General features: G+C 43.1%; 1 protein-coding gene across 1 annotated transcript; it reads left to right on the top strand.

Moving 5' to 3' along the window:
* The first annotated feature begins 12,494 nt into the window (after positions 1-12,494).
* On the top strand, positions 12,495-89,908 carry LOC109910061 (platelet-derived growth factor C). Its single transcript, XM_020509216.2, has 6 exons — positions 12,495-13,465; positions 40,830-41,025; positions 49,027-49,204; positions 87,309-87,510; positions 87,749-87,966; positions 88,405-89,908. Exons 1-6 carry the CDS (start codon positions 13,294-13,296, stop codon positions 88,516-88,518), a joined length of 1,080 nt encoding a protein of 359 aa, XP_020364805.1. The 5' UTR covers positions 12,495-13,293; the 3' UTR covers positions 88,519-89,908.
* The last annotated feature ends 32,145 nt before the right edge of the window (positions 89,909-122,053 follow it).

Below are 122,053 nucleotides of genomic sequence, written 5' to 3'. Positions count from 1 at the left end.
CTGTCTTGGTGTGTTTGGACCATGATAGTTTGTTGGTGATGTGGACACCAAGGAACTTGAAGCTCTCAACATGCTCCACTACAGCCCCATCAATGAAAATAGGGGCATGCTCAGTCTTCCTTTTCCTGTAGTCCACGATCATCTCATTTGTCCTGATGACATTGAAATAGAGGTTGTTATCTTGGCACCACATGGACAGGTCTCTGACAACCTCCCTATAGGCTGTCTCATTGTTGTCAGTGATCAGGCCTACCACTGTTGTGTTGTCGGTAAACTTAATGATGGTGTTGCAGTCGTGCTTGGCCATTCAATCATGTGTTAACAAGGAGAACAGGGGGGGACTGAACAGGCACCCCTGAGGGGCTTCCGTGTTGAGGATCAGAGTGGCAGACATGTTGTTACCTACCCTTACCACCTGGGGTGGCCCAACAGAAAGTCCAGGATCCAGTTGCAGAAGGAGGTGTTTAGTTCCAGGGTCCTTAGCTTAGTGATGAGCTCTGTGGGCACTATGGTGTTGAACGCTGAGCTGTAGTCAATGAATAGCATTCTCACATAGGTGTTCCTTTTGTCCAGGTGGGAAAGGGCAGTGTGGAGTGCAATATAGATTGCATCATCTGTGGATCTGTTTGGGCGGTATGCAAATTGGAGTGGGTCTAGGGTTTCTGAGATAATGGTGTTGATGTGAGCCATGATCAGCCTTTCAAAGCACTTCATGGCTAGGGATGTGAGTGCCACGGGTCTGTAGTCATTTAGACAGGTTGCCTTTGTGTTCTTGGGCACAGGGACTATGGTGGTCTGCTTGAAGCATGTTGATATTACAGACTCGATCAGGGACATGTTGAAAATGTCATGACTCAATCTTAGCCCTGTATTGACGCTTTGTCTGTTTGATGGTTCGTCGCAGGGCATAGCGGGATTTCTTGTAAGCTTCCGGGTTAGAGCAGAGTACCTTGAAAGCGGCAGCTCTACCCTTTAGCTCAGTGCGAATGTTGCCTGTAATCCATGGCTTCTGGTTGGGGTATGTACGTACAGTCCCTGTGGGGACGACGTCCTCAATGCACTTATTGATAAAGCCAGTGACTGATGTGATGTATTCCTCAATGTCATCGGAAGAATCCCGGAACATGTTCCAGTCTGTGATAGCAAAGCAGTCCTGTAATCTGCTTCATCTGCAAAAAAAATTGATAGACCGAGTCACTGGTGCTTCCTGCTTTAATTGTTGCTTGTAAGCAGGAATCAGGAGGATAGAGTTGTGGTCGGATTTACCAAATGGAGGGCGAGCTCTGTACGCATATCTGTGTGTGGAGTACAGGTGATCTAGATTTTTTTCTTCCTCTGGTTGCACATTTAACATGTTGATAGAGATTTGGTAGAACTGATATAAGTTTCCCTGCATTAAAGTCTTCGGCCACTAGGAGCGCCACCTCTGGGTGAGTGGTTTCCTGTTTGCTTATTTCCTTATACAGCTGGCTGAGTGCGGTCTTAGTGCCGGCATCTGTCTGTGGTGGTAAATAAACAGCCACGAAAAAAGTATAAGCTGAGAACTCTCTAGGCAAGTATTGTCGCCTGCAATTTATCATAATATATTCTACTTCAGGCGAGCAAAATCTAGAGAATTCCTTAGATTTCGTGCACCAGTATTTGATGTCCCGTTGGTAGGATATTCGTGATCGTACCTCGTCTAGTTTATTGTCCAATGATTGCACGTTGTCGAGTAATATTGATGGTAACGGCAGCTTTCCTAGTTGCTTCTGCGGGTCCAGACGAGGCATCCGGCTCTTCTTCCTCTGCGTCGCTTCCTTTTGCGAACAATTGGTGTGCTGCCCTGTGGGGTGTTTGGAGAATATCGTGTGAGTCCTGCTTGCTGCTGTTGTTGAAAAAATCTTTGTCCATTCCGAGGTGAGTGATCGCTGTCCTGATATCCAGAAGCTCTTTTCTGCCGTAAGATACGGTTGCAGTAACATTATGTACAAAATAATTTACAAATATCGTGAAAAAAAACCCACATAACAGAACAATTGGTTAGGAGACCGTAAAACGGCGGCCATCTCCCCCGGAACCATTTTCCAAATAATATACCCTCTACCCTTTAGCTCAGTGTGGATGTTGCCTGTAATCCATGGCTTCTGGTTGGGGTCAATGTTGGGATGACGTCATCGATGCACTTATTGATGAAGCCATTTACTGATGTGGTGTACTCCTCAATGCCATCGGAGGAATCCGAGAACATATTCCAGTATGTGCTAGCAAACAGTCCTGTAGTTTAGCATCTGCGTCATCTGACCACTTCCGTATTGAGTGAGTTACTGGTACTTCCTGCTTTCGTTGTTGCTTGTAAGCAGGAATCAGGAGGATAGAGTTATGGTCAGATTTGCCAAATGGAGGGTGAGGGAGAGCTTTGTACATGTCTCTGTGTGTGGAGTAAAGGTGGTCTAGAAGTTTTTTCTCTGCTTGCGCATGTAACATTCTGGTAGAAATTAGTTAAAACAGATGTAAGTTTCCTTGCATTAAACTCCCCAGCCACTAGGAGCGCCGCCTTTGGATGAGTATTTCTTTGTTTGCCTATTGCCTGTGGTCTTAGTGCCAGCATCGGTTTCTGGTGGTAGATAGACAGCTATGAAAAATATAGATGGTAAATGGTGTGGCCTACAGCTTACCATGAGATACTCTACCACCGGCGAGCAAAACCTTGAGACTTCCTTAATATTAGATTTTGTGCACCAGCTGTTATTTACAAATAGACACAGACCGCCATCCCTTGACTTACCAGAGGCAGCTATTCTATTTTGCTGATGCACGGAAAACCCAGCCAGCTGTATGTTATCCATGTCGTCGTTCAGCCACGACTCAGTGAAACATAAGATATTACAATATTTAATGTCCCGTTGGTAGGATAGTCTTGATCGGTGCCTGTCCTGTATATAATCCAATGAATTCACGTTGCCTAATAAGACTGATGGTAGAGGGGGATTACCCACTCGCCATCGGAATCTTACAAGGCACCCCGATCTACGTCCCCGATATCCCCGTCTCTTCTTCATGTGAATGACAGGGATTTAGCCTTGTCCGGTGTCTGAAGTAAATCCTTTGTGTCTGACTCGTTAAAGAAAAAGTATCCGTCCAGTACGAGTTGAGTAATCGCTGTCCTGATATCCAGAAGCACTTTTCGGTCATAAGAGACAGTGGCAGAAACATTATGTACAAAATAAGTTACAAATAACATGAAAAAACACATAATAGCACAATTGGTTAGGAGCCGGTAAAACGGCAGCCATCTCCTCCGGCGCCATTCAACATGTGTGTGTGTGTGTGTGTGTGTGCACATGCATGTGCGTGAAACGTGTGTGTATCTGTCTAGTTATTGGGAGTAATAATGGTGAGAAAAATGTGCATTGACAGGGACAAGCACTAACCATGTGCCAAATAGTGCTGATAAAGTGGATGAACAGTTGATTGGTGATTGAGGTGGCAGAAGCACCAGGAGAAGGGATTCACATTCCTACAGTATATGTTGAAGATGCAAAGATTGAAGATGTTCAGAGGGAAATGGATTAGTGGTGATGGCCTACCAGACACTATCTAGATCTCTACCGATCAAATATTTTTGGTAGTTTTCTCATTGACAAATTGGTCTTATTTAGAGAACGAGATATATGGTAATCAAAGGCTGATTGTTGATGGCTAAGGGAGAGGCCTGCTAGCTAGACTTATCAGTAAAGGCCATTGGTAATCAGGTTTTTCTAAGAACACAGACATGCATGGAATTGGTGTTTTCCTCCGTTGCTGGGTTCTCCCTTTCCATATTGATCACATGCTTTTTTCTCTCGTTATCTCTTCCTTGTCTCAAACAAGGTCTCACTCTCCCTCTCTCCATTACACACACACAGGCTGTGATTCAATTCGATCGAGGGTTATAGGCATTTAGTTTTTTAAATGCAATTTCCTATTGAGTCGACATACGTAGAGTTTTCCGTGCCGTACTTGCCCAGCCTATTGTCAGTGTTTACCTGTTGGATCAGAACACAGGGAAAACACATTACTAACAGTTATGAAATTGAATACCACTTTCCATATATTTGACTGGACACTGTAACAATATGACATACAAAACTCTTCTGTGCAATTGGAGATTGTCCATGAGTAATGGTCTCCAACACCAGACACATTGTCAGCCATTTATTTGTTAATATTTATTTTTTTTTTAATTCTACTGTGTTATTGACTTGTCTATTGTTTACTCCTTGTGTAACTCTGTGTTGCTGTCTGTTCACACTGCTATGCTTTATCTTGGCCAGGTCGCAGTTGTAAATGAGAACTTGTTCTCAACTAGCCTACCTGGTTAAATAGAGGTGAAATAAAAATAAAAAATAATTTTAAAAAAATTGCCAAGATTTGAGCGGCAGCTTCAGGGGCTACCACCAGGGGGCTCTAGCCTCAAAGCAAAACTCCACTGTAACAAAATTATACTGCTGAAGGACATTTGTGACTGTGACATACTGTAAGATTCAAGGAGAGTCACCGTTTTGTGTAGATCAACATCTGACTTTAAAGGTGCTCAATTATTTCTTTGTAGCTTCAAATGGTAACGGCTCAGCGGAGCACTCAAAAGCCTAGGCTGGTACAAAAAATAAGTAACGTACAAATGAAGTCAGCAAAACAGCCTAAACCTCTCCTCAAGGTACGATAATGATGTACTATGATTTGAATACTCTATAGCAATGTCCATTCATACAGTTTTCACTGTAATTCATCTCTAACAAAATAATATCTTACATTCACCGTGACGAATACATTTATTTGACAGTGTGTCCCAAAAAGGCAAATGGACCGTAATGGGATTTTGCTCTGCTTAGAGGCTGTGGATTTTCTCTTGTATACAATTACATCCAGCCTACTGCAGAGCCTTCTGGTGTGCATGTCTTTGTATGCTTGCAGTGACCCAAAGGTCCGTCTTGTTTCTAATTTCCACTGTTTATTGCATGTTTCGTATCAGTCTCTGTGTTTCAGGAGACCACCATGGAAGCAGCAATCACATGTGGACAGGGAGACAAAATACCAAGCTTTCACAGACAAAACCTCCAGGGGTGAAAGAGTATGTGCCTGTGTGTGAGAGAGAGGGAGAGAAAGAGGGTGTATGTGTGTGCGTGCTTAAGTGTATGTGTATGTGTTCAACTATTCTTGTGGAGACCAGAAATCCCGAAAGAATAGTAAACAAACACTAATTTGAGGGTAAGAGTACGAGGGTAGGGTAAGAGTACGATTAGGGGTTAGAGAAAATAGGAATTAGAATGGGACTAAATGGGACTTGTGTGTCCCCACAAGGTTGGCTTTACAAAGGGAAAGGGCGATACCTAGTCAGTTGTCCAACAGAATGTACTCAACTGAAATGTACCTTCCGCATTTAACCCAACCCCTCTGAATGAGAGAGGTGCCTTCATTGACATCCACGTCTTCGGCGCCCGGGGAACAGTGGGTTAACTGCCTAGCTCAGGGGCAGAGTGCGTGTGTGTGTGTGTGTGTGTGTGTGTGTGTGTGCACTAGAGAGAGAGAGAGAGAGAGAGAGAGAGAGAGAGAGAGAGAGAGATTCCACAATGTGAAGTGCTGACATCTGCTGCAGGCTTTTGCAGGGGTGGAATGTGATACTCTTCTTTACACAAAGGGACTTGGCCCTTACAGAAGGCACAAGAGGACCTCTATATGCCACACTCCATGGAGGCAACACACCAACCAGTGTATCACAGCCATGCAATCTCTTATCTGCCGTTAATTTTGATTAAAAACATTAAAACCTCCCATACTTTTCAGGTGGTGATATCTTTAGGCTTTCCCTCTCTCTGAGGCTGCAATGTCTCACCAATGTGAGACAGGGCTAAGTTGCTCTGCCATTGCATCATGTGTCATGGTGAATAGGTTCAATGTGTCTGCAACTCCCTTTGATTGCTTTGTCTGCTGGTATACTTACACAGGGACACACACACACATATGAGGATTCCACTGACAATGAGATGAGAGTAACCACATGAAACGCATATGATGAGGTACAGCATTGTGCTGGAGAGTGGAAATTGGGAACATAAGGGGGAAATGGTAACAGCGGTGTCTACAGCTTTGAAATGACACATTTGGAGTTCTTAAACATTTCCCCAAACAGGCATTAGGCATTATTCTAACTTCCCCATGATGAAAAGTTCTGGGCAATGATGGTGAGACTAAGGAATGAGTCCAGGGGGAGTGTTTATGGTACAGTATTCACATTGTTGAAATGGGAAAGTTATGTGTAGCCTACAGTGCCAATATCACAATTATATTAACCCTTAATGGCATGATATCACAAGGAATATGTTTAACAGCAATGGGTAGGAAAAAACAAAGAGGGAAAAAGAGGACTAGCTGATCGAAATGATATTTTGTACATTACATTGTGACCTATTGCATTAACATTGCTTGACTCAAATGTGCCATGCATTATCACTCTATTGATGCAAAATCTAGCTGATATCATTTATGATGTGATTATAATGAAGATTAATTATCCAATTTATAGTAGATACAGTAGTTCAATTCAGGCACAATGCATTACGCATCATGGACACACATGGTTTGTTACTGTAGGCTACTTTATCAGAAACATAAATGGCAAAACAGACAGTAAAAAAGGTTTTCAAGTGTCTGTCCTATATCTAAGAGATATAAGAAAACTCAGGAAAAAAATAAAACATATTTTAGATCCATGTTTGGTCACGTTATTCATGGCACATTTGAACCCAATGCCCTTTTTGCAATTTTTACAGACGGTACTTGGCAATGCTCCCTCTGAACTGGGCACAGCTCCGCCTGGGACTGCAGCACAGAAATATCAGGCGACAGAGAGAAGCACGATTGAACGTCCCTCAACTTCCTAGAGCAGTGGTCACCAACTGGTAGGTCGCGATCAACTGGTCAATCTCCAAGGCATTCCTAGTCGATTGCCAAACATTTATGTAAAAAAAAAACTATGAAATCTTGTGTTCCTATTTTTTTATTTGTCTAGGGCAGGTGCACCCGATTCAGCTGCCCTGCATGCCAGGTAGGCAAACTGCTGCCATTTTGAACTATTGCATGTGTCTGAAGTGCCCGGGGGCCCAGAGAGCAAATATAGTGCACTGTAGGCCTACCGCTGGCCAATCGGATGGCTCAGATAACCGTGTCTGCAGTTAGGTAGCAGGCATAAAAGAAAGCTACAGCTAAGCTGATACTTGAGATTTCAAAACATTTAAAACCATGACTAGAGAGAGACGGTCAAATAATACAGCAAAGAGATGCTGTTTTTATTAATTAATTCATGTTTAAGTTATTCAGCACTGTCAACACTTTGTGTTCAACACTTTTATAAGCCATAAAATGTGCGTTCTTCCTATTTCCACTCAGCGCTACAACAAGCACTGCAACAGTAATAAATTAGTTGGAAAGTGTATCTATAGGCTTGCGTTTTTTATCGAGGAATATTTTACTTTCTCTGTTCCTAGGAGTAACAACATGAATTTGAGCATGAGGCAGAAATAATGCAGTGCGACTTGAGTTTCGCTATCAGCTGGAAGACGCTGTCCCTTTTTAGTCAGTGACAGTGGAGAAAAGGGAGAGCAGGGGGATGTTGAATGGCGGGCCCTTAGTCTGCTGCTCTCTCCCTCCGCTGAGACTAATTTTTATTTTATTTAACCTTTATTTAACTGAGACTGATCATTAGATGTTGACACAATCAGCCCAGTAAAATAAAAATAAAAAGCTAATTATTTAAATATATGCTCACTCAGCTGTGCTTCACAAGTAATACAACAATAGACCTTTTACCGGTGTGATCATATTGCTGACCTCAAATTTTGAAATATAATTTCAAAAAGGGGCCCGAACAACAATGCATTGGTAAGGCAATTCAAGCAAAGCCAATATGCGGTGGTAATGTATTGGGCATATAGCTTACTGCGCAAACCTCATTGCTACAGTACTGTTTTTAATTGGTTAATGTTGCAAAGGCTTACGTTTTTTTTAAAAGTCATGAGCGGTAGATCTTGCATTTTGACAGTAAGGAGACTGAAAAGATTTGGCATGGGTCCCCAGATCCTCAAAAAGTTCTACAGATGCACCATCGAGAGCATCCTCACCGGATACATCACAGCCTGGTATGGCAACTCCTCGGCATCTGACCGCGCTACAGAGGGTAGTGCGTACGGCCCAGTACATCACCGGGGCCAAGCTCCCTGCCATCCAGGACCTATATCCTAGGCTTTGTCAGAGGAAAGCCCCCAAAAATGTCAGAGACTCCAGTCACAAGTCATCGACTGTTACCGCATGGCGTACTCTGCTACCACACGGCAAGCGGTACCGGAGTTCCAAGTCTAGGACCAAAAGGTTCCTTAACAGCTTCTACCCCCAAGCCATAAGACTGCTGAACAATTAATCAAATAGCCACCGGACTATTTGCATTGACACCACCCTCCCTCCATTTGTTTTGTACACTGCTGCTACTCACTGTTTATTATCTATGCATAGTCACTTCACCCCTACTTACATGTACAAATTACCTTGACTAACCTGTACCTTGACTCAGTACCGGTACCCCGATGTATATAGCCTTGTTATTGTCATTTTATTGTGTTACTTTTTATTATTTTTTTTACTTCAGTCTATTTGGTAAATATTCTCTTAACTCTTTCTTGAACTGCACTGTTGGGCTTGTGAGTACGCATGTCACCGCAAGGTCTACACTTGTTGTATTCGGCGCATGTGACAATCAGAGCTGCAGTAGGCCTATATGCAAATAGACCATTGCCATATATGGGTCTGTGCCATTTACGTTGAACTGGACTGTGTTTACAGCATTAGCTGCCATGCGTAGATACACTTGTTTTGAGATCAAAGCGAGAGCTTCGTGTAGCCACGTGTGCACATTTTGCTCATATCCTTTGCTAGTTAGTGAGTTAATAACCCAGTAGTAGATCATTTGTAGTCAGCAATAGAGGAGTGATTGCTTCCTACAAGTGTACAAAATATATCCGTTTCTAGACAAGCGAGTCAGGTAAAAAGCATTTTTTTTGTTGTTGTCTTAAAGTGGCCGTGTTTTATTTTGAGAAAGGCTTCAATAAGGGTAGCATGAATAGTCTGATTCTCTGTAATAATGGTATGGGAATAATAATGCAGTTTATTTTGTGAAGTGGTTTATTGCATCAAACAACACAACAACATGTTCAGTCACCTTGTCTGAAGGACAAGTGGATAAAAAGGTTAATGGCAAGCCCTACATGTTTAAAAAAAATCAAAAGTCTCATGGAATGTAGGCCAACATTGAACACCACACATTACTGTAGGCTGAATGATAAAAACAGCTATTTCCATGTTAAGATTTTATGGGATGCATTTTCTTTTATTTTTTTCTTCATTATGATCAAATAGCCACAGTAGACTACATGGCCACTGTTAAAACTGGGGTGCAGCCTCAGTGTTCACAGTAAACGCAAGCTGGAAGTTGCACAATGTTCAAGTTTGCGCTCAGCAGAGGCAATGTATAGGCAACATTGGTACTGGGTTACCTTCAGAAGACTCCCCTGAAGCTTGTGTACTTCGTAGAGTAGAACAACCGACACCTTCATGTTTGTGAGAATCTCCCCTTTTGATATCATGACATATGAGTGTGTAGCTCACATGGTTCTGGTTTTACAGATGGTTTTGTGTTGATTTTCTTGTCCGGATCCTCTCATGTGTAGAAAAAGGCCACTTTCACAAACCCCGGAATATCAGCAGAAAGATGGGATTGAGCTTCAGCCACTATAAGAAACGGTAGATCTCTAGCATAAATTCACCGGGGCATGGATTCATCAATAGACTCTAGAGCATGTTGGTCCTACGGTTATTTTGCATAGAACCTTCACACAACTTTCTGGAAATTGTGCAGGATAGTTGCTTGGTTTTGGAACATTCTCAGCACATTTAAGCAACTTAACATACTTTAACAGAACCTTTCCTTAAAGTTCAATTATGGTTACATTTAATTTCAATTTTGGTAATGTTCTAGGAATTTTCTCCAACTGGTTTGACATTTGGAATGTTCTCAAATAGTTCAGAGAACTGCCACGCCCTGGTCTTAGTATTTTGTGTTTTCTTTATTATTTTGGTCAGGCCAAGGTGTGACATGGGTTATTTATGTGGTGTGTTTTTGTCTTTTTGTAGGTCATGGGATTGTGGTATAGTAGAGTTGTCTAGGTAAGTCTATGGTTGCCTAGAGTGGTTCTCAATCAGAGGCAGGTGTTTATCGTTGTCTCTGATTGGGAACCATATTTAGGCAGCCATATTCTTTGAGTGTTTCGTGGGTGATTGTTCCTGTCTCTGTGTTTGTTTGCACCAGATAAGGCTGTTTAGGGTTTTCATGTTACGTTTATCGGTTTTGTATTGTTTGTTATCATCTTTATTAAAGATGTTTAATAATAACCACGCTGCATTTTGGTCCGATCCCTGCTACACCTCCTCTTCAGAGGAAGAGGAAGAAAACCTTAACAAGAACGTTAAGAAACAATGTTGTTCTGGGGGAATTTCAATACTTCAGCCTAATGTTTCTTACAGGTTTCCTCATGGTCCTATTTAAAGACATGTTCTCAAGTTGCTCAGAGAACATTAAGAAAACTTTCCATAGAAATCACAAAAAAACTTTAGTAATGTTCAGAGAATGTTCTAAAAATGTTATTTAAGCAATAAGCACGAGGGGGTGTAGTATATGGCCAATATACCACGGCTAAGGGCTGTTCTTAGGCAAGACACAACATGGAGTGCCTGGATACAGCCCTTAGTTGTATCCAGCTTCAGTTTGAAGTGATTGTGTTAGCTATATTGTTGGCTAGCTCCTCTAAACAACACAGTGTCCTGACAGGTGAGCATATCTTTTATGCCAGGTGAAATCACACTTCATTAGCTCATTGTTATGGATGTATCCAAATAAATGTCTCTAGAAAACAGCTTAAACAAATGCTAACTACTACTACTACTTTGCAGTTATTCTGGCTGCACTTTTTGACGTGACTACATTTGCCGTAGTTGGCTAGCTAGCAAGCAAGGGATAAGAACATTGCCAGCCAGTATAGCAATGGAACTTTTAGAACGAGCGATACAGAACAAAAAGACTGAACGAATGGGTCGCGTCTCTAGCAACCGAACCGATAGAACGAACGACCAGCCTGCTTGGGTAGCAACCCTAGATTAGGGTCTGGACTATATCTTGTGGAAGGATAACATTTATAATAACATTTATAATGAGAACATGTCAATCATTATTTGAATATTTTGGTAACCCTTTGTAAAAAAGTGATAATGCCCTCAAAGCCGGTGTTTGGAGGATATATTGGCGACTTCGTCTCGGGCCTAACAATACCCGTGCTAATATATCCTTCAAACACCGGCTTCTCTGACATTATCACTTAAACGTATACTGTACATTCCGTTCTCAGCATTAACAGAACTCTCTCTATCCTCTATCTTGTTAAGTGTGTTAAGGTGTGATGGCTGAGCCCAGTAATTGGCCACACCTGATCTTGTTTCCTTTGAAATGGGGTCTGTTTAATAGACAAAAATTAACAGCTTTGTATGCATTAAAAAAACATGGCACGCTAGCTCCATCCTGGTGGGGCACTGGAATAATTCCATGGATAGAGAACAGAAGGTTATAGGCACCACAATGCTGGAACCAGCTTCCCTGTGAAGCTAGGACAGCAGAATCCCTGCCCATCTTCCCGAAAACATCTGAAACCCTGCCTGTTCGAAGTATCTTAAATTATCCCACAGCACCCCCCTTTTGTGAACTTCCTGAGAACTATCACTCACACTTTACTTTTTTCCCCCTTACTAGGTCTGACTTGATAGCTACTTTATTACAGAAAATTGTACTTACTTTGACTGTGATTTGTGGTTGTCCCACCTAGCTAACTTAAAATAAATGCAGTAACTGTAAATTGCTCTGGATAAGAGTGTCTGCTAAATGACAAATACAGAACAGAAGATTATAGGTTAAAATCTCACTCATGCCGTGTCACAATAAAAAATAAATGTGTTTGCAGGATTATTGCCTGGGAATTAATTTCCATGTGCCCTGTCTGTGCATGGAGTTTGAAGGTTAACCCAAAATAAGCTAGCAGTGTTATTAAAAGTCTTATTGAAACATTCAGTGAAAGATGTAAGGAAGTTATTCCAAATTGACCAAAAAATTCCACCCTACAGAGTGTCAATAAAACCTCCCAGGAAAACTTTCAGGTAACGTTAACTATAGTAAAACATTCTGAGAACCTCCCTGCAACTTAAACATTTACTTCCCAGAACAGGTCGAAATGTTCACTTCCTTTCTCAGAATGTTTACAAAACATTATGTTTTACCCGTTTTATGGCTTTGTTCCCAGAACCAACTGGAAACTAAAAACGTATGTTCCCACAACTTCCAAGGAACCAAATGTGCTGGCTGGACATACACCAGGAGAGCTGGACATACACCAGGAGAGCTGGACATACACCAGGAGAGCTGCAGCAACTGAACAGTTAACTTGCCGGGTAGTTTTCTTCACTAGAAAGTTTTACTTTTTGTATAGCACCTGTTGTGTCGTCAGCTCAGTCTGCTTTTCCAAAAATCCAGAGCTTGTCGTCTCACTTTTAGCGACAGTTTAGCTCCAGTCTCCAGCATAGTTTAGTTCCAGTCAACAGCCACCGAGCCAAGACCTCACCAAACAACTGGAGTTATGTGTGCTCTGCAATATCATCCACTGTACAAACTGTATCGAATTGCACTGCACTCTTGTGGTATCTGCGGTTAATGTGAAATTTATTGTAATGCCTGCAAATCTGTGGATTGGACTTGCAGACGGCGGAGACTTTGGAAACTAATGAATGTCGCGCGCAGGCAACAGTATCGCACTTCTCATTGGACAAAAAGTTAAAGATTTAAGCATTTACGATTTATTTCACTCAATATATTATTAATTTGGTGGACTTTGATGGAACTTTAAAGTGGATATGTAATTTAGTTCAAGCGCAGCAATGACTTTTTAACTTCCAAGACCATTTTCCATATACCCCACAGGTGCGCACTTGTATCGGAACCAGTTTGTCGTGCGAGACGGCCGTTGGTTTCAAAGTTATCCTTTTGTGGTTATTACGGGATTTTTTTTTACGTTTCATTTTTTTTCAAAGGACTCTGTATTTGAATGAGATTATGTCGATTTTACTCTGCGTTTATCCGCTACAAATTTGTCCAAAACAGCGTTGTTGTCATCCAAACAACGTTTTTGCATGGTGATACTAAACGTCTCGTCAACAGTGTTTTGTAATCGCTGTCCGCCACTAATCCAAATGATCCTTCCATTATTAATCCTGTTTGTATCGCTTCTCCAACAACATGGCTCAGAAGCTGAATCAAGTCATGTCAGCAAATTCCAACAACCAAGTTTAAAGGAACAAAACGGTAAGTTGCGTGTTTTGAATGTGTGTTTAGCTGTCAGTTTTAACATGGGTTGAGTTGGAAATAAAGGACTTTAACAATAAACTTCCAGAACTCAAACCTACTCCTCTTACAAAGCACATCTTGCTTGAGTTTAAACAGCAATGAATGAATACGTTTTATTCCGTTCAAACAGCATTATCCAGGATAGGAAGTGGATATTATTACCTTTACCTTTCAAGTGTGCCGGTGTGTGTTTAAGGGGGAAACCCCTCTGAAATGTAATGTCCCCTGAGAGAGGTTTTCTCTATGATTGTAAAAGGCTCCATTCATTCAATGGTAGTCATTCCAGGTGATGTAATTTTCTTATCCTCTGAACCCCACTGGTTTAGACTGTCAAATTGTTTTTTATTTTATTGTTATTTCCCCTTTTAAAGTCAAATAAATATGGCGGTAAGACATACATACATTATTACATACATTAAGAGACTGTCCAATTAATCATCTCTGCAAATAATTAATTATTTCCAGCATGTGGAACTTGGAATCAAGCTATTGTTGTGATGAGGTGTGTCTGTGTGCCTGTGTGCATGGATGTGCACACCTGTGCATAAATTCATAACTAGCCTATGCTTTTGCATCCAGGTAATTTTGCAGTTAATTTAACATCATTTGATGAAGCATACACTAGGCGGCTTATAACAATGTACTCTTTCCATTCGTTTATTATATGTAAACTGTTTGCAGATTTTTGCTTTACACTAATACTGATTCACTATCTCAAACTTTGTTTATTCAATACTTACCAGCGTCATTACAATATAATTACAGTGTCATTAACAACCAAAATGGTTTCTAATGCACATCCCCCTCATGTTGTGGAAGGTCATATGTCACCCTATGTCTTACTTAAAACATTAAACATTCTTCTTAAGAGTAAGATCAATTTATTGGTCAATTGCACATAAGGTCCAATCGAAATGTGACTTTCGCTTTTAATCCAACCCCTCAGAAAGGCACATATACATACACATACATATACATGTTTTGGACTGGTGCAGGGGGCTGCCACACTGGGCACCCGGGGACCTGTTGTTGTGGGGGTTTAAGTGCCTTGCTCAAGGGCACATCGGCAGGCAATGGCATCTAGGATTTGATACCAGCAACCTTCTGATTGCTAGCTCACTCCCCACCCCATTTTTCCCGTTAGACCCAGGATTCGAACTGCCAGCCATCCGCTAGGCTACCCTTCACCTCAAACGCCTAATTTGCATATCTCACATTCCTGCATGCAGCTCCTCCATTGGCAAACAGTGGCTGCACATTGAATGAGAATAAAGTCCCTGACTAACGTTAACCTTTGTCTCTGACGTGTGACTGTTTCACCAGCGCTCCAGTGTGGTTGATTGCTGATGCTCGGCGACAATTTGATACTGAAAGTTAGCCCTATCTGGCATGTTTAGTGGTGGTTACTGGGAGAGTGACAGTCCTGGGAGAGTTGCAGTCACTCTACCATCAGTCTCAGCATGGTTGCTAGTGTGGCCCTCTACTATCAGTCTCAGCATGGTTGCTAGTGTGGTCCCTCTACTATCAGTCTCAGCATGGTTGCTAGTGCAGTACCTATACTATCAGTCTCAGCATGGTTGCTAGTGTGGTCCCTCTACTATCAGTCTCAGCATGGTTGCTAGTGCAGTCCCTATACTATCAGTCTCAGCATGGTTGCTAGTGTGGTCCCTCTACTATCAGTCTCAGCATGCTTGCTAGTGCAGTCCCTATACTATCAGTCTCAGCATGGTTGCTAGTGCAGTCCCTGTACTGCTTGCTAGTGCAGTCCCTATACTATCAGTCTCAGCATGGTTGCTAGTGCAGTCCCTGTACTACAGTAACTTTCTCCAAGGGAACTGTTGTTGTTGACCGTTGTTATGCAACCTGATACATAGGCTTTAATCTTTATTACAGAAGATGGAGTCCTAATCGCTAGGTGTGTCAGGCAGTAACGATCCGGCCATGTCATTGTCATTCTGTTCCACTTGGCTCACATCTCCAGTGAGGGAGGCTCAGCCATTAGTTAAACCACTTCACCTTGTATTGTAGCTTATTAAACTTTGGGTTTCAGGTTGGATTGTTTCTTGATTAATTAACATTTTGTTAATATGCTTAAATGTTTACAGTGTCTTTTCCACGATCTTGCGTTTGATAAGTGAGTGTTGGCATTGCATTTTCAGCCAAATGAAACTGCCTCAAAATCAAACTTCTGAAACTATTTTCCCAAAGATTCAAGAACCCAGCTGCACATTTTAGTACAAGATGCAGATTACCTAGTGATAATCTAGTGTAGCCTCTTTCAGCACCAGTCCAGGAAGCCGAGGAACATGCAAGACATGCCAATGATCACAGGGGCTGCTGTTCTGAAACAGACAGATTAGGGGATTACGGGGGGTTAATAGGACTCACAGGCCAATGGAAATGTGTAGCTTTTCACGTATGCATGGTTGCCTGGGGTAGATGTCGACCGATTATGATTTTTCAACGCCGATACTGATACCTGTTATTGGAGGACCAAAAAAAGCTGATACCGATTAATCGGCTGATTTTTACATATATATATTTGTAATAATGACAATTACAACAATACTGAATGAACAATGAACACTTTTATTTTAACATAATATAATACATCAATAAAATCAATTTAGTCTCAAATAAATAATGAAACATGTTCAATTTGGTTTAATTAATGCAAAAACAAAGTGTTGGAGAAGAAAGTAAAAGTGCAATAAGTGCCATGTAAAAAAGCTAACGTTTAAGTTCCTTGCTCAGAACATGAGAATATATGAAAGCTGGTGGTTCCTTTTAACACGAGTCTTCAATATTTCCAGGTAAGAAGTTATAGGTTGTAGTTATTATAGGACTATTTCTCTCTATACCATTCGTATTTCATATAGCTTTGAGTGTTGGATGTTCTAATAGGTACTTTAGTATTGCCAGCCTAATCTTGGGAGTTGATAGGCTTGAAGTCATAAACAGCGCAATGCTTGAAGCATTGCGAAGAGCAGCTGGCAAACGCAGGAAAGTGCTGTTTGAATGAATGCTTACGAGCCTGCTGCTGCCTACCACCGCTCAGTCAGACTGCTCTATCAAATCATAGTCTTAATTATAATATAATAACACACAGAAATACGAGCCTTAGGTCATTAATATGGTCAAATCTGGAAACCATCATTTCAAAAACAAAATGTTTATTATTTCAGTGAAATACGGAACCGTTACGTATTTTATCTAACGGGTGGCATCCATAAGTTTAAATATTGCTGTTACATTGCACAGCCTTCAATGTTATGTCATAATTATGTTCTGGCAAATTAGTTTGCAAAGAGCCATGCGGCCCAAACTGTTGCATATATCCTGACTCTGCGTGCAATGAACGCAAGAGAAGTGACACAATTTCCTGAGATAATATTGCCTGCTAACATTCATTTCTTTGACCTAAATATGCAGGTTTAAAAATATATACTTCTGTGTATTGATTTTAAGAAAGGCATTGATGTTTATGTTTAGCTACATTCGTGCAACGATTGTGCTTTTTTTTCCCGAAAATGCGCTTTTGTTAAATCATCCCCCATTTGGCGAAGTTGGCTGTCTTTCTTAGGAAGAAATGGTCTGCACTGTAATGTCCGTCGTTAAATGAAGACCAAGGTGCAGCGTGGTAGGTGTACATTTTCTTTAATTATAAATGGGTTCGTTCCCAGGCTCTGTCGTAACCGGCTGTGACCGGGAGGTCCGTGGGGCGACGCACAATTGGCCTAGCGTCGTCCGGGTTAGGGAGGGTTTGGCCGGTAGGGATATCCTTGTCTCATCGCGCACCAGCGACTCCTGTGGCGGGCCGGGCGCAGTGAGCACTAACCAAGGTTGCCAGGTGCACAGAGTTTCCTCCGACACATTGGTGCGGCTGGCTTCCGGGTTGAATGCACGCTGTGTTAAGAAGCAGTGCGGCTGGTTGGGTTGTGTATCGGAGGACGCATGACTTTCGACCTTTGTCTCTCCCGAGCCCGTACGGGAGTTGTAGCGATGAGACAAGATAGTAGCTACTAACAATTGGATACCACGAAATTGGGGAGAAAAAGGGGATAATTTAAAAAAAATATATATATTATAAATGTCCCACCAAAAACAATAAACATCTCAACGAACGAAAAGCTAGGAGTGCAACACATGCAACACAAAAAGACAAGATCCCACAACAGAAAGTGGGAAAAAGGGCTGCCTAAGTATGATCCCCAATCAGAGACAATGATAGACAGCTGCCTCTGATTGGGAACCATACTCGGCCAACAAAGAAATTTAAACATAGATTTCCCACCCTAGTCACACCCTGACCTACCAAATAGAGAATTTAAAGGATCTCTAAGGTCAGGGCGTGACATTCATACAGTTCGCAATGAGCCAGGTGGTCCAAACTGCTGCATATACCCTGACTCTGTTGCACAGAACGCAAGAGAACTTGAAATCGGCCCTAATTAATCGGTCATTCCGATTAATCGGTTGACCTCTAGTCTGGGGACACAGAAGTGCATTGTGCATTCAACAGGTCCCAATACAAACAAACAAACAGACGATAAGGAACCAACATGCATAATGGTCTGTAGTATGTTAGGTCACTTCAGACTATGAATAGGATTTGAGATGTAGCTATTCATGGAGGTGGAACTTTCGTGTCATGCATTGACGTCAATGGATAGTTGCATCAAACTTGAAGTTATTCTTGCAAATCTCAAGTCACTCTCTGGCCCTTATCTATCTGGAGATTTGACAAACTTAAAAAAAAACTTAATGTACTGTGTAGTTCCATACAGAGACAAGCATAATTTCCTCAAATCAAACCCAAAGCCTTGAGCGTGGTGTGGGATTTGTTGAAGTCAGCATATTGCATGTTTTGCTCTGTTTAGGAAGTAACACCTCTCCTTATCAGGCAATGATTACCCAATGTGTGCTGGACTCACTAGGGTGGTTTATATAGCTGTTAGCCCAGTCTGTTGACAGCTACCAGTTTGTCAGCTGGGATTCACGGTACCAGTCTGTTGTTGTGTTAAGTGGATCCCATAGTGTTTAAGTTTATATTTGATTTGAAATTACAGGATAGCTGTAAACTGGTGAAACAACACCAAAAGGATTTGGAATATCAAGTTATTCTTTAATATGGTACAAATGCTTCTCTAAATAAGTTTCTCAGGGTGAACTAATGTACTGTAGCAATGTACAGTTAGTTACTCGCACTAAGGTAGTCGGCCTACACCGACAAACAAAAAATGCCTAAAAGTAAAATGGGTAATGTTTTACCCACTTGTAAGGACATTGCAACACAAATAGACCAGAAAATATACTGACCACACAAGAGCCTTTCCTCACTGAGACCCCAAACACAGTCAGTCTGTCCACAAGCAGTCCATGTAGACTTGTTCCCCTCTCACCACCCCAGAGTCTCAAGTGAGGACTAACAGTAGATAACAGTGTCTATGTTTTTGCTGTCAGCACAACTTGAATGTCGGAGAACTGTATTTGGCAGGCGAGCATGCCACCGCCTGCCTGCTGTTTGTCATTTTGGGCAGCGAGTGTACATTCTCCCCAAGCAGGAGGGAGTTTCTCAAGGGAACTGGGTCACAGGTTTTTAAGCTCTGCATTGGCAGAGAAAAGCCTCTCCAGGCAGGCGGTGGCTTCTCTCTCACTTGCAGTATCAACATTACCCCCAGGTACTTTGTAAGGCCCGATTGTTTTCAGCAGAATCAATGTCCTTTTCAGGTCAGCATCCTGAGTGTCTTTTCTTCAAGGACACAAAAAAAAAATCTTGACATTCTCATTGATATGTCCCTGTGGGGAGGGTCACCCATCCAGCCACAGTTCTGTAACAGTGCATTCCTTTTCTTTTTGTATCACAATACATTCCCTTCTTGTCCTTTTAAAGAGTAAGTGGGGAATAGTCTTCCTATACTATGTGGATAGGGAACATCTGTGTCCTCAACTTAATCTACCAGTCAAGGCCTTACAGACCCAAACTATAGCCAGCATGCTGAGTGTCAATGCCAGTTATGGATTCATGCAAATTATGAATAGCATTGTCATGTTCGTAATACAGTTTTAGATCTTCAATTTGGCAATTTCATTGTAACCTTTTGCATGTATACACCTGTGACTTAATTACTCTCGACACACAAAGCCAACCAATCCTAGACCAGGAAAATGGATATGAAAACCTATTGCTCCATTGTAAGAGACTTTCCTTATTTCCTGCTAAATGAAATGCCTCATTGAAACTTAAATTCAAGAGAGATTCTTAGATAGCAGTATAATTTAATGAATGTTATCAGCTGCCTTTGAACAATTGCTACAGCACATCCAATATAGCAAGTGTTTCTTCATCTATTCCTTCTTTGAATTAGGCCTAGAGCTGAAAATCAATTCGGTTTGGAGCCGACCACTGAGTCCAAGCACCACGTTTCCCAGAGGAGACAAAAATATCAAGAGCACATAAATTTGGTCATATAAACACGCCACTGTAAATAGCCCAACGCTAACATTGACATTTTTGAGAGAGAAGAAAGTCTGCCCGGTGCGGTCTAGACATGAAGGGTGGAGTTAGTCTGCCTCAAGTCAGGATAACCTGTCAGCGCAAATACCTGTCATCTACTGCTGGGCAGCATCTTTTCCTCAAGCCTCTTGTTTATCAGCTGCACTTCTGCCAGTGGTTTATGTGGTCATTGCACACTTGAAATAATCAATTTGGCATTTTCAAAAACATTGACCTTACTCGGGTCATTGAGGTGAAATAGGCTACATGTAACTATTGTGTCATTACATGAAACATTGCATAGGCTGACATTTCCATGGAAAATGTCTTGAGGAGAAAGCATTTCTGAGATGACTACACGAGAGAATTAAGTATGGCGTGTAAATATTACTGTTGGCATAATCAGTGCATTACTGTTGGGTAATTAAAGCATTTTTCTTGCGGTTGCTTCCTCTCATTGTAGCTCATATTGATTAATTTAACTAATTTTAGTTTTCATACATTTTTATGATATAGCCAATTTTGACTTTGGAGCTGGCCGATCTAGCCGAAATCGTGCAGTTCTGCCTCCAGGGCAAGACCCATGACAATAAACGTCAACCTGCGATTAGTACATCGCTGGAACAGCCCTGCACTAACATAGACTTAAGCCGTCTGTGGGGGATATTAGCTGTTTTGAAAGCAAACTGAATTCCATTGGACTTACAATTTTGGCAGAGGGTAGATGTGATGAGTTGACCTTGGTTACCATCTCTGGAGGGTATGTCTACATAGTCTGGCAGATGTCATCGACCCCTGTCAGAGAACTATTTGAAAGTGTCCTGTTCCATCTCCTCTTCACTGCGTGGGGCTCAGCCGTCACCTTGCGATTGATTGACAAGGAGCATGACCCCGGACAAGTACTGAAAAGTTGTGCAGCTGTGGCTTCTAATATACAGATGGATTTTTATTTTATTAACCTTTATTTAACTAGGCAAGTCAGTTAAGAACAAATTCTTATTTACAATGACGGCCCTACTAAAGGAAAAAGGCCTCCTGTGGGTATGGGGGCTGGGATTTAAAAAAGATTAAATCAAAATATAGGACAAAACACACATCACGACAAGAGAGACAACACAACACTACATAAAGAGAGACCTAAGACGACAACATAGCATGGCAGCAACACATGACAACACAGCATGGTAGCCAACATTTGCTGTCGATTCTGTGCTTGCATGTTGCAGAGAAGGGAACAAAGTTGTATTGCTTTGGTAGGAGATCACAGCTGGTTAGTGAGGACTAGTCGGTGGTCGCTATGCTAAATGTTCACAGAACATGAATTACTCAGATGTGAGTAAACACGTTTTGTTTCAATCATTGACCAGAGAGCAAACCAGCCCACACACACCAAGAAATAACAATGCAGCCTCACTTTTTGCATGATTCAGGGTGGCAGGACTGAGATGAAAGACACTCACTGGTAGGAAATATGCTACTGACCCAGCAATTTGGTACCAATCCCTCTGTTCCACCCGCATGTTCTTCTCCAACGTAACAATCTGAAAGTGCCACTATGTTTGAAATACAGCAAACAAAGTCCTCTCCTCACAGTTATTGGATATGCTGTACATCTTTTGAGGCATTTATTATCTCAACTGAGCTAATTTCTCATGTAATTCTGAGAGATAGTGATGCATGATCTGCTACGCATGAATTATGATATCAGAGCAAGATCAACTTCTCGCTGCAGGTTGAGATGTGAAGTCGGAACATGGAAAATAAGTATTAGCCCTTTATTCCGTCCACTGTCTCTTATGGGGTCACGTATAGAGCTTATATACTGTTAAGAGTTTTACAGGAGCCCCTCATCAGTTGTTCTCACATGCCTGACCTCATATAGCTAGAGTGAGTGAGTGAGTGAGTGAGTGAGTGAGGGAGGGAGGGAGGGAGGGAGGGAGGGAGGGAGGGAGGGAGGGAGGGAGGGAGGGAGGGAGGGAGGGAGGGAGGGAGGGAGGGAGGGAGGGAGGGAGGGAGGGAGGGGGGGAGCTTAATGCAGTTCAAAATTATGATTAATCATGCATAGTTCCACGCCATTTTCAATGACTTAGCTGTGGGTCCATGCATGGTTCCTTTGACACACATTGAAGTCTAGAGGTAGGTACAATGAGTGCACATAATATGGTTCATATTTTGTTTCTGTCTTGCTTGCGCTCAGTTCCACTTATTTAAGCTATGCTATAATTGAAGTGGATCTATAGAAATCAAATCCTGACTGTTTCTGCCTTGGGTGTCATCTGAACTGAGTGAGAAAAATCGAGAAACCATTAACCTAAGACCAGAAATATGCCAGCCATAATACATTTATAGGAAAAGTAGAAAAGCACCTGTCCCAGTAATCACGGGTTCACCAGTGTCCTGAGTAGCTGGATTATATCGGCTTGCACATGGTGGGATTTGATATATGACAGTATGCCACCAGCATACGGAGTCCGTAACCCAATCACACATACTATTTGGAGAATGCATGGCTTTTTCCAAAGCACAAATAGGTTTTCAGTACACTACACATATGCTGCCCCTTGCAGTACCCACACTAGCTCCCCTGGGAGGGGTATCCATTTCCCAGAGCCCAAATGGAATGAAATGCACAGTGGGCTGTTAGTTAGCTCTTCGGTAAGACTCACTGTAATGATTTGAGCAACTGTGTTCTGGAGATACGTGTGGTGCACGGTGCAGATGGCCTGTCAATGTCTTCGGGAATCTCCTTTTTTTGATGAAGGCACATTGATTTAGCAGACTGATTGTAATGGAGCAAGGCTAGGTCTGTCTCATTGGCGGCCATGACTGTCTAACAATGCCGAATGACATTATCAGATATATATAAAAAAGCTTAATATTGTCTCAGGCTTTTCACTCCCAATCCGATTAACGCAAGGAGGGTGTAAATCATGATACATTTGGAAACATTAGCAACGGGCTATCATCCCTTTGGCAACAGTCCGTGCTAGTGCTAACACATGCATAGCTACTGATAATACAGTCAGGCTGGGAAAAGGACAAACCAAAAACAAGGTAAAGATTGAGCTACAGCAGCGCCTGAAGGGAGGCCCGAATTTATCAACCAATCTTTATCTGAATCAATTGCAGTCTGACGACAGGTCCTCCGGTTATCAGTAAAGGTGTGGGACCCTTTTTAATTTTTGCCCAACGGCAAGCCAAACATCTGCTCAGCTGTTTCTCTTAGATGACAGAATTAAAATAACCCAGGAGCCCTGCTGGCTATTGAGATGCCATTGACAAGCCCGATCTATCATGTGTCACCCCATTTGTCAAACTCCATCTTTCATTCTATTCGGCTTGACGGGACACAGTTTGTTCTACAATTTGTCTCCCTCCCACCTGTTGACAGGCCTTAGGTCATCGAGTTGGCTTGTATCTGGCACAGAATGGAGATCAGATGGTGTCAATGGATTTTTATAGGCCCAGTAATGAGTCAGATACTATGTACATAGTGATGGTAAATAATATACTGTGGTCCTGGGGTACCAACATAACAAGCATAACCCTAAAATACTGTGCCACAATAATTGGTAAGAAGTGGGCCAAGTAATAACATTTAATCTAATATCACTTGAAACCATGTCAGTACAGTGACGTGAGTGTGAAGGTACTAGACACATGCGTGTTACCTTAGCAAGAGAAAGGTATCTCGTGTAATGTCATGGTGTGGAGCTGTGAAAATAAACATACAAGGCTCTGCTTGTTTTCTCAATATCTCACAGAGATAAAGTGTGACAGGAGGAGCTAAATTCAAATGCCTCAAGATATACTCTTTGACATTTTCAAGGTGTGACATTGTTATGATGGATGTTGTTTTGCAATCATTTCCTAAAATGCATTTGTAATCTACTTCTGTGATTTCTTAATCTTACTAAACTAACTTCCTCAAGATGATGAATGACTAATCAAGAGGAAACTTTCATCTGGAGTGCACTCATAGAGTTCAAGCAGCTAGAGGAACTGTAGGGCAGTCAGGGTGTGTCAGAAATGTACTGTAGATACAACACGTCAACACCTCACACCTGTGAAAAAAATCTTACCTTCCAGTGTATAAAAAAGGCAAACAAAAGGAGAAAGGTGGTATTAGCACAAGCCTGACATCATTAAAGACCTGACATCATTATTAAAGACCTGACATCATTAAAGACCTGACTGCACTGTTGGTTAAGGGCCTGTAAGTAAGCATGTTGTATTCGGCGCATGTGACAAATAACGTTTGATTTGATTTGACATGGTTAAAGAACAAATGAGGAATAATAGTGGTTTTTAAAAAAGGAAAAAAGTACTTCAGTCAATCGAAGTAATTACATAATATCTGCACATTAAACTTCCTTTAAATTATAGTGCCCTATAGGTGTCTTAGTAGTCCTCTCCTTGGGGCTTCCTTTCCTTGTCTCTACTGCAATGATGGGGTGGCAGGTAGCCTGGTGGTTAGAGCGTTGGGCCAGTAACCGAAAGCTGACGAGGTAGAAATCTGTCGTTCTGCAGTTAACCCACTGTTCCCTGGTAGGCCGTCGTTGTAAATAAGAATTTGTTCTTAACTGACTTGCCTAGTTAAAGAGCAGGCATCCTCCATATTATTTCACCTCCAGAGTTTTTAGGTTTGAACAGCTGAAGTTGATGACAGGAAGAGAGGCAGCAACATCAGAACTTTGAGACATGCCCTTTGTCCCCTTCACCCTGAAGCAATTGCTACTGTACCTTTTTTTTTAAACCAGCCATCTGCATGTGTGGAGTCATTTAGAGGTCATAGTTGGGCTCCTCCCATCTCTAGACATAACTGCAGTTTCTTCTCATAAGAGTCACAATGCTTACCAAGATGGAAATTAGCATTTTTAAGACTGCATTTGAATTTAAGTGTGCTTTAGAGCACACCATTTCTCAGACATCCATCTAGAAGGAAATTAGATAGTCATTTTTTTCTGTAAGTGCATTCATATATGAATATTCATGAACTCTAAAGATAAAATCAAACATTTTAGTACATGCTTCTGCAATTATAATTCCGCTTTTGTATTATCTTTCTCTAACATTTGTCTTATGCAATAGGTTATTTTTGGAGGAAAACAGACACACATGATTTAGCACCTGTTTTTTTAGCAGCCACAGTTAAATGAAAAAGGCTGTGGGCCCTTTGACGAATTGGGACAGTCAGAAACGTAATGACCTGTGGAGGCTGTTAAAAGGGGAACTGAACACTGAGTGTTTAGCGCTCGTCTGCCTATGTCATTTGCAGCCTTCAGTTTAAGGAAACTGAAATGTACTAAATCAATCAATCAAATGTAGTTAGAAAGCCCTTTTTACATCAGCTGATGTCACAAAGTGCTATACAGAAACCCAGCCTAAAACCCCAAATGAGACATTTCACTTGGTTGCACAACATCACCTAAATTAGGGATCATCAACTAGATTTCTTTGTTGAGCGGATGGTCGGTGGGCCGGAATATAATTACAAATATTTTGTAGACATGCCAATTGATCACAAGAAGACCAAACAGATTATGTTTGACTAAAACATAATCATTTCAAACCTTGCTTACATTTGTATACGATCATGTGTCTCTCTATTATGTGTGGAAATACTTTAACAGATTTCTTAAATTAAAATCACTTGGAGCTGATTAAGTGTGTTACAGTCTTTAATGTCCAACAATAAAAATTCTAAATATATACAGTACCAGTCAAAAGTTTGGACACACCTACTCATTCAAGGGTTTTTCTTAATTTTTTTACAATTTTCTACATTGTAGAATAATAAGACATCAAAACTATGAAATAATATCATGTAGTAAAAAAGTGTTAAACAATTTGAGATGATTCAAAGTAACTTTGAATAATAGTAGCTTTGCACACTCTTGGCATTCTCTCAACCAGCTTCATTAGGTAGTGAACTGGAATGCATTTCAATTAACAGGTGTGCCTTGTTAAAAGTTCATTTGTGGAATGTATTTCCTTCTTAAAAAGTTTGAGCCAATCATTTGTGTTGTGACAAGGTAGGGGTGGTATACAGAATATAGCCTTATTTGGTAAAAGTCCATATAACGGCAAGAACAGATCAAATAAGCAAATAGACAACAGTCCAAATAAATGCTTCACAGAGTTCTAGTAACAGACACATCTCAACATCAACTGTTCAGAGGATACTGTGTGAAACAGGCACTTGTGGTTGAGTTGCTGCAAAGAAACCACTACTAAATGACACCAATAATAAGAAGAGACTTGCATGGGCCAAGAAACACAAGCAATGAACATTAGACTGGTGGAAATCTGTCCTTTGGTCCAAATTTGAGATTTTTGGTTCCAACCGTCTTTGTCTTTGTAAGACGTAGAGTAGGTGAACGGATGACCTGATGATGTGTGGTTCACACCGTGAAGCATGGAGGAGGAGGTGTGATGCTTCTATGCTGGTGACACTGTCAGTAATTTATTTAGAGTTCAAGGGACACTTAACCAGTGTGGCTACCAAAGCAATCTGCAGCAATACGCCATCGCATCTGGTTTGCACTTAGTGGAACTATCATTTGTTTTTCAACAGGACAATGACCCAACACACCTCCAGGCTGTGTAAGTGCTATTTGACCAAGGAGGAGAGTGATGGAGTGCTGCTTCAGATGACCTGGCCTCCACAGTCACCCGACCTCAATCCAATTGAGATGATTTGGGATGTGTTGGATCCTAGAGTGAAGGAAAAGCAGCCAACAAGTGTTCAGAATATGTGGAAACTCCTTCAAGACTGTTGGCAAAGCATTCCAGGTGAAGCTGTCTGAGAGAATGCCAAAATAGTAAAATAAAGAAGAAACCTGAAATGAGTCGGTGTGTCCAAACCTTTGACTGGTACTGTGTGTGTGTGGGTGTGTGTGTGTGTATATATATATATATATATTTTTTTAAATATTTTATTTATTTTATTTTACCTTTATTTAACCAGGTAGGCAAGTTGAGAACAAGTTCTCATTTACAATTGCGACCTGGCCAAGATAAAGCAAAGCAGTTCGACAGATACAACGACACAGAGTTACACATGGAGTAAAACAAACATACAGTCAATAATACAGTATAAATACAGTATATACAGTATAAACAAGTACAGTATAAACAAGTCTATATACAATGTGAGCAAATGAGGTGAGAAGGGAGGTAAAGGCAAAAAAGGCCATGGTGGCAAAGTAAATACAATAGAGCAAGTAAAACACTGGAATGGTAGTTTTGCAATGGAAGAATGTGCAAATAAAGTAGAAATAAAAATAATGGGGTGCAAAGGAGCTAAATTAATTAATTAATTAAAATTAAATACAGTTGGGAAAGAGGTAGTTGTTTGTGCTAAATTATAGGTGGGCTATGTACAGGTGCAGTAATCTGTGAGCTGCTCTGACAGTTGGTGCTTAAAGCTAGTGAGGGAGATAAGTGTTTCCACTTTCAGAGATTTTTGTAGTTCGTTCCAGTCATTGGCAGCAGAGAACTGGAAGGAGAGGCGGCCAAAGAAAGAATTGGTATATATATATATATACATATATATACACATACAGTTGAAGTTGGAGGTTTACATACACTTAGGTTGGAGTCATTAAAACTCGTTTTTCAACCTCTTCACAAATGTATTGTTAACAAACTATAGTTTTGGCAAGTCTGTTAGGACATCTACTTTGTGCATGACACAAGTAATTTTTCCAACAATTGCTTACAGACAGATTATTTCACTTATAACTCATTGCATCACAATTCCAGTTGGTCAGAAGTTTACATACACGTTAACTGTGACTTTAAACAGCTTGGAAAAATTCATAAAATGTCATTGCTTTAGAAGCTTCTGATAGGCTATTTGACACTATTTGAGTCACTTGGAGGTGTACCTGTGGATGTATTTCAAGCCATACCTTCAATTTCAGTGTCTCTTTGCTTGACACCATGGGAAAATTCAAAGAAATCAGCCAAGACCTCAGAAGAAAAATGGTGGACCTCCACAAGTTTGGTTCATCCTTGGGAGCAATTTCCAAATGCCTGAAGGTACCACGTTCATCTGTACAAACAATAATACTCAAGTATAAACACCATGGGACCACACAGCCGTCATAAAGCTCAGGAAGGAGACACGTTCTGTCTCCTAGAGATGAACATACTTCAGTGTGAAAAGTGCAAATCAATCCCAGAACAACAAGATGCTGGAGGAAACAGGTACAAAAGTATGTGTTTCCACAGTAAACCGAGTCCTATATCGACATAACCTGGAAGGCCGCTCAGCAAGGAAGAAGCCACTGCTCCAACGACTACGGTTTGCAACTGCACATGGGGACAAAGATCATACTTTTTGGAGCAATGTCCTCTAGTCTGATGAAACAAAAATATTACATTTTGGCCATAATGATCATTATTATGTTTGGAGGAAAAAATGGGAGGCTTGCAAGCCGAAGAACCCCATCACAACAGTGAAGCACGGGGGTGGCAGCATCATGTTGTGGGGGTGCTTTGCTGCAGGAGGGACTGGATGGACTGGCCTCCAGTCAGAAAGTTAAAGCTTGGTCGCAAATGGGTCTTCCAAATGGACAATGACCCCAAGCATACTTCCAAAGTTGTGGCAAAATGGCTTAAGGACAACAAAGTCAAGGTATTGGAGTGGCCATCACAAAGCCCTGACCTCAATCCTATAGAACATTTGTTGGCAGAACTGAAAAAGCGTGTGCGAGCAAGGAGGCCTACAAAGAGTTAGTTACACCAGCTCTGTCAGGAGGAATGGGCCAAAATTCACCCAACTTATTGTGGGAAGCTTGTGGAAGGCTACCCGAAACATTTGACCCAAGTTAAACAATTTAAAGTCAATGCTACAAATACTAATTGATTGTATGTAAACTTCTGACCGACTGGGAATGTGATGAAAGATAAATCTGAAATAAATCATTGTCTCTGCTATTATTCTGACATTTCACATTCTTAAAATAAAGTGATGATCCTAACTGACCTAAGACAGAGAATTTTCTCTAGGATTAAATGTCAGGAATGATGAAAAACTGAGTTTAAATGTATTTGGCTAAGGTGTTTGTAAACTTCTGACTTCAACTGTATATATATAGCTCAGAAAACTTTGGGGGCCAAATGAAAGGCCATATCAATGGGATTAATTGAAGGCCATATACGTTGATCTTTGAGGTGTAATGAAGGGTAATATACTCTACTGTAGGGACTAATGAAGGGTAATGTGCTTAGTGCTGTGCGATTAACCAACATTTTAGTTATTTGTAGGATTTAATAAAACTAATTGACCGATGTCTGTTAAATTATTTGAATTCCATTTAGTAATTTTTTTTCTGTGAGCTGAATGCGCAATGTCTCTAAAGAAAAATCTGATCAAGCACGAACTGTGCGATGTAGTAGGGAATTGTAGTTTCCAACCGGCCAATTTTCTACATTGCTTAGTGAATGAATCGTGGTAATGAACTACAATGACCATAATCAATTGTGACCAGTCGGTGTGTAGCAGACATGGATAGGGAGAGAATAATGATTGAGAGGGATAGAGAGCAGTTGCTTCGCGAGGTATCTCTACCTGAAAATACATGATTTAAGTGATTTGATGGTTGGTATTCAGCAGTCATAAAAGTATCTGTTATTTACTTTGAAAAACTACAAAAATTTTGATTTTCAGACCGCATAGCCAGCAGCTCTATAGAGGGAGATGTTGATTTGGGATTAAATAATAAAATAAAACTAATGTAATATACACAACTGAAATATTTTATTGAAGTAGAGTAATGGCAGTCACTACCATCATGAGACTTTTTCATTGTTTTATTCTGTGTTTTTACAGCATTCAACCCACATAATGCATAATGCATTTCATGAAAAAACGAATCATTGAAACTGAAATCAAAAACTGTGATATAAAAAATAAAAAAATTGAACCGGAACTGAACCGACCTCAAAAAGCACTAATCACTGTACTGTTGGTTCTAAAAAAGGGTAATGTACTGTACTGACTGACTAATGAAGGGCAATGTACTGTACTGACTGACTAATGAAGGGCAATGTACTGTACTGTAGGGATTAATGGAGGGTATTGTACTGTAGGGACTAATGAAGGGTAATGTACTGTAGAGAGTAATGAAGGGTAATGTACTGTAGAGATGTTAGAGGGTCTGACTGTCTCCGAGGGAGTAGTAGAGGGTCTGGTCATATATATATATATATATTTTTTTAAACATTTAAACATCAAAACCATTTAAAACCCACGCTGGAAGACACAGGGATGACGGTGTCATTAATAACAACTTTTTCTACGAGAAGTGTTGTCTGTTGACAAGAGACTTGTACTTGTTTAAATGTTTAAAAAAATATATATATATATGATTTGTATTGTATATACTAATGAAGGGTAATGTGCTGTACTGTAGAGACTAATGAAGGGTAATATGCTGTAGGGATTAATGAAGGATAATGTACTGTACTTTAGGGACTAATGAAGGGTAATGTACTGTAGGGAAAGGTGGATACCTAGTCAGTTGTACAACTGAATGCATTCACCTGAAATGTGTCTTCCACATTTAACCCAACCCCTGTGAATCAGAGAGGTGCGGGGGGCTGCCTTAATCGACATCCATGTCTTCGGCGCCTGGGGAACAGTGGGTTAACTGCCTTGCTCAGGGGCAGAATGACACATTTTTACCTTGTCAGCTCAGGGATTCGATCCAGCAACCTTTCGGTTACTGGCCCAACGCTAACCACTAGAGACTAATGAAGGGTCATGTTCTGTAGTTAAAACATCGGTCACCTGACCACACTATGATTTTATCAGGGGGTCATGATTACTGCTCTGAGCTGCTGAATATACAGAAACCAACTTACTTACTCACCTGCAGGAATTAAGTAAGTGCCCCTTGCAGACTTTTGCACTAAAATACATTACTTTCCATTTTGTAACCCTTAAATTGCTACTTAGGTCAACTACTCTAAATAACCAGGTACAAATACACTTGGCTTTACAAAACCAAGATATGCCAAGTTGAAAGTAATTGGACAATTGCACAAACACACATGTCCATATTTAGTAAGGCATAGAGTTTTGGCTCTCAGGCAATGGAAAGTAATCGGCTGACTACCTACTTTCATTACCTTGGGCTCTCTCAGGCCATTCGATCCCCACTGCTGCTTCCCTTCCCCAGACAGCTGGACTCTGGGTTATGGGAGCCTGGTGGGGCAGCCATTAATTAGAAGTAGAGGGTAACCCTCTAAAAGATATAGATCTCGGAGAAAAAAGCAGAGACATAACATTTTGTTTTTAATTGCCCAGATTAAAATGTTCTTCGGGGCTTGTCACCTTTTTCCTGTCTACGATTATTTACTCAATTTTCCACTGCTGAATATCACATTAGACCTTTTGAAAAGCTTTGCTTCACTTGCATATCTCCAAGCTTATTAAAGGGTTGCTCATAACTTCTTGCTTTTATTAAAGGGTTTCTCATTTTTTTTTAAATGATGTACCGCCCAACTTTTCAGTCTCCGGCTGCTGTAGGTGGCTGCAATCTGTTTTCAAGGGCATGACGTAGGCAAATGAAATCAGTGTGGTCTTTCGTGAGAAGTTACAAGTAGAACTTTTCATTTATAAACTAAGATTACAAGTAATAGACTGTGGGAGGAACATGTGTGAAGCTGAGGCTCTCTGTGGAGTGTGAATGTGGGTATTGTCCAAGCTGCAACCGGAGAAATAGCCAACCAATTAGTTACCAGCCCAGAGTTGGGCACTTTCTGTGTTAAAAGAATCTCAAAAGTTCGCCCCACCTCTCTTATACATTAACTTCACACTTTATCAAGACCTCCACTGTGGAACTATTTCAAGGTGGTCATTGCGAATTTAGTGTTCTGTTTTAGGGTCTAAAGAGCTGCTATGTGCAAAGTGGGACTATGATCGCCATTCTGTCTTCAGTCTCCAACTCTATCAAACAACCTGGATTTCTAATCAGCCTTAAGTAGCAGTATGTGGATCTTGAGTCAAGCTGTGTACCAATATGGCCTGCGCAGATAAAATTGTAATTTACTCCAAACATCCAGCTGTCCGTTTCAACAGATGTGACTACAAAGGGGCCCGGAGCAGCCTCCGTCATAAGACCTCACAGCTGTGGAGAGAACTTTAAAAAAGATTTGGCCTGTCTGTCAACGGGCTGGTGTTGAGCCAGACAGAGGTTTAGGCTTGTCTTCCAGTGTTTGTAAGACACGTCTCGAACCTCCCATTCTCCTCCTAACCTATTACGTCTACTGTGAAACAATAATTATCTTTGATATCTACTCATTTTGACGGCTAATGCAGAAATTAAGGCAAATCTGGCCCTCCAACAATGGCAGTGGTTGTTTTACTTTTCTGGATAATTAGACTGCCTTTGATTTAGCCAACAAGCTACAGATCTCAGCTTTGATAGTGTCCCACAAAATATATGTTTAATTGTGAGGGCTGCTTACAGTTCGCAGGCTGTCGCTTTCACTCCCAGCAGAAGTATTTTTGGAAAGACTATGAAAACGTTCAACTTTTCATTCGTATCTAACAGTTTAACGCTGTCAGAAAGATGAGCATAATTGTTATTCACTAGATGAGTCTTAAATACAAAAGAAGCCATTCTGTGGGATTGATAAGATAGCAGCTTGTGCTTCTCTGTGATGGTTGGCACACAGGTGATGTCATGTCTAAGTGCAGACCCAGGGGTCAAGGGTCAGATTCCAAGGGGTCAAGCTGTTGCCTGCACACAAATATAAATCCTGTAGTGAAAGTATTAGTGAGGCGGTTGGAGCGACACCTGATCTTCTTTTTGAAGAGGCCAGACATGAGTGTCTGCACTAATTAGAGGCTTGCTCAAATTGTTGAGGGACAGGGACCATTTGTAACCGGAGCAGAGCCCCTGTGTGGCATACAGATGCAGGATCTTAATTTGAGCCAGTATGCTACAATAGCAAAATAACCCTGCTGCAACAAAAGCTAATTATTATAATTACTGGATGATTTTTGTAGGGGTTATAATGGAAAATCTGTCATTTCAAAGTAGAAATTACAAACAGCAGAAGCCTTTTTAAACTTTAAATACACCACCAGTTTTACAAGTCTTTCTGCAACATGGTGATCAAATAAAGATCCTACGTCTGTACGATTCAGGCACTGGAATGGCAAGAGCCGAAGTGTCGAAAGAGTTCAATTTAGATTTGGTGTGTCTCATTTCCACACAAATGCACGTGCTCACACGCTCTCACACACACGCTGACAGGGTGTGTGTAGAAGAATACCTCATCACCTCGGCTAACGTTCAACAAATTGCGGTTAATGTTCAAATGACGTTTGTTTCTCTCAGGACCATGCCTTTAAACTGAGCGATTTGTTACAGAGATTTATAGATTATGCCCCTTTATTACTCCAAGTAATGCAAATCCTGCAGTGGCCCCCAGTTCTAAAGCCCTGTTTGAGCCTGCGTGTTTCATATGTCTTACCCAGGGGTATGTGTTTCTGAACCATAACAAAAAAAAATGCTTGCCTGTATTCATGTGAATTTAATGTGAATCAATCAATATTTCAGAGCTCTTAGGCTGCCATAGCAATACTGTGCTATGCAATACTGTCACAAGCATTAACATCTGCTAACCATGTGTATATGACCAATACAATTTGATTTGATTTGATTTGGTCTGGAATACCTGGAGGGTTTGCAGGCAATCCAATGGTTCAACCCAGATTCCCTCAAACTCATTCTGATTGTTCTATCCAAATGCCCCCCATCATAGATTTTGGATGCCAATTTGAGGAATCCCTAATACATAGCTACAGGCATCCCATTAAAATAAAAATGTATTGAAATTTCCTCAAACTGTGTACATCAAGTGCACGAACATGGTCCCTGTAAACTTGCCAAATATTCTATATATGTCCACTAGAAAGATGTGAAAAAATAAAGAGCCAGGTTTACAATCTGTCCATGTTACCAACAGCTCTACAGTGTACCCTCAAGGCAACAGTTGGACTGAAGTCAAAGATAGACTCATCAAGTTGTAAAAGTGATACTGCATGGCATTTTCACAAGCTTCACAGTTGGACTGCCCTGCATTAGAACTCTTCCCATGTGCTTGAAAGAGAGAGAGGGACAGAAAGAGATGGAAAGTGATCTGATAAGTTCAGAAGAGTTAAAGTGTCTCAAGAACTCTGGAAACAGAAACATGAATATGCCAGTAGCCATCTCCACCCAGTTACACATGCCTGCTGTCAGGTTGGGCGGTATCTGGTTGGGCCATCCGATAGCGTCCGCGGATGTTTTGCCATGCTTCAGCAGGACACGCTAACAAAGGGCCACTCCTGGTCCCATGCTGTGATGGACAGAGGACCCGAGGGGAATTACATATCCTCTGGGGTAGATGGGTGAGATTTCCTCCTCCCCTGGTAGGAAGTCAAAGGTTTTAGTCATTCTGTCAATCAAATGTCAGTGATTTTTACCATTGATTTTGTCTTCGACACTAGCCATAGTGGTTTATATGTTATAAGACATAGTCAGTATATGACTGACACAATTCACAGAAGGATGCCTTTTGTAGACTACAACCAACACAAATACACTCACCTACAAACTGCAAACACACATCTACAGTATAACACACACACAAGACAGTGCCATGACTCAGCCAGCTTGCAGTCCTCTGTCATCCCTTCCTCACCAGCCGTCACAGTAGCATCAGTGACCTCTCCAGGGATTTCAGGTGTCAAAGCCGTCACGCTTCATGTTTAGTCTCATACAGGAGCATATGCCCGGCAGATTGAATCGTTACAGAAGGCAGTGGTCTCATGCAGCCAAATTATTTTTTAATGGCATGAAAAAATCCCATGCCGTGTTTCAGCGACTTTTTGTCTGACCGACTTTAAACCCAAAGGCAATAAAAATCCCAAAGCAAGGCCTGGAATTTACTGCACCTGTACTAACCACCCCTAAGATGTAATAAGCAACAGATGTGCAAGCCATTGCTTTGGCCTGAAAGCAGGAAGAAAAAACAAGAATTCATTGTTGGGTATTGTTTCATCACCTGAGCAAAGCGGCTTGGACACTGTTGTTTAGGGACTCAGAGCGACTTTTGATTAGCGGGTAACACGGGTAAAATAAAAACTATTTTGATTCAGTGCCCTGATGGTTACCGTGTTGTTTTATAGGAAGGGAAATAACTGCCATGGCCACTTAGGCTTGACGTCGGAGACCGAAGCGAGACAGTCGAGGGCGCAGGTGGCACGGTGTTGAATTGTCCGATTTTTGCTGTTCCATGTGAAAATGATATTTTGTCCGCTTAACAGGCGTGACCCTCATGTCAATGCAATCCATAGCAATTAGATACAGTTTACCTCTAACCAGTGCCAACTGGAATGGAGAATTATTACTGTAACCTCTGAGAACCTTCCATTAAACTTGGAGTAGAATACTAACCGTTTTGTGGGAGTTGAGGTGTTTTGTGGTCTGACATGAATAGTGCTGGTCTATTAGGGGAACAAAAGTTATGTCTGACGTATATTACACCACATGTCTGTTAGATAAGCTCATTGCTACAGTGTTTCTGTAATGTGACACATTTATGATATAACAATGAAAACATGATCATTTTGTAATGTTACAGCAAAGCCAGAGGAAGTTTTGTTATTCCACTGTGATAGGACACATACAGCAAGCCCACAGGCTGCCTTTTCATATTGTGTGTGTGTTTGTGTGTTTGTGTGTTTGCATATGTATGTGCATGCTCCTGAGTGTGATTGAGCATTCATGCATGAGTGTTGTGGAAAATGACTGTGGGTAATTGTGGATGTGGGCGTCCCTCTATGTCTCTCAATGTGCGTGTTCATGTGAGCACTCACTCACTGTCATCTGTTTTGGGCATGGAAAGGTTAATGTTTAACAGCGGTAGCATAGATCAGAATGGTTTACCCAGTAACGTGTGAACAAAGCACAATGGTAGCACTGTATAGGCCTATTTATTCAAACTCATATCCTCCCTTAATCGTGGTTACACTTTCCTCGCAGGAGAAAAAATAAAAGTGGGTCAAGGAAAAGTCAGGTTTGAGGTAATTCTCTCCGGGGACAACCCTCAGATCATTATGTGACATTGGTTAACCTGGAGAGTGAGGTCATCTGGAAGTCTGGATTTCACCCAGAAAAAGACAGACCTAGAGGACCACAGTGTTTCCCCCAGCAGCGGTGGCAAAGTTAGCGTTGGGGGAAGGGGGTGTGGCACGGTTTTAGAGACCCTCCTCTTGGCCACAGAGACAATGTTGCCGTTTTAAAGCAAATTGTCTGCAATTTTACACTTTGGGACAGAGAGAACATTTTACAGTTTCAAAGAACATTTCCTACAATTATACACATTTTGCCATGACTTATGTTTTGTTCTTATGCTATCTGAGTGACTCAATCATTATAATAAAATCAATGGGGACCCAATGCCATGCCATTTTTTACATTTTAGATTCTTCCTTTGTCTAGTTCTTATTTTGGTGATTATTCTCAAAGATGATTTTATCAAAAATATATATTTTAGATATTTGAGTCGTTTTTAAGTTTACACTGAAAACATTTGACCATCTAGCTCTGGTGCCACATTGCTAAATGCATATAGGGAAAACACTGGACCATGTGGCTGAACAAGGGTCAGTTAATGGAAAAGTTGAAAGGGCGACGTATGAAAGTTTTATTCTGAGAAAGTATGAAAGTATTATTTCTGATAAAGTAATATAAATGGAGGTTGAATGTAGGTATGTAAAAGAAAGATGGTTTGTAATCTCATACTGTACTGTAATCAAAGAAAGGGTTTGTGCAAGTGGAATCTGGCAATAAACTACAGAGGATCAACAAAATTGGTCTAGTTCATATTTTAACACAAAGACCCATGACAGAAGAGATATGCATACATATATCCTCTTCCCCATGTATTATAGTAAAGACACACTGTAACTGTACCATCAGTGGGTTATCGCCAAATGCATCCCATGACATTTTCACATGCAAATATAACTTGATTTGTATGGTATATCAGACTGTGGTTTTTAAAAGTTCAACATGCAACATAATATCCTTTTTTGTTTTGTGGATAGAGTAGCATATCACTTTTTCTCCCCACGTGTCTAAAAACCTTTTCATCAAGGCCTAACCTCTATTTTCTATATCCATTTCCCCCCCTTTCTCAACGACAGTGAGGCCAGATTTTCCTTTGACATTTCTACCCTTAATTACAGTCTTATTAAACAGGCATTCCATTCAGCGTTTAACAGATTTTTTCCCAGAGGAATTATGTTTGGGAATGGTTCCCAAATGCACATGTCTATTTATAATTGTACCAAGTATGTTTTTCATGGGGTTGGTTGTTCGCTCAACCTACATTAAAACCATGTGTATCCTACTATGCTTACTGTGCCACATGTCCACATCTACTGTATATCTAAGGTTGTGTGTTAAAGGACACATATTTTCCCATTAATCATTATGTACTTTATGAGCCTCTGTGTTCCCCACACTGTAATATAATAGGAAGGTAATTAAAGACATGCCATTGTGATGGAAGGCCTAGGCTTAATAGCATTAAAGGGCCTATCCACTTGTTGCTTCTATAGCCGTTAGAGGCCCTGCCAGCCAATGAATAGCAAGCGAGCAGTCAATCAATTGGGCCCGGTGCTGCCGTTACTTGCACCGCCAGATGAAAAGAGCTATCAAACTTTTTATGGACATCAAAGACATCAAAGAAAAGTTGGCTGAAGCAACAAGTATGATCGGTTTATCTCTGACTGAGAACATAGTGTTTTGTCTTCTGGAAGAGGTGTATATGAGGTGTACAGCCATGAAATACTGCCTGAAGGGTAATAGACCATTTTGTGTGGGATGATGTTGCACAAAAAATGCAATTTTTCTATCTCCGGGGGAGTGCAAGAATCATCTTGCCGCAACAACTCGTTTTCCCAAACAAGTTGGCTTTTCTTTTTACTCACTGTGGTTGGTATTGGAAGCAAAGATTTTTCGAAGCAGTTTGATTGAGAAATGTTTTGACGTGCTACCGTGTTATTATTTGTGTCGCTCTCTCTCCTAGCTGGCCTGCCACCAAACCTAAATAAAAACATCAAAGTCTTTTGGACAGAGCATGATGTAAGTGTTATCTCACCAAGCGGTGTCATCACCATTATACATCTCATATTTGTGATCGACAGTGCAGTATTTTGTGCCAGAGGAACGGACTGTGGCTGTCATCTACACAGATATTGTTGTAAACCTGTATTAAAGTGGATCAAAGCTAGTTGGATCTTGGATCAGACTCTTCCACACAGTGTCTCTCTGTCGACCACTCCCTCGGTCAGCAATGTTGTCTTTGGACTTTCCGAACACGATTTTGGGGTTGACATTGAATCATTCTTTGAGATTGTCCAGAGCCAGCGCAGTCGGCACTCGTGGCAAACTTAGCATGGCCTGTGTTTTTGTTTCTATCAAAAGCAAATGAGCAGGACATGAATCACGCTTGCCAGACATGAGGCACTCTCCTCTCTTAAAAATATACGGCAAAATAAAGAGTAATTCAACTCAATGTGCCCTAAAGTGCAAATGCCTCCACATACAGTGCCACAAAATGGTTACACATCCATTTAATCCACTAAGAAACTTCCAATGGCACGTTCCTTCAGCAAGACTATTAACGCCCTGCTATTTCCCCTGTAAGAGGTATCTGTGGGGTCTCACTGACACCAGCAGAAACGGCTGTGTTACTGATGCAGAATGTATCATTCCTTGTCAAATCATACTAGGACAGCAAGATGTATGATTTGTGACTCTTGGATATGTTCACATCATGGTGCTGTCTGTCTCCCTCTGGCTTTACCTGACTTTTGATTAGAACATTTTAATTCTATCCTGCACAATTGAAATCCAATTGTTCATCAGGAAAAGCTCCCCTTCCTCTTATTTCCCAAGGCTGTCTGTTTATAAATATGTTTGTGACATCATAACACTGTTTCCTAGGAGATTGGTTCAGCTTGCTATTGTTGTCTTGATGGGGGCTCAGGTGGGGTATATTATGGACCGGTGGGGCAGCAGACAGAGAGACAGTTTATAGGCAGTGTATTCTCCTGGAGGTGACAGGCCCTGATGGAGAGGGGAACGTAGGGGTGCGGCGGGAGGGGTTTGATTTAAGACCCCTTGGCCGCAGGTCCCGGGGGCAACCGGCGTAGGGAGCTTGTTAAAAACTCACAGCGCCGCCTTCCATTTTAATGGCCCCCGTGTCCAACAAACTTCCTTCCAGGAGTTTATGGAGACGAGATGCGGCATCACAGCTGACAGCGGCAAGAGATTTGCGGGAAATTATAGTGTCTGTGTTAGAAAGGTGCTTTGAGGTTGTTGTTGTTGTTTTCTGCTCTGGTTGTGAAAATTCACTCAAATACTCTGCCCCTACAGGGAAGGACACAGGTGCTGCTTGTAACAACACTTCATCTTTTGTCAAACGGGAGAGTGTTCGGGCAAAATTTAACTTGACTAAATAAATAGTCTAATAGATATATGTTGATATTCTCTGTTTAGGCAGGGGCAGTGGACGAATGCTTTACTATACCGCAGGGCAAACTAGAACAAACATTGGCCCACTCAAATACAGTATGAAGGCCCTTATCATAAGTCACCCTGCTTCAGTGTTTGTAATCAATGTTGTAGCAGTTTTTCTACTAACAAAAGTAGATAAAAGAATACAATTTACTGTGATTTCCCTTGTCAGATTGAGACTATAGTGTGCATTACTGTACATTGCAAACAGGCCTTACATGTTCAATGTTTCTTCCCTTGTTACCTACTTGGGCCGCTACTGGCCCGAACCAACCAAACTTAATGTGTGTTGATTCCTTCAAGGATAATTTCATTATCCACAGCAATTCTCTAAAACAGTTGGCTGCGTTAGCAGAACATAAAACCGTGGTCTCCGCATTTCAATAAAGAGGTCTCATAACCATTCATTAAGTTATACTTTTATTACTCCCATGTATTACTTTTTAAATATTATCTGGCTCTGACGATCAATATTCCATAAAAAAGCTATTTAGCTGGTAGCCTCTATGTAATAAATGATTAATTATCTGTTCGGTGTTCGCATATTTAGCATGGCAGAACAGTCATTGCATTCTTCCTTTTTCCTCAGAGATATACATTTTTATTCATTTTCTCATGTCTTTTTTTCTCTGGTAATATTGTATTAGATTGGAGGTTTCTCTGTGGTAATGTATTATATTGGAGGTTTTTCTGTGGTAATGTACTATATTGGATATTTTCTGTGGTAATGTATTATATTGGAGGTTTTTCTGTGGTAATGTATTATATTGGAGGTTTTTCTGTGGTAATATTGTATTATATTGGAGGTTTTTCTGTGGTAATGTATTATATTGGAGATTTTCTGTGGTAATGTATTATATTGGAGGTTTTTCTGTGGTAATGTATTATATTGGAGGTGTTGACGCTTCCACCCCATTGCACTTACCATTTACACATGAATACAAGGTTTATTATTTTAAGTATGGTATTTTACTATTCCAATAAATGGCCATCCAAAAACAGTTATTGTATATGCATTTTTTATCTTAGCCTTCTGTATCAGTAGGTTTTCTACCATGTGTCCTTAAATGGCCAAAATCTTAAATAAAACCACAATTTACAACCCCAGCAGGGATGAAGTTGACCATTACTGTTCATCTTTACACACGTATCTTCTCTGAAACAGCTCTTCTACCAATGTAAATATAACATAAAAGTAACATTCTCATTTCCCAACTATTTTTCCAAGGTGTCCAAGATTTCCAGCATGAGAAGATGATCACAGTCGTAGGAGAGGGAATGATCCATAGTCCAGACTTCCCATTTACCTACCCCAGGAGTACCGTGCTGGTCTGGAGACTGATGGCCTCCAGTGACAACATGAGAATCCACTTGTCCTTCGACGAGAGGTTCGGCCTGGAAGACTCAGAGGATGGAATATGCAAGTAAGATCATAAGCATAAAGACATATAACATATGGTTATGACTAGAGGTCGACTGATTAATCTGAATGGCCGTTTAATTAGGGCCGATTTCAAGTTTTCATAACAAATGGAATATTATTGGACACCGATTTGGACAATTATTATAATATTTTTACACCTTTATTTAATCTTTATTTAACTAGGCAAGTCAGTTAGGAACACATTCTTATTTTCAATGACGGCCTAGGAACGGTGGGTTAACTGCCTTGTTCAGGGGCAGAACGACAGATTTTTACCTAGCTCGGGGATTCAATCTTGCAACCTTACAGTTAACTAGTCCAACGCTCTAACCACCTGATTACATTGCACTCCATGAGGAGCCTGCCTGTTACGCGAATGCAGTAAGCCAAGGTAAGTTGCTAGCTAGCATTAAACTTATCTTATAAAAAACAATCAATCAATCAATCATAATCACTAGTTAACTACACATGGTTGATGATATTACTAGTTTAGCGTGTCTAGCGTGTCCTGCGTTGCATATAATCGATGCGGGGCGTATTTGTGAAGAAGTACTGTCGTTGCTCCAATGTGTACCTAACCATAAACATCAATGCCTTTCTTAAAATCAATACACAGAAGTATATATTTTTAAACCTGCATATTTAGCTAAAAGAAATCCAGGTTAGCAGGCAATATTAACCAGGTGAAATTGTGTCACTTCTCTTGCGTTCATTGCACGCAGAGTCAGTGTATATGCAACAGTTTGGGCTGCCTAATTTGCCAGAATCTTACGTAATTATGACATAACATTGAAGGTCGTGCAATGTAATAATGCAACAATGCAATACTAAAGTGTCTATAAGAACATACAATAGTCAAAGGTTAATGAAATACAACAATGGTATAGAGAGAAATAATCCTATAATTCCTAAAATAACTACAACCTAAAACTTCTTACCTGGGAATATTGAAGACTTATGTTAAAAGGAACTACCAGCTTTCATATGTTTCATGTTCTGAGCAAGGAACTTAAACTTTAGCTTTCTTACATGGCACATATTGCACTTTTACTTTCTTCTCCAACACTTTGTTTTTGCATTATTTAAACCAAATTGAACATGTTTCATTATTTATTTGAGGCTAAATTGATTGTATTGATGTATTATATTAAGTTAAAATAAGTGTTCATTCAGTATTGTTGTAATTGTCATTAATACAAATCTATTTAAAAAATTGGCCGATTAATCGGTATCGGGTTTTTTGGGTCCTCCAATAATCGGTATCAGCGTTGAGAATTAATAATCGGTCGACCTCTACTTATGACATACAACTGTCAGATTTATAGTAAAATAAAAATGCAACATACTCAATTGCCAATATAGCCAAGTCAGCATGTTGTGTTTCACCTTGAGATATACCTGATGGGTGTACCGTGCCATTTAATAACTAAATTAAATACATGACATACCATGACAATACAGTGCAGTATACTGCAACTATGCAGTATGTAGGCCTACATGTCCATCTACAGTGGTAGTAGTTAATCTAGTTTTACTCTATGCTTTAGCCAGCTTTTCATCAGGACTTCCCGAGTTCAGTTAGCATGCAGTGATTTAGAATCAAAGAGGGCCCATTTGTGAAATTGCCTTTTGCCCAGTATGGCGGCTGATGAAAATGGAAAAGTACAGCCCAGAGTGAGTTGTTTTGCCGAGGCCATACGGCGTGGGTGAATATTTCGTGTGTGATTGGACAAATGATGGAGAGGTCTTTTCCCTCAGGAGCTAAAGTCTGTGAAGGGTCTTAGACCTCCCCTTATTTGATCTAATACCCCCTTTCAATTACTAGCTACCTTTGTCTCTGTTGCTGTTCATTAGGGACAGCGGTGCAGAGCCAGTCTGTGATCGATTTCCTTCATGCATTATATTCAGCATCCGGGTGTCAATACATCCAATCTGACTGCCTGGTTGGTATGGAGAGATCCTGTGGAAAGCAGAGGGGAAGAGAACAGAGAGTGGCTAGCTATTGTTGGAGAGACCCCTGATGGTAGTTATGATGTATGACATGACCGTGCTCCAGACAGCCAGATCCCCAGAGATAAGATCATACTCAGGCTGATCCTATAGCTGATTCTGGGGTCAGAAGAACCAAAAGGGGGCATTACACCTTATAGTAAAGGTTGTCTCATCGTGTCCAGAGGTTTCAGTGCTGGTAATTTGACCCCACGTTCAGCCATTTTGGGTGGGTGGATCTCTTTTGATGAATGGGATGACTCTGCTGTCTGAAGCCCAAGAGGAGGAGTCCCACGGTGGGGAAGAGTGAGGATTGACAGCCTTTGTGCTGGCCCTACCTCCATACAAGACTGGACTAGTTGCAGTCCTAGAGGATGGGAACAGACGATAACAACATCCTCTTGCAAGGTTGTACAAGTCATTGCCACCTCTCCGTTTTTACCTCCCTCTTCTTTCATTTTTCAACAGAGAACACATTTTATTTGATCAGGTCCCAAGACACACAGTTGGCAGAGATAGCAAACAGATGAATAGGTGCACACACAAGCAGAAGCAGAGACATCTTCACAAGTCTCTCTCTCCTTTACACACACACTCTCTCTTTTACGCACACTTTCTCTCTCTTTTACACTCTCTCTCTCTCTCTCTCTCTCGCTCTGTCTGTGTATCCCCCTCCCCTATTTGCTTCTCTCTTACACATACACACGCTAAAAATGAAAAGCCAAAAAATAAAACTGTTGCCGGACAAAATGACAACAAAAAAGGTTCATTTGCATAATTTTGTGAAATTAAATTGGCCTGTGTGTATTTTCCTTAGTCATCATGTATCTAATTTATCAAATACAACTATCACATGCTCCTACAGCTCCTCAGCTGGTTGCTGCTGCACTTTTTAATAGCCCATTCATTGCGCAAAATTTCTAAATGCATTCGAGTGTTAAAACAGTTTTGTTGCACGAGTAAAAAGAGCTACTATTTTTACTATTCATCAATTGGCAATTGAAGCATGCCTCCCATTCACCATTCAAGTGCAGACAACAGGCTATCAGCGCGTCACCCACCATTTTACAATGTGAGCTGGAGGCAGTATTCATTTGTCTTTAAACTGTGTATGCTTGAACAAGCATTATAACTCCTCCTGAAAAAATGCCCACCTTATTTGCTGTATGTTCATCTCTGTCACATATGGAAATGCTCCCATCGGTTTAGAATGGTGTTTTCCTACATTTTGGAAAATTATTTAAAATGACAGTTTATTGGCTGCTTCATTACAGGAGTTCCAAGTCCTGTTAAGAGTGTACCCAATACATATGGGTCTGGTCAATTTCTCAAATGGCCGGTAAATTTAAATCTTCCCGGTCACATTTTCCTAACTGACACACACACACACACACACACACACACACACACACACACACACACACACACACACACACACACACACACACACACACACCATTATCTTGTTAATTGTGCTCTACCCTATGCCTCACAGCACATTAACTAGTAAATAAATAAGAGAATACAAATCTGTGGTTCTCTAATTAGCAGCAGTAGCCGGGGATAAAACAAATTAAAGAGTGGGGGGGGGGGGGGGGACTCCAGAGAGACAGAAAGAGAGAGCCCCTGCAGTGAACAATCATCCTCAAGAAGAGAATACTCTTTAGTAGTTCAGATGCTCATCTACTATTCTGCTTGTCTGAGGGGGGATGAAAAACATTCTTCCCAAATCCAGTGGAGAAAAGTCATATTGCCAGCACAGAGACACTTGAGACACACGGCTACAGTGGCTTTAATCATTCTCCAGAACTTTTACTGTATTTCTATAAATAATGTGTTGGAGTGTGGCATTACACATGAAACTATGTAATAAGCAGGTTGCACTGCATTATAGATTAGCCATCTGCCACCGTGGGGGGCTGTCAGCCTGTTTCACAGTCCTCCAAACCGTATCAGGAAAGAAGGGCTGAATATTGACAGCTAATGATGCTTATTGCACTGTGTGTACTGTTACAGCATGTAGTCAAAAACCCACATCATAGGTTGTGTAGATCCAGATATACTGTATGTCTCAAACACAAATGAATGGAAAAGATACAGTGCTTTCAAAACATATTCATATCCCTTGACTTATTCCACATGTTGTTACAGCCAGAATTCAAAATGTATTACTTTATTTTCTTTCACCCATCTTAACACAATACCCATAATGACAAAGTGAAAACGTGATTATAGAAATGTTTGCACATTTATTGAAAATAAAATACATTTCCGTAAGTATTCACACCCTTTTGCTATGACACTCCAACTTGAGCTCAGGGGCATCCAATTTCCTTTGATCATCCTTGAGATGTCGCTACAACTTGATTGGAGTCCACCTGTGGCCAATTGAATTGTTTGGTCAAATGTCTATATAAGGTCCCACAGTTGACAGTCCATGTCAGAGCAGAAATTTGACCATGAAGTCTAAGGAACTGTTCATATATCTCTGAGTTAGAATTGTGATGAGGCATATATCTGGGTATGGAAAGGTTCCAAGAGAACAGTGGTTTCCATCATTGGGAAATTGAAAAAATATGGAAATACCCAGACTAGAGATGGCCGTCTGACCAAACTGAGCAACTGGGAAAGATGGACAGGTCAGGGAGGTGACCAAGAACCCAATGACCACTCTGACAGAACTACAGGGTTCCTTTGCTGAGATGGGAGAACCTACCAGAAGGACAACAGTCTCTACAGCGCTTCACTGTTCTGGGCTTTATGGGATTGTGGCCAGACAGAAGCCACTACTGAGAAAAAAGTGCATGACAGCATGCCTGGAGTTTGCAAAAAGGCACATGAGAGACTGGGATCATAAGAGAAAAGATTATATGACATCAAACATGTAACTCTTTGGCCTGAATGCAAAGCTCTATGTCTGGAGAAAACCAGGCACAGCTCATCACCTGTTTAACACCATCCCTACCGTGAAGCATGGTGGTGGCAGCATAATGCTATAGTGATGCTTTTCAGCTGCAGGGACTGGGAGACTGGTAAGGATAGAGGGAACAATGAATGGAGCCAAATACAGGAAAATCCTTGATGAGAACCTGCTTCAGAGTGCTATCAACCTTAGACTGGGGCGAAGATTTACATTCCAGCAGGACAATGACCCCAAGCATACAGTCAAAGCAATGCTCATATAGCTTCAGAACAAGAATGTGAAAGTACTTGAGTGGCCCAGCCAAATCCCAGACTTGAATCCCAATGACAATCTGTGGAAAGACTTGCAGTTTTTCAATCTCTGTTAAATTAGATAGGGAGGAGGGCAATGAACATCAATCTTCAAGGAAGAATGGAAGAAAATCCACAAATCCCGATGTGCAAAGCTGATACAGGCATACCCAAGACGACTCAATGATGTAATCGCCGACAAAAGTGCTTTTGCAAAGTATTGACTCAGGGGTGTGAATACTTACATGACCGTTCAAAAGTTTGGGGTCACTTAGAAATGTCCTTGTTTTTGAAAGAAAAGCACATTTTTTTGTCCATTTAAATAACATCAAATTGATCAGAAATACAGTGTAGAGATTGTTAATGCTGTAAATGACTATTGTAGCTGGAAACGGCAGATTTTTTATGGAATATCTACACAGCGTTGTACGAGATCTTCAGTTTCTTGGCAATTTCTCGCATGGAATAGCCTTTATTTCTCATAACAAGAATAGACTGACGAGTTTCAGAAGAAAGTTATTTGTTTCTGGCCATTTTGAGCCTGTAGTCGAACCCAAAAGTGCTGATGCTCCAGATACACAACTAGTCTAAAGAAGGCCAGTTTTATTGCTCCTTTAATCAGGAAACAGTTTTCAGCTGTGCTAACATAATTTAAAAAGAGTTTTCTAATGATCAATTAGCCTTTTAAAATGATAAACTTGGATTAGCTAACACAATGTACCATTGGAACACAGGAGTGATGATTACTGATCATGGATCCCAGTACACCTATATAGATATTCCATTAAACATCTGCCGTTTCCAGCTACAATAGTCATTTACAGCATTAACAATGTCGACACCGTATTTCTGATCAATGTGATGTTATTTTAATGGACAAAAAATGTGCTTGTCTCTCAAAAACAAGGACATTTCTAAGTGACCCCAAACTTTTGAACGTAGTGTTTGTAAATGAGATACTTCTGTATGAATTCAGGCTGTAACACAACAAAATGTGTAATAAGTCAAGGGGTATGAATACTTACTGAAGGCACTGTAGGCACTGAACAAAATTCATGTTTGAATGCGATTTACAGTATACTGATAACATTAGGCACGTTAACTATTGCATGTATATAAGAAAACGTTTGCACCTTCTCCCTCTGAACGCCATCGAGCTCCTCGCTTCCTCCTGCGTGACCTTTCCCAAATCAAAGGCAACCATGTCAGGAAATTTGTCAGTCAAGGTTTATTTAACATCACAGCAAATCCCTTTTTAGTTGTATGCGTGTCCCCTGTGTTGTTTTTATAGAAACCAGCTCAAACTGAAACTGTCAGGGAGACGGAAAATGTAAACAATGTCCTCGGTAACCTAATATGTCTATTGGCAGCGCTGAATGAAAGGTAAGTGTGCCTGTCAACAACGCTTGAGTGATTAGTACCAGACTTGACTGTGGACTGTGAAACAAGGGTTTATTGAATGTGGATCATTGGTTCCACAAAATAACAAGACCCACTACCTTGGAAAGACTCTTTGAAATGAGGATTAAAGGTTTTCTGGAACTCTGCTGTATTTAGAGAGTGATAAAACAAGGTAAGGTTGTCTGTCCCCTCTCTCCACTCTAGAATGCTAATTGACCACATTTCTGAAACCAATTAATCAATAGAGATACGATGTGAATTAGTTACTCAAGTAATTTCCTTTAAGACCAGTGACGAGTCAACCACGTCCGAAGCCGAAATAGAAATCTGAATATCAACGGTAAACAAAATCGAGTAACAAAACCTATTATGCCGGAATACGTTGTTACAAAACACAATCACAGATGCACATTTGTCCCGATTGTTTTCCTTCTACTCAATTCCTGAAAGTGACCATGTAATCTGAAATAAAGTACAGATTATTTGAATGGTCTGTAATATGACTAAAGATCTATCAGATTTAGTTTACAAGGCACGGACAAGGTAACTCTTATTTGAAGAGCCACGAGGCATCGTTGCCAGTGGAGTGCTATGCTACTTCTAATGAGCTCAGGTTTAATTCAAAAGTCAATCCAAAACTCAACAAAAGATGCATTTGCTTACAGTGTTTAGCGTTAGCCTAATAGACTTGCGCCAGGGTTTGTGTCTGGCCCATTATCGCTAACCAGAGGCGACGACTGCTAATACTTTCCCTCCTAACCCACTTGAGGTTGCTCGCTGAATGATTGCACAAGCAATACTCAGCTTATGTTTTCTACATTTAATATCGACTCTAAATTATAGAGCTGCCCATCGCTCCTGGCGGAGGCACTTTGAGCATTAGGCCCCACCGTTAGAAACCATTTAGTGATAGAATAGCCCTTTCTCCTCAGAGAGAGGGAACTGGATGGGTGGAATGATGGATGGATGGGCGGGAGGAGGGGAAGGGAAATATAAAACAGGAGGGGGCTGTGTAGGGCAGCTACAGCTCAGTGGGGTGTGTATTAGGGCTCCAGAGGGACAAAGCTAACCTCACAATAAGCAATCACAGGCAATTTATGAAATAGCATCATGCTACATGGGTAAGGTCCCAGATTGAGAGAAGCAACCATGAAAGCCCTCTAGATTTCCACACCAATTCAGTGCCTCAGAGGATATATAAATGTGCCAGCACCCAGTTTGGTGTGTAATGTTCAGTATATGCATTAAGTGCTCTCTTTCAATGCATGCCAACTTTATGTCCTGTCTCCAATGGCAATGTGAATTCAGGGGACCACACGTATTGAGCCAAAGCTCTCTCTCTCACCTCCCCTCTCTCTCTCGCTATCCCCCCCCCCCCCTCTCTGTGTTCTTTTTCCAGGTATGATTTTGTGGAGATCGATGAGCCTTCTGAGAACACCATCCTGGGCCGCTGGTGCGGGTCCCAGGTACCCGCCAGTCACACATCCAAAGGCAGTCAGATCCGGGTGCGATTTATCTCCGACGAGTACTTCCCCTCCGAGCCCGGATTCAGCATTCGCTACTCCCTGCTCCCAATGGTAAGCCACCTTTCCTCTGAGCACACAAACAACACAAAAACCCTCCCTTACGTAATGACTTATTATTTCATCTGTTGTTCTGTATGTGCAAACCTCTCTCAACGTGTTTGTTTTGACCAGTGTTTATACCTAAGTGCTGTTGTAATAGAAGTCGTGACTGTATTGACATTTGATTCACCTGTGATCCAATCAGACAAAGTTTTGATTAGAGGCAATGGTGCAGGAGTGTTAATAGAGTTGGTTGAGATAGGTTCTCAGGCACAGCATGGCCTGCTGACTCTGGTTGGATTCAATCCACGTCTAATTATTCTCCTCCGACTGATGAAGAATAGCGCTGGATGAAATACCAGCCGTTTTAGGGCTCCCGACCATATTTTTTCCACTGATTGTAACTTTTTGTTGTACATAATGTTTCCGACATTGTTTCCTATGACCGAATAGAGCTTCTGGACATCAGAGCAGTTATCACTAACCTCGATTTGGATGAGGACTTTTACTTCAATGAGTCGGAGGCAAAGGCCCAAGTCCCCGACACGTGGAGAAGGAGGAGGTGGCACTGTAGAGACCGGCGTGCAGGGTACCTGACAAGACTACGTCAGAGAGTGGATAAACCGCCTCTGCTTTCTGTTCTATTGATGAACCCGCAATCACTGGAGAACAAACTGGACGAGCTCCGCTCGAGACTATCCTATCAACGTGATCTATGTTTCTCAGAGTTATGGCTGAACAAGGACATGGAAAATATAAATCAAGCTGTTTTTTCTATACATCGGCAGGACAGAACGGCAGCGGCGGGGAAGCTCAGGGGAAGGGGTTTGTGTCTCTTGTTAACAACAGCTGGTGCGCGGTCTCTAATATTAAGGAAGTCTCAAGGTTCTGCTCAACTAAAGTAGAATAACTCTCGAAATGCTGTAGACCATACTATTTGCCAAGAGAGTTATCTATATTTTTCATAGCTGCCTATTTACCACCACAGATGCTGGCGCTAAGACCACACTCATCGCGCTGTATAAAATTAGCATCCAGAGGTGGTGCCCCTTGTGGCCGGTGATATTAATGCAGGAAAACTAAAATCCGTTTTACATAATTTTTACCAGCATGCCATCTGTACAGAGCTAAAGGCTAGAGCTGCAGCTTTCAAGTAGCGGGACACTAATCCGGATGCTACGCCTGCCAATGTAACCATCAAACAGGCAAAGCATCAATACAGGACCAAGATCAAATCCCACTACACCGGCTCTGATGCTCGTCGGATGTGGCAGGGCTTACAAACTATCACGGATTACAAAGGGAAACCCAGCAGCGAGCTGCCCAGTGAAGCAAGCCTAGAAGACGAGCTAAGTACTTTCTATGCTCGCTTTTAGAAAAACAACACTGAACCATGCATGAGTGCACCAGCTGTTCAGGACAACTGTGTGATCAATCTCGCCGTAGCCGATGTGAGCAAGACCTTTAAACAGGTTAACATTCACAAGGCTACAGGGCCAGACGGATTACCAGGATACTTACTCAGAGCATGCGCTGACCAGCTAGCAAGTTGTCTTCACTGATAATTTCAACCTCTCCCTGGCCCAGTCTGTAATACCTACATGTTTCAATCAGACTACCATAGTCCGTGTGCCCAAGAAGGCCAAGGTAGCCTGTCTAAATTATTATCACTCCGTAGCACTCAGATCTGTAGCCATGAAATGCTTTGAAAGGCTGGTCATGGCTCACATCAACACCATCATCCCAGACACCCTGGACCCACTCCAATTCGCATACCGCCGCAACAGATCCACAGATGACACAATCTCTATTGCACTCCCCACTGCCCTTTTCAATTACCACACGGCAAGTGGTACCGGAGCACCAAGTCTGGGACCAAAAGGCTCCTGAACAGCTTCTACCCCCAAACCACAAGACGACTGAACAGTTAATCAAATGGCTACAGGGACTATTTGCATTGAACCCCTTATTATATTATGTTTATTTTTTTACACTGAAATTCTTGCAATGGCTATGTGCACACTCACTAGACTCTACCCACACACTCACACATACTAGACTGACACACACACACACACACACACACACACACACACACACACACACACACACACACACACACACACACACACACACACACACACTGACACCACACACACACATATACACTTTCACACTCTTCAAATATGCTTCTGCTAATTTGTTTATTATTTCTCCTAATGGCCTAGTCACTTTTACACCTATGTACATGTACATTACCACAATTACCTCAACTACCTCGTGGCCCTGCACATTGACTCTGTACCGGTACTCCTTGTATATAGCCTCGTTACTGTTATTTTATTTTATTATTATGTACTTTTTTTAACCTGTGCTTTGTTGGGAAAGGGCTCGTAAGAACGCATTTCACAGTAAAGTCTACACCTTTTGTATTTGGTGCATGTGACAAATGAAATTTGATTTGATATAAAAAATGGATTTAGTGCTGGATCCAACTATTAGCTTTGGACTTGTCTGATATAACTGTTTTTTACATGGCTCTCTCATTCTTTCTCTCTTTCTCTCCATTTCTTCCATCCTTTCTCTCTCAATTCAGTCAGCCTCTATTGGCAGGATGTGTGTCAATAGTCCCATTTTAGATCATGAAAGATCACATTACTCTGTCTGTCTGTTAACATCCTACGTCTCACATCCTATTCGACTCTCCTCTCCCTCTCTCTAAACCCTCTCTCACGTTTTTCCTTTCCTGACCCATGTCTTCTCCCCAACCTCCCCCTCCCCTCTCGTCTCTCTCCTTCCTCATCCCAGACCACACACATAGAGGCCCCTTAATACCCACACAATTCACTTACGAAAAAACCCCAGAGATAAACTGAAGTGAAGACTGCCATGTTTTAACCTGTCATGTTGCAGTTGTGTGCGCCTCACTCTTAAGTAAACAGCTCTTCCCTTCATCAATCCGTAATGGCCTGCAGCGCAGAGAAAAGGAGGTCAGCAACGGTGCATCTTTTTGTCTGTTTTTCCTTTTTTCATTCGCTTCTGCAGTTTTCTTTTGGTTTATATTTACCACATTATTTCACTTGGTTTTATTGACTCTGCTCTCTTTTTGGTAGATGACACTTCCACGAATTTCCACGAATTTCCACGAATTTCTTTAAACAAATGCATTTCCTGTAACTTCTGACTCTTTTCGGGTTTCTGATACTTTTTTCAGAATCTCAAGTATACAGCTGCCTAACATGTTGTCCTTCTTCTATTAATGTGAGCCATGACTCTTTTCACCCAAAATTCTATCTAAAAGTTTGCCATATACTTTCATAACATAAAGATGGTCAAATGCGGAGCTGAGTCCTTATTCTACACCGTATAGTGTGTACAACCAGTTATATTCATTAGATGAAATCTGCAGGCCAATATGCTTAACTGAAGGGACTCAGCCACACATGCATACACATAAACAAAGGCCTGTCTTAATACTAAGAGCCTTTCATGCAATTTGCCCTAAACATTATAATAATTTACATTAATCTGGTTGTATAATAAATTGTAACCCATTTTCTGCAATAGGAAACAGTACAGAGGAAGCCGTTTGTGTTCATTAACCTTTAATGATATCTGTCAAGACTAATAGTATGCTGGGCCGATCATAGTTAACCCTAATTTTGCACATACACTCTTAGAAAAAAGTTTTTCAAAAGGGTTCTATGGCTGTCCCCATAGAAGAGTCCTTTTTTTGGTTCCAAGTAAAAAACTTTTGGTTCCAGGAAGAACCCTTTTAAGTTCTAGATAGCACCTTTTTTTCCCCATAGTGTAGAGGCCTGTGTGAATGTGAGTAAAAGTAATGTCACCAACTTTAGCCATGTTCCAGTTTAAAGGTGATCCATTTGGATTGTTCAATGACCCAAAGTGTCATTAGATCAGAACTTTTCAGAAGTCATGCAGATCTAGTTTAAAAACATCCTATCCAGTGACAGGAGACCCTTTGCAAGCCATACTTCCTCCCTTGGCCAAGACTGTTTAGTCAGGCTGATTTTTCCAAATATGTTATCCTATCACTGAATACGGTTACAGTTGAAGTCGGTTTACATACACTTAGGTTGGAGTCATTAAAGCTCGTTTTTCAACCACAACCACTTTCTTGTTAACAAACTATAGTTTTGGCAAGACAGGTTAGGACTTTTACTTTGTGCATGACACATGTAATTGTTTACAGACAGATTATTTCACTTATAATTCACTGTATCACAATTCCAGTGGGTCAGATGTTTACATACACCAAGTTGACTGTGCCTTTAAATAGCTTGGAAAATTCCAGAAAATTATGTCATGGCTTTAGAAGCTTGATAGCCTAATTGACATCATTTGAGTCATTTGAAGGTGTACCTGTGGATGCATTTCAAGGCCTCTCTTCAAACTCAGTGCCTCTTTGCTTGACATCATGGGAGAATAAAAAGAAATCAGCCAAGACCTCAGAACAAATATTGGAAACCTCCACAAGTCTGGTTCTTCCTTGGGAGCAATTTCTAAATACCTGAAGGTACCACGTTCATCTGTACAAAATATAGTACGGAAGTAGAAACACCATGTGACCACGCAGCCATCATACCGCTCAGGAAGGACACACGTTCTGTCTCCTAGAGATGAACGTACTTTGGTGAGAAAAGTGCAAATCAATCCCAGAACAATAGCAAAGGACCTTGTGAAGATGATGGAGGAAACAGGTACAAAAGTATCTATATCCATAGTAAAATGAGTCCTATATTGACATAACCTGAAAGGCCGCTCAGTAAGGAAGAAGCCACTGCTCCAAAACTGCCATAAAAAAGCCAGACTACTGTTTGCAACTGCACAAGGTTTTTGAAGACATGTCCTCTGGTCTGATGAAACAAAAATAGAACTGTTTGGCCATAATGACCATCTTTATGTTTGGAGGAAAAAGGGGGAGGCTTGCAAGCCAAAGAACACCATCCCAACCGTGAAGCACGGGGGTGGCAGCATCATGCTATGGGTTTGCTTTGCTGCAGGAGGGACTGGTGCACTTCACAAAATAGATGGCATCATGAGGTGGGAAATGTTGTGGATATATTGAAGCAACATCTCAAGACATAAGTCAGGAAGTTAAAGCTTGGTCGCAAATGGGTCTTCCAAATGGACAACGCACGTTGTGGCAAAATGGCTTAAGGACAACAAAGTCAAGGTAGTGGCCATCACAAAGACCTGACCTCAATCCTATAGAAAATTTGTGGGCAGAACTGAAAAAGCGTGTACGAGCAAGGAGGCCTACAAACCTGACTCAGTTAAAACAGCTCAGTGTAACGGCGTTCGTCTGTTGAAGGAGAGTCGGACCGAAATGCAGCGTGGTGGTTACTCATGTCTTTTAATGAAGAATAGCGATACATGAAATAACTATATATATATATATATATATATATATATATATATATATATATATATATATAAACAAAACAACAAACAGAACGCGAAAACCTATTACAGCCTATTTTTTTAATTTTTTTAATAAAAAATAATTTATTACCTTCAATACCATTCATTCTTTACAACTCATAATTTTCATACATACTTCAACAATGGTATTTAACTAAACAAAACAAAAACCCCAAACAAACCTCAGGGGAGCATCTTCCCTCCCCGTCACCCTACAAACTACCTTTCCCTATCTCCCCATCCCTAATCTATCCCCTTACAAATCTAAATGACACCCAGCCCTAAACCCCCCTTCCACCTCTCCCGAGCAGCATGCTGCCCCCGCTTCCTCTCCTCCCTCTTCATCCTCCCCCTCAAATCTCCTTCCACCCTCCTCACTATCCCTTCCACCCCCCAATCTCTCCCTGTCTTCACCATGTTCTGCCTGGCTTCCCACAGCCCCCGTTTAAAGAGACTCATGAGAAGCCAGAGCAGAAACCTGTCCCTATCCGTCCCTCTCGCTCTCCCTACACCTCTCTCTAACCTGGCCCACGTCAATACAAAATCCCCCCTTACCAAACCTAACAACACCCGTGCCCTAGCCCATACTACTCCGGCAAAGGCACAGTCCCAAAAGACATGGCGCACAGTCTCCTCCCTGCCACAAGAGGATCTTGGACAGGTGGGGGATTGCACCAAACTATACCGGTACATGATGGAACGTACCGGCAAGCACTTATGGAGGCTCAACCAATTCAGGTCCTTGAGCCTGTTGTCCAGACCCCGCGCCTGCACTCCCTCCCAGACCACTTCCGAGATGCCCACTACAGGCGCCGGACTCCCTGCCTTTCTGACCTCCTCGTACAGGTGCCTGTGATCTAAACCTACTCGGGCAACTTCAACCTCAGGGTGTGCACGCAGCCACTTGGCCGCATGACCAAAGTGCCACGGCAGCTGTTCCGCCCGAGGACCCGTGTTAGACCACACCATTACGCTTCTCGCCTGATACGAGAAGAACACCCGCAGGAGGTAACCGGACGGGTGTATCAATGGATGAGCAAGCTCCGTTAACAAGAAAGAAACAAAAATTGCGTCCAGCTTGAGGGGGAAATGTGGTACCCCCCTACCTCCCTCCCCGATGGGACAGAGCATGCGTGCCCTGGCGACCCACTCGCACCTGCCACTCCACATGAACTGAAACACAAGCCTCACTAGAGGCCTCCTCAGACAAGCCGGCAATGGGTAGATGTACGCCAAATACAAAAGAGACGGCAACACATCCACCTTTAGGACCAGGACTTTGCCCATAAAAGACAAATACCTAGCCTTCCACATTGCTAGCATCCTCTGTACCACTGCGATACGCATGTTCCAGTTTAGCGTCGCTGAGCCGGAGGTCTCAAAATGGACCCCGAGAATCCTCAGGGCCCCCTCACAGAGAGATAACCCCCCGGGCACATCCGTTCTACCGCGCCATCTACCGAAAAACTTGACGGAAGACTTTGCATGGTTCAGAACCGCTCCCGACGCTCGGGTGAAATCCCCAAAGATGGCAAGGGACCTTGTCAGGCACGAGTCCTTGCACAGCAGCAAGGAAGTGTCGTCGGCGTACTGCGTCATCTTAACACGCAGCCCACCACTTCCAGGGATCAACAAGCCTTCCACCCCTGTGTCTGCCCTAATGGCAGCCCCCAGAGGCTCCATGTACAGAACGAAGAGGAGAGCCGAGAGTGGGCACCCCTGCCTGACCCCAGACGAGAGGTCAAAAACGTCACCCAAGTGACTATTTACACTAGCTCGGCACCCCGCTCCGACATATAATGTACGAATCCATCCTATGAACTTCTCCCCAAATCCTAATCGACCTAACACTCTGAATAAAAAGGATCTATTCACGCGATCAAAGGCTTTCGCCTGATCTAGCGCTGCTACCATTAAAGGCAGTCCTCAACCGGTCTGCTAAAACCTTTGCAAGTAGCTTGTAATCTACGCACAGCATGGTCAATGGCCGCCAGTTGCCAAGGTCTGTTACTTCCCCCTTCTTATATAAAAGTGACAGCACACCAACAGCCATTGATCCCCCCGGGACCCCCGTCTCAAGGATGGCCTTCAAGACTTCGAGGACCACTGGTCCAAGTATACCCCAAAACTTGAGATAAAACTCAGCCGGCAGCCCATCCATCCCAGGCACCTTCCCTTTTCCCATCCTCCTAAGAGCGCTCTCAACCTCTTCTAGTGAAATCTGGGCCTCCATCACTTCTCTAATGTCCTCCGGCAACCGCCTGGACAAGTGTTCTAAAAACACATTTCCCTGCTCTACATCTATTTCCCTTTCCTTAAATAAACCTTGGAAATGATCAGTTGTCACCCTGACCATATCCTCTGGTTCTCTAACTATACTACCATTTTCTTCCCTAATGCCATGCATTACCTTCCTACTCTGTCTGGCCCTAACCGACTTAAAGAACATAGCGGAACAAGTCTCATTGTGTTCTAGAAAGCCACTATGCGCACGCTCCAGGAAAGCTCGAGCCTTCCGCTCCTGCAACTCCCTGAGCTGCGCCTTTAGGGTAGCGGATCTCTCCCAGTCAAACGACCCGCCGAGGTTGCCTGCCTCATACTCGAGTTCAATTAACCTTTGGATACGATCCACCTCCCTCCTCTCCTCCCTTTTTTTCCTCTTGCAATACCCTATTATAAAAGCCCTAATCCTCACCTTAACTAATTCCCACCACTCTAACACCCCCTCGCACATGGACCGGAGGCCTTCAAGCCTCCAAAAGAAATCATAAAACCTGTCAACAAAAGCCTGCTCCTCCAGCACATCCCGATCTAACTTCCAGTACCCCCTACCAAAGAGGCAGACTGGAGACCCCACCTGCAGGAGCACCCCGTCGTGATCCGAAAAGAAAACAGGCAACAGCCGCCCAGACAACTTACCCAAAGACCTGGGTACAAAAATATAGTCGAGCCTCCGCTCAACCCCCCTGGAGTTGCGCCATGTAGGACCGGCCATTTTCGGAGTAGTGTGCAGACCACCATCAACCAGACCATGGCAAGCCATTAGCCTGGTAATGGCGCCTGCACTGCTATCCCCCCCTATTCCTAAATCTGTATTAAAATCCCCCCCTATCACTAATTTCCTATTTGTGACACACAGGGGCGTCAGACAGTCCACCATCTCCCTCCTGTCTGCCACCACCTGTGGCCCATACACCACCACTAATCTAAATTTACAATCCCTTATCGTGACATCCACCCCTATAACCCTCCCCTGCATTACCACAAAAGAATCCTCCACTTTTACCTCCCTGTGCCCACACAAAATCCCTACCCCCGATGAGTGCACCCCCCCAATACCCCAAACCGACTCCCCCTTGTCCCACTCCCTCTTAAACCTACTAACATCCCCTCCATCCCTCAGGTGAACCTCCTGTAAAAAACAAAAATCAAACCCCACACCCTCCAAATAACTAAAAACCGCCCTCCTCTTAACAAAATCCCTTAAACCCCTTACATTTAAAGTAACAAAAATAAAATTAGACCCCATGAAAGAATCAAATAAAAACATGTAATACACTCAAATTCTAAACCCAGACAGAAAAAAACAAAAACAGGAGACTCACCCGATGCTCCCCTGCTCCATATCTACCGGTGAAAACACCATCCGTACTCCCGACATCCCCCCCACTTCCTCCATCTCACCAACCCAGGATGCAGGAATAGTGTTTGGCTCCGGGGTGCCCTGCACCCTGGGTCTACCCCCACAATCCTCCCCCTCCCCAGTGCTGCAGCTGGATTGGAAAAAAATCGGGGAGGCTGAGTCCCCAAACAAAAAACTCCCCACCTCCTCCTGTACCCAGTCCTGAGTCTTGTTAGGTGTGTCCCCACCCAACAGAAGTTGAGGGCCTGGGGAAACCAGCAGCAACCCAGAGGTTTCTCCCACCCCCATCACTCTCTTGGCCATCCCCTCCCTCTCACTGTCGGCCAATCGCACCCTCCTCTTCATTCTCTTCTTTGGTGATGGCGGTAGTGGAGAGATACCACCCTCCCCCCCCACCAGCTCCTCCACCATACCCCTCATCTCTTCCACCAGGGCACTTTCCCCCCAGTCCACTTGCTCTTCCACCGTCTCCTTCTCCAACACTCCTCCCTCGCTTTCTTCTCTCTCATGCTCCTCCACTCGGTTGCCTTCTTCCGCCGCTTTTCCTGGTTCTCCTACTCCCGTGCCTTCCGTTTCCTTCTCTCTTCCATCCGCCGCTTCTTGCTCCTCCTCCTTCCTTGCGGCCTTCCCCTCTGGACCTGTACTCTGGTCATGAGGCTTGCTTCCTTCCCCCCCTCTTCTTCCCCCATCCCCCGCTCCTGCTCCCCCCCCAGCCGCAGACGCATATGACCTCTGACGAGCCGGGCACCCCCGCCACAGGTGTGCTGACGAGCCACACCCGTGGCACGCCTTAGGCTTGTCACAATCCTTCGCCTCGTGTTCCTCAGATCCACAAAATCTGCATTTTCTTGTGCTGCACGAGGCGAATATGTGGCCGTAGGCCATACAGCGCCTGCAAAATGGGGGCTGACGTGTATAAAACAACGTCCCCCTGTCAGCCCCTAGGGAGAACATAGCAGGAGGATGGAGGAAGCCACCATGTCCCTTTGGGTCCTCTCTGAGGAGGGCCTGGAAGCCTCTCCTCCCATTCCAAAACCCAAGGGAGTCTTTGAGGTGCCTTGCTGAGGAGACGTTATCCATGTATCTCCCCAGAAAGGCCCTCACCTCTTCATCCTTAACGTATGGGTTGTAAATGTTGACCGTTACAACCCTAAAGTTATTCTTCGCCAGGCTTGTTATTTCATAGTGGCTCATCGGCCTCTCGCCTCCCACTGCTCTTGCCCTTCTCAGGATATCATCGTGTTTCTCCTCTGTATATAGTGCCACGTCGTATGCTCCCTCCAACGAGTTGCCTTGGAAACAAAACACGTCCTTCACCGTCAGCTTTAGAATCCCCATCAATATTATCCTTCCAAAAGTTTCCCGTCCTAAAGGCTCCAACTCCTTTTCCTTCCAAGCAAAACGAATCGTATTGGCCAGCCCAATCCCAGGGACCGACCGTGTTGATGTATTTAGCACCATCTCCGCAAGGAGAATGGCGCTCGTTCTCTTCTCTTCCAAAACAATGAAAAAAGAAAAACCAAAGTGACTGAGCCTATCTGGTGCAAACAAACACAGAGACAGGAACAATCACCCACAAACACACAGTGAAACCCAGGCTACCTAAATATGGTTCCCAATCAGAGACAACGAGAATCACCTGACTCTGATTGAGAACCGCCTCAGGCAGCCAAGCCTATGCTAGACACACCCCTAGTCAGCCACAATCCCAATGCCTACAAAAACCCCAATACGACAACACAATAAACCCATGTCACACCCTGGCCTGAACAAATAATTAAAGAAAACACAAAATACTAAGACCAAGGCGTGACACTCAGGAGGAATGGGCCAAAATTCACCAAACTTATTGTGGGAAGCTTGTGGAAGGCTAACTGAAATGTTTGACCCAAATTAAACAATTTAAAGGCAATGCTACCAAATACTAATTGAGTGTATGTAAACTTCTGACCCACTGGGAATGTGATGAAAGAAATATAAGCTGAAATAAATAATTTTCTCTACTATTATACTGACATTTCACATTCTTAAAATAAAGTGGTGATCCTAACTGACCTAATTCAGGGATTTTTACTAGGATTAAATGTCAGAAATGGTGAAAAACTGAATTTAAATGTATTTGGCTAAGGTGTATGTAAACTTCCGACTTCAACTGTACATGCACTCAATAATGTGATTATTGTGGCTAGTCAGATTAATATAATAGTTAGAATAAAATGTTTACATGCTTTGCAAGAAGAAAGATTTCCCTAAAAATCCTGTTTGCATGGAAATATCTGAAATCAGGCTACCTGATGGAACTGAATGCAGAACATCTGCAATCAAAATAGACATTCCACCACAGTGAACATGTTATTTTGGACATAGAAGTAGTTTTAACATACAAACTGTATAACACTCTTACATTCAGTTGATCCGAACACACTTCACTCATGCTAAAGAAGGAGACACGTTCAACTGGTGCTAGCACAATGGGCAGATCACATTCAAAGCTGGAATGCCGATTTAAGGTTTTAACATGTCCTAATAATTCGAAAGACTGCGCAGAAAACCATGTGTTTTTAATCTGTGTATGGTTACTTCGATTTTGACCGTACGCCGATTTAAGATAAGCAGGGTAAGGTATTTACATGACTTTTGCCATATAACCTTTTATTTAACTAGGCAAGTCAGTTAAGAACACATTTCTTATTTACAATGACGGCCTACACCGGCCAAATCCGGATGATGCTGAGCCAATTGTGCACCCCCCTATGGGACTCCCAATCACGGCCGGTTGTGATACAGCCTAGATTCGAACCAGGGTGTCCGTAGTAACGCCTCTAGCACTGAGATGTAGTGCTTTTGACCGCTGCGCCACTCGAGAGCCCGACACGGCCGATTGCCATAATCAGTTTAATATCGAATTATTAGTGTGCATGTAAACATACTCAATGCCTTTGAGAACATTATGATACCCCGAATCATAAATCTCACAAGGTTTTTTTGAAAGTGGACCTTTGATGATACTACGCAATTTTGGGCAAAGAAAAACACTTGTGGCATTGACAACTTATTTATTGGTGCTGCCGTGATTTCCACTCCAATATCCCATCTCACTTTACACATCAACGATTACTGGAAGGTAATTTCTGATGCATATCCTCCAGAAATGATTTAATAGATATGTTTCTCTTTGATGTGTGATACCCTGCTCAGAACATTATTTATTTCCCCGAGGTGTTTACTAAAGCATTTGTGCATGCCCGGACCTTTCAATCTCTGCTAAACGAGTTTCATTGTCTCCCGTGGAACAAAGGCATTGTTCATCTTTTTCAGTTCATGCTAAAAAGAACGAGCAGCTTTGGTGTTTAATCATGCTTCCATATAGCACCATATTGATGTTGTCAGAAAGACCAGATGGGACTTGATTTTTGTATAGTTTCTCTCCTTTATCTTCACGACGAATATCAGGAGAGAGCGTTATAAAGCAGATAGATTTACAGAGAATAAGGACCTTACTGATTTGAATGCATCTTTTTACAGAACAATGTCCCCAGTGACTCGTGTTAATCCATACAGAATCGGTCCTCCACCAAATTCACGGCACACCAACATCAACTTCCTTTGCTTAGTCTCCCATTCAAGCACTGTAAAGTTCTACGATGGATGCATTTATTTATGTATGTGAAGGTCATGAGGGGAGAGAAGATGAGGACAGCTTTCTTCTGCTCTAGTTGTATGTTTTATTCACAAACCACAGATCATCTGAATGTTGGCTTACAGTCAATCAAACAAGGATCTGAGATCTAGTAGTATTTTATTAGCTAAAGCAGCAGTTTCTCTTCTGAACCCTAGGTGAACTTTTCTGTAGTCTTCATCAATCCTAATCTTGATGAGTAAATACTAATTATCTTATTAAATACCTTAAACCATTTACTACACTGGCACTCCAAACCTCTGAATCCATAACCGTGTAGGAATCCAGTTTGCTGTATAATTTTTGCCTCTTAAACAGTGATTCCCAAAAGCAATGTTGATCTATCCTAAGGTCTACAATTTGTCCATTTGTTTTTGCTCTACGGTAGAACTGTTTTGTTATTCTAGTGGAAGGGAGGAGGTGTATTTTGGCTTAGTCTCCGGCGTACAGTGCACATCAAGAGGCATGGCTGGATTGTGAGGGGCTATATATAATGTCCAATAGGGGGAGAGAATTTGTGGAACCTACAATTCTGCCACCATGCTGTTTTCTCCATGTCACTGCTGGTTTTATTTGTTGTTGATTGGGGGATCTGTGGTAGTACATTATAAGTGCTGTAGACTGAGATGAAGCCATTTAGATAGGATACATACTGTACCTCTGTAATGCAAAGCAACTGCTGGGTGTGGATGTTTCTCAGGTGATTTGAATACTTTACACTAGACTGGGATTGAATCAACTGCGGATAGTGGATTTCTGGGAAGCACTTTCATATTTGCATTTGTTTGAACAGCAGCTTGGGATAGAGGGGAGTTGACACTTGGTTTCTAAACTAAATGTATACAGTAGTAGGAAGATATGTACAGCATGCCGAACACATACATACTGTATGTCATGTATATTGAACCTGCATGCATACATACAATGCCTTCAGAAAGTTTTCACACCCCTTGACTTGTGGCAAAACAATTCACTTTTTGTCCTGAATACAAAGTGTTATGTTTGGGGAAAAACATATTTTCAAGTGGGGGCTGCATGATGTTATGGGTATGTTTCTAATCGTTAAGGACTGGGGAATATTTTTGGATAAAATAAAAACTGAGAGCTAAGCACAGGCAAAATCCAAGAGGGAAAACCTGGTTTAGTCTGCTTTCCACAGGACATGGAGTTGAATTCACCTTTCAGCAGAACAATAACCTACACACAGCCAAATCTATACTGGAGTTGCTTACCAAGCAGACAATGAATGTTCCTGAGTGGCCGAATTATAGTTTTGATTTACAGTACCAGTCAAAAGGTTGGACACACCTACTCATTCCAGGGTTTTTCTTTATTTTTACTATATTCTACATTGTAGAATAATAGCGAAGACATCACAAATATGAAATAACATGTATGGAATCATGTAGTAACCAAAAATGTGTTAAACAAATCAAAATATATTTTATATTTGAGATTATTTAAAGTAGCCACCCTTTGCCTTGATGACAGCTTTGCACACTCTTGGCATTCTCCCAACCAGCTTCATAAGGTAGTCACCAGGAATGCGTTTCAATTAACAGGTGTGCCTTGTTAAAAGTACATTCGTGGAATTTTTGTGTTGTTATGAAGTAGGGGTGGAATACAGAAGATAGCCCTATTTGGTAAAAGAACAAGTCGATATTATGTCAAGAACAGCTCAAATAAGCAAAGAGAAACAACAGTCCATCATTATTTTAAGACATGAAGGTCAGTTAATCTGGAGCATTTCAAGATCTTAGAAAGTTTCTTCAAGTGCAGTTGCAAAAACCATCAATGAAACTATGATGAAACTGGCTCTCATGAGGACCGACCACAGGAAAGGAAGAGCTACCTCTGCTGCAGAGGATATGTCCATTGCACCTCAGATTGCAACCCAAATAAATGCTTCACAGTGTTTAAGTAACACACACATCTCAACATCAACTGTTCATATGAGACTGAATGAATCAGACCTACATGGTTGAATTGCTGCAAAGAAACCACTACTAAAGGACATCAATAAAAAGAGAGACATGCTTGGGCCAAGAAACACAAGCAATGGACATTAGACAAGTGGAAATATGTCATTTGGTCTGATGAGTCCAAATTTGAGATTTTTGGTTCCAACTGCCGTGTCTTTGTGAGACGCAGGGAAAGTGAACGGATTATCTCCGCATGTGTGGTTCCCTCCGTGAAGCATAGAAGAGGAGGTGTGATGGTGTGGGGGAGCTTTGCTGGTGACACTGTCTGTGATTTATTTAGAAGGCACACTTAACCAGCATGGCAACCACAGCTATAACGTGGACGCTGGGAGTTGGGAACCAAGTGCAGGTGGAGAGTTTAATAATGAATGGAACATGCCAGAAGATCTGCTGGAACAGTGTCTCAGCAACCTGGAGAGAGGTAGGGAGACCAGAGAGAGGAATAAGCCACCATGATTTAGAAAATCTGTCCACAACTACCAGAATGGTGGTGAAACAATCAGAGGGGGGAGATCATACAGTCCGGACGACTGTGTGATCACACTCTCTGCAGCCGATGTGATTAAGACCTTTAAACAGGTCAACATTCACAAGGCTGCAGGGCCAGACGGATTAACAGGATGTGTACTCCGAGCATGTGCTGACCAAATGGAAAGTGTCTTCACTGACATTTTCAACCTCTCCCTGTCTGAGTCTGTAATACCAACATGATTCAAGCAGACCACCATAGTCCCTGTGCCCAAGAACACTAAGGTAACTTGCCTAAATGACTACTGACTCGTAGCACTCACGTCTGTAGCCTTGAAATGCTTTGAAAGGCTGGTCATGGTTCACATCAACACCATTATCCAAAAATCCTAGACCCACTCCAATTTGCATACCGCACCAACAGATCCACAGATGATGCAATCTCTATTGCACTCCACACTGCCCTTTCCCAGCTGGACAAAAGGAACACCTACCTGAGTATTACAGACTTCCTGACGGGTGGAAAGGGTAGGTAACAACACATCCGCCATGCTGATCCTCAAAACGGGGGCATGCTCAGTCCCCTCCTGTACTCCCTGTTCACTCATGAATGCACGGCCAGGCACGACTCAAACACCACCATTATGTTTGCTGATGACACAACAATGGTAGGTCAGATCACCGACAATGATGAGACAGCCTATAGAGAGGAGGTCAGATACCTAACTGTGTGGTGCAAGGAGAACAACCTCTCCCTCAAGAGAGCAGGTTGAGAGCTCCAAGCACACGAAGACAGTCGTGAAGAGGGCACAACAAAACCTATTCCCCCTCAGGAGACTGAAAAGATTTGGCATGGGTCCTTAGATCCTCAAACAGTTCTACAGCTGCACCATCGAGAGCATCCTGACGAGTTGCATCACTGCCTGGTATGGCAACTTCTTGGCCTCTAATCATAAGGCCCTACAGAGGGTAGTGCGTACGGCCCACTACATCACCGTGGCCAAGCTTCCTGCCATCCTGTACCTCTATACCAGGCGGTGTCAGAGGAAGGTCCTACATTTTTTTAAAGACTCGAGCCAGCCTAGTCATAGACTGTTCTCTCTGCTACCACACGGCAAGTGGTACCGGAGCACCAGGTATAGGTCCAAGAGGCTTCTAAACAGCTTCTACCCCTAAGCCATAAGACTCCTGAAAGCTAATCAAATGGCTACTCAGACTATTTGCATCCCCCCCCCCCCTTATACACTGCTGCTACTTGCTGTTATTATCTATACGTAGTCACTTTAATAACTCTACCTACATGTACATATTACCTCATCTATAAGTCTTTGCTAGGTAAAGGTCTTATCTCAACTCACTGGTCACCCCCAAAGCCAATTCCTCTTTGGCCGCCTTTCCTTCCAGTTCTCTGCTGCCAATGTTGGAACGAACTGCAAAAATCACTGAAGCTGGAGACTCATATCTCCCTCACTAACTTTAAGCACCAGCTGTCAGAGCAGCTCACAGATCACTGCACCTGTACATAACCCATCTAAATAGCCCATCCAACTACCTAATCCCCATACTGTTATTTATTTTGCTCCTTTACACCCCAGTATCTCTACTTGCACATTCATCTTCTGCACATCAGTCACTCCAGTGTTAAATATCTATGTTGTAATTATTTCACCACTATGACCTATTTATTGCCTTACCTCCCTTATCCTACATCATTTGCACACACTGTATATAGACTTTTTCACTGTATGTTTGTTTATTCCATGTGTAACTCTGTGTTGTTGTTTGTGTCGCACTGCTTTGCTTTATCTTGGCCAGGTTGCAGGTTTTTTAAAAGTATTTTCTTAAAACTGCAGGGCTTGTAAGTACGCATTTCACTGCAAGGTCTACCTGTTGTATTCGGCGCGTGTGACAAATAAAATTTGACCAGTAACAAAGTCAACGGACAGATGAGACCAGGGACGCTGAGGCACGGGAAGGGGAAGGAGTTTCCCTACTGGAGCGTGCCAGTTGACATAGCGAGTAACGTCCTGCACCAAGGTGGGCCACCAATACTTTTCAGAGAGTGATTTTATAGTACGGGTGATCTCAGGATGTCCAGCGACAGCTGTGTGTGCCCAGGTCAACAGTCTCTCCCTTATCTCTGTGGGAATGTAGATGTGCTCAGGAGGACAGTTAGTGGGAGCGGGTTCCGTTTCCATAGCCTGGCGAAAGTCCACCTCTACGTCCCAAACCACAGGGGAACAGGGAAACACATTACAAGAGGGAACAGGACAACAGACCGGGGGACCAGTCCATGAATCTCATGAGATCAAATCAAACTGTATTAGTCACATACTCCATATACAGCAGGTATATGCAGCACCTTACTGTGAAATGCTTACTGATGAGCCCCTAACCAACAATGCAGTTTTAAAAAATATGGAAAAGAATAAGAAATAAAAGTAACAGGTAATTAATGAGAAGCAGTAAAATAACAATAGCTAGACTAGATACAGTTGCTTTGTAAGTAGGAAAACCTGCAAAATCGTCAGTGTATCAAATACTTGTTCTCCCCACAGTACAGGGGGTTTCAGTACAGTGTGAATTTGCGGGGGCACCGCTTAGTTGAGGTAATATGTGAATGTAGGTAGAATTATTAAAGTGACTATGCATAGATGGGAACAACAGAGATTAGCAGCAGTGTAAAAGAGGGGGAGGGGGTGCAAATAGTCTGGGTAGCCATTTGATTAGATGTTCAGGAGCTTTATAGGTTGGGGGTAGAAGCTGTTTAGAAGCCTCTTGGGCCTAGACTTGGCGCTCCGGTACCGCTTGCCATGTGGTAGCAGAGAGAACAGTCTATGACTAGGGTGGCTGGAGTCTTTGACAATTTACATCACTGGATGGCAGTGATGTACTGGGCCGTACGCACTACCTTCTGTAGTGCCTTGCAGTCGGAGGCCGAGCAGTTGCCATACCAGGCAGTGATGCAACCCGTCAGGATGCTCTCAATGGTGCAGCTATAGAACCTTTTGAGGATCTAAGGACCCATTTCAGTCTAGGATTTGTTGTGCCCTCTTCACGACTGTCTTGGTGTGCTTGGACCATGTTAGTTTGTTGGTGATGTAAACACCAAGGAACTTGAAGCTCTCAACCTGTTCCAACACAGCCCCTTCAGATGAGAATGGGGGCGTGCTCCGTCCTCTTTTTCCTGTAGTCCACAATCATCTCCTTTGTCTTGATCGCCTTGAGAGAGAGGTTGTTGTCCTTGCACAACACAGTCAGGACTCTGACCTCCTATAGTCTCATCGTTGTCGGTGATCAGGACTACCACTGCTGTGTCATCAGCAAATTGAATGATGATGTTGGAGTCGTGCCTGGCCTTGCAGTCATGAGTGAACAGGGAGTACAGGAGCGGACTGAGCACGCTTCCCTGAGGGGCCCGTGTTGAGGATCAGCGTGGTGGATGCGTTGTTACCTACACTTACCACCTGGGTGCGGCCCGTCAGGAAGTCCAGGATCCAGTTGCAGAAGGAGGTGTTTAGTCCCAGGGTCCCTAGCTTATTGATGAGCTTTGAGGGCACTATGGCATTGAACGCTGAGCTGTAGTCAATGAATAGCATTCTCAGGTAGGTGTTCCTTTTGTCCAGCTGGGAAAGGGCAGTGTGGTGTGCAATAGAGATTGCATCATCTGTGGATCTGTTGGTGCGGTATGCAAATTGGAGTGGGTCTAGGGTTTTTGGGATAATGGTGTTGATGTGAGCCATGCCTTTCAAAGCACTTCATGGCTATGAGTCGGTAGTCATTTAGACAGGTTACCTTAGTGTTCTTTGGCACAGTCACTATGGTGGTTTGCTTAAAACATGTTGGTATTACAGACTCAGACAGGGAGAGGTTTAAAATGTCAGTGAAGACACTTGCCAGTTGGTCAGCGCATGCTCACAGTACACGTCCTGGTAATCCATCTGGCCCTGCAGCCTTGTGAATCTTGACCTGTTTAAAGGTCTTATTCACATCGGTTGCGGAGAGCGGAACAGCTGGTGCTCTCATGCATGTTTCAGTATTATATACCTCGAAACAAGTATTGCAGTAGTTTAGCTTGTCTGGTAGACTCGTGTCACTGAGCAGCTCTCGACTGTGCTTCCTTTTGTAGTCTGTAATGGTTTGCAAGCCCTGCCACTCCCGACGGGCATCAAAGCCGGTGTAGTGCGATTCGATTTAAGTCCTTTATTGACGCTTTGCCTGTTTGATGGTTCGTCGCAGGGCATAGCGGGATTTCGGGTTAGAGTCCCGCTCCTTGAAAGCAGCAGCTTCTGTTTGGGGTATGTACGTATGGTCACTGTGGGGACGACATCATCGATGCCCTTATTGATGAAGCCAATGACTAATGTGGTGTACTCCCGGAACATATTCATCTGACCACTTTTTTATTGATCTTGTCACTGGTGCTTCCTGCCAATTTTTTTTGCTTGTAAGCAGGAATCAGGAGGATAGAATTATGGTCAGATTTGCTGATAGAAATTTGGTAAAATGGATTTAAGTTTCCCTGCATTAAAGTCCCCGGCTACTAGGAGCGCTGCCTCTGGGTGAGTGATATCTTGTTTGCGTATGGCAGAATGCAGCTCATTCAGTGCTGTCGTAGTGCCAGCCTCAGTCTGTGGTGTTATGTAAACAGCTACAAAAAATAGAGATAGTGTGGCCTACAGCTTATCATGAGATACTCTACCTCAGGTGAGCAATAGCTCGAGACTTCCTTAGATACCGTACACCAGCTGTTATTTACAAAAATACATAGTCCGCCGCCCCTTGTCTTACCAGACGCAGCTGTTCTGTCCTGCCGGTACAGCGTATAACCAGCCAGCTATTCGTTAATTTTGTCGTCGTTCAGCCACGACTCTGTGAAGCATAAAATATTATAGTTTTGAATGTCCCGTTGGTAGTTTAATCTTCCTCATAGGTCATCGATTTTCATTCTCCAAAGATTGCACTTTTGCTAGCAGAATGGAAGGAAGTGGGGGTTTATTCAATCGCCTACAAATTCTCAGAAGTCAGCCCACCCTCTGGCCCCTTTTTCTCTACCTCTTCACACAAATTATGGGGATCTGGGCCTGTTCCCGAGAAAGCAGTATATCATTCACGTCGGACTTGTCAGACTCATTAAAGGAAAAAAAGGATTCTGCCAGTCTGTGGTGAGTAATCGCAGTCCTGATGTCCAGATATTATTTTCGGTCATAAGAAACGGTAGTGGCAACATTATGTACAAAACAAGTTACAAACAATGCAAATATACAAACAAAAAAAACACAATCGGTTGGGGACACGTAAAACGTCAGCCTTATTCTCTGATGCCATCTTATGGTGGCGTTATGGTGTTGGAGCTAAGGGAGCCATGGAGCCATGATCTTGTGAGCTGGTGCACTAGTGATGAAAGAAAGGGATGTTTTCCTGATGAATGGACTCCACGGTGAGGTTGAGTGTTGTACTGACGTATGTGATGGTTCCGGATCCTTGTGGCCGATTATCAATGGTTGAAACGGAGACGAGAGCACATATGAGGGGATGTTCAGAGAGGAGGCACGGTTCTGGTCAATAAAGTTCCCCTTGACATCGGAATCCACTAGCGCTGTAGAAACAGTACATGAGGGACAGCCAGCTAGTGTGATCAACACTAAAAAGGGTTTAACAGAAACGGATGAAGATGGGATACTCACACCTGCCCAGGGAGGTGGAAGATAACGCGACCGTCCCTCTGCTCTTGTGGATACCGATTTGGGATATACCGGACACTGCTAAAGCTGGTGGCCCCCTTGACCACAATAGAGACAGAGCCTCCGATGTCTCTGTCTGCATCGCTCTATCCCGGGAAGGCAAGTGACCACTGCCTCCATAGGTTTCAGCTCTGCTACAGAGTATTCACTGAGGGAGCTAGAGGGAGATGTGGGTACCAACGCTCCCAAAGTAGATTATCCAACCGGATGGCCATCGCGTCCAAGGAGAGGTTGTCGTCCCGACATGCCAGTTCCGTTTGGACCTCCTCTCGCAGTCCTCTTTGGGAATAGCGTACGGAGTGCCGGCTCATTCCATCCGCTGGATGCTGCTACTGTCCAGAAGGTGAGCGCGTACTCTGCAGAGGCCTTGTCATCCTGCCATAGTTTGAGTAGGCGCTCATAGTTGGAGTAGCCATGAACCCCCACAAACGAAGCCAGCTCCTCCTCTCCTCTCCCCCAGACGGCCGTGGCCCACTCCAACGCCCGCCCAGTCAGCAGAGTAATGACCATGGCTACCTTGGGGGCTCCCCTCTGACAAGGACAAACAGGCATCGCTGACCTGGGCGGACTGATGTGCTGGCTCGCTGGTTTGACTGGTGGCAGAGCATCCTCCTCTAGTGGGAGGCAACGCCTCTCGGGCATGGTCGAGACGTGGAACACTGCGAAGAACCTCTTCCATAGCCATGCCCGGTTGCGCCAGCTAGTCGTGGTGCTTACAAAGTAGCTATCCCTGTACATCGACTGTCTGGGAGATGTCCTGATTTCCTGCTGTTTCCATTTGGTCCTTCTGTACCGTGGATGCTGGGAGTCTGGAAGTGCCGGTGGTGAGTTTAATAATAAACGGAACATGGAACAATACAAGATAGACGAGCAGAGTACAGACATGAAACACATAGAGGTTAACCTCTAGCGACGAGCAATCCCGTATCCGGGAGCGTAATCATAGCCTCAAGCGCATTACCATAACGCAACGTTTCCTATTCATGAAAATCGCAAATGAAATAAATATATTGAAACACAAGCTTAGCCTTTTGTTAACAACACTGTCATCTCAGATTTTCAAAATATCCTTTTCAACCAAAGCTACACAAGCATTTGTGTAAGAGTATTGATAGCCTAGCATAGCATTAAGCCTAGCATTCAGCAGGCAACATTTTCACAAAAACAAGAAAAGCATTCAAATAAAATAATTTATCTTTGAAGAACTTCGGATGATTTCAATGACGAGACTCTCAGTTAGATAGCAAATGTTCATTTTTTCCAAAAATATTATTTGTGTTGGCGAAATAGCTCCGTTTTTTTCATCACGTTTAGCTAAGAAAAAGACCGGAAAATGCAGTCACTACAACGCCAAACTTTTTTCCAAATTAGCTCCATAATATCGACAGAAACATGGCAAACATTGTTTAGAATCAATCCTCAAGGTGTTTTTCACATATCTATTCGATAATATATCAGTCGTGACAGTTGGTTTCTCATCAGAAGCGAACGGAAAAATACTGCAGCTGGAGATTACGCAATAATTGCAACGGAGGACACCAAGCGACCACCTGGTAGATGTAGTCTCTTATGGTCAATCTTCCAATGATATGCCTACAAATACGTCACAATGCTGTCGACACCTTGGGGAAGCGACAGAAAGCCTAAGCTCATTCGTGGCCCATTCACAGCCATATAAGGAGTCATTGGCATGAGGCGGTTTCAAAAAATGCGGCACTTCCTGATTGGATTTTTATCTGGGTTTCGCCTGTAACATCAGTTCTGTGGCACTCACAGACAATATCTCTGCAGTTTTGGAAACGTCAGAGTGTTTTCTTTCCAAAGCTGTCAATTATATGCATAGTCAGTCATCTTTTCGTGACAAAATATCTTGTTTAAAACGGGAACGTTTATCATCCAAAAATTAAAATAGCGCCCCCTATATCCAAGAAGTTAATACTGCCTTGGGAATGGAACTAAGGGAATGACAGATATAGTGGAGGTAATCAGTGGAGTGATGGAGTCCAGGTGTCCCTGTTGATGAAGTGCAGGTGGGCGTAATGATGAATGCCAGGTGCGTGTAATGATGGGTTGCCAGGACCAGTGGTTAGTGAACCGGTAACGTTCAACACCAGACGGAGGAGCAGGAGTAGATGTGACATTCTGCAGCGATACACCATCCCATTTGTTTTGCGCTTAGTGTTACTATGATTTGTTTTTCAACAGGACAATGACCCAACACACCTCCAGGCTGTGTAAGAGCTATTTCACCAAGAATGAGAGTGTTGGAGTGCTTCATCATATGACCTGGCCACCACAATCACCCGACCTCAACCCAATTGAGATGGATTGGGATGAGTTGGACCCAGAGTGAAGGAAAACCAGCCAACAAATGCTCAGCATATGTGAGAACTCCTTCATGACTGTTGGAAAAGCATTCCAGGTGAAGCTGGTTGAGAGAATGCCAAGAGTGTGCAAAGTTGTAAAGGGTGGCTACTTTGAAGAATCTCAACTATTAAATATATTTGGATTTGTTTCACACTTTTTTGGTTACTACATGATTCCATATGTGTTATTTCATAGTGTTGATGTCTTCACTAGTATTCTACAATGTAGAAAATAGTAAAAATACAACTTTTGACTGGTACTGTACCTAAATATTGCCAACATCCATCTGTCCATCCATCCATCCACACATTTAATATTTGAGGGTATTGATATATTGACAGAGCAAGAACAAGGCATCCTGTCATTCATGTTATGACTCGGGGCAGCCAAACGCAAGAGCGTTTACTGGCGGAAATCACGAGAGGAAAGGGTAGCTTGGCCTGGCTTCGGCCTGGCTTCTCTCTGAGCATTCCTCGGGCGCTGGAAGGCCCCACTGAACAACAGCACTTTTTCCCTGTGGTAAACCAGCGCTACTGGAACCTCAGGCCATGGGGGCAGCAGTTGAGTTTATATTTAAACAAGCAATGATTCCTCTTTACCACTTCCATGGAAAGGGGTAAAAATAAGACCCGGTCTGTAATTCACGGGAAGCGATTTTGGAAAGCTAAAGGGCCCGGCGAAGAAGTTGTTATAACACAGCATGGCTCGGACGAAAGAGGATCTCTGAATGGGGAGAGAAAAAAGGAAAACAAACTGAAATGCCATTGTCTCCCTAAATGTCAGCATCAGTGTGATCCGTTTTTTACACTCCAGTAAGTTGGCCTTTACGGAACTGAGGTCCATTGTGCCTTCACACTTACTGTGAAACAATGAGTAGTCATGAAATTCCATTTGAGAGAGAGAGACGCCACAGAGCCCCAGGACAGCAACACAATTAGACCCAACCAAATCATTAGAGAACAAAAAATTATTACTTGACACATTGGAAAGAATTAACAAAATAAACACTGAAAACTAAAATGCAATTTGGCCCTAAACAGAGAATACACCGTGGCAGAATACCTAAACCATGTGACCGAACAAAATTAAGTAAAGCTTGACTATGTACAGACTCAGTGAGCATAGCCTTGCTATAGAGAAAGGCCGCCATAGGCAGACCTGGCTCTCAAGAGAAAACCGTCTATGTACAAACTGCCTACAAAAATGAGGTGGAAACTGAACGCACTTCCTAACCTGCCAAATGTATGACCATATTCGAGACACATATTTCCCTCAAACCCACAACGAATTTTAAAACAAATCAAATTTTGATAAACTCCCATATCTATTGGGTAAAATACCACAGTGTGCCATCACAGCAGCAAGATGTGTGACCTGATGCCACAAGAAAAGGGCAACCAGTGAAGAACAAACACCATTGTAAATACAACACATATTTATGTTTATTCATTTTCCATTTTGTACTATTTGCACATCGTTACAACACTGTATATAGCCATAATATGACATTTAAAATGTCTCTATTCTTTTGGAACTTTTGTGAGTGCAATGTTTACTGTAAATGTTTTATTGTTTATTTCACTTTTGTTAACTATCTCACTTACTTTGGCCCTTTTGTTAACTATCTCACTTACTGTGGCCCTTTTGTTAACTATCTCACTTACTGTGGCCCTTTTGTTAACTATCTCACTTACTGTGGCCCTTTTGTTAACTATCTCACTTACTGTGGCCCTTTTGTTAACTATCTCACTTACTGTGGCCCTTTTGTTAACTATCTCACTTACTGTGGCCCTTTTGTTAACTATCTCACTTACTGTGGCCCTTTTGTTAACTATCTCACTTACTGTGGCCCTTTTGTTAACTATCTCACTTACTTTGGCCCTTTTGTTAACTATCTCACTTACTGTGGCCCTTTTGTTAACTATCTCACTTACTGTGGCCCTTTTGTTAACTATCTCACTTACTGTGGCCCTTTTGTTAACTATCTCACTTACTGTGGCCCTTTTGTTAACTATCTCACTTACTTTGGCCCTTTTGTTAACTATCTCACTTACTTTGGCCCTTTTGTTAACTATCTCACTTACTTTGGCCCTTTTGTTAACTATCTCACTTACTTTGGCCCTTTTGTTAACTATCTCACTTACTTTGGCCCTTTTGTTAACTATCTCACTTACTGTGGCCCTTTTGTTAACTATCTCACTTACTGTGGCCCTTTTGTTAACTATCTCACTTACTTTGGCCCTTTTGTTAACTATCTCACTTACTTTGGCCCTTTTGTTTTATCTATTTCACTTGCTTTTGCACTGTAAACATATGTTTCCCATGCCAATAAAGCCCTTGAGAGAGAGAGACTAGTGAAAGCATATGACTGGCAATGCCATGCAGGGTTCCCAAGAGACTAAGAACCTATTTTTATTCCAACCTCAATTGCAGTGTGGTTGATGGCACAGAAAGGTAACTTTTACTGCAGTGGGCTAGATCAGGGTCACCCAGAGTGTTTCTTGGTAGTCTTAAACAAATCTACTTTGAAACAAAGTATGCACCTCACACACATGGACCATGTCAGATATACGCTGAGTGTACTAAACATGTTTGCAGCATGAATGTACCGCCAACCAGTCTGCAGCAGCTGCGTGATGCCATCGCCTCAGCATGGAGCAACATTCCTGTGGAAGAACGTTTCTGACATCTTGTGTAGAATGTCCTGAAGAATTTAAGCTGTTTTGGTGGCAAAGGGGGGTCCGACCCGGTAGTACTATAGATGGCTGTACCTAATAAACTGTCCGGCGAGTGTATGTAATACACTATATATAAAAAAAAGTATGTGGACACCCATTCAAATTAGTGGATTCAGCTATTTCAGCCACGCACGTGTATAAAAATCGATCTCCATGTACACATTGGCAGTAGAATGGCTTTACTGATGAGCTCAGTGATTTTCAAAGTGGCACCGTCATAGGACGCCACCTTTCCAACAAGACAGTTTGTCAAATGTCTGCCCTGCTTGAGCTGCCCCGGGCAACTGTAAGTGCTGTTATTGTGAAGTGGAAATGCCTTGGAGCAACAAAGGCTCAGACGCGAGGCGGTAGGCCACACAAGCAAACAGAATGGGACTGAAGCGCATAGCACTTAACAATCGTCTGTCCTCAGTTGCAACTGTCACTACCGAGTTCTAAACTGCGTCTGGAAGCAACGTCAGCACAAGAACTGTTTGTCGGGAACTTCATGAAATGTGTTTCCATGGCATGCCTAAGATCACCATGTGCAATGCCAAGCGTTGGTTGGAGTGGTGTAAAACTCACCACCATTGGATTCTGGAGCAGTGGGAATGCGTTCTCTGGAGTGATGAATTGTGCTTCTCCATCTGGCAGCCTGACGGACGAATCTGGGTTTGGCGGATGCCAGGAGAGCGATACCTGCCCGAATGCACATTGCCAACTGGTGGAGGAGGAATAAAGGTCTGGAGCTGTTTTTCATGGTTCGGACGAGGCCCCTTACGTCCAGTGAAGGGAAATCGTAACACTACAGCATACAATGACATTCTAGACAATTCTGTGCTTCCAACTGTGTGGCAACAGTTTGAGGAAGGCCCTTTCCTGTTTTAGCATGACAATGCCCCCGTGCACAAAGCGACATACAGAAATGGTTTGTCGAGATCGGTGTGGAAGAACTTGACTGGCCTGCACATAGCCCAGACCTCAACCCAATCGAATACCTTTTAGGATGAATTGGAATGCCAACTGCGAGCCAGGCCTAATCGCCCAACATCAGTGCCCGACCTCACTAATGCTCTCGTTGCTGAATGGATGCAAGTCTCCACAGCAATGTTCCAACGACTAGTGAAAAGCCTTCCCAGAAAAGTGGAGGCTGTTAAAGCAGCAATGGGGTGACATACTCCATATTAATACTCATGATTTTGGAATGAGATGTTCGACGAGCATGTGTCCACATATCTTTGGTCATGTAGTGTGTGTATGTATTTATGTAATATTCTGTAACAATATATCCACTTATTTATGCAATATTTGTATAATATTTCCCAGCATTAGAGCTGAACACATTCCTCTACAATATACAATCCTGCAAGAAAGTGACAATAGCTTGCTCAATGAGATTGCGCTTCAAGGTTTTTGATGGATACATTGTCCTGGATTCATAAAGTCCTGTCAGACATTCTTCAGTGCTTCCTGACATAATACATGTGCATGTACAGCACATACCTCAGATGTCTAGTTCAGTTCACTTCTCACTCTTCACATCGTCAATTCCTCTGTCGTTTCTGGCAGGAGTTGCTGTCCCTCGTCTGCCTGCTAAGCTAGTTTCCTTCTAAAAGATGGACACAGCCTGCAACCAATTTGAAACACCTTTTAGTGATGGCTGCAGAATACAATAGATTCTATTCTGTGTCTGGGTTTTATATCCCTTGAGATGAATTCTTACCCGATGAAGTTGTGGCTAAGATAAAAGACTAAGTATCAGGCACACAAGAAAAGAGTTAGATTGTGAACATGTTAACTGCAGTTATGAGGCAAAATATTTGCAGGGTTGCTAAGGAGAGGTCATAGCTTAGCTATGTCAATGGGAGGCGAGTTGATAACTTGCACATTTTGATAACCATGCAAATAATTGGCTGAAAACACAAAAGTAATCTTTGACTCGGTTCCATCACATGTATTTAGGTTGTATTGATTTTTAATACAAATACAATTGTGTTGTCTGGGGGTGCTGTTAGAGTTCCAAATATAGGAAACTTTCACTTACCACTCAAAATATTGTACGCACCTACTAATTCAAGTGTTTTTCTCTATTTGTGGTATTTCTACTCTTTATTTCTACATTTTAGAACAGTAGTGAAGACATCACAACTATGAAAAAACACATATGGAATCATGCAGTAACCAAAAAAGTGTTAAATTGTTAAATATAACATATATTTTGATTGGTTTGAGATTATTCAGAGTAGCCACCCTTTGCCTTGATGAGAGCTTTGCAAACTCTTGGCATTCTCTCAACCAGCTTCATGAGGTAGCCACCTGGAATGCATTTCAATTAACAGGTGTGCCTTGTTAAAAGAAGGAAAGCAATTCCACAAATTAACTTTTAAATGCATTTGAACCAATCAGTTGTGATGTGACAAGGTAGTGGAGGTATACAGAAGATAGCGCTATTTGGTAAAAGTCCTTATTATGGCAAAAACAGTTCAAATAAGCAAAGAGAAACAAGAGTCCATCATTACTTTAAGACATGAAGGTCAGTCAATCCAGAAAATGTCAAAAACTTTGAAAGTTTCTTCAAGTGCTGTCGCAAAAGCCATTAAGCGCTATGATGAAACGGATTCTCATGAGGATTGCCACAGGAAAGGAAGACCCAGAGTTACCAGCCTCAGAAATTGCAGCCCAAATAAATGCTTCACAGAGTTCAAGTAACAGACATATCTCAACATCAACTGATCTGAGGAGACTGCGTGAATTAGGCCTTAATGGGTGAATTGCTAAAACAAAACACTACTGAAGGACACCAATAAGAAGAAGAGACTTGCTTGGGCCAAGAAACACAAGCAATGGACAGTAGACTGGAGGAAATCCATCCTTTAGTCTGATGAATCCGTTTTTGGTTCCAACCGCTGTGTCTTAATGAGATGCAGAGGAGGTGAACGAATGATCTCCGTAATGTGTAGTTTCCACCGTGAAGCATGGAGGAGGAGGTGCGTTGCTGGTGACACTGTCAGTGATATATTTAGAATTCAAGTCAAACTTAACCAGCATGTCTACCACAGCATTCTACAACAATTTGCCATCCCATCTGGTTTGTGCTTAGTGTGACTATAATTTGTTTTTCACCAGGACAATGGCCTGACACACCTCCAGGCAGTTTAAGGGCTATTTGACCAATAAGGAGAGTGATGGAGTGCTGCATCAGATGACCTGGCCTCCACAATCACCCAACCTCAACCCAATTGAGATAGTTTGGGATGAGTTGGAGCGCAGAATGAAGGAAAAGTAGCCAACAAGTGCTCAGCATATGTGGGAACTCCTTCAAGACTGTTGGAAATGCTTTCCAGGTGAAGCTGGTTGAGAGAATGTCAAGAGTGTGCAAAGCTGTCATCAAATCAAATCAAAATCAAATGTATTTATATAGCCCTTCGTACATCAGCTGATATCTCAAAGTGCTGAAACCCAGCCTAAAACCCCAAACAGCAAGCAATGCAGGTGTAGAAGCACGGTGGCTAGGAAAAACTCCCTAGAAAGGCCAAAACCTAGGAAGAAACCTAGAGAGGAACCAGGCTATGTGGGGTGGCCAGTCCTCTTCTGGCTGTGCCGGGTGGAGATTATAACAGAACATGGCCAAGATGTTCAAATGTTCATAAATGACCAGCATGGTCGTATAATAATAAGGCAGAACAGTTGAAACTGGAGCAGCAGCACGGTCAGATGGACTGGGGACAGCAAGGAGTCATCATGTCAGGTAGTCCTGGGGCATGGTCCTAGGGCTCAGGTCCTCCGAGAGAGAGAAAGAAAGAGAGAATTAGAGAGAGCATATGTGGGGTGGCCAGTCCTCTTCTGGCTGTGCCGGGTGGAGATTTTAACAGAACATGGCCAAGATGTTCAAATGTTCATAAATGACCAGCATGGTCGAATAATAATAAGGCAGAACAGTTGAAACTGGAGCAGCAGCACGGCCAGGTGGACTGGGGACAGCAAGGAGTCATCATGTCAGGTAGTCCAGGGCATGTTCCTAGGGCTCAGGTCCTCAGAGAGAGAGAAAGAAAGAGAGAAGGAGAGAATTAGAGAATTCACACAGGACACCGAATAGGACAGGAGAAGTACTCCAGATATAACAAACTGACCCTAGCCCCCCGACACATAAACTACTGCAGCATAAATACTGGAGGCTGAGACAGGAGGGGTCAGGAGACACTGTGGCCCCATCCGAGGACACCCCCGGACAGGGCCAAACAGGAAGGATATAACCCCACCCACTTTGCCAAAGCACAGCCCCCACACCACTAGAGGGATATCTTCAACCACCAACTTACCATCCTGAGACAAGGCTGAGTATAGCCCACAAAGATCTCTGCCATGGCACAACCCAAGGGGGGCACCAACCCAGACAGGATGACCACATCAGTGAATCAACCCACTCAGGTGACGCACCCCTTCCAGGGACGGCATGAGAGAGCCCCAGTAAGCCAGTGACCCAGCCCCTGTAATAGGGTTAGAGGCAGAGAATCCCAGTGGAAAGAGGGGAACCGGCCAGGCAGAGACAGCAAGGGCGGTTCGTTGCTCCAGAGCCTTTCCGTTCACCTTCCCACTCCTGGGCCAGACTACACTCAATCATATGACCCACTGAAAAGATGAGTCTTCAGTAAAGACTTAAAGGTTGAAGTGAAGGCAAAGTGTGGTTACTTTGATGAATCTCAAATATATTTAGATTATATTTAACACTATTTTGGTAACTACATGATTCCATATGTGTCATTTCATAGTTTTGATGTCTTCACTATTATTCTACAATGTAGAAAATAGTAAAAATAAAGAAAAATCCTTGAATGAGTAGATGTGTCCAAACTTTTGACTGGTACTGTATATTTGGAAAGAACCTATCTACCATCCCATAATAGATGACAGCTTCTGCTATACCTGAACACTTCAAACTTCTGAGGAAAAACTAAAGAAAACCTCCCGAAGCTTTATTCACTGCATTTCATCTGTCTCTGAAGGAGTGCTTGACTGCCACTTATGAGGCCGTGCCTATGGAGTGCCGTTAATTGGAGGACTGTAGCACCGTCAACATTCACAAGCTGTTAATGGTTTCCATTCCACACTTATACCCAGTGCCAAGTCCAGGCAACAGTAACTGGATTCAAATAGCGAGCAAAAATATCCAGTTATTTCTTATAGAAAGCAGTGCCTTGGACTACAGGAAAATAAGGTCTGAACAGGCCCCCATTTATATCGATGGGGCTGAAGTGGAGCAGGTCGAGAGTTTTAAGTTCCTTGGTGTCCACATCACTAATAAACTATTATGGTCCAAACACACCAAGACAGTGGTGAAGAGGGCACAACAACACCTTTTCCCCCTCAGAGACTGAAATGATTTGGGATTGGTCCCCAGATCCTCAAACAGTTAGACAGCTGCACCATCGAGAGCATCCTGACCGGTTGCATCACCGCCTGATATGGCAACTGCTCGGTATCTGACCTTAAGGTGCTACAGAGTGTAGTGCATATGGCCCAATACATCACTGGGGCCAAGCTTTGTGCCATCCAGGACCTATTGTAGGTTGTAGACTGTTATCTCTGCTACCGCACGGCAAGCAGGTCCAAAAAGCTCCTTAACAGTTTCTACCCGCAAGCTATAAGCCTGCTGAACAATTAATCAAATGGACACCCAGACCATTTACATTGACACCCCAATCCCTATTTACTCAGTACCGGGCACCCTGTATATAGCCCCGTTATTGTTATGTAATTCTACAGTGTTACTTTTTATTTTACTTTATTTTATATTGTAAATATATATACAGTTGAAGAAGTTTACATACACCTTAGCCAAATACATTTGAACTCAGTTTTTCACAATTCCTGACATTTAATCCTAGTAATAATTCAGTTAGGATCACCACTTTATTTTATGAATTGAAATGTCAGAATAATAATGATTTATTTAAGCTTTTATTTCTTTCATCACATTCCCAGTGGGTCAGAAGTTCACATACACTCAAGTAGTATTTGGTAGCATTGACTTTAAATTGCTTAACTTGGGTCAAATATTTTGGGTAGCCTTCCACAAGCTTCCCACAATAAGTTGGGTGAATTTTGTCCCATTCCTCCTGACAGAGCTGGTGTAAGCGCCCTCACAGATTTTCTATAGGATTGAGGTCAGGGCTTTGTGATTGCCACTCCAATACCTTGACTTTGTTGTTCTTAAGCCATTTTGCCACAACTTTGGAAGTATGCTTGGGGTCATTGTCCATTTGGAAGACCGATTTGCAACCAAGCTTCAACTTCCTGACTGATGTCTTGAGATGTTGCTTCAATATATCCACATCATTTCCCGCCTCATGATGCCATCTATTTTGTAAAGTGCACCAGTCCCTCCTGCAGCAAAGCACCCCCACAACATGATGCTGCCACCCCTGTGCTTCATGGTTGGGAGAGTGTTCTTCGGCTTGCAAGCCTCCCCCTTTTCCTCCAAACATAATGATGATCATTATGGCCAAACAGTTCTATTTTTGTTTCATCAGACCAGAGGACATTTCTCCAAAACGTATGATCTTTGTCCCCATGTGCAGTTGCAAACCGTAGTCTGGCTTTTTTATGGCGGTTTTGAGGCAGTGGCTTCTTCCTTGCTGCGCGGCCTTTCAGGTTATGTTGATATAGGACTCATTTTACTGTGGATATAGATACTTGTATACCTGTTTCCTCCAGCATCTTCAGAAGGTCCTTTGCTGTTTTTCTGGGATTGATTTACATTTTTCCCACCAAAGTATGTTCATCTCTAGGAGACAGAACGCGTCTCCTTCCTGAGCGGTAAGACGGCTGCGTGGTCCCATGGTGTTTATACTTGCTTCCCATTGTTTGTACAGATGAACGTGGTTCCTTCAGCCGTTTGTAAATAATTGCTCCCAAGGATGAACCAGACTTCTGGAGGGTTTCACTTTTTTTTTTTTTGGTCCTGGCTGATTTATTTTGATTTTCCCATGATGTCAAGCAATTATAAGTTTATAATTAAATAAATAATCTGTCTGTAAACAATTGTTGAAAAAATTACTTGTATCATGCACAAAGTAGACTTGCCAAAACTATAGTTTGTTAACAAGACATTTGTGGAGTGGTTGAAAAACAAGTTTTAATGACTCCAACCTAAGTGTATGTAAACTTCCGACTTCAACTGTATATATACAGTGGCAAGAAAAAGTATGTGAACCCTTTGGAATTACCTGGATTTTTTATTGGATTTTTCTTGTCTGTATTGAATACATAATGTAAGCATTAATCACAGTGTAGGTTGGAAAGAGTATGTGAACCCCTAGGCTAATGATTTATCCAAAAGCTAATGGGAGTCTGGGGTCAGCTAACCTGGAGTACAATCATTGAGATGAGATTAGAGATGTTGGTTACAGCTGCCCTGCCCTATAAAAAACACTCACAAATTTGAGTTTGCTATTCACAAGAAGCATTGCCTGGTGTGAACCATGCCTTGAACAAAAGAGATCTCAGAAGACCCACGATTAAGAATTGATGACTTGCTTGAAGCTGGAAAGAGTTACAGAAGTATATCTAAAAGCCCTGATGTTCATCAGTCCACGGTAAGACAAATTGTCTTTCAGCACTGTTGCTACTCTTCCTAGGAGTGTCTGTACTGCAAAGATGGCTGCAAGAGCACAGCGCAGAATGCTCAATGAGGTTAAGAAGAATCCTAGAGTGTTAGCTAAAGACTTACAGAAATCTCTGGAACATGCTAACATCTCTGTTGACGAGTCTACGATACGTAAAACACTAAACAAGAATGGTGTTCATGAGTGGACAATACGGGAGAAGCCACTGCTGCCCCCAAAACAACTGCTGCATGTCTGAAGTTCACAAAAGTGCAACTGGATGTTCCACAGCGCTACTGGCTAAATATTCTGTGGACAGTTGAAACTAAAGTTGAGTTGTTTGGAAGGAACACACAACACTATGTGTGGAGAGAAAAAGGCACGGTACACCAACATCAAAATCTCATCCCAACTGTAAAGTATGGTGAAGGGAGCATCATCATGGTTTGGAGCAGCTTTTCTGCCTCAGGGCCTGGACAGCTTGCTATCATAGACGGGAAAATGAATTCCCATGTTTATCAAGACATTTTGCAGGAGAATATAAGGCTATCTGTCCACCAATTGAAGCTCAACAGAAGTTGGGTGATGCAACAGGACAACGGACCAAAAAAACAGAAGTAAATCAACAACAGAATGGCTTCAACAGAAGAAAATATGCCTTCTGGAGTGGCCCAGTCAGAGTCCTGACCTCAACCCGATTGAGATGCTGTGGCATGACCTCAAGAGAGTGGTTCACACCAGACATACAAAGAATATTGATGAACTGAAACAGTTTTGTGAAGAGGAATGGTCCAAAATTCCTCCTGACCATTGTGCAGGTCTGATCCGCAACTACAGAAACGTTTGGCTGAGGTTGCTGCTGCCAAAGGAGGGTCAACTAGTTATTAAATCCAAGGGTTCACATACTTTTTCCACCCTGCACTGTGAATGTTTACACGGTGTGTTCACTAAAGACATGAAAACGAATAATTGTTTGTGTGTTATTAGTTTAAGCAGACTGTGTTTGTCTATAGTTGTGACTTAGATGAAGATCATATCAAATTTCATGACCAATTTATGCAGAATTCCAGGTAATTCCAAAGGGTTCACATACTTTTTCTTGCCACTGTATATATATATTTTTTAAATTTTACCCCTTTTTCTCCCTAATTTTGTGGTATCCAATTGGTAGTTACGGTCTTGTCTCATCAGTGCATTTGCATGAACAACATTTTCCGACCTCTGCCTCAGCCATGTTGCTTAACTCTGTAGCCTTCCTCTCCAATCATATCATGCAGTGGCAGCACCAAAGTGAGTGCTGACTGTAATATCAGAATGTATTATGTTGTCAGTGAATCGGAACAGACATTCCTGTATCGTTGCCATTATTCAGTGTGACAATGCCAATCCAGTAGTAGGTCATTTTCACTGATTCATTCCATAGCTCTTTACGCTGTCAAATCAAATCCCTGTTTCTCCTTTTATGACTCAGCTCAAGATTTCTTTCTATTTACTGTTTGTCATGTAGGTCATTAGATATAAGTAACATAATACAAATGTGCTTTGTCAAAGCTTTTCATACACTGTGACAATATAGGGAGTTTGATATCATTAGTAATTCATGTACCAAATAAAGTTACACTTTCAGTGCTGAAGTGTCAATATTATCAGTGCTCGCTTGCATTATCAGTGTTCGCTTGCATTATCAGTGTTCGCTTGCATTATCAGTGCTCGCTTGCATTATCAGTGCTTGCTTGCAGTATCAGTGCTTGCTTGCATTATCAGTGCTTGCTTGCAGTATCAGTGCTTGCTTGCATTATCACTGCTCGCTTGCATTATCAGTGCTCGCTTGCATTATCAGTGCTCACTTGCATTATCAGTGCTGGCTTGCATTATCGGTGCTCGCTTGCATTATCAGTGCTCACTTGCATTATCAGTGCTCGCTTGCTGGCGTCAGTGATGCATTCAACTTGTCAATCACACAGGATTAGGTCAGTATCGCCACATAAAGCTACCAGCAAGCTGACATGTCAGACAGAGTGAGCAGAAACCATGCTAGTTCCCAAATGGCACCCTATTCCCTATATTGTGCATTACTTTTAAACAGAGCCCTATTGATCCTGGTCACGTGGGGATACCAACACCCCAGGTGTCAGTCTACTACACCGTTCAATTTTTTTTTTATTAGTCACATGCCCCGAATACAACAGGTAATTTCACCTTTCAGTGAAATGCCTACTTAGGAGCCCCTAACCAACAATGCAGCTTAAAAAAAATACAGATAAGATTAAGAAATAAAAGTAACCAGTAATTAAAGAGCAGCAGTAAAATAACAATAGCGAGACTAGATACAGGGGGGTACTGGTACAGAGTCAATGTGCGGGGTCACTGGTTAGTTGAGGTAACATGTATATGTAGGTAGAGTTATTAAAGTGACTATGTATAGATGGTAACAAAGAGAGTAGCAGCAGTGTGAAAGGAGGGGGTAGCCATTTGATTAGATGTTCAGGAGTCTTATGGCTTGGGGGTAGAAGCTATTTAGATGCCTTTTGGACCTAGACTTGGAGCTCCGGTACCGCTTGCCGTGCGGTAGCAGAGAGAACAGTCTATGACTAGGGTGGCTGCAGTCTTGGACCATTTTTAGGGCCTTCCTCTGACACCGCCTTGTAAAGAGGTCCTGGATGGCAGGAAGCTTGGCCTCAGTGATGTACTGGGCCATTCGCACTACCCTCTGTAGTACCTTGCGGTCGGAGGTGATGCAACCCATCAGGATGCTCTCGATGGTGCAGCTGAAGAACCTGTTGAGGATCTGAGGATCCATGCCAAATCTTTTCACTGTCCTGAGGGGGAATTGGTTTTGTCATGCCCTCTTCACGACTGTCTTTGTGTGCTTGGACCATGTTTGTTTCTTGGTGATATGGACACCAAGGAACTTGAAGCTCTCAGCTTGTTCAATTGCAGCCCCGTCCATGAGAATGGGGGCTTGCTCGGTCCTCTTTTTCCTCTAGTCCACAATCATCTCTTTTGTCTTGATCACGTTGAGGGAGAGGTTGATGTCCTGGCACCACACGGCCAGGTCTCGGACCTCCTCCCTATAGGCTGTCTCGCATTGTCGGTGATCAGGCCTACCACTGTTGTGTCATCAGCAAACGTAATGATGGTGTTGGAGTTGTGCCTGGCCGTGCAGTCATGAGTGAACAGGGAGTACAGGAGCGGACAGAGCACGCTTCCCTGAGGGGCCCCTGTGTTGAGGATCAGCTTGGCGGATGTGTTGTTTCCTACCCTTACCACCTGGGGGTGGCCTGTCAGGAAGTCCAGGATCCAGTTGCAGAGGGAGGTGTTTAGTCCCAGCGTCCTAAGCTTATTGATGAGCTTTGAGGGCACTATGGTGTTGAATGCTGAGCTGTAGTCAATGAATAGCATAATCACAAAGGTGTTCCTTTTGTCCAGGTGGGAAAGGGCAGTGTGGAGTGCAATAGAGATTGCACCATCTGTGGATCTGTTGGTGCGGTATGCAAATTGGAGTGGGTCTAGGGTTTCTGGGATAATGGTGTTGATGTGAGCCATGACCAGCCTTTCAAAGCACTTCATGGCTAAAGACATAAGTGCTATGGGTCGGTAGTCATTTAGGCTGGTTACCTTAGTGTTCTTGGGCACAGGTACTATGGTGGTCTGCTTAAAACATGTTGGTATTACAGACTCGGGCAGGGAGAGATTGAAAATGTCAGTGAAGACACTTGCCAGTTGGTCAGAGCATGCTCGCAGTACACGTCCTGGTAATCCATCTGTCCCCACGGCCTTGTGAATGTTGACCTGTTTAAAGGTCTTACTCACATCGGCTGTGGAGAGTGTGATCACACAGTCTTCCGGAACAGCTGGTGCTCTCATGCATGTTTCAGTGTTACTTGCCTCGAAGCGAGCATAGAAGTAGTTTAGCTCATCTGGTAGGCTCATGTAACTGGGCAGCTCTCAGCTGTGCTTCCCTTTGTAGTCTGTAATGGTTTGCAAGCCTTGCCGCATCCGACGAGTGTCAGAGCCGCGGAACTTCTCCGTCTCCCTGAGGGAGGAGCTCAAGAGGACGGACATTCCGTGTCTTAGGCAGATATCAGTCAGAGAAAACAAACAATACTGCCCCTCATTGTAACAGAAATAAGTCTCAGCTTAAACCTTGTTGCTACTGAAGTTATGTCTGGATGGAAATCTATCTAAGTGAAGAGCTGTGGAGTCTATAGAGATACCAAAATGGAGCTTTGATGTTCAGTTTTGTAATGCACTGTAGCACAGTCACTCATTATGTAAATCTTATCTTACTTTTCAGGGGTTTTGCCTGTAATACCTGTATAATTCAGTTTAAACCTCTAATTCAATGCTGTTATTGAATGGGGCTCTCTAAAATAATCCATTAAATGATGCTTAATTCAGTTAGGCCATGAAGCTGAAGTCTAACAACATTTTTCCCCCGTCTTCCCTTGTGCCGGTTTTCTTTAGAGTGTATTGAAGCCCGAGGTAACTCCAGCTCCATCTCTGCAGAGCTCAGATGCGTTGTCTGAGGCCGTGGCTGGCCTCAGCACCGTGGAGGAGGTCATGAAGTATCTGGAGCCCGAGAGATGGCAGCAGGACATGGAAGACCTGTACAAGCCCACTTGGCACATCCTGGGAAAGTCATTCCTACACAACAAGAAATCCAGAGGTACACCTGGGGTTGCAGTGATAGGAATTGCAGTGGAAGAAAAGTCTGTCATGTTGAGATAGAGGGAAAAACAGATGCAGTTGAGCAAAGAACTTTAAACTTTTTCAAGACAGTTTTACCATTTTGAAAATTGCAATAAAACGTCAGCTTAGCAATTGATGCCCCTTCTTTGGAATTTAGTACAATGTGTTTAATCATTTTAGGCTGATGTGATGAGATGAAACTATTTCTTGAACAGGGGTGGATCTCAACCTGTTGAGAGAAGAGGTGAAACTGTACAGCTGCACGCCGCGCAACTTCTCCGTCTCCCTAAGGGAGGAGCTCAAGAGGACGGACGCCATCTTCTGGCCTAGCTGCCTCCTGGTGAAGCGCTGCGGGGGTAACTGTGCCTGCTGCTCGCACCGCTGCTTCGACTGCCAGTGTGTGCCCACCCGGGTAGTCAACAAGTACCATGAGGTAAAAATGTAGCATACGTAGCGCTGCAAAGTTAAGAGGTTTGAATATTCCTGGAATCAGGAGGGAATACACTGGAAATCCAGGAATCTTCCGACCATGATTTCTGGAAAACCTGGACATTTTGGGAAAGTTATCAAAAGTTTGCATTTCTAGACAAGGGTCATTAAAAGTACCTACCTGGTAAGATTATGTGCTACTTATACAAGAAGTTCATTATTTTTCAGAAAGATAGCGATAATAAACCCAAGCTAAATTACATCCTGTTATTTGGTGGTTGAAATGTGTCATTGATGTATAACAAATGTAGCCTATCATGGAGACATTGTAGCTAATGTAGCTAATGTAGCTAATTGAAGCATATGATGTGTAAATGTGTTTGCTGTTGTTTTTGGTGGAGGGCAACTCTCAATCTGCTTTCTGGTTTGCCGCCCTCTGTAGGTTCTCCTGCTGAAGCACCGAAGCGGGGGACGAGGCCTGCAGAAGTCCATGACCGATGTGCCAATGGAACACCACGAGGAGTGTGCCTGTGTGTGCAAAGATGACTGGGACTGATCTCAGACCTGTGTACTGGAGTCACCGGCATCCCAGGAGACACTTGAAACTGCACGCTTCTTCCAGCGTCTCCCAGCCAATCCTCGTTCTCTTGTTAATTGGACGAGTTTAAAAACTGACTGGAACTACTTCATTTGTGGATGGATCTGGCCGCTGTGGAGGACCTGTAGTTGACTTTGAGTGCATTGAAGAGACAGGAGATGGATAGACTCACTGGAATGATGGACCAATCTTAATCATTCTTTAATCTCTGAAGGTTCTCTCTCCCTTTGCTTCTGAGATTTCTTTGTGCTTTTTTTGTGCGAAATACCTTTAAGGTGTCTTGTGAAAATGCAACACGTGGCCAGGGAGTATCTGAGAAATTGGACTCCTCTTCATTCAAGTACCTTTCTGTATATAAGTGAGCTGCCTTCAGGCCAATTCCTCTGCTACTTTATAATCCAGTCAAGGATCACTGTTTATCAGTGATTCCCCACTTCTTTTCCCCATATTCCCACTGATTAGATCTCTGGAGTGAAATAGTGGTAATAATGTTGACCTGTCATACTGGTGCAAACTGTTATGTGTAAATGTTTCATTTTCATGGTTCTTCTGTCCTGTCATATTTTTCTACCAAAGATACTTGTATTCAGTGAGGAGATAGTTGCACACTTAGACCAAGATGCATTTCAACGTACATAGCGTCTCTGCAAAGGTGTAAAAATCTGCTTGCTTTAGAACATCATATAACCCCAATTAGTGAGTGGAAGAATAGATTCGTGGATATTAGATATTTATTTGTTCAATGAAAGGGAATTTAATGCCCAATATGCTTTGTTTGTAAGCTGAAATGAATTGTAGTTTCTCATTCATTTGTACAGTAGTTGAGTGTTGTTCTTCAATATTATTCATTTCTATGTCTGTCCACGTCATATGGGTGTGTTCTCTTCTCTACCAAAGTATTTAACATGACCTTTTAGGATGTATGTTGTTGTACCTGACGGTAGAAATAAATCAGTCAGTGTTTTACTGGAGATAGGTACTTGTATTTTGAAATAGCCCCCATATAAGGACTTTCATTTGGTCTCACAAGATAAAGCTTCTGTTTTTCATAGATATTGGAATGGTCTGATTGGTATCATTAGGGAATTTTGACTGAGGAAATTACATTTGGGGGCAGATGGCTCCACATCAAAGTCATCTAACAGAATAAGATGATGGTCATAGGCATGTACTGTATATGGCTCTATCAGTAGGTCTGTTGTGACACCATATACACTTCATGGACAAAGTATCAACCCACCACTGTCAGATATCAGTGTAAGTAGCTGTTTTATGCACCAGTCATCTACGAACCTTACTCATGTTCCTCTATTAATGAGGTTGGAAAATAAACAAACCATTTCATTCATGGTTGTTGTTTAATGACGGAAGGGCAAAGGTAACGGATGATTGGATCCATTGTGTAGAGTTTATTGTCGCTCTATAACAAAACAATTAAGATAACCTCTCTCCACAGTCATTAGATAAATAGGAAAGGCACGACCATTAAAGAGCAACTGCTCCTAAAAAGCAACTTCTCCTTTTGATAACGGCCTATGTGGCATTGATATCACTCAGAAACATTTATTCTAGTGTCAAAATGGATTCAAGTGTAAATATAATAATATTGTTCGTCATAAAGTCAGTTTCATCCAAAACTGAGATTTTTAAGATGACAGGAATAAATTGTACCATAACAGTTTTCCTTGGGTTGAGTATATTTCAACCCTGCACACATGCCAACAGCTAGCAGTGCCCAATTAATCATACATTTGGAGCGCACCTGTACGCAACCCCATCGTAATGCCCATGGTCAACTTGGTTTGACAGTCGATATCCCTATGGGGCTGGTTAGGGAACATCAGTAAAATAAACAATGTACATGGGAAAATAAACAATGTACATGGGACAATATTTTAAAATGTCAATAGCTCCACATTTCAATGACTTAACCTCAAACCAACTATATATTGGAGAAATGTATATACAAATATTGAAAACATTTAATGAAAATATTGTCCCATTTACATTGTGTAATTTATTGACTGCCCCTGACTAGCCCCAGCGATAGGCTATCCAATGTGAAACCAAATTTGCCACAGTTGCACACCAGCTGGCTAAAGCTAATTGGTGAAAGAAGTTGCCTCGCACCAGCTAGTCTAGGCAACTTCAAAAACACAAGACCTGGTTAGACTGTTTCAAGTTATCTAGAAGAGCTTCAGTCATGGCCGTTGCATTTCTTAATGGCCAAGCCCCCCTTTGAAAATAACATGAACAAGGGGCAACGCAAACTAAGATCATTCAGTTGGTTTCTTATTGACAAAGAGACATTTCGATGAAAACGTCATATGCATGAGTGGATTTTTAAAATAAAAATGTATCACTTTAAGCAAAGCAATACACAGACACCATCATTATGGTTTAGTGTAAATCAGACTTAATTGGAAATATAACTACCCAGCTACCCCAAGTTATCTAGAAGAGTGAGTGACTATAACTGTGTACTGTTATGGCAGAGTGAATGTACAAACACTTGCCAGGTGCGAACCCCCCCCCCCCCCCCCCCCCCCCAACACTCGTTTGGCTTCAGTCATGGCCGTTGCATTTCTTAATGGCCAAGCCTAAGAAAAAGCCAAATCAGGAAGTTCAGCCCCCCTTTGAAAATAACATGAACAAGGGGCAACGCAAACTAAGATCATTCAGTTGGTTTCTTATTGACAAAGAGACATTTCGATGAAAACGTCATATGCATGAGTGGATTTTTAAAATAAAAATGTATAACTTTAAGCAAAGCAATACACAGACACCATCATTATGGTTTAGTGTAAATCAGACTTAATTGGAAATATAACTACCCAGCTACCCCATTGGCCCCAGGTGGGTATTCGATGGGCAAAAGCCCGCCCCAAAATACATTGCTGTGAAAAAGTATTTGGCACTTTTTAATTTTCTAGAATTTTGCCAGATCAGATCTTCAACCCAAACCTAATATTAGATAAAGCAAACCTGAGTGAACAAATAACACTACAATTACATACTTATTTCATTTATTTCATAAACAAAGTTATGCAACACCCAATGACCCTGTGTGGAAAAGAAATTGCCCCCTTACACTCAAAAACTGGTGGGTTAAGTGTGTTTTTGGTTTAAATATCTTTGGGACATTTCACCGGTCCGCACAAGCAAAAAGACTACATATGTTAGTCTTAGGGGTTAGGTTTAGAATTAGGGTTAGCAGTTAGGTTTAGGAGTTAGCGCTAGATTAAGGGTTAGGTTTAGGGTTAGGGAAAATAGTATTTTGAATGGGAATTATCCCACAAGGATAGTAAAACAAATGTGTGTGTGTGCACATACTGTATAAGTATGTACTGTATGAATGAGCGTGTGTGTGTACTGTGTGTGTGTGTGTTAGTATGTTCTGTGTGCCTGCATGCTATCCCCAAAAGGAAAAAGGCTATTTTAGACTTAGGGCTTAGGTTTAGGGTTAAGGTTAGAATTAGGGGTTATGAGTTAGAGTTAAGGTTAGGTTAAGGGTTAGGGTTAGGGCAAATATGAATTTGAATGGGAATTGTTTGATCCCCACAAGGATAGTAAAACAAGTGTGTGTGTGTGTGTGTGTGTGTGTGTGTGTGTGTGTGTGTGTGTGTGTGTGTGTGTGTGTGTGTGTGTGCGTGCACATACTGTATAAGTATGTACTGTACGAATGTGTGCATGAGAGTGTGTGTGTACTGTGTGTGTTTGTATGTACTGTGTGCCTGCACGATATCCCGCATGTATGATGAATAACACCCATGACTCAAATCTGTCAAGATTGGAGACAGTAACATATAGTCCGGGAAAACTAACTATCGGCTATCTCTGCAACGTCAGGAACCAACCTGCTCTACCCATCATACAGTGCCAAAGGCTTGGAGGCCAGGATTCTTGCATGGCATATTGCATTAATGTCTTTCCAAAAACAACTAAGGAAGTGGCATTGATACTGCATCCTGCAAATCCATTGATCATCAAAAACGTTCTGATCAAACATTACACTAACATCACTGAAAGAGCTGCTTCCTGTGCTTGGCCCTCCTATGTTGAACATAATAAACGGCTCTCTATCCACCGGATGTGTACCAAACTCACTAAAAGTGGCAGTAATAAAGCCTCTCTTGAAAAAGCCAAACCTTGACCCAGAAAATATAAAAAACTATCGGCCTATATCGAATCTTCCATTCCTCTCAAACATTTTAGAAAAGGCTGTTGCGCAGTCTGGTTTTAGACCCCATCATAGCACTGAGACGGCACTTGTGAAGGTGGTAAATGACATTTTAATGGCATCGGACCGAGGCTCTGCATCTGTCCTCGTGCTCCTAGACCTTAGTGCTGCTTTTGATACCATCGATCACCACATTCTTTTGGAGAGATTGGAAACCCAAATTGGTCTACACGGACAAGTTCTGGCCTGGTTTAGATCTTATCTGTCGGAAAGATATCAGTTTGTCTCTGTGAATGGTTTGTCCTCTGACAAATCAACTGTAAATTTCGGTGTTCCTCAAGGTTCCGTTTTGGGACCACTATTGTTTTCACTATATATTTTACCTCTTGGGGATGTTATTCGAAAACATAATGTTAACTTTCACTGCTATGCGGATGACACACAGCTGTACATTTCAATGAAACATGGTGAAGCCCCAAAATTTCCCTTGCTAGAAGCATGTGTTTCAGACATAAGGAAGTGGATGGCTGCAAACTTTCTACATTTAAACTTGGACAAAACAGAGATGCTTGTTCTAGGTACCAAGAAACAAAGAGATCTTCTGTTGAATCTGACAATTAATCTTAATGGTTGTACAGTCGTCTCAAATAAAACTGTGAAGGACCTCGGCGTTACTCTGGACCCTGATATCTCTTTTGAAGAACATATCAAGACCATTTCAAGGACAGCTTTTTTCCATCTACGTAACATTGCAAAAATCAGAAACTTTCTGTCCAAAAATGATGCAGAAAAATTCATCCATGCTTTTGTCACTTCTAGGTTAGACTACTGCAATGCTCTACTTTCCAGCTACCCGGATAAAGCACTAAATAAACTTCAGTTGGTGCTAAATACGGCTGCTAGAATCCTGACTAGAACCAAAAAATTTGATCATATTACTCCAGTGCTAGCCTCTCTACACTGGCTTCCTGTCACAGCAAGGGCTGATTTCAAGGTTTTACTGCTAACCTACAAAGCATTACATGGGCTTGCTCCTACCTATCTCTCTGATTTGGTCCTGCCGTACATACCTACACGTACGCTACGGTCACAAGACGCAGGCCTCCTAATTGTCCCTAGAATTTCTAAGCAAACAGCTGGAGGCAGGGCTTTCTCCTATAGAGCTCCATTTTTATGGAATGGTCTGCCTAACCATGTCAGAGACGCAAACTCGGTCTCAACCTTTAAGTCTTTACTGAAGACTCATCTCTTCAGTGGGTCATATGATTGAGTGTAGTCTGGCCCAGGAGTGGGAAGGTGAACGGAAAGGCTCTGGAGCAACGAACCGCCCTTGCTGTCTCTGCCTGGCCGGTTCCCCTCTTTCCACTGGGATTCTCTGCCTCTAACCCTATTACAGGGGCTGAGTCACTGGCTTGCTGGGGCTCTCTCATGCCGTCCCTGGAGGGGGTGCGTCACCTGAGTGGGTTGATTCACTGTTGTGGTCATCCTGTCTGGGTTGGCGCCCCCCCCCCCCTTGGGTTGTGCCGTGGCGGAGATCTTTGTGGGCTATACTCAGCCTTGTCTCAGGATGGTAAGTTGGTGGTTGAAGATATCCCTCTAGTGGTGTGGAGGCTGTGCTTTGGCAAAGTGGGTGGGGTTATATCCTTCCTGTTTGGCCCTGTCCGGGGGTGTTCTCGGATGGGGCCACAGTGTCTCCTGACCCCTCCTGTCTCAGCCTCCAGTATTTATGCTGCAGGAGTTTATGTGTCGGGGGGCTAGGGTCAGTTTGTTATATCTGGAGTACCACCTCCTGTCCTATTCGGTGTCCTGTGTGAATCTAAGTGTGCGTTCTCTAATTCTCTCTTTTCTCTCTCTCTCTCGGAGGACCTGAGCCCTAGGACCATGCCCCAGGACTACCTGACATGATGACTCCTTGCTGTCCCCAGTCCACTTGACCGTGCTGCTGCTCCAGTTTCAACTGACCTGAGCCCTAGGACCGTGCCCCAGGACTACCTGACATGATGACTCCTTGCTGTCCCCAGTCCACCTGACCGTTCTGCTGCTCCAGTTTCAACTGTTCTGCCTTATTATTATACGACCATGCTGGTCATTTATGAACATTTGAACATCTTGGCCATGTTCTGTTATAATCTCCACCCGGCACAGCCAGAAGAGGACTGGCCACCCCACATAGCCTGGTTCCTCTCTAGGTTTCTTCCTAGGTTTTGGCCTTTCTAGGGAGTTTTTCCTAGCCACCGTGCTTCTACACCTGCATTGCTTGCTGTTTGGGGTTTTAGGCTGGGTTTCTGTACAGCACTTTGAGATATCAGCTGATGTACGAAGGGCTATATAAATAAATTTGATTTGATCACCAGAAAAACCTTTGAACAGTGTCTCTGGTTTCTCTAGGTTTCTCTGTATCACCACACCCTGGAGGGCCTGTATCACCACACCCTTAGGGTCTGTATCACCACACCCTGGAGGTCCTGTATCACCACACCCTGGAAGACCTTTATTACCACACCCTGGAGGACCTTTATCACCACACACTGGAGGACCTGTATCAAAACACCCTGGAGGGCCTGTATCACCACAGGCTGGAGGACCTGTATCACCACACCCTGAAGGACCTTTATCACCACACCCTGGAGGACCTGTATCACCACACCCTGGAGGACCTGTATCAAAACACCCTGGAGGACCTGTATCATCACATCCTGGAGGGTCTGTATCAACACAGGCTGGAGGACCTGTATCACCACACCCTGGAGGGTCTGTATCACCACACCCTGTAGGGCCTGTCTCACCACACCCTGGAGGACCTGTATCACCACCCCCTGGAGGACCTGTATCACCACCGCCTGGATGGCCTGTTTCACCACCCCCTAGAGGACCTGTATCACCACACACTGGAGGACCTGTATCACCACATCCTGGAGGACCTGTATCACCACATCCTGGAGGACCTGTATCAAAACACCCTGGAGGACCTGTATCACCACACCCTGGAGGACCTGTATCACCACACCCTGGAGGACCTGTATCACCACATATCAAAATAATGTGCAGCATGGTTCCATCCAGTCCTCGGGCCATGAGGTCAATCAGGGGGAGGTTCTCATTTGTCCATCTCAGATAGCTGTCCCAGACAATTATTCTGATCTAATATACAGCCTCGTAGGCGTCCGGCGTGATGCCAGATCCTACTGTATGAACCAGGCAAGTCCCACTGTGGTTTCTATAATATTAAAACAGACACCCTCCCTCGGCCCCGGACAGACTTTCTGTTTCTTTCTTTTTTGCAGGAGGAGGAAAACCCTGTGCTTGGCACAAGACATGAAACAGTTGAAGTGTGTGTGTGTTTGACTGTAGTCCAGTGTTCACTACCATTTAAGCCCTTGTCCAAATGCCCCCTTTCTCACAGTCTCCTACTGTCCATATTAGGACACAATTTACGTGAATTTACGTCCAAACATATTTAAACGCTATTTTCCTCAGACGTAACCAAGAAATTGTGTCCCAACAATTAAAACATCTCTGTCTGTCTTTCAATTAATCGTAAACATGCACAAACCCAAATGTGTAGAGACTCCCCTCTCTATCCAAGCACATTGATCATCCTCACGTTTGCCATCAGAGTTCTTAGTTCAAGCCACCTTGATTCATATACATTCCAGTATGAAAAGACTCTTTCAAGACCTTCAATTGAGAGACCTGCTTCCTTGACCATTTCTCTTGGTTGTTGTCCCTCAAGGTTTAAGTGCTGAGGTGTCCTTGGTTTGGATGTTGGTGCACACAGGTGTGTCCCTATATAAACATATTAACAAACATGTCCTAAATCAGCACTCCTCTGAGGCACTTCATGAATACAGCTCGTATTTGTAGCTTCACCTCTGATTCACAACACCACACCGTAGTATACTACTGCAGTTACTTAATCTTTTCTACGTAGTGTCTATTTCAACATGAAGGTCAATATCGATTACGATGTGAGAGTCATTTACAACTGATGCTGGAGGTGAACGATGGGAGAATCCAGCAGCAATACTGTTGGGAGGATCTATCTCCAGACGACATGTCCAATGTCTAATTGGGTCCATGTATTGATGGAGGCCAAATTGGCAGCTGCACGTTACATTTTGATAATAATAGGCCTGGCTAGTGCTGCAGTTTCTAGGAAGCAGCTGCCTCACTGGGAAATCAAATGTCCCTCTGACATAAGACTAGTGTTAATCATGTAGCAGGAAACGGTGTGCTAGCACCGTAGAGGTGAAGCCTAATGTTAAGTATAGGTTAAAATGTTTGACAGATGTCTCCCTTTTGGTTAGTGCGGCCATTGCTCTTACTCCTCATCTCCTCAGATGTCAGATGTTAAACCAACTGGCCTCCCCCTTCGCCCTCACAGAAAGGACAGGTTTTTGCATCTCCTCCAGAGGTTAGCGAGAGCAAGTCCAGAATCAAACAGACAAATCACCATACACAATAATGCTTTATTGACTCTTTTTTTTCTTAATCTCTCTGTCCAGGCTTTATTGCCAATTTAATCACCTGAGCACTAGATTGCTAGTGCTTTTTAAATCACGTTGTACTCAAGAAACAAAAAAAAGAACACCAATTCGATACCAAGAACATTGGACAGTCCAATAACTCAGCTGAACTTGTCATAGTGCAACACAAACACAATACATTGATTGTGTATGGCTACCTAGACCTGCCAAGGCTCACAGTTGATGACGTGACTCACAAACCCATAACCCCCTGGCCATGAGGAAAATGCATTATTAATAACAACTAGTGTAACGGCTATCATGGGTTGAAGAGGGTGAGGACCAAGGTGCAGCGTGGTACATCTTCATCTTTATTTATCTGGGTCTGCCTACCCATGTCAGAGACGCAAACTCGGTCTCAACCTTTAAGTCTTTACTGAAGACTCATCTCTTCAGTGGGTCATATGATTGAGTGTAGTCTGGCCCAGGAGTGGGAAGGTGAACGGAAAGGCTCTGGAGCAACGAACCGCCCTTGCTGTCTCTGCCTGGCCGGTTCCCCTCTTTCCACTGGGATTCTCTGCCTCTAACCCTATTACAGGGGCTGAGTCACTGGCTTGCTGGGGCTCTCTCATGCCGTCCCTGGAGGGGGTGCGTCACCTGAGTGGGTTGATTCACTGTTGTGGTCATCCTGTCTGGGTTGGCGCCCCCCCCCTTGGGTTGTGCCGTGGCGGAGATCTTTGTGGGCTATACTCAGCCTTGTCTCAGGATGGTAAGTTGGTGGTTGAAGATATCCCTCTAGTGGTGTGGGGGCTGTGCTTTGGCAAAGTGGGTGGGGTTATATCCTTCCTGTTTGGCCCTGTCCGGGGATGTCCTCGGATGGGGCCACAGTGTCTCCTGACCCCTCCTGTCTCAGCCTCCAGTATTTATGCTGCAGTAGTTTATGTGTCGGGGGGCTGGGGTCAGTTTGTTATATCTGGAGTACTTCTCCTGTCCTATTCGGTGTCCTGTGTGAATCTAAGTGTGCGTTCTCTAATTCTCTCCTTCTCTCTTTCTTTCTCTCTCTCGGAGGACCTGAGCCCTAGGACCATGCCCCAGGACTACCTGACATGATGACTCCTTGCTGTCCCCAGTCCACCTGGCCATGCTGCTGCTCCAGTTTCAACTTCCACCTGACTGTGCTGCTGCTCTAGTTTCAACCATGCTGGTCATTTATGAACATTTGAACATCTTGGCCATGTTCTGTTATAATCTCCACCCGGCACAGCCAGAAGAGGACTGGCCACCCCACATAGCCTGGTTCCTCTCTAAGTTTCTTCCTAGGTATTGGCCTTTCTAGGGAGTTTTTCCTAGCCACCGTGCTTCTACACCTGCATTGCTTGCTGTTTGGGGTTTTAGGCTGGGTTTCTGTACAGCACTTTGAGATATCAGCTGATGTACGAAGGGCTATATAAATAAATTTGATTTGATTTGATTTATTTATGAATTGAACACTGAATGAAAAAACAACAAAAGAGAATGAACGAAACCGAAACAGTTCTGTCTGGTACAGAATAGAAAAACAGAAAACAACTACCCACAAACACAGGTGGGAACAGGCTACCTAAGTATGGTTCAAAATCAGAGACAATGATTGACAGCTGCCTCTGATTGGGAACCATACCAGGCCAAACACATAGAAATACAACACACAGAACAAAACATAGAATGCCCACCCCAACTCACGCCCTGACCAAACCAAAATAGAGACATAAAAAAGGAACTAAGGTCAGGACGTGACAATTTGGCCAAAGGTCAGTGAATCCTGATTCATTACATTAGCTTTCAATGGCCATCAGATCTAGGATCCTAACCTTATCCTAACCTTATCCATTAGTGTGGGAATGGAACTTCACCCTACATCGTAGAAACTTGTGTGTCTAATATCAACTCTAGAGGGAAAAATCACAACAGAGGCTGTCTCAATTAAATAAATAAAAAGATTACACCATATGTAAAAAATAACATAAAGAGATCTATCCTTGAAAAGTTGACCATTGGGTTAAAGCAGTAACACTCACTAAAAAACATACATTATGAATGCACAAGACATTATGAATGCATCTTGTAGGCATGTGATAGAAGGCACTCAGAATGTGTTCATACTATGGCTGTCGGATTTAATCAGTTAACCTCTACGGCAGGTATTCCCAAACTGGGGTACGTGTACCAATGCAGTCGTATATGATTCACATTTAAAAAAAAAAAATATGATTCACATTTAAAAATATATATACTTATATTTTTTTCAAACAGTACATTTCTATTATCCAGCAGGGCTATACATTTATGTGAGGGGTTCTCTCGCCTGAGTAGCCTTGTTTTCAGTGCCAAAAATAAAATCAAACCATCTTGTTACGGTTTTCTAGTGGTGATGAATGAGAGTCGGACCAAACTGCAGCGTGTCGATTGCGATCCATGTTTATTTAAACAAACGTAAAACACGAACACTACAAAAACAATAAACAAAACGAAAACTGCCTATACTTGTGTCAACTAACATAAACAAGGACATCAAGACAAATAGGACAATCACCCACGACAAACTCAAAGAATATGGCTGCCTAAATATGGTTCCCAATCAGAGACAACGATAAGCACCTGCCTCTGATTGAGAATCACTCCAGACAGCCATAGACTTTGCTAGAAAACCCCACTAGCTACAATCCCAAATACATACACACCAAAACCCCAAGACAAAACACACCACAATACAAAAACTCCATGCCACACCCTGGCCTGACCCAATACATGAAGAAAAACACAAAATACTTAGACCAGGGCGTGACAGAACCCCCCCCCCTAAGGTGCGGACTCCCGAACGCACCTCAAAACAATAGGGAGGGTCCAGGTGGGCGTCTGTCCATGGTGGCGGCTCCGGCGCGGGACGTGGAACCCACTCAGTTAATGTCTTAGTCCCCTCTCCTCGCGTCCCTGGATAGACCACCCTGGCCGCCGACCATGGCCTAGTAGTCCTCACCCAGAACCCCACTGGACTGAGGAGCAGATCGGGACTGAAGGGCAGCTCGGGACTGAGGGGAAGCTCGGGAGTGAGGGGAAGCTCGGGAGTGAGGGGAAGCTCGGGAGTGAGGGGAAGCTCGGGAGTGAGAAGAAGCTCAGGAGTGAGAGGAAGCTCAGGAGTGAGAAGAAGCTCAGGAGTGAGAAGAAGCTCAGGAGTGAGAGGAAGCTCAGGAGTGAGAGGAAGCTCAGGAGTGAGAGGAAGCTCAGGAGTGAGAAGAAGCTCAGGAGTGAGAAGAAGCTCAGGAGTGAGAAGAAGCTCAGGAGTGAGAAGAAGCTCAGGCAGGTAGATCGATCTACCAGATCCTGGCTGGCTGGTGGTTTCAGCAGATCCTGGCTGACTGGCGGTTTCAGCAGATCCTGGCTGACTGGCAGATCCTGGCTGACTGGCAGATCTGGAAGAGTCTGGTTGACTGGCAGATCTGGAAGAGTCTGGTTGACTGGCAGATCTGGAAGAGTCTGGTTGACTGGCAGATCTGGAAGAGTCTGGTTGACTGGCAGATCTGGAAGAGTCTGGTTGACTGGCAGATCTGGAAGAGTCTGGTTGACTGGCAGATCTGGAAGAGTCTGGTTGACTGGCAGATCTGGAAGAGTCTGGTTGACTGGCAGATCTGGAAGAGTCTGGTTGACTGGCAGATCTGGAAGAGTCTGGTTGACTGGCAGATCTGGAAGAGTCTGGTTGACTGGCAGATCTGGAAGAGTCTGGTTGACTGGCAGATCTGGAAGGGTCTGGTTGACTGGCAGATCTGGAAGGGTCTGGTTGACTGGCAGATCTGGAAGGGTCTGGTTGACTGGCAGATCTGGAAGGGTCTGGTTGACTGGCAGATCTGGAAAGGTCTGGTTGACTGGCAGATCTGGAAAGGTCTGGTTGACTGGTGGATCCTGGCTGACTGGCTCCTCTGGCGGATCCTGGCCGACTGGCACTTCTGGCGGATCCTGGCAGACTGGTGGATCCTTGCAGACTGGCAGCTCTGGCTGCTCCATGTAGACTGGCTGCTTCATGCAGACTGGCAGCTCTGGCTGTTCCATGCAGACTGGCAGCTCCTTGCAAACTGGCAGCTCCTTGCAGACTGACAGCTTCATGCAGACTGGCAGTTCTGGCTGCATCATGTAGACTGACATCTCTGGCTGCTCCATGCAGACTGACATCTCTGGCTGCTCCCTGCAGGCTGGCAGCTCCAGCTGCTCCCTGCAGGCTGGCAGCTCCAGCTGCTCCCTGCAGGCTGGCAGCTCCAGCTGCTCCCTGCAGGCTGGCAGCTCCAGCTGCTCCCTGCAGGCTGGCAGCTCCAGCTGCTCCCTGCAGGCTGGCAGCTCTAGCTGCTCCCTGCAGGCTGGCAGCTCTAGCTGCGCTAAACAGGCGGGAGACTCCGGCAGCGCTGTAGAGGAGAAAGGCTCTGGCTGTGCTAAACAGGCGGGAGACTCCAGCAGCGCAGGAGAGGAGAAAAGCGCTAGCTGCGCTGAACAGGCGGGAGACTCCGGCAGCGCAGGAGAGGAGAAAGGCTCTAGCTGCGTTAAACAGGCGGGAGACTCCAGCAGCGCAGGAGAGGAGAAAAGCGCTGGCTGCGCTGAACAGGCGAGGCGCACTGAAGGCCTGGTGCGTGGTGCTGGTACTGGTGTTACTGGACCGAGGACACGCACAGGAAGCCTGGTGCGGGGAGCTGCTACCGGAGGACTGGAGTGTGGAGGTGGCACAGGATGGGCTAGACCGTGAAGGCGTACTGGAGATCTTGAGAGCAGTGTTGGCACAGGACGTGCAAGGCTAGGGATGTGTACAGGAGGCCTGGTGCGTGAGGCTGGCACCAACTTCACCAGCCGACTAACACGCACCTCAGGACGAGTATGGAGCGCTAACCCAGGTGCCATCAAATCCCCAACACGTTCCGTCGGGCGAATTCCATGCAAAAAGCACCAACACAGCAACTCCCTCATTTCTCTCTCCACCAATTTCCCCATTTACTCCTTCACAGTCTCTGTTTCGCTCACCTCCAACACCGGCTCTGGTTCTGGTCTCCTCCTTGGCTCCTCACGATAAACAGGGAGAGTTGGCTCAGGTCTGACTCCTGACTCTGCCACACTCTCCCTGAGCCCCCCCCCCCAATACATTTTTGGGGCTGATTCTCAGGCTGCCATCCGCTACGCCGTGCTGCCTCCTCATATCTGCGCCTCTCAGCTTTCGTCGCCTCCAGTTCTTCCTTGGGGCGGCGATATTCTCCAGGCTGAGCCCAGGGTCCTTTACCGTCCAGTTCTTCCTCCCATGTCCATTTCTCCAGGTGGTGCAGCCTCTCCCACTGCAGCTGCTGCTGCTCCTGCTGCTGCTGCCTCTGTTGCCTCTCCTGTGGCTCCTGCCTGTTAACACGCTGCTTGGTCCGTTGGTGGTGGGTGATTCTGTTACGGTTTTCTAGTGGTGATGAATGAGAGTCGGACCAAACTGCAGCGTGTCGATTGCGATCCATGTTTATTTAAACAAACGTAAAACACGAACTAAACACGAACACTACAAAAACAATAAACAAAACGAAAACAGCCTATACTTGTGTCAACTAACATAAACAAGGACATCAAGACAAATAGGACAATCACCCACGACAAACTCAAAGAATATGGCTGCCTAAATATGGTTCCCAATCAGAGACAACGATAAGCACCTGCCTCTGATTGAGAATCACTCCAGACAGCCATAGACTTTGCTAGAAAACCCCACTAGCTACAATCCCAAATACATACACACCAAAACCCCAAGACAAAACACACCACAATACAAAAACTCCATGCCACACCCTGGCCTGACCCAATACATGAAGAAAAACACAAAATACTTAGACCAGGGCGTGACACATCTAGTGTTCAGCGAAATAACAACACAATGTCAAATACAGGTAGCCTAGTCAAATAATTAACATCCAATCACAATCTTTACTTTAGACAAAATCAAGACGTCAATATTGTTGTAATGTTTTTTGTATGATTTTTTTTAAATTGCAGTTTAATTTAAGCAAATTCTGAATTTGCTATGAATCACGATTAATCACAGCAAATCCTACGATTATCTAAATTAATTGCTTACGAGTTTACCATGAATTACCATGAATTGTTTACCAGGTTTAATGTTTGATTTGTTACATTAAAAATTATGGCAATCATCCATTTTTATCGGCAGTAAGAAACTGCTAGCCATTGGCTGCTAACAGCTGAGAACTGCTAGGGCGGGTCAAGCACAAAATCAGTCAACAACTTCGGGAGTACAGATCCCTAGAAAACTGCAGAAAATGCACAGTCAAAGAGGATAATAATTATTATGTCATGGAAGTGTTTTTAAAAATGTTTTTTAGGCATTCTATGGCAAATAGTTTGGCGATAGTTTGGCATGTCCAAACATGCACAGAGAAATAACAAATACTTTAAAGGGGCAATCAGCAGTTGCTACATACATGCATTTCTGTACTTATAAATTAATCATATGTAGCTACCCATTGATTCTTGTAAATGCCTCATGAGATTCATTTAACGATTGTACACCATCAAAAAGAAGAACACTATATAGCCTTAAAACATAGTTAGAATGATATGCATCCTTGCACCCATAACTCTGTCTATGAATTTGAGAGTGGTTAAATTTCTCCAGCCACCCCTTCAACTTTTTACCAAAACAAGGGCGGGGACCTGGTGTACGCTTCGTTATTATTTATACTGATTGAAAAGAAAAGATGCACATGTGAGCAGTATGATGGATGTTATCACTATGGTATCTTGCTGTACTTTTGGATTCAGGGAGGCTCCATGCAGGTGCTTGTCACCACTCATCGGTGGAGCACGTCAGTCTGTGTGTGGGACAGAGAGGCGAGTGGCTCACAGGTCACAGACTCCTGCTCCATATGGCGCTGAGCCATGGAGGTCAGATGAGTTCCCAAGGGCCCCAGAAGCATTGGCACTAATCATTCACTGGGAAATCCCTATGGAGTTCCCAAGACACCCACTGACACTGACAGATACACACCCAAACACAGCCAGACTCCCTATGACACTTGAAGAATTATACCAGCAGACACTGTCCATGTTTTTCTCCTGTAAAAACTCACTCAGAAGGAAAATATATATATAGGCTACTCGTTCTGTTGTTTTGAAAGGTATGGGGCTCAATGTAATGTTTCTTTGTCTCTGAGAGGAGGAACATCTCCAGTTTGTTGTGTAGATCTATCAAATATTAAGTATCTTTTGGCTGATACCCAGGGAAATTATGTTAATGAGATGAGACGTGTGTTGACTTATTAGAATCCTAATTGTTTTATAATTATAATGATTAATTCACATCAATCTCAAATCAAGAATGATCAAGGAGGACATGAGCTCAAAGTTATGCATCCTGAAAGAGGTAGGTTACTGGCAAACATTTGTATTGGGAGTTTATTATTTTCTGTCTGTCTGAAGCAGTTGTGTGGGAGTGGCAAGGATTTATAGTTTCATAGTGGGTAGTTGAGTGAGTTTCGCTTCCTCTTTCTGATAAATTAGTGTTCCGTGGTCCGCAAACCGTGAAAACCAACTTCCAGGAATCCAAGTCCATTCACTCCCTAACCCATCATGCTCCACGGCACTTAGCACAATAAAGTTCTGGCACAACTTGAAAGGAAGCCTTGACCCATTGTGCCTTCCTGTAGATACAAGAACAAGGCTGCTCTGACTCTCATCTCACAAGAAGGTAGCAGTATTTGTAAAGAATTCCTTTATGCATCAACCAACTGTGAATACCCCATAAGACTGTGAATACCCCATAAGACGTAAATAAGCACACCATACTGCATGTAGAGTAACCCACTGTTTTATTGTTGTCATGCCATACATACTGCATTTAGATTAACCTACTGTTCTATTGTTGTCAGGCCGTACATACTGTATGTTTGGCTTGGCTATGAATTAACAGAAAGGAGTTGTCTGAAAGGCCAAATAGATTGGACCATCACTAGACATACATTCCCTCTGAAAGAGTTGATTCAAACACACATGAATGGGGAATCATATAGTTGGTTAACTGTGATAGACAGAGGTTACAGGATCCCAGTGTAACGTTACTGTACAGTTCCATGAGCTGTTCCCAGCTTGGCCTTGACACTCATGAGTGGCCACATTTGTCCTTCCTGCCACTTCAAAGCCATTTCCTGCCACTTCAGCGCCATTTCCTTATTTTCATCACCCACTGACAGCATAACTGAGAGGGGGGTGGCATACCTTCGCTCTGTGTTAGTATTACACCCGCATGTTAGCAAAACACTGGGGTTCTCTGTGACACACCAGACAGGACTTAATGGGACTTAATGTCATTTGTTATTCTTTCCGAAAGGAAACCTACTGAACCTCTACTGTTTAAACTGAGACTGAATAGGATGTTTTCTATAGACCATGATTTAGTAATGAGACAAGGAACCCTGTGTCCTGTAGCATTACTCAATGTGAAGGCCCCAAGGCTTAGTGTGCGGTACTGTGTGTGCTAGTTCAGGTGGAAAAATAACAGTCCAATCAGGAACGTTTTTTCTCTCTGCTAAATTATGATTTCAAGGTAGAGTTTCGACTTTGTCATCATTTGGAAAAACATAACATTTGTCAATGATTGATAGTTTTTTCCAGAGAACATCAGTAAAAGAGTGAATCATAATATGGACAAATGATGCTCGTTCAAGCAAGTTTGGAAAGTTCATTCAACATTTCAACTTTCCAGGGTAGTGCAACGGTCTTGAAATCAATTCTGAGAAAACACACGAAAAACAAGAAGTTCCACTAAAAACAGGGAGTCATAATCCATGACCAGTCTTATGCAGTCCTAAACCTTGCTACTCTACAAAGAGAATAATGCCAATGACCTTGTACTGAACAACAGAGACCAACAGTACGTTACTTTCTTTTCATGTCTTCATCTTGGCTTGCCTACTGTTTTCTTTTAGACCTGTTTGAAAGGAGGGTCAATGACCACATGTAAAGCACCACACAGCGCTAGTCAGCAGTCCACTAAATGTGCCATTCATGTCGCAGCACTACTGGCCTAGTCCGATAAACTGGAAGTGGTCGGCCAGAAAGAAGTCAGTTTACTCTCTTATAGTGAAGGTTTACACATTTAGGAAACCACCCTTGCCTGATGACATAGGGCGGCTTCTTTTCTGAAGGGAAAGTTTCCAGCCATTTCCAAATCAGCTCCTGGAAAATCGCAACAAAACGTCCCTCTGAATTATGTGAGGTTCTCCTGAACACACAGCTTATGTTCACCGCCGATAGTATCGGCAGGGAGCTAATCTGAAGCAAATGTTTATTTATCTTGGCATGAAATCGATCTAGCACTTTGCACAAGCTAGGAATTAGAGGTCAACCCTTAAATATCCTTTTAGGCTTAGTCGACTTGCACCAAAGGAGTGTCTACTGAATATTTGAAGAACTTTGAGGACAAGCAAAGTTCAACAATGACTGCCAAGCATTTGTCTTCCGATGCCAGTCTTTAAAAAAAAAGGCTTAGTCCTCTTTCCTGCTTAATACTGTAATAAAGCCAGTGATAGCAGTGTTTGGTAAATAAAGAATGGAACCATGTCTTTTTGCATTCCGATTATGTTACCTTCCTCATGCATTATTATTCCCCATGTTATGCAAAGGCCTTTCTAATGCATGGGGGGGTTCTTACTTTGTAGTGTATAAATTACCAGCTGTCATCTTCTCGGCTGCACCCACTGTTTAGCCATGGTGGGGAAAGTGTGTGTGTGTGCCCACTTAGCACCTTGTTTTCCTACCTAGGACCTAAAAGGGTTCATCGGCTGTCCCATTAGGAGAACCCTTTGAAGAACCCTTTTTGGTTCCATGTAGAACCCTTTTTGTTCCAGGTAGAACACTCTTGGGTTCCATGCAAAACCCATTCAACAGAGGGTTTGACATGGAACCAAAAAGGGTTCTACCTTGAACCAAAAGGGTGCTTACATGGCAACTTCATGCACAATGCAGGCAACCCCATGCACACATGTATCTAAGTTGAAGATACCTCACTAGAAACCAGACAGAAACTGAGCTGTTCCCAGTGATGGAGTCTTAACCATCACATTGCATCAGACCTGCAAAGCCAAGCTCACGTGGAGTTCAAAACCTTTTTCACCGATAACTGGAAGACACAGTAACATCATGACAGTAAACAGATTATTTTTATTTTAAATGCTGGGGTCAGCAGGGTTTGTCTCAGAGGTGGGGTGAAATTGGAGGCTCAAGAGTTTCTCTGAGACTTTCCTCAGGGAGAATAATTGTCTGGGTGGATACGTCTGACTTCACTGCGATGGACAGCATCCAAGACAAACTCTTCACACTTTCTAGGGCAGAGTGCCATAGAAGCCACTGACCAAACATAAGACTTCACAATGCAGAAAATACACAACAGCCTATTTGGGACATTGGAACATTGTGATGTCTCGTTGAAATGGCATTTATCTTTCGAGTTGAACTCAATCAAAGTGTCCATCCCCAATTTAGGCCACCAGTGTTTTTACGATTTTCAGAGATGGTAATATAAGCGAATCGTAGTTCTTCTACCTTTGATGTGGAGGATCCTATCTTTTCTTATGAAATACGTTGTCACAATCCATAGAGAGATTCAAAATGGCAAGTCCAATCTCCTCTCTAATATTGTCGCCTTTGATGTAAAATCGCAGAAACGCACCTCGAAGTTAAACTTTTCTGAAATCCTTTTTTTGGACCCCAGGACAATAGCCCTGCACTTAGGTGTATGGTTAGGCTTTTACCACAAATTCAATTCTTCAGTTGTCCATATAAAAATGTCTTCGAATTCGGTCTCGTATCTGCTAGATCAAACACTTCAATATAAAAATATTATGGAATCACTAAACCTAAGCCGTATCAAAAACGTTACCAACCTGTGCTGAGGCCTATGAAGCCTATGAAGCTTCTGCCTTCCCTGGGGATTGTCTTCTATGTTACCTACAGATGTGGAATTTTAATTCAGCCAGTATTGTCACAGCAAAATAATCCTGTTTTCAGTGCATTTATGTAAATCACAAAGCTCATCTGCATTTCCTGTGGTACAACAAAAGAGTGATAAAAGGAATAGCCTACATCTGTATGGAAAATACGATTTATTATCTATTCACTTTATGTATCACACTGCCCAGCTGTCTGCAGAAACATTCCACACTGGATTATGGTGTCAACAAGGTCTAAATGAAAAACGTCTCTTTGGACAGCTTTATTGAGGTCATCGTATTTTCCTCCAAATGATTTCTAATGTTTATGTTATATTTAATGTCTTGTCAGTGGGATTATTTGTGTTTATAACGTCTTGTTTTTTTTCTACTTCTTTGTTTTTATTGCTAGTGTTTTATATTACTGTGCTTGGCCTGACTGTGTCTTTCATAAATAAGGATGAACTTTTTTGTTTTACAGAAACAAAATAGACTGTGAGTGTTATCTGAACACTGGATCAGAACAAGCCCTGCTGTTCCAAATGAGGACTTTTGACTGGGGACATATAGTAGCTTGAGATGTTTCAAACATAATACTGTAGTCCTCAAAAGCAGCTTAGGTTTTTCAGCTTTATCCTTGGCACTAAGGCCAGTGCCCTTTGGAAGCTAACACAATCCCACAAGGGCTGAAATTGTAATACCTCATGCCAGCTCTGTGCGGACATAATGGTAAATTGTCTAAATTTTACCCTTCGAGGTAAACTGTGCACTGCTGCCATTTCCCTTCAAATTATGGCCATACAGTAGCTTCAGACGACGATGAGAATAATTTTGCCTATCAGCAGAATACAACTATATTCTATAACCATGTGAAATTGATGGGGTGAATATGACCTGTTCCAACCAGAGGCTTAAATGCAGGTAATTACATCTTAAATTTGACTCTCTTTTTATTGGACTCTTAGTGCCTGGTTCAGGGTGAGATTAAGAGGAGTTGGCATGCTCATGGCATCTTAAAATAGCATGTGGTCCAGGCTCCTTTCAACTTCAGAAATGAGCGGGTTGGGTTGGTAAACATTTTAACCTTGCTACAGTAAATTACCTTTAACTAATTAATAATGCTCACGCCCTCACGTGTTTTACATCTCAGGTTGACGCAAGCAGCAGTACAAACAAAACCCAGAGCTCAGAGCAGTATCAACTAACTGACATTGCAGCAGACATTGTGATCTGTTCCAATTAGCGAGCTAGCAATTTCACTCATTTGTCTAAAAGCTTCCCTGTACTGTATTTTCATCATCTAGGTTTTGAAGCAATTTAAAACAGAGGGGAAACAAATTGTGAAATGTGAATTTGTTTTAAGCTTACAAGAGCTGAATTATGTGTTTAGAATCAAGAACCAAGGTTTAATTAATTATTTATTCATTTTCCCCATGGACAATTAGACTATAAACTTCCCAGAGAAGTGTCAGCCTGACGATTATTCAGGATGATGGCCGGTGGAGCCTTCCTTCACGCTCTCTGTTGAATAACTCTCAGATGAGACCTGCAAGGGTATCTGCTTAGATTCACAGCCCAGAGCTATGACAACAGGCAAGGCAAAGAAGGGATTACCTCAAGATGTCAGTCTCCATTCGCCGTACTGACGCATGAGCAGTGCACTAAACGGTCACAATGAGAGTTAGAAATGTCGACGTTTGGAGGGTTTTTGCACATGGATACTGCATTTGTTTCTCCATAGCGCATTATTTCAAGATGGGAGATGACAGATAATTATATAGCATACTAGTTTGGGTATGCTTGTCATCTGTATATTTAGGAGTCATTTGTCATTTTCAACGAGGTGTATTCTAATACACTGGAATCTTTTTTTCTATGAATATTATTTTATCATGGTAAATTATGTAGTAAGTTAGTATACGTAAGAGAAAATAAAGTAGACGCCACGGGTCAAAATTGAGATTTATGACCCTATGTCCGGATGACGCGTCCATGCCCAAATATGGGCATCCGGCCAGGACATCCTGTTCCTGTTGTCACGTGTTAGAGGGTGTGTTATTTTATATCTATATTGCATTTTGTGATCAGTGGCAAAGCAATAATGACTGTAACAATGGAAGCAGGACCGTGGCTGAAATATAGAGAAAGGGCCAAGTATAAAGCCACAATATACGATGCGCCAAAAAAGTGATTTCTAAGTGTGTATAAAACCCAGATACCGCCCGCAACTGCGCTGAAAGATCAAGTGATGATGTCTAATGGACAGCAATGGGGGTATCAGTTTGATTACCTGGCCTGTAGAGTAAAGCTCTATACGGTAGCCGAAGGAGAAGAATATATAGACCAGACTTTAGGAGTGGACTACGGGCTTGAAGACTGGCCGTTTTTTCGCAAGGTTGTTTGTCCCGAACTGAGAGTTATCACAAAGTGGTATAGCTTGTTCACGGGCTACGAGACCCGTTGGGACGGTACCCCTGACTCCTCAGGAAGAGTATTTCACAGGGTGAAAATACAAAGAAAGAATGGACTTCCATGTGGATGCGTGGAGTTTTATATCAGCAACGAGGAAACCCACAACCAAACATTCGTGATGGTGGCCTGACTGGGGATTTTAGGTTGCACATGCTTATTCCTTTTAAAAGTTGGGATCTAATGTTAGAGTTGATGGATGCTCTTTTTGTACAGAGCCAACAGCGGGAGAGCATTGTTCATCTAAGGAAGTGCATAATGTAAACAAATCCTGAGGATTATGATTCAAAGGAACCCCAAGAAGGTACATCCACAGAAGGGTCAGCCCCCGAAGAAAACTAAGTACGCGGCTGCGTTAACCACGCCCTGGTATCCAGTTCTTAATTTCAGCATATGCCATGCTTATTCCTACAACATACCAGGACTCCGATACATCATGGGGGCCAGACCCTAAGGACTCTATGCCTCGCAGCCCACCATTCTACTCCCTCCAGACAAGACCCACGACACCCCCTACATGTACACAGCCTGAGGATGTGTTTGATGGGGTGGTCAGTACTATTTTTGTGGACAACTTCAAGGCCTCTGTAGTCACACTTTTAGACGTGGTGATTGGAGAGTATATAAGAGAAAAATGCATCGGTTGTGAGATCAATCACCCCAGCCAGCGCCGTCATCCGTGAATATACGAGCACCCAAGATACTACTTCTTCAAACATTTTGAGGAGCTGGTGAAAAGACTGTGGTCCTGCAGGTTTATACCTTCTCTGGTCAGAGCCCTGGAGTCCATGGGTCTTGTGCAGTCTATTCCCATGGTTTACAAGGGGTAACCAAGGCTTTCCTACATGAACTGAAGGAGATCTACATCCACGAGAAACTCAAAGAAATACAACACACCCTGGTGGACGACAACAAATACAGGGAAGCTGTGGTGGCTGATGTGATGACTTTCTGGCTCAATAAACCCCAAGAGACCGTGTGTGACAATACATATTTGTTATTTAGATGTAAAGCAATGGGGCAACTACATGCATACGATGTTAGAGAGAATAAATACATTTTTTCTTTGAGAGAACTTACAAATGTTATGCATCAAATTATTGAAAATAAAGTGAACAATGTATCGTTCTACACAACACACAATACCGGGGCTAATGTAGAGCGTGTGCTAAAAATGGAACAAATCATGAATCATGTACGACATACGGGCGAGAGTCTACAATGGACACAACTGGTATCCCGTCTTGTGGATGATTCTGAAGAACTAGAAACAACTTTGTCTAAGATTTTACTTATTTGTTTGAAACACCATTTAATTGTAACATGTATCATATTTGTTGTTTATATACTTATATAGCGAATGTGTGTGTTTTAAAAATTCAGCGGACCACAAGCCTGTAAATCTAAACCAAATACAGTATACAGGGGTGTTGCATGCTGGATCATTGAGAAAATGGGGACAAGTAACCTGCAACGAATCCTGAATTGTCTGTATGCGTAAATCTTGATGTTTGCAAAAAAAATAATCAAAATGTTAAATGAAATGTTGTCGTTATTTGAAAGTGGCTCATTAATGTTATTGTACCTCAGAGAGGCAAGAAGGATGGCGGAGCAGATGTTGAAAAACATTATAACCCCTCTAACCCCGGGTCTTATGGGGTAAGAGCGTTTACAGAGAGCTATAGCCGAAGAAAACAGGTAGCCGCTTAAGCGCTGCTAAAGTGAATAAGTGGGTTAGCCTATTGCAAAGCATAGCTTATTACCAGGATTGTGGAACGTTTATGAGGTAGGCCCATTTATTGCTTATGATTTCTGATTGCATTAGGCTATCTAGCTTCCTTCTCTGGACCCCCACCACCCTGGGTTGACATATGATTTGCACTACAAGCTCGAGGGTCCTTTCGGCTATGACGGATACATTTGACTGAACGAGTCGTTCTAGCAGGGCGATACATTGTTCAAGATCTACTTCGCCATTGGGTAAAATAAGAGATAACGTGTTATGCAGGCTATCTCGACAAATGTCCAACTATAAGACATCACGAGGTTCGCCATAATCTCTTGCCCCTGTTTAACACTGCGTTCAGAGTATCAAATATCATTACATAAAACACAGCATAGTCAAGATTCTGATTCACTCATGTGAAATTGAAAAACTGTCGAATCTCTGTATTGTTGAAATTATTTCGGTACACAACCCGTACACTTCTATTAATACCATCTCCCTCCTGATTTATTAGACAATTTTCCCAATTCCTCAAAAACATTCTATTGCGTTTCAGACTCTTCTGACCTGGGCGTTAATGGCTGGTTTTGTGGGTGTGGCGGTGCAGAGAGATCTTAGGCTCTCATTCATCTGATTAATTACAGATATGAGGGCTTCGGGAATCTGTGATAACAGGTTCATTGGTCGTCCCTGACTCGTTAATACGATTAATAATTTCTAGGAGTTCGGATGGAACCTGTGATGATATGCTTTCATCTATCGGTATTATGTCTGTTACCCCCGCCTCGTTCATATGGTTAATTATAGCTTGGAGTTCGGGCAGTATCTGTGATAAGAGGGTTTCAACTGTCTCAATTATGTCTGTTGGCTCAGCCATTTGGATAATTTGTTCTCGGTGTGTTTGAAAAAGCGTTCGCACAGAACGGGAGAATAGCATCTGTGTCATCTGCACCTCCGACGTCGTTCAGGGTCCATAAGGAGGCCGTTATCCTTCTTGGTGTCAGCCTGTAAACACAAACTAGCTTTTAATATCAGGTGCACACTTTTTGTTTTGTAATGTATAAATCTTATTGTGTATGTGATTATTGGACTTACGTCTACCGTAGTGTGACGGGGACTGGCCTGCATGCGTTTGCTCCTCTAAATCCCCCGCTAACGAAGGCTGTCCAAATCATTTATCCCCTCTGAGCAACTGCGTAAAAGGATGGATACCCTACAGACGTTAGATAATATTAACATATATTTATACGAAAATAGATACATTTTAACTTAGAAGAATATGTGCATTTGACATATTTAGTTAAAAAATCATTTCCCCCCCCCCTGTCACGGTCGTCCTCTCTTCATCTGAAGAGGAGAGGCGAAAAGGATCAGAGGACCAAAATGCGGCGTGGTATGTGCTCATCATGAATTTTAATAAAGAAAACACTGAACACTGAAACACTATACAAAAACAATAAACGAAATAACAACCGTGAAGCTAATGAGAACTGTGCTGAAACAAGCAATCAACATAGACAACCACCCACAAACAAACAGTGCAACCCAGGCTACCTAAGTATGATTCTCAATCAGAGACAACTAATGACACCTGCCTCTGATTGAGAACCATACTAGGCCGAAACATAGAAATCCCCAAAACATAGAAAAACAAACAGACTGCCCACCCCAACTCACGCCCTGACCATACTAAATAATGACAAAACAACAGAAATAAAAGGTCAGAACGTGACAGAAGCAACATCTCAAGACATCAGTCAGGAAGTTGACGCTTGGTTGCAAATGAGTCTTCCAAATGAACAATGACCCCAAGCATACTTCCAAAGTTGTGGCAAAATGGCTTGACTTCTCTGGGATATGTGGGGCTAGGCGTCCCACCTAACAAACAACCAGCGAAATTGCAGGGCGCAAAATTAAAAACATACAAGTATTATACACCATTATCAAGATAACCTTCTCGTTAATCCAGGCACAGTGTCTGATTTCAAAAAGGCTTTACGGCGAAAACACACCTTGCGATTAGGTTTGGTCCGCGCCATGTCACAGAAAAACATACAGCCTTTTTCCAAAGAAGGAGAGGTGTCACAAAACTCAGAAATAGCGTTAAATATTAACCACTAGCCAAAGATGATCTTGACTGGATGTGTCACGAACCCCGCTTCCTGAGTCTGTGTTTGCCTGTGTTTCTGTCCTGGAGTGTGTTTCCGGTGTCCTGGAACGCACCCTGTCTGGTTGCCGGGCAGATTAGGTTGTTGGGAGATCGATGTTCACCCGCACCTGTATCCCATCAGTAATCTGCACACCTGTCCTGATCATCACCTCTCCCCTTCAAAAGCTCTGACCTGACATCCATTCCCTGCCGGATCGTTAGCCATGAACAGTATGTTGTGCCAAAGTATCAGCCTCAAGTTGGATAGAATTTGTTTTGTTGTTTTGTACGTCTTGCTTGCCTTCAACTTACCTCCGTTTGTTCTGTCTTCAGTTACCCACCCGGATCATTTACCCCATTCCCGCCTGGTCATCGGAGGATTCCGCTTCACCATTGGATCCACCTATTTACTCCCATCAACTCACCGCCGCTGCCCGCTACGCCACCTGGATGTATCTACCCACTCACATTCACTTGTAAATAAATACTCACCTTCTTCCTACTCTCCTTGTCCTGGTCTGCTTCTGGGTTCGATTTTGAAGAAACGTGACAGGATGGCAGTCCTAGGACTCCTTGTTAGACAATAATTGTGTGTTTTGTTCGATAAACTTCATCTTTATGTCCAAAAACCTAATAGGAAATTGGTAATAATGACTTACTATCTCATAATAACAACTAACTATCTCACAGTAATGACTTGTAATCTTATTTTAATGAAATTCTATCTCACTATTGCCAGTTTTGTACAACGTGACTCAGACCAAAACATACCGGACCTATTTTTCTCTCCATATCGCCGGATTTCAACCGCAAGCTCTGGACATTTACACCTGGATCTCGCAGCTGGCTAGCTGCTATTCCCTGTGACTATTGGCTTACGTCGATCCCGGAGCAAACATAAATTATTCCGGAACTAGCCAGCTGAAGAGTTCCATCAGCCACTCCTGGGCTACAATCACTTATCCGGACCCATTTTATTGCCGAAGCGGAGCCCCACTCAGCCACGCTCAAGGTCCTAAACGATATCTTAACCGCTATTGATAAGAAACAATACTGTGCAGCCATATTCATTGACATGGCCAAGGCCTTCGACTCTGTCAATCACCACATCCTCATCGCAGACTCGATAGCCTTGGTTTCTCAAATGATTGCCTCGCCTGGTTACCAACTACTTCTCTGATAGAGTTCAGTGTGTCAAATCGGAGGGCCTGTTGTCCGGGGCCTCTGGCAGTCTCTATGGGTTGCCACAGGGTTCAAATATTGGACCGACTCGCTTCCTCTATACATCAATGATGTCGCTCTTGCTGCTGGTGAGTCTCTGATCCACCTCTACGCAGACAACACCATTCTGTATACTTCTGTCCCTTCTTTGGACACTGTGTTAAACAACCCTCCAGAAGAGCTTCAATGCCTTACAACTCTCCTTCCGTGGCCTCCGATTGCTCTTAAATACAATAAAACATGCTCCTCAAACAATCAGTCTCCAAGGTGGCATAGCAGTTCAGACGTCTTTTGTCCTCGTCTTGTCGTGTCCTGTATATATATATATATATTTACAACTTTTTCACATACATTTTATTTTTATTTTCCATCAACTCATCTTCAAAACACTCTCCTGCAACCCACCTCACCAATGTATATTTATAAAAAAGTATTATTTACCTCAGATCTGTAATCCTCCAAGAAGCTAGCCAGAAACTCCAGGAGGCTGGCCTGAAACTAGCCAGAGCTAATCCAGAAGCTAGTTCAGAAGCTAGTTGGCTCCTTTACTGGCAAGTCGTTGGTGTTCAGCTAACCACGGTTTGTGGTCATCGGCTATCCTTTGGCTCGAAAGTCTATCGCCAGTTCTGTACGGCGCAGCGCGGCTCGGAGCGGAGCATACCGGACCAATTTTTCTCTCCATGTCCCTGGATTTCGACTGCTCTCTGGACATTCATGCCCGGATCTCACAGCTAGCTAGCTGCTATCCGTGTGACTATCGGCCTTCGTCGATTCCGGAGCAAACATCAATTGTTCCGGAGCTAGCAAGCTCCGTCAATCACTCCTGAGTTCCATCAATCGCACCTGGGCTGCAGTCGCCTATCCGGACCCGTTTTGCTGCCTTCGCGGAGCCCCACCGGGCCTTCACAACTGGACTGCCGACGTTATCTACCCGAAGGAGTTATTCGGCTGGCTCCTCCGTCGCGACGTTACCTGAACGCCCATCTGCGGCCTGCTAACCGTTAGCTGTCTTACCGGCTGCTATCTGAATAGACAATCGGACAATTTTTTTATTTTATTTTTTATTATTATTATTATGTTTTCTTCTTGGGCCTCTATAACTATATCTATTGTTTTTATTTTTGTTGTTGTTGTGTGATTTGGATTGATCCCCTCTACCACACGGAACCCCACTAATCTACTGACGGAGCGCAGGAGGTGGCTAACAACAGACCTCCATCCTATGCTAGCTTGCTACCGATGCCCTGGCTAGCTGTCTAAATCACCAACCAACCTCTCCACTCACCGGACCCTTTTGATCACTCGACTAAGCATGCCTCTCCTTAATGTCAATATGTCTTGTCCATTTCTGTTCTGGTTAGTGTTTATTGGCTTATTTCACTGTAGAGCCTCTAGTCCTGCTCACTATACCTTATCCAACCTATTAGTTCCACCACCCACACATGCAATGACATCTCCTGGTTTCAACGATGTTTCTAGAGACAATATCTCTCTCTTCATCACTCAATACCTAGGTTTACCTCCACTGTATTCACATCCTACCATACATTTGTCTGTACATTATACCTTGATGCTATTTTATCGCCCCCAGAAACCTCCTTTTACTCTATGTTCCAGACGTTCTAGACGACCAATTCTCATAGCTTTTAGCCGTACCCTTATTCTACTCCTCCTATGTTCCTCTGGCGATGTAGAGGTGAATCCAGGCCCTGCAGTGCCTAGCTCCACTCCTATTCCCCAGGCGCTCTCTTTTGACGACTTCTGTAACCGTAATAGCCTTGGTTTCATGCATGTTAACATTAGAAGCCTCCTCCCTAAGTTTGTTCTATTCACTGCTTTAGCACACTCTGCCAACCCGGATGTTCTAGCTGTGTCTGAATCCTGGCTTAGGAAGACCACCAAAAACTCAGACATTTTAATTCCAAACTACAACATTTTCAGACAAGATAGAACTGCCAAAGGGGGCGGTGTTGCAATCTACTGCAAAGATAGCCTGCAGAGTTCTGTCCTACTATCCAGGTCTGTACCCAAACAATTTGAACTTCTACTTTTAAAAATCCACCTCTCTAAAAACAAGTCTCTCACCGTTGCCGCCTGCTATAGACCACCCTCTGCCCCCAGCTGTGCTCTGGACACCATATGTGAACTGATTGCCCCCCATCTATCTTCAGAGTTCGTGCTGCTAGGCGACCTAAACTGGAACATGCTTAACACCCCAGCCATCCTACAATCTAAACTTGATGCCCTCAATCTCACACAAATAATCAATGAACCTACCAGGTACCTCCCCAAAACCTTAAACACGGGCACCCTCATAGATATCATCCTAACCAACTTCCCCTCTAAATACACCTCTGCTGTCTTCAACCAAGATCTCAGCGATCACTGCCTCATTGCCTGCATCCGTAATGGGTCAGCGGTCAAACGACCTCCACTCATCACTGTAAAACGCTCCCTGAAACACTTCTGCGAGCAGGCCTTTCTAATCGACCTGGCCGGGGTATCCTGGAAGGATATTGATCTCATCCCGTCAGTAGAGGATGCCTGGATATTTTTTTAAAATGCCTTCCTAACCATCTTAAATAAACATGCCCCATTTAAGAAATTTAGAACCAGGAACAGATATAGCCCTTGGTTCTCCCCAGACCTGACTGCCCTTAACCAACACAAAAACATCCTATGGCGTTCTGCATTAGCATCGAACAGCCCCCGTGATATGCAGCTGTTCAGGGAAGCTAGAAATCATTATACACAGGCAGTTAGAAAAGCCAAGGCTAGCTTTTTCAAGCAGAAATTTGCTTCCTGCAACACTAACTCAAAAAAGTTCTGGGACACTGTAAAGTCCATGGAGAATAAGAACACCTCCTCCCAGCTGCCCACTGCACTGAAGATAGGAAACACTGTCACCACTGATAAATCCACCATAATTGAGAATTTCAATAAGCATTTTTCTACGGCTGGCCATGCTTTCCACCTGGCTACTCCTACCCCGGACAACAGCACTGCACCCCCAACAGCAACTCGCCCAAGCCTTCCCCATTTCTCCTTCTCCCAAATCCATTCAGCTGATGTTCTGAAAGAGCTGCAAAATCTGGACCCCTACAAATCAGCCGGGCTAGACAATCTGGACCCTTTCTTTCTAAAATTATCTGCCGAAATTGTTGCCACCCCTATTACTAGCCTGTTCAACCTCTCTTTCGTGTCGTCTGAGATTCCCAAAGATTGGAAAGCAGCTGCGGTCATCCCCCTCTTCAAAGGGGGGGACACTCTTGACCCAAACTGCTACAGACCTATATCTATCCTACCGTGCCTTTCTAAGGTCTTCGAAAGCCAAGTCAACAAACAGATTACCGACCATTTCGAATCTCACCATACCTTCTCTGCTATGCAATCCGGTTTCAGAGCTGGTCATGGGTGCACCTCAGCCACGCTCAAGGTCCTAAACGATATCTTAACCGCCATCGATAAGAAACATTACTGTGCAGCCGTATTCATTGATCTGGCCAAGGCTTTCGACTCTGTCAATCACCATATCCTCATCGGCAGACTCGACAGCCTTGGTTTCTCAAATGATTGCCTCGCCTGGTTCACCAACTACTTCTCTGATAGAGTTCAGTGTGTCAAATCGGAGGGTCTGCTGTCCGGACCTCTGGCAGTCTCTATGGGGGTGCCACAGGGTTCAATTCTTGGACCGACTCTCTTCTCTGTATACATCAATGAGGTCGCTCTTGCTGCTGGTGAGTCCCTGATCCACCTCTACGCAGACGACACCATTCTGTATACTTCCGGCCCTTCTTTGGACACTGTGTTAACAACCCTCCAGGCAAGCTTCAATGCCATACAACTCTCCTTCCGTGGCCTCCAATTGCTCTTAAATACAAGTAAAACTAAATGCATGCTCTTCAACCGATCGCTACCTGCACCTACCCGCCTGTCCAACATCACTACTCTGGACGGCTCTGACTTAGAATACGTGGACAACTACAAATACTTAGGTGTCTGGTAGCGATCGGTTGAAGAGCATGCATTTAGTTTTACTTGTATTTAAGAGCAATTGGAGGCCACGGAAGGAGAGTTGTATGGCATTGAAGCTTGCCTGGAGGGTTGTTAACACAGTGTCCAAAGAAGGGCCGGAAGTATACAGAATGGTGTCGTCTGCGTAGAGGTGGATCAGGGACTCACCAGCAGCAAGAGCGACCTCATTGATGTATACAGAGAAGAGAGTCGGTCCAAGAATTGAACCCTGTGGCACCCCCATAGAGACTGCCAGAGGTCCGGACAGCAGACCCTCCGATTTGACACACTGAACTCTATCAGAGAAGTAGTTGGTGAACCAGGCGAGGCAATCATTTGAGAAACCAAGGCTGTCGAGTCTGCCGATGAGGATATGGTGATTGACAGAGTCGAAAGCCTTGGCCAGATCAATGAATACGGCTGCACAGTAATGTTTCTTATCGATGGCGGTTAAGATATCGTTTAGGACCTTGAGCGTGGCTGAGGTGCACCCATGACCAGCTCTGAAACCGGATTGCATAGCAGAGAAGGTATGGTGAGATTCGAAATGGTCGGTAATCTGTTTGTTGACTTGGCTTTCGAAGACCTTAGAAAGGCACGGTAGGATAGATATAGGTCTGTAGCAGTTTGGGTCAAGAGTGTCCCCCCTTTGAAGAGGGGGATGACCGCAGCTGCTTTCCAATCTTTGGGAATCTCAGACGACACGAAAGAGAGGTTGAACAGGCTAGTAATAGGGGTGGCAACAATTTCGGCAGATAATTTTAGAAAGAAAGGGTCCAGATTGTCTAGCCCGGCTGATTTGTAGGGGTCCAGATTTTGCAGCTCTTTCAGAACATCAGCTGAATGGATTTGGGAGAAGGAGAAATGGGGAAGGCTTGGGCGAGTTGCTGTTGGGGGTGCAGTGCTGTTGTCCGGGGTAGGAGTAGCCAGGTGGAAAGCATGGCCAGCCGTAGAAAAATGCTTATTGAAATTCTCAATTATGGTGGATTTATCAGTGGTGACAGTGTTTCCTATCTTCAGTGCAGTGGGCAGCTGGGAGGAGGTGTTCTTATTCTCCATGGACTTTACAGTGTCCCAGAACTTTTTTGAGTTAGTGTTGCAGGAAGCAAATTTCTGCTTGAAAAAGCTAGCCTTGGCTTTTCTAACTGCCTGTGTATAATGATTTCTAGCTTCCCTGAACAGCTGCATATCACGGGGGCTGTTCGATGCTAATGCAGAACGCCATAGGATGTTTTTGTGTTGGTTAAGGGCAGTCAGGTCTGGGGAGAACCAAGGGCTATATCTGTTCCTGGTTCTAAATTTCTTAAATGGGGCATGTTTATTTAAGATGGTTAGGAAGGCATTTTAAAAAAATATCCAGGCATCCTCTACTGACGGGATGAGATCAATATCCTTCCAGGATACCCCGGCCAGGTCGATTAGAAAGGCCTGCTCGCAGAAGTGTTTCAGGGAGCGTTTTACAGTGATGAGTGGAGGTCGTTTGACCGCTGACCCATTACGGATGCAGGCAATGAGGCAGTGATCGCTGAGATCTTGGTTGAAGACAGCAGAGGTGTATTTAGAGGGGAAGTTGGTTAGGATGATATCTATGAGGGTGCCCGTGTTTAAGGTTTTGGGGAGGTACCTGGTAGGTTCATTGATTATTTGTGTGAGATTGAGGGCATCAAGTTTAGATTGTAGGATGGCTGGGGTGTTAAGCATGTTCCAGTTTAGGTCGCCTAGCAGCACGAACTCTGAAGATAGATGGGGGGCAATCAGTTCACATATGGTGTCCAGAGCACAGCTGGGGGCAGAGGGTGGTCTATAGCAGGCGGCAACGGTGAGAGACTTGTTTTTAGAGAGGTGGATTTTTAAAAGTAGAAGTTCAAATTGTTTGGGTACAGACCTGGATAGTAGGACAGAACTCTGCAGGCTATCTTTGCAGTAGATTGCAACACCGCCCCCTTTGGCAGTTCTATCTTGTCTGAAAATGTTGTAGTTTGGAATTAAAATGTCTGAGTTTTTGGTGGTCTTCCTAAGCCAGGATTCAGACACAGCTAGAACATCCGGGTTGGCAGAGTGTGCTAAAGCAGTGAATAGAACAAACTTAGGGAGGAGGCTTCTAATGTTAACATGCATGAAACCAAGGCTATTACGGTTACAGAAGTCGTCAAAAGAGAGCGCCTGGGGAATAGGAGTGGAGCTAGGCACTGCAGGGCCTGGATTCACCTCTACATCGCCAGAGGAACATAGGAGGAGTAGAATAAGGGTACGGCTAAAAGCTATGAGAATTGGTCGTCTAGA

Source organism: Oncorhynchus kisutch, linkage group LG19 (genome assembly GCF_002021735.2).
Source record: "Oncorhynchus kisutch isolate 150728-3 linkage group LG19, Okis_V2, whole genome shotgun sequence".
NCBI lineage: Eukaryota > Metazoa > Chordata > Actinopteri > Salmoniformes > Salmonidae > Oncorhynchus > Oncorhynchus kisutch.
The sequence above is the reverse complement of the archived record's forward strand: the minus strand, read 5'-3'. Positions and strand labels throughout refer to the sequence as shown.

Coding starts and splice junctions, on each gene's coding strand:
- LOC109910061 (XM_020509216.2), top strand. CDS start 13,294: ATGGTGATACTAAACGTCTCGTCAACAGTGTTTTGTAATCGCTGTCCG. Junction 41,026..49,026: donor TCAGAGGATGGAATATGCAA/GTAAGATCATAA, acceptor TTCTTTTTCCAG/GTATGATTTTGTGGAGATCG. Junction 87,967..88,404: donor TAGTCAACAAGTACCATGAG/GTAAAAATGTAG, acceptor CGCCCTCTGTAG/GTTCTCCTGCTGAAGCACCG.